The sequence below is a fragment of the Antennarius striatus genome, chromosome 12, assembly GCF_040054535.1.
Source record: "Antennarius striatus isolate MH-2024 chromosome 12, ASM4005453v1, whole genome shotgun sequence".
NCBI classification, from domain to species: domain Eukaryota; kingdom Metazoa; phylum Chordata; class Actinopteri; order Lophiiformes; family Antennariidae; genus Antennarius; species Antennarius striatus.
Genome location: NC_090787.1, coordinates 20095001 through 20211358, shown reverse-complemented (window position 1 = coordinate 20211358; position 116358 = coordinate 20095001). Strand labels below are relative to the sequence as shown.

The 116358-nt window shown below is 40.7% G+C and overlaps 7 protein-coding genes and 1 long non-coding RNA gene across 14 annotated transcripts in view; 6 read left to right on the top strand and 2 right to left on the bottom strand.

Moving 5' to 3' along the window:
* The first annotated feature begins 7672 nt into the window (after positions 1–7672).
* Positions 7673–10886, top strand: LOC137605035 (acyl-CoA-binding protein-like). The gene is made up of 4 exons (XM_068329369.1): positions 7673–7928; positions 8908–9025; positions 10293–10355; positions 10594–10886. The coding sequence occupies exons 1-4, from the start codon at positions 7698–7700 to the stop codon at positions 10665–10667; spliced, it is 486 nt and encodes a 161-aa protein (XP_068185470.1). The 5' UTR covers positions 7673–7697; the 3' UTR covers positions 10668–10886.
* Positions 10887–16755: 5869 nt separating this feature from the next.
* ubxn4 (UBX domain protein 4) lies at positions 16756–35810 on the top strand. The gene is made up of 13 exons (XM_068328624.1): positions 16756–16915; positions 20127–20229; positions 22800–22828; positions 23292–23410; positions 24828–24978; positions 25400–25487; positions 26578–26632; positions 27644–27808; positions 29571–29698; positions 30875–30977; positions 32323–32454; positions 33918–34126; positions 35036–35810. The coding sequence occupies exons 1-13, from the start codon at positions 16834–16836 to the stop codon at positions 35172–35174; spliced, it is 1503 nt and encodes a 500-aa protein (XP_068184725.1). The 5' UTR covers positions 16756–16833; the 3' UTR covers positions 35175–35810.
* Positions 35811–36346: 536 nt separating this feature from the next.
* nup35 (nucleoporin 35) lies at positions 36347–43313 on the top strand. Its single transcript, XM_068328626.1, has 9 exons — positions 36347–36777; positions 37619–37774; positions 37861–38000; positions 38709–38766; positions 40366–40474; positions 40742–40811; positions 41755–41883; positions 42872–43000; positions 43084–43313. Coding segments are annotated over exons 1-9 (870 nt in total). The 5' UTR covers positions 36347–36776; the 3' UTR covers positions 43162–43313.
* A 1678-nt stretch (positions 43314–44991) lies between these two features.
* LOC137604677 (putative ATP-dependent RNA helicase an3) lies at positions 44992–64960 on the top strand. Of its 7 annotated transcripts, none has more exons than XM_068328620.1 (20): positions 44992–45293; positions 46077–46128; positions 46427–46474; positions 47033–47092; positions 51197–51304; positions 52390–52522; positions 53344–53448; positions 53535–53634; positions 53740–53875; positions 54257–54354; positions 54442–54540; positions 54637–54797; positions 54883–55027; positions 55111–55255; positions 55561–55611; positions 58576–58757; positions 59271–59388; positions 60575–60728; positions 61621–61736; positions 61922–64960. In XM_068328620.1, exons 1-20 carry the CDS (start codon positions 45249–45251, stop codon positions 62005–62007), a joined length of 2142 nt encoding a protein of 713 aa, XP_068184721.1. In that variant the 5' UTR covers positions 44992–45248; the 3' UTR covers positions 62008–64960. The 7 variants fall into 7 exon arrangements, with proteins under 7 accessions (XP_068184721.1, XP_068184718.1, XP_068184724.1 ...); XM_068328617.1 differs by having other exon boundaries at positions 51197–51370; XM_068328623.1 differs by lacking the exon at positions 47033–47092.
* Positions 64961–66870: 1910 nt separating this feature from the next.
* nyx (nyctalopin) lies at positions 66871–81627 on the top strand. Its single transcript, XM_068328455.1, has 6 exons — positions 66871–66999; positions 67473–67534; positions 71570–71856; positions 76548–76852; positions 79623–80352; positions 81616–81627. The coding sequence occupies exons 2-6, from the start codon at positions 67513–67515 to the stop codon at positions 81625–81627; spliced, it is 1356 nt and encodes a 451-aa protein (XP_068184556.1). The 5' UTR covers positions 66871–66999; positions 67473–67512.
* A 2320-nt stretch (positions 81628–83947) lies between these two features.
* fundc1 (FUN14 domain containing 1) lies at positions 83948–89131 on the bottom strand. Its single transcript, XM_068329115.1, has 5 exons — positions 89055–89131; positions 88461–88614; positions 87564–87639; positions 87341–87469; positions 83948–85478 (listed from the first exon to the last, which is right to left on the bottom strand). The coding sequence occupies exons 1-5, from the start codon at positions 89071–89073 to the stop codon at positions 85401–85403; spliced, it is 456 nt and encodes a 151-aa protein (XP_068185216.1). The 5' UTR covers positions 89074–89131; the 3' UTR covers positions 83948–85400.
* On the top strand, positions 88533–97177 carry LOC137604892 (uncharacterized). The gene is made up of 3 exons (XR_011037675.1): positions 88533–88671; positions 96167–96280; positions 96653–97177. It is a non-coding gene; the product is annotated as an uncharacterized lncRNA (long non-coding RNA).
* Positions 97178–103681: 6504 nt separating this feature from the next.
* kcnh3 (potassium voltage-gated channel, subfamily H (eag-related), member 3) overlaps positions 103682–116358 on the bottom strand; it is a 144030-nt gene continuing 131353 nt past the window's right edge. Inside the window, exons 12-15 of the mRNA XM_068329113.1 lie at positions 106629–106882; positions 106152–106252; positions 106029–106081; positions 103682–104900 (exon numbers count right to left, since the gene is read on the bottom strand). Coding sequence (XP_068185214.1) covers positions 103956–104900; positions 106029–106081; positions 106152–106252; positions 106629–106882 — 1353 coding nt within the window. The 3' untranslated portion in view covers positions 103682–103955. The remainder of the gene's footprint in view (positions 104901–106028; positions 106082–106151; positions 106253–106628; positions 106883–116358) is intronic.

The window sequence follows — 116358 nt, the reverse complement described above, 5'->3', positions numbered from 1 at the left end:
CCCCCAAACTGGAAGAGTGGCTCCAGCAGATTCCTGGAACAACATCTGAAGCCTCAGTCCAGAAGAGCGCAGTCCTAGGAACAGCTAAGATACTGCGCAGAACCCTCAGACTCCCAGGCCTCTGGTAGAGGACCCGAGCTTGAGGATGACACACAGATACCACCCCACAAGGGTGAGAGGGACATTTTTATATATATATATATATATATATATATAGGGGAAAGGGTTTAAACCAAGGTGCTGGTATTCTTGATATTTGAAGTAGGAAAGACTGAAACGGGTGTTGTTTGGACCCAAATGCAGTACACAGGCGCACAGGAACAGTTGGTAATGACCTTTATATCACCACAGCAAACAGGGTATGAAGCATGCAGAATTATCACAGATTCAAGTTCGTTCTTCGGGCTGAGAGCCCTTGCACAGTCTCTGGGGCTCAGAGGAGGGAAAGGGAGGCGACTGGGATCAGCCGCGGAACCGAGCGGAGGCTTTTGAGCCCCCGGTTCCACACAGTTCAATTCTCTTTCGTAGAGAGGGGAAGAGATGTAGCTTACTTCAGCCAAAGAAGACGAGCAGGACACTCTGCGTTCTGGAGAGCCGGCTGCACGTGCTGTGAGGCCGACGAGGAGGTTGGAGACAGGCGGGGGGGTCGTAGCAGGGTGAGCAGTCAGCGAAGACAGAGGCACCGTTGGGGAGCAGGCAGGAGAGGAGACGAGGCCAGGCGGAGGAGTCAAAACCAGACGAGCAGGCAGATACCAGAGATGCTGAGGCAGAGCACGAGGTCAGGGACAGAAGGCAGGTGAGATTACCGGGAAGCAGACGAGGATGGGTGGTCAGGGACAGGCAGAGTCGACACCGGGAGATCAGACAGGGAATGAACGCTGGAAAGTCTTGCATGATGCTGAAGAACAATCTGGCAAGGAGTGAAAGTGCTGGAGAGACTATATGCAGGCCTGATTGCAGTGATCTGCAGCAGGTGAGCAGAGTGGGCTGGTGTAGTAGGCGTGGCCAGCAGGTAGAGTGGAGCAGAGGGAGGGAAAGTGGAAAAATACTGCAGCAGTGTGACAGAAGGGGAATGAGAGGCAGGGACCGTGACAAAGACATAATGGAGTTGCAGAAGGAGGTTGTGTACAAGTAAACAAGGAAGGAGTCATGTGTTTGGGTGATATTGTTTTGCAGGGAACAATGACGGAGTTTCCATTATTTGTAGTAATTATACCGGAGTAGTAGTGGGTTTCGGTGTTGGCGATAGAGTTCTTGTAACATAATATGTGGTGACCCAGCTGGTGGAATGTGTATGGAGCTGGGACAGATGGACTTTGTGCAGTATGACAAATATTGGTGAGCTACTGTTGTGTTAATTTAAATAGTAATGTTACTATCAACATATTGGTGGGGGGCACCAGGGGCTCAGTTGGTAGAGCGGGTCATCCATTGATTACAAGATTGCCGGTTTGATTCCCGCTCCTGTGCAGCCACCCAGAGAGAGAACTGACAGAGAAATGTCAGCTCACCTACCAAGAACTGCCGAGGTGCCCTTGAGCAAGGCACCGTCCCCTCTACCAGCTGTTCATTTGGGGCGCACCAAGATGAAGCTGCCCGTCACTCTGCCTCCCAAATTGTATTTACTGAGCAAACTGTTAGTCCAGACTACACCCCAATCAAAATCAGGTCTCAGGTCTGGGATATTGATTCTCAACAATTTGTCTGAGGTTAGGTCATTGTAAAAATGACTTCAGTAGACGGATAATCAAGTTGAGACAAAACCCTTTGAAGTTCCTCTGACTGGGGAGAAGAGAAGCCGGAAGCAAACTGAACTCAGATTTACTGAAAAAGTACAACAGAAAATTATCGTTTGGATGCAAAATACAAAAAGTTCAACTGAGAAACCAGGAGTTTAACTCTAACAGGTATAATAACTAAATACAAACACTACTCGAGAACTCTAAACTTGAAACAGGAGAATTCAAAGTACAAACCATGGCCAGGAAGCAAAAGGAATCTTCTGGCAGGGAAAGTAACGAGCAGCTAAACTGAGAAGCCTAAGGCTAATCAGCCTGATGAGGCCCTTACGGATATGTGGCAAAGGTGTGGAGATGAGGCTCCACCCCAGACTGGGCCCCGCCTCCTGTCACGCCCCAACAAAGCAGCACAAACAGAATCATAACAGCAGTCTTACCACATTCTGGAGTGAGCAGAGACCAGTAACTTTGTAAATATCCTCTTTGGTTTGAACACCCAACGGAAAAAATAATGTACCTCTGTCCTATTAAACGTTGCTTGTTATTAAATATCAGCTGAGATGCCAATAACTTCTGGGAGTTACACCAAGACTGAATCACATGAGTAGCAAGAGGACCAAACCGTGTTTTAACCACATTGTTTAATAGAAATGTCCCTGAAAGTCTTCTTGTAGAGCAGGAGTCAGCAACTCCAGAGCCACATGTGGTTCTTCTTTCATTCTTATAATGCAGCTCCATGTGGCTTGGAAAAATAAATTGTATTTGTGTTAGTTTTGTTTTTTTAATTATAGTTCTAAATTGGAAGAATATTATGATCTTGAAGTATTAAAATAAAATAAAATTTTATTATTTATTATTTATTATTTTTCATCACTCAAAATGTGTTACAATCATCAAAAGCCGCCATATTTCCACCAAAACACCAAGCGTTTATCAAGACTTCCAACCCGAGGTAGACCAGGTATGTATGAATGCATTTGCAGGTGTATATGAACCTAATGTTGAGCTGGGGCTGCCTGACATATCCGACAAAGGTATAAGGGTGTCCAAGTTCAAACACTTGACAGATCTTGAAGATGTTGCCAGTTAGACAGTCACTCTTGGTCAGAATCACAAATGGAGCGATATTGAAAGCCTTCCAAGACAGGACAAACTCAAATGTAGGTGCCTTTCCTCCATAAATATGCATAAATATGCAGTAATATTCATTTGGAGTCCTGTCAATCTGTGAATTCACGCATGTGATAGAAATGAGCAGTTATTCTCTACCCAAACAAACACCACACCTTACAGTCTCGCATAAAAATTAACATGACTCCCTGCAGCCCTGATTGGCACACGCTATATGCAGAGGTTCAGGAGCAGGAGTCTCAGTAAGCAGGTAAAATAAATATTTGAGTAGATATTTTGCAAATATTTATTTTTCATTATTCAGTGATGCTTTCGATTTATTTTCTAAATTCAGGTCAAGGCTCTGCTAAATTCTCCGTAAGACCAAAGGCAGTGAAAGGATGCCCGGATAGCACCGACTCTGGGTTGGATCCACCCTCATATCAGCAGATCCGCCTTAGCTTTAGCTATAGCTTTAAATTCACTGTTCAAACATGAGATTTGCTGAGTCTTGCCAACAATGCAAATAGGGACACCTAATGTCAGGCAGCAAACTTTCACCTTAAAAGCCAATGGTTATACACATCTTTTTAAAACGTTACAACTGGTGTCTGTGGGACTTCATGAAATTTTGTGTGAAATTTTGTTTGTGTGATTTCCAATGCTGTAAAATAGAGCCACATTGGCCGTCAAACATGCGATTGGCTGGTTTGACCTCGCAGCTCTCTGGGGGAACTCCAGGAGGCGTCCTGGTATGACAAATGAGGACCCACCGGTTCCAAGTTAAAGCAATTCGGCGGTCTTATGTAATCAATGTGCTGTACTGTATTTCACAATGTTGTCATGTTTGGTTTTCATGTTTTCCTGTCTTGATTATTTTCACTCGCGTTTGTCTTTGTAAGCATTGCCCAGAGAGAAATGGCAGTAACATGCTTTGGGTACAATTCATGGTTGTGTTTCCTTTTTTTATTTACGATATGTTTTGACCTCTTTTCTGATGAGTCTCACTGAGAATTGGTAGCTCTCAGTTGTAGCAAAGCTATTATGCAGCTACACAGGACAATTCAAACTGAGACTCATAGTTAAAGGATATAGTCTTAAAAATATTTTCAAGTGTTGAATGCATTGATTTATTACTACTAATAAAGGCAGACTGGTTAAAGGAAGTAATCATGCTTTTTAAGAAGAACCTCTATTATGGTCAGTTAGACTTTGGATATTACTGTTGGTAGTAGTTATGGCCAAATGAGCCATTTTGAATAAAGGATCTGGAATGGATCCGGGCCGGATGACCTGCTCTATGAACAGATCCGGACTGGCTCCGTGCTGGATCTGGTTTTGATCTGCGGTCCTTGTCCGTTCCCGATCCGTCCTGCTGTGCAAGTGGACTCCGATCCGACCCGTTTCGCGGATTCGCCTATAGTGGATCCGGGGCAGAGTCAGTTGGCTATCTGGGATAGCTATTTGGTTTTCGTTATTTGGTTTTATTATTATTTTAACAGAGATGTGTTCATTACGTAAATTGAATTTCATTTTTTTCTGTAGCACTGCATGGGTTTCAAAAATAACATGAATAACATATTATAGTTGTTACAAGAAATGTGAAGGTAAAAAACATATACAGTGTTATCTTCATTTTAGATATCAAAAAGTATCTATGACAAGACGTGTTGTTTGCAGGGATAGGCTCCAGTGTAAGCCGGTAACCTGGATAAGCAGCTGAAGAAGATGAAGAAAAGGACACTTATCCATCATCCCAAAGATCGTCTCACAGCAGCAACAGGATGATGATCAAGCAAACTACCATCTAGATTACGACTGGAGAATGAACTTGATCACACCCAGTCCACCCTGCATTATTGGCTGTCATAAATTGATCTGTGGCCATTTTATTTTTGACCCCACTTCTGCTGGTCTTGTAAGGACATCACATTTAAATGCAGTAGTGGCAATACACCAATTCCAGCCTGATTGGACGTGTTTCTTCAACTCCTTATCACACTCACCGTTGCTCTGATCTGTTGTGCAGAACTAGCTGTTAATTTCCCTCAATAAATTAATACTGCAATGATGAGACTCTGTGGAGTTCAGTCTCTAGATGGCAGGAGCTCACTTAAAGGTCCAGGTTGGATCCTTTCTTTTCATTCACAGCCACTTGCTCCCCCTCTCAGCAGTCCTGGAGAGTTCCCTGACCGCCTGTCTGTGGGTTTTCCCTTTGCACTCCCATATCCCTGAGAAGCCTGGATGTTGAGGTGGCTCCAAATCCTCTGCAGCCTACTTCCACTGGGCGTCACTTTCAACCCTTGTTGTTGGGCATCTTCAATGAGTTCTGCGCACCTCAGCTTCTTCCACGGGTAGGCCTCCTCTACTGCACCCTCCCAGGACACCATGACCACAGAACAAGGTCTGGTCGCAGATTGTATTTCCTGTTCTACCTTCTTTATTATTTTCCTCATTCATCAACTTCTCAAAGTATTCCTTCCATCTACCCAGTAGACTGCTGGCACTAGTTAACACATTTCCATCACTAACCTGCTGTATGTCCTTCCCATCTCGATCCCTCTGCATGGCCAACCTGTACATAAATTTCTCTCCTTCCAAAGTGGCCAACCTAGCTTACGTCTCTTCTAGAGACCTTTGGGTTCTCTGATTCCAGCAGTCCAAGATAATGCAGATGTTCCTCCAGTGTCACATCTACAAAATCTATACAGTGATCCCTCGTTACTCGTGGTTAATGCGTTCCAGGACAACCCAAGAAAAACAAAATTCCGCGATAGTGGCTATCACATCAAAATTGACATAATCTGAATGAACTCTAACAGATTTACCTGAAATTTTTCAAATATTCGTGTCTCACTCTGTGTGGAGTTTTCAATGTTCTCCCCGTGTCTGCTTGGGATTTTTCTGGGTTCTCCGATTTTCTCCCACCTCCAAAAAAAACCATGCGCTTCAGGTTGATTGGCCAGTCCCAAATGGACCGTCAGTGTGTGTGTGTGGGCATGCCTTTTTGTCTGCATCTATGTGTAGCTCTGCGGCGCACTGGCGTCACACCCAGAGTGTCCCCAGCCTAACTCCCAAGACTGCTAGGTAAGGAAGGCTTCAGCTCCCTGCGACCCAGGACAGAGCGGATGAAGCGGTCAGGACGATGAATGAATGAATGAATGAATGAATGAACAAACAATGTTCCTTGGTACAGCAATGCCATGTTTTGTACTCAACAGCTAGGATTTTGAATTTTATTTTTGTTTGTCCACATAAAAATAACCATGAGGTCACTCCATTAAACAGTGACATTAACCATGTTAATAAAATACAGCCCTACAAATCACATATATCAAAATGCCACATATGATATGTGTGAGAATACGAGGGGTTGGCGTGTCTTAAGGAGAATATTCTGTAGGTGGTGCTGTGAACAGTGATTACACAAATGTGTGTCTGCTCTCTGAAGAACAATCAAACTCGGATGATGTTTCATAATTGAGAGGATTGCTGCTCCTCTTTGTCTCAAAATACATTTTTGATGACTGCGGTGTTTTGGTCTGAAGTAACCAAACCAGTGAGAGAACCAGTGAGAGAGTTTGACTTATGTAAGCCCTTATCTTCAAACTCTTCATGTTTCACATATTAAAGTCATTGAAAATGGACAGATTTTAATGGGATGGGATGTTGACTACGGTATATGTGCTTTGGGATGGAAACTGCCAACCCTGTTTTCATGGCTGGATACTGTCCATGGTATTAAAGCAGAGACAAGTGTAAATACATTTTTGCACATAAATAACGGCCTTGAACAAGAAAGGTAAATATTGTCATTTGTAATAATTTTCTCATTATACAGAAATAAAACTCTTTTTGTCAGCCTGTTTCATCTTAGGTTTCTGATATGGAATAGTTGGACAGTAACCATTATGGTTAATATCTATCCTTGAACTATGGTAAGCATCTTAATTATGATCCATTAATTGGACAGTGTCAGTGCTGAGATACCCAGACTGCACGTTTGTTTATTCCAGAAGTGGCACATGACAAACGTGAGATTTCAGCAAATTCTTCTTAATTTCCCTTCGGGGATTATAACAGTGTATTAGATTAAAAATTTTAAAAATTAAATCACAAGGTTTATTGGACAGAGAGAAGGAAACATATCAACTCTTCAAAGGGATCATTCAGTCTCATCAGATCTTATCAAGAGGAAATCCAATCACTGAAGATTCAACAGTATTCTGTGGGTCCCACAGTTGGTACCACAGCACCATTACATTTCAATAATGCAGATCAATGGAGAAATAAAATCTGCACCAGTAAATCAGACACGTGATAACCACTGCACTACGGAAACTGTGAGCACGCTGTAAATAATGGAGGATCAATACATATTAAACATGAGACTGATTGAAATACTTTGGACCTATTTCCACAAGTGTTTCCGTAGTGTAGTGATTACCACGTTTGCCTAACAAGGTCACAGGTTTGGAACCAGGTGGGAACATTACCAAAACTTTCACTGTATTGTTTGTTTAACTGATATTTTAAACTGTACGGATAATATTATTCACATTTTTCTTCTGAATTTTTTCATGGTTCTTGTCCTTTGTGACATTCTCTCAATTTTCAGGTTGTCTGTACTGTTAAATTGCATTAAAGATAAATAAATATCTTTAACGCAATTTGTACATCCATTTATCTCTTGTGCCCTCTGTGTGCATTTCCGACTCATTTTAGATCTCTATCACGGAAGTGCGCTGTGTTCCGAATGCCGTCAGCCAATAGAATACTAGTAAGGTATCATGTGACTATCTACTTAAAAATCCGCGATGAAGTGAAGCTGTGCACTTTGATGCGCGTATGCGCGAGATATCGCTACTGTATAAACATCAAGCCTCATCGGTGCGGTGTGTCCACAGACATTCAATCACAGCAACCAAGTCGCTTTTTCATGACGTCACAAAACTGCGCCTGCAGCGCGCCGCTCCCACTCGTCTTCTGTCAGCAGGGACAGTAAACTTGACTCCTCCACCGTCTACCGAGAGGTCCGACAGTCTTCCGGAACCGCCACCAACTATGGCTGATTTACAGGTGCGTGTGCATCTTTTGCAGACGGGGAGACACCCGGAAGTCATCTCTGGATCCGATAGATTCAGAAAGACACCCGGAAGTCGTCTCTTCATCTCATCCTACATGCGAGGTCAAGTCAGAAGCTCATGGCTTCAGCGGATCTCACCGAGCAAACCGATCCGTGGAGGAGCGCGGTTATGTATTAAATACATGACAACCATGTCTCACTGTTCCTCTCACTTGTTCTTCTATCTAGTATTGATTATAGGATATTGCTAGTATTAATTCTATTGTTAATTCTTGACAACTGAATACTTATGTCTAACTTTCCCTTCAATGTAGTTGGTGTCGGCATTAAACCACATTATCGGTGAAGGAATGCTGTGGAGATGTGATGATTTGATTATTTAAATTGAATTAAATGACATTTGGGTAGTCCTTTGTAATAGATGTAGTTTAAAGCAATAACCTTGTGTAACGACTACTCTAACAGACAACTCTCTCATACAATAACAACTTGCAAATTTTCTTTCTCCAACCAAATGCACCTTTGTGCCCACACTGCACATAGCTCACTTTATTTTGTTAATGTATGTACAAAAAAAAAAACCAAAATCACATTGTAAACATTTTTTAAACGATTAATTTGTATTTTATTGCATGACAAAGAGGTCTGTAGAAATGCTATAGATCATTATTCTGGTTTATATAACATATTGTAAGCATTTAGCAGATTGTAAATGCCCTGGAATAAATTGTTGTGTTGATTTTATGTGATTACCTCTATTTAATTAATTACTATTTATTTAGACTAAATTTAGTAGAGAAGATCTGTTTCCACAACTTTTCTGCAGTTTTGAAGACCTTCTTCACTTCTTCTAATGTTTGCTGTGTTGTCACCAGCAGATGCTTGTCTGAGCTTCAGCTTTCAAAGCTTCATGGCTGATGTCTACTTGGCAGTCCCTCCTGTGTTTGCATTCAGTTGTCCTCTCTTTCTCAGGACAAATTTCTTAAAGCAGCAGAAGAGGTGAAGGTGCTGAAGACGAAGCCCACTGATCAAGACATGCTGGTGGTCTATGCTCTGTACAAGCAGGCCACCGTGGGTGACGTCAACACAAGTGAGACAATGCACATGCTGAGACTTTCAAGCGTTTCATTACCATCGGCTGTATTGTGAATAAGTATTAACCTTTCACTGTTGGTGTGTGTGTGTGTGTGTGTGTGTGTGTGTGTGTGTGTGTGTGTGTGTGTGTGTGTGTGTGTGTGTGTGTGTGTGTGTATGCACCCTGCTTATCTATTTGAAAATTTCCCCAGTATGAATATTTTCCTATCTTTAATCTATATATTATTTTATATAACACAGTACTTACATTATTTGTTCTTGAATGTGTGTTTGCTGCACCAAAAACAAACACCTATCACCTATCTTGTATGCGCAAACTTACTTCCTCATAAAAAAATCACCACTGCCCATGTTCTGTTGTAAATTGACACGAGTCCAGAGTTATGATGTAAATTTAGAACTCACAATCAGAGGTCAAAGTGCACATTGATTGGTGTGTTCGTTCTTTCTTATCAGCTACATCCGCCCGCCCAAGGACAAACAGCAGTTTTCAGCCGTTAAAATTGGTCGTCTGTGTGTCACAGTGTGCACAGTGTATTGCAGAAGACAAACCAAAGTTTAAAGCATAATGGTGCCACCAAAAAAATATAACATATATGTAACAACACTGATGACAAAAATGACAACAACAGCACGGAGGGGATCTGAATCCATATGTCCTCATTTTGAAAGGAACAAGGATTCCCTTGCTAGAGTGGTTAACACGTGATCTGTACATCAAATTCCCAGCTACACCAGAACACCAGACACACAGATCTAACACAGACTCCTCTCTGAACATTAATGTAAAACAAAATATCATCAATTAATATATATTCATCTTATATTTGCTATTTTGTGTAATGGACAGCCTGGTTCAAAACACTTGGGCTTTTTGTCGTCCTTGTCTAGATCTATCAGGTATTGCTTTAAATGCCTTGAGTGAGTGATTTGATTCAAATTTTCCACTCTTAAGGATGAAGGTTATGATTTAGGGTGGCATATTAATTGACTCTATATATTTTATGGGCCTTGTCTGGCTTGCAGTTATTCCAGGCTTCAGGATTTCCCCACTTTGACCGCTTACAGTAGCAGTGTTTCAAATCTATCAAGATAATTATGATCCAGAATTCTGTATTTAAAGTGTCTAGAGGAGAAGGCCAGCCTCTTGATCCCTTTTCTTGTACTTACATAGGAGACTTTTTCACCTTAAGTGAAACATTCCTTCATTGCAGTAGTTTACATACAGTATATATCTGATCTTGTCTTTCTTCTGTTTGAAGGTCGTCCAGGGATGCTTGATTTCACTGGAAAAGCTAAATGGGATTCCTGGGCCGGACAAAAAGGTAGATCTTAATGTCTGTCATATTTTAGAGGCTCACTGTCTTCATCATTATGAATCTACTGGACTTAACAGAATTGCACTGCATACTCATTTTGCCCTCACTCTGTGTAGTGCCAATTAACAAATCAGTGGGTTACTAATTTTTTTCACATGGCATGCATTAAAGAGGACATCATTGGTTAAATTAATGTTGGAATTCATGTTCTTCACTTCATTGGAATTCTTTTTGTTCCCATCAGGAAAAAGTAAAGAGGATGCCATGAACGAGTATGTCACTTTAGTTGAGCAGCTGAAAGAGAAGTACGGGATATGATGAAAGATGACCTCGTTCTATACGGCAACAGAGCACCGGCTGAGATCATCCTGTCGCTGTCAAACACTTTCAGACCTGTAACGTGTCCATTCATGACATGTGCTTACCCGGTGGATGACAGTTCAAGTGAAGTAACATTGACTGAAATTTCCACTGATATAAAATCAGACATTTCTGTAGCGAGTCCTATCATTTCTACATAAAATTACTTTTCTCCTATTGCTGTGTTTGGTCTGCAGTACTTTTTCCCTGGTATTTTCAAGAATATAATATTTTCTGCACTATTAGGCACACTGGACCATATATGCACAGCTAGTATATATATAATATATATATATACAGTGTGTGTGTGTGTATATATATATATATATATATATATATATATACAGTATACTGCAATAGGCACAAGCCAGTGTCTTATTGTGACAGATAAATACAGAGGGTTGCGTCAGCAAGGGCATCCGACGTAAAACTTTTGCCAAATCAAACATTCGAATCAAACCTCTGACTTCCATACCAGATTGGTCGTTATTAATTAACCCGGGGGTTAACAACGACCGCCATCGGTGCTGTTGACCTACAGGGTGCCGGTGGAAATTGGACTACTGTTGGTCTAAGAAGGAGGTAAGGAAAGTGTGTTCATAGGAAGAGAGAGAAGAGGAACGCTGAGAGTATAGGACTGAGAGTAGGGACGTTGAATGTTGGAACTATGACAGGAAAAGGTAGAGAGTTGATTGACATGATGCAGAGGAGGAAGGTAGACACACTGTGTCCAGGAGACCAGGTGGAAAGTGTCAGGTTCATGCAACCTAAAACATTTAAAACACAGACAAAAAGGAGAAGACAACAGTTTATAATTTTTACTCGCGAGGAGAACGGACAGAGGTGTGCTCGATACAAACGTCTATCCGCTCTAAGGATTTCTCTGCCGAACCCTCTTTTTATTTAGGGCAGTCCCTGTTTACATTTATTTTTTCTAGGGGTGGGGGGCAGAAAGACGACAGTAAAACAACATCTGGCAAGATGCAATAAAAAAGTGACACAGTCATTCTAATCTGTTTTAGGGCATCCTCTCCTTTGAAGATAACAACCATTGTCATTCTTATTGTCATTCAGAGGTCGCATCCTGCTCAAATGGCTCCCACCAACACTCTGGTGGTCCCCCTGCTGATTTCGTCTGCCTAGAAAAGAACTTAAAACATAGCAATACACTTCATACAGATATGAACATTAACATGGCCATGTTACAAAGAATAAAGGAATATAAAAAGAGTAAATATGAGATCATTTATATACATTATTCTAACAGAAAGGTAGCAAGGCTAGAAGTTTAGGAGCAGGGTTCAAGTTGTTCTATCATGGTGTAGATGGGAGGAGAAATGGAGTAGGAGTTATCTTGAAGGAGGAGTTTGTTAGGAATGTCCTGGAGGTAAAAAGAGTGTCAGATAGAGCGATGAGTCTGAAGATAGAAATAGAAGGTGTGATGTTCAATGTTGTTAGCGGGTATGCTCCACAGGTAGGATGTGAGCTGGAGGAGAAGGAGAAATTCTGGTTGGACTTTGATGAAGTGATGCAGAGCAGACCTAGAAGTGAGAGAGTTGTCATTGGAGCAGACTTCAATGGACATGTTGGTGCAGGTAACAGAGGTGATGGGGAGGTGATGGGCAGGTTTGGTATCCAGGAGAGGAATAAAGGAGGACAGATGGTGGTTGACTTTGCAAAAAAGATGGAAATGGCTGTAAAGAATACTTTCTTCCAGAAGAGGCAGGAACATGAACAAATTGCATTTGTGTCATCGGCAAATAAAATAAATTTCAACATATTTGACACATTACAAATATCATTGATAGAAATAATGAATAGTATTGGCGTAATACTGACCCCTGTTGGACTCCACAGGTAATATCAGCCCAGGTTGATTTGTAGTCACCTATCTGTACAAACTGCATGTCTGTGTTGCATGTAACTCTTCAGCCAACTTAATGCCACCCCCTTATACCAAAACTGTTAAGTTTTTTAAACAACATGTCATGATTAATGATATCAAAAGATTTTTTTCGGGTCAATAAATATTCCCAATACATATTTCTGGCAATTAATACAGTCAGTGATCTCCTCTGTCAATTCCAATAGTGCCATCGCTTTTGACCTGCTTGACCTGAACCCGTAATGACTGTCTGTCAAAATGTTATTATTTTCAATGAAATTATCTAACCTTGCAATAAATAATTTTTCTAATATTTTAGAGAACTGACAGAGTGATGATATTGGCCTGTAATTAGTGAAATGATGTTTCTCTCCGGCTTTATAGACTGTGACAACTTTGGCAAATGTACCAGTTGTCAGTGACAAGCTGTAGATGTAGGTCAGTGGATCTATAATACAATCAATCACTTTCTTGATTATTGTCATGTCAATTCAATTCCAATCCGTAGATGATTTATTCTTGTACTTTTTGACAATATCAATGATTTTTCTTCTTCCTACAGCCTTTAAATAGAAGGAGTTGAGATTTCTTGTGATGCTCCCTTCAGCATCCCTATCGTTACAAGTGGCATTTATTTTTTTGGCCAAGCTTGGACCTATATTCACAAAGAAATTGTTGAAGCCATTAACCACATCCTTTGTGTAATATAAAGACCTCTCATTATCAATAAAATATTCAGGGTATTTCCTATCATTTGAGCCATTTTTAATAATATTGTTTAGTATCTTCCATACACCTTTAATGTTGTTTTTACTATTCTCTAGTAGTTCGGTTTAATATTCCTTCTTACAGTTCCACATTATATTAGTTAATTTGTTTTTATATTTCTTGTATTTACGTCCGGCTTCGACAGTTCTTTGTTTCAGAAGTTGTTTATAGAGAGTGTTCTTTTTCTTTCTTATTCTTATTCAGTCCTTTTGTTATCCATGGTCTGTTGATGTGGGTTTGGTTTTCCCTGTCATTGATTTGTTTAATTGGACAATTTTTGTTCTATAACAACTTAAAAATTTCAAGAAATATTTCAGAAACTTTGTCAATATCCTTTTCTTCATCGAGATTCTTCCAATTTTGAATTTGTAAATGATTTCTGAATGCATTTATGCTTTGTTCTGTTCTCATTCTACTGTACTTAATGGTATGGTTCTCTTTTTCTCTGATATAGTCACAGTCATGAATAACAAAAACAGGAAGATGGCCACTGAGGTCATTCATGAACAGCAACACACTAGGGTGTTCTCCATGTAATTTGTAAACATGTTATCTATTACCGTTGCACTTTTTACTGTTATTTTACTTGGTTTGGTGATTTAGTTTATTGGGATTTAATAGGTCGATGTGGTAGTCCCCACAAATACATATAATCTGATTGTCAGTTGAAAACAACTTCTCCATGTTATCCTTGAATTTTTCAATGCTTGAATCAGGTGTTTTATACACACAACTACAAATGATAATTTTTGTCTTTCCAAGCATATCTCAACTGTGATACATTCCATCAGGTCATCAATAGTTTTTGTCGTATTTTCCATTACTTTGTATTTTAGGCTATTTTCAATGTATAGAGCCACACTTCCTACTCATTTCCCCCTTCTATTCATATAAGTGACCTCATACCCACTCAGCTCAAGGTCAAATCCCTTCTCAGGACAGAGCCAAGTTTCGGACAATGCAATGTTCTTCTTCTTTTCCTTTCAGCTTTTCCCTTCAGGGGTCTCCACAGCAAATCAGTGTCCTCCATCTAACCCTGTCTTCTGCATCCTCTTCTCTCACACCAACTACCTTCATGTCCTCTTTCACTACATCCATAAACCTCCTCTTTGGTCTTCCTCTAGGCCTCCTGCCTGGCAGTTCAAAACTCAGCATCCTTCTACCAATATATTCACTATCTCTCCTCTGGACATGTCCAAACCATCTCAGTCTGGCCTCTCTGACTTTATCTCCAAAACCTCTAACATGTGCTGTCCCTCTGATGTACTCATTCCTGATCATATCAATCCTGGTCACTCCCAGAGAGAACCTCAGCATCTTCATCTCTGCTACCTCCAGCTCTGTCTCCTGTCTTTTCCTCAGTGACACTGTCTCTAGACTCTAGAGACAGGAGATAAAGTCAGAGAGGCCAGACTGAGATGGTTTCGACATGTCCAGAGGAGAGATAGTGAATATATTGGTAGAAGGATGCTGAGTTTTGATCGAGGCAATTGATTTGTTGTGGCGACCCCTGAACGGAAAAGCTGAAAGGAAAAGAAGAATATATATATATATATATATATATATATATATATATATATATATATATATATATATATATATATATATATATATATATATATATATATATATATATATATATATATATATATATATATATTGGCAATATATATATTGGCAACAACAAGGTCCGAGCCATGAGCCATCAACATGTATGCACTGCCGGTCATCAGATACCCCGCTGGGATCATAAGCTGGCCAAAGGAGGAGATAGAAGCCACAGATATCAAGACTAGAAAGCTCCTCACCATGCATGGAGGGTTTCACCCCAAGTCCAGCACCCTGAGGCTGTACACTAGGCGGAAAGAGGGAGGCCGAGGACTAGTGAGCATCAGGGCCACTGTCCAGGATGAGACATCAAAAATCCAAGAGTACATCAGGAAGATGGCCCCAACAGATGAACTGCTCAGTGAATGCCTTAGACAGCAGAAACCTGAGGAGGAAGAGCAGGAGGAGGAGGAGACAACATGGAGGGACAAGTCACTACACGGCATGTACCACCGTCAGATAGAGGAAGTGGCTGATATCAAGAAGACCTACCAATGGCTGAATAAAGCTGGACTGACAGACAGCACAGAGGCACTGATCATGGCAGCACAAGAACAGGCCCTAAGTACAAGGGCAATAGAGGCCAATATCTACCACAGTAGATCTGACCCAAGGTGCAGGCTATGTAAAGAAGCCCCAGAGTCAGTCCAGCATGTGGTAGCAGGGTGTAAGATGCTCGCCAGTTCAGCATACATGGAAAGGCACAACCAAGTAGCTGTGATAGTGTACAGGAACATCTGTACCCGGTATGGACTAGAAGTACCCAAATCCCAATGGGACATACCACCGAAGGTGGTTGAGAACGGCAAGGCTAAGATCCTGTGGGACTTCAGCTTCCAGACCGACAAACAGCTACTGGCTAACAAACCGGACATAGTGGTGATGGACAAAGAGCAGAAGAGAGCAGTGGTGATAGATGTGGCGATTCCAGCTGACGCCAACATCAGGAAGAAGGAACATGAAAAGATTGAGAAGTACCAAGGGTTGAAAGAACAGCTGGAACAGATGTGGAAGGTTAAGGTCAATGTGGTCCCCGTGGTAGTAGGAGCACTTGGGGCAGTGACCCCCAAACTGGAAGAGTGGCTCCAGCAGATTCCTGGAACAACATCTGAAGCCTCAGTCCAGAAGAGCGCAATCCTAGGAACAGCTAAGATACTGACAGAACCCTCAGACTCCCAGGCCTCTGGTAGAGGACCCGGGCTTGAGGATGACACACAGATACCACCCTGAAAGGGTGAGAGGGACATTTTTATATATATATATATATATATATATATATATATATATATATATATATATATATATATATATATATATATATATATATATATATATATATATATATATATATATATATATATATATATATATATATACACACTGTGTATATATATATATACTGTATATATATATATATGTATATACTGTATGTATACTGTATATATATATATATATATATAGTCGATCTTTGACCTATGCAAGTAGGTAAGGGTAAAATGTTGAATTCAGGGGTGTTGCGGGATGTTGCAGTCTGTGACTGCTTTGTTTGGTGTTGCAGCACTCTTATTGCACGCTGTTGTCCTATTGTTCTTCAAAAAATTGATCAATGAAATAACCGGCCTCATCTTGAGTCAGCTGGGAGAGGCTCCAGCTCCCCGTGACCCCTTCAATGGGGTAAAGAACGATGGCTGGTGTGTGTGATCTAGCCCAGAAGGGGGCGGTATTGCGCCGTTACGGTGGTTTGCAGCCCGTCGAGCAGGAAACGGAAGTGTAGAAGAAGAAGACGGAAATGGTCAAAGGCGACAGAAGGAACTGAGACGGTTGAGAAGCTGAAGCTGAGACAAAACAACATCCATAAGAAAGATGCGTTGGTTTGAGGGCTCAATTCCTGATGCCATTAATTCGGCGAAACAGCGGAGTTGCGTTTTTGTTGTTGTCATAACAGGTCAGTGTTTGTGCGGTGATTGTGTTGATGTGTCAGTTGCTAACACCATCTTGTGTCCGATGAAAGCTTATAGGAAGCTAGTCAGCTGGTTGGATTTGATATTATCAGTTATCACAGCTAGCAAGCAAGAAGACACAAAGGTTAAATACAAAAGCACGTTGTGGATCTTTTTCAAAAAAATGACGCAAACCTTTGATAAATATTGCAGAACCAGCGTCACCACAAAATGACGTTCGGCTACGCTGCTTCGTTAAGTTTGTGTTGGAGACAGCGACATGCGCGTTGAGTAGTTCAGGTGGATAAACGGCTAGAAAAGGGTGTCCGACCTGGTAAATACCAGCTAATTGTTTTTTTAATGGGGTATTGACGTATCAGAAGTCATATTACGACTTGACAGATGCGGCCATTTCCTGGCTGACAGGCTTCAGTGTCGGGTGACGTCAACAAAACGCGACGTTCGAGTAGAAGAGTTTTCATCAGTCCTTCGCGAAACGAGGTTTCGCAGGGAGTCAGACATTCTCTTACGGCACATGTGTCAAACTCAAGGCCCGGGGGCCAAATGTGGCCCGCCAGGTCATTATATGTGGCCTGTGAGAGCATTAAAGGTCAGAGTGTCTAAAAATAAATGGGTCAAAAGTGTGCTGTGACCAAAAACCACTTTTCCCACAATGCAGTAATCAAGCTTATTTCAAACATGTTTGTTTCTTATTTGATGGAGTTCTGGGGGTTTAATTACCTGACAAAATCATTTATGTTAGAGAAACAAACATTTCTTAATAAAACTGTAGTGTTTGTAACTTTAATAAGTAATAAATTCAGAGTTATTAACATTAAGAAGTAGTTGCATTTATTTTACATTACATTGAGTTACATGCAGTTACATTTATAAGTTACACCTGGCCCTTTGGGGACAGCCGTTATGCTGATGTGGCCCTTGGTGAAAATTGGTGTGACACCCCTGACATACAGTTAGATCGAAAACCATTTTTCTGTAGCATCATATCAGACACACCTCTGCACGTGCAGAGTGGTGACAAAATGTTTATTCGGGTTATCGATCATGCGTGGATGTCGTTCTGGTGGGTTTGCTGATCAGCAATGTAAGTTAACTGCTGATGATGAACTGAGCAGGTCGGTCATGGCCAAAACTGAAAGTATCCAAACAGAGGGGCAATCGACATAATTTAACCAAAAAAATACACTAATAAATACAATATCCTAATACAATATCCTACTGCTACTGTATAGCACTAGGGTTTTACATTTATTAATGTAGTTTTTGGTTTAAATTAAGGCTTGTGAATGATGCAAGTTAATTATGGCAAGATAGCAAATCAGTGTGAGCATGTCATGTTTTTTTTACATTAGCCAAGTTTAAAAGTAATTTCACACTTATCAGAATTTATGCATAGATTGTCCGGTTCAAATTTGTCAGTAGGTGTGAGTGTGTGCGTGAACGGCTGTCTTTTGTGTGACCACATGATGCAACAGCAACACATCAGCAGTGTTCCCCCACCACCCACCCGTAGTTCGCTGGAATAGGCTCCAGCAAACCCCATGACCTGCAAAAAGAGGAAGAAGTGGTAGAAAATAAATCAATGATCAATTGGTTACAACCAGGGTGCAATCTGTTGGGGGATGGGGGGAATTACCCCACCCCCCCTCTGGATTTTACTTCTGCTGAATGAATTTTCCTCTCGGTGGTGTAGAGGCTTCACAAGCTTTAATCCACTGAGTTATACCAATGGTCTGAAACATTCAGAGTTTAGCCTTCAACAAACTGTTAATGTTTCCTGGCAGAAACCTAACCCAGCCAACACTGGTTCCTACCTGGGCACCAGTTATACCCAGGAGACCCAGTACATCGTTTAGCTCCTACAGGGGGACAACCCTGTCAATGATTTTAAAAAAAACAAAATAACAGGCAGATTGTGACAAGGCCCGGACGTCTAGACTAACCGATAAGTTTAATTCAAGTGCGAACACAGTACTGAACAGAGTACAGTAATCCCTCATCACTCATGGTCAGTGCGTTCCAGAAACCACCTGCAAAAATGAAATTCCGCGATATAGCAACAAGCTATTTATCTTATTTATGGTAATTTAGACATTTAAAAAACCCTCCCCATACTGATATTAAACAACCTTCTATCTGTATTACCTTTTCCCACACTCTTACCAACTGTTTAGAGCACTTTTGTGTCTCACAGAAGCCCGAGACTCACAGCACGAAGCACACTTCCGAATGTCGTCAGCTAATAGAATTGAGCATACGGTATCACGTGACTGCCTACCAAAAATCGATGAGGTGAAGGTGCGAATGTTGATGCGCGCATCCGCGAGGGTGCACTGTATATTTGTAATTGCTTGTCTCTTGTACTTGTGTTCTGCTTTTATACTTGTTCCTTGCACCTGAATCTTTTTTATGCACTGACAGTTGTCTTAAAAATGTTTCTGCACACTTGTGTATGATAACATTAAAGGCATTCTATTCTACTCTATTCTGATGCTTCGATCTATATGAACAAAAGTTACCAGTAGTATTTTATGACTAACACTTTTTTTTTCTTACCACTGAACCTGGGCTTGCACTAGGAGCTAGTATGACTAAGCCACTGTTGCTCAGTGTAAACGAACTGAGTAAGCCACAAAAAGCCACATCCTGTGTCAAAGACAGCAGCTTACTATAACAGCAATTAAACTTACAAGTAAACATTGAGTAATATTTTATATAACTGTATTTCACATAATGAATGCAACTTTTCAATTGTTGGGGGGTGTAAAACCACACTTGTTGTGGAGTGTGTGTGGGGGGCACACTTAATTTCTTTAGATCAATCGTCCTCGCCTTGTCGTACACCAATTCGCGGGTTTAGCTTGTAAAAAAAGAATCTTTTTGTTTTTCATTGGACGAGAGGAGGTCATGAACCGAGTGCATATTTAATGATCGGGAGCGTTCTGGTCACTTCGGCTATTTCCGTCGGCATGCTTCGGCTAAATTCCGTCGGCATGCGGAAATAGCGGCGCTATCGGAAATAGCGGCGCTAACGAGTGAAAAAGTTGTAAGTTTTAGCCTTTTTTCCATAAAAATAAGAACGCCACTGTGGCTACACATGACTAGCGCAAGCCCAGCTGAACCATTGTAGACGTGTCACACTTTGATGTATGCATTTCAGCTCCAGTACTCATTGGTGTTTGTCTTTTTTCTCAGGAGCTGATGAACAGTCTGCAAATCTGATGTCCAGCTGGGAGGACGGCAAAGTTTCAGAGGCAGCGCAAAGTTGTTGCATTGCAATCAAAATAGATGCTAAGAGGTATTCATGCTAAGTATATCGCAGATGAGAATTTCATACAATTTTCCACTGATTAGATAGATAGATAGATACTTTATTAATCCCGGAGGAAATTAGATTTCCGCTAGTTTTAATGCATTCATTTTCTTGAAGACGCGATGATTATAATCATCTCATCTTCAGCCGCATAGCTGAAGTATGGGTTACGGGTGTTGCTGGAGCCTAGACCAGCTGGCCATGCTAAAGAAGAGCGGTGCACCCCCGCTGAGATGCCAGCTCATTGTGGGGTCACATGGAAGACAGGATCTCATGGATCTCTTCAGTCCCACTACTATTCCATGCAGAAAGCAGGAGCCTGAGGTCTTAGAGGTGTACTCGTCCATCAACGTATCTGAAGTCAGTAGGTGTTAGGGCACCTAAGGGGTGTATGAGATTCATTCTAAGTCCAGTACCTTAAGACCCTGGATATGCAGCGATTGTTTTGGTTGATGCATTTCTGTCAGATTTTATGGCGGTTGGGGACTGTGTCTCTGGATTGGCCGAATAGAGTTGTGGACTGGAGGGTGTGCTCCAACTACAGTGGATCACACTCCTCAGCCAAATGTGCTGAAGAAAAAAGGTTTCGCATTGTTGCGGAAGTCGAGGCAGACATCTTTCTCATTGCCAAGCAGATGAGGAAAGAAAATCAAGGCATTGTCGGTGAAATTGCTGTGGTAAATGACTTTGGTTATCTTGCTGTTAATGATGATGCTAATGGGAAGCATGGATAGAGCACTACAACTCCTCAACATAGAATTCCCATGGTCTGTAGAGGACTTAAATGCTGAGCCTGTTGCTGCCCCCCCTGTGCAAGTGACACCCTCAATAGCTGTAAGCTTGGCTAAGATGATAGCTAGCAAATCACTTGGTCTGCTCAAAGCTTTCTCAGAAGTCTCATGCAAACTTGTAGTCTTGCTAACTTGATTCTAGCTGATGGAAAAATACCAGCTGATTGGTATTTGTTAACTTGTATAAGGGAAAAGGTGATGCTGCTGAGAGAGGCATTTATAGAGGTCTCAAACTTGCAGGACACTCTCTGAAAGTCATCAAGAGTTATTGAGACAGTTGCCCATGAAATACTTGATTAATGCAGTTTGGATTTGTGAGCGGAAGAAATACAAGTGACACAATATTTGTTGTTTGCCAGCTACAAGAGGAATACCTTGGTATAGATAAAAATCTTGTCCTAATCTTTGTGGATCTTGAGAGGGCTTTTTGACCGTCTTCCCCTTGAAGTGTTGTGGTGGCTGAATGGTTAGTTGTTATGTATGCTTACGCCAGAAGCAAATTCCATGTTAACAACTCTTTCAGTGAGGAGTTCAGTGTTCAAGTTGGGGTCCCTCAAGGCAGGTGAACATGGACAAGACCAAAGTGATGTTCAGTGGCCCAAACCCAAACTTTCTGAATGACTCTGGGAAGTACCCAAATTGTGTCTGCCGTAGTGGCATGAGTAGCAATTCCATATTTTTACAGACTGTTCTCAATGAATACATGAGAGATGTAGTGGCATTAAAGGAAAGACTACCATGATCTCCGCTTTAGATATAGTAGGTGCCGTGGAACATCCTGCCCTTTGAACAAAAGATCCTGTGAACATTGATGTTTGACAGTCAAATGCTTGATGTTGTTGATTCATTCTGCTATTTAGTGGATGTCCTTACTCCTGGTGGTGGCTGTGAGGCAGCCACTATTAAAAAAACAAGATGTTTAGAGAACTCCTTCCAGTCCTTGTGAAAGATTGTATGACAGTTGTGTAAGGAGTGCAATGCTGTATGCTAGTGACTTAAGTTGACTTTAAAGAAATGACAGGCCCATGTTGTGGTGAATCTGCCATTTAAGTCCAGATAATGGTATAAGGAGAGCTGTCCAGAGAAAGGCTTGGTCTCATTGACCTTAAATCTCCTGTTCAGTGTTGCTGACTTCACTGGTTTGGCCATGTTCAGTAAAGCGCTTCTATCATACATTTGCTTGTGCCATCTCAAATTCAAAGGCTGTTGCTGTCCAGGCAGACCTCAGCAGACTCAGTAGGGTTGTATTGGTGGGGACCTGGGTTAAGTGCAGGGACACCCTTGACAGAACGCGTTAGTGTACCACAGTCCACGGTAGTAGCCAGTGGACATAAAACTGGATAGTGAGCGAGTTTCGTAGTGATGAAGGAGCTCAGCCGAAAGGTCTCGATTTGCCGGTCAATCTACGTTCCTACTTTCACCCATGGTCATGAGCTTTGGGTCGTGACTAAAAGGACAACGGCTTGGATACAAGTGCTAAAAAATAAGTTTCCTCAGATAGGGTGAGGGAAGGCCTAGGACATGCTGGAGAGAATATGCCTCACGACTGGCCTGGGAATGCCTGAGAATCCCTCCACAGAAGGGCTATAGCAGGCGTCCGGACAGAGGGAAGTCTGGGCTCAGACTGTCAACTCCTCAACCCGGATCCGTATCAGCTGTAGATGATGGATGGATGAATTTACAAAATGTGTGCAATATGTGGAACCTGGCTTTTGATGATTTTGTGATGTCTCTCCCCCCACCCCCAACCCTCCACTCCCACAGTGAGGCATGTGTGCAGTTCTCCCAGATCTGTATCTTTGGTGTCGTTTAAATGACAATGTTCTCTTGGTTCACTATAGATTGCAACTATTACAGGGTTAGAAAGGTGATTTATCTCAGAGTTTTAAATTCTCTAAAAAGTTGTGTATCACCTGATAGAGTTCCACCTGATATGTGTACATCATTGTGAATTTTTGAGCGTACATATTTAACAGTAGTAGTCAAAAAGTCACTAATTAAACAACCGCATAATCAAATAAAATATCAAACCTGCACAAAATAAGAATGGCCCTCATGATGAGATGTCAGCTAACCTGTTATTTTTGAAATCTAAATGAGAATGCTGGATGTGCCTTACTCTTGATCAGAATGTTAGTCTTTGGTGATAGTTAACAGTGCTACTCTCAGATTGTGTATCTCAGATTGAGTTTAAAGTCTCAGTGTTAATAAATGCCAGTTGCTGGTACCTTTTCCTTAACCCACCCACCCTCTAAGATCCAGTGGTGTGCATACCCTCAAGTTTCTTTATTGGAGAGAATGGGATTCCTTTGGAGGTCATTGCTGGCAGTGTGTCTGCTGAAGAACTGATGAAACGAATCAACAGAGTTCAGCAGGTATGGATTGCATAAACCTTTGTTTGGGCGAGTGTTTCCTTTTTCTAAACTTTCCTTTAATATTTAAATTTGCTCTCCACAACACCCTCTAATGAAAAAAATCATGATTATTTTGCTAGTCTCCCCAACCCTTTATGTGAAATATAGGCACAGGTGTGCACCAAGTGCATATACAGTATCTAAAGATACTGTATATGCACTCAGATGCCAAGGGGCTTGCATTCATCCTATTTGAGCAATCAATGTTCAGTTCACTTTGCACTCCCAAAAACTCTGAAAAACAGGAATCGCATTCTTCTTGTCTATTTATTACTGTTGTTATACCCCAACATAATTAGTGGAAGAGATCACTATGGATATGTGTCTTCTACTGATTGTTTCAGCAGATAAGTCAAAAAAATGCTCTTTTTATGAAAATTCATACGTTTATCCTAAAATGAAGTGTAATTCTTTGTTTCTTTTTCGTTTCTGAGAATAGGTTGAATGAATTTAATTTGCCATCACACAGTTGTACAATGAAACCTAAGGGTATCTCCTCTTAGTGGTCTAAAAAAGAAGAATATTAAGGAAATTGAAAATAGATTAAACATTTTTCAGTTGTTTTCTGTTTCCATGGTTTCCAACATTGTGATTTGTCCTCAGTTAACAATGTGCAAGTGTTGTATTTTAACAAACCCTTCCTAGGGATTTTTTTCAGTCAGCTTGAATATTGAATATGTGATATTATGATTCGTTAGTAATATCACAGCATATTGGTGATGAGATATGTTCATAACTTGAACTAATTAACATGCTAACAATGGTATGGATAGCTCCTCCCTCATACAACAGTAATTATGTGTTGGACTTTAAACAGCAGTTCGTTTACATTCAATGTTAATGGAATAGCTGACCGAAGCAGATGCTGCCCGTGACTGACTGAGTGCCCAGAGCGGCACTAGATGCGAGCGCCTGTTTAGTGCTGCTTGCAGATTTAATTGATTTATTTGATTGAAAATTTTACCTGGATCACTTCCTCACTTACCCAGAAGTATACACCGAACATCCATAATATTATGACCACCTGCCTCATGTTCTGCATGTCCCTCTTTGGCTGCCATTACAGTCCTGATCTGTTGAGACATGGATTCCACTAGATCTCATTGATTTAAAGATAATCATTCTTAAAAGCCTCATTTATCTGTGGTTATAATGTTCTGGTTGGTTGGTGTTTACTATGTAGTCCATTTTACATATTTTGTAGGATTACTGATTGAGTATATCTTACTGTTTTCAATTACAGTACCTTGTTTTTCTTCAATATGGACCACTGTTCACTGTTTATCCATGCATAACCCAAACTTAGATGTGACAACTCTCCAATATTTGAACTACTGCCCTCAAAAGCAAATAAACTTTTGCTCCTACTTTATTACAGATGCGTGGACAACATATTCAGGGGGGGACAGTGTCATCAGAGTCAAATCCTCTAGCGGAGACCAGGCCACTTGACAACATGACCACAGAATCTGCTCCAGCATGCTTTAATCAATCAGCAGCCACAGAATCAACGGCAGTACTGGAAACGGGTACTGTATGGTAGTGAACGTGTATCGCACAAGGTTCCACTTTATATTGTAGGAGCCAGTGTACAGCAGGTCTGTTATAAAATGATATCCTGATGCCACTTATGGATGTCACAATATTGTTTGTACATTTGCTACGCATTGGCTGGTCATGGTATATGTTGTAATCACTTGAAAACACATTTGGATTTTAAACAATAAAATGGTTCCAGTGTTAAATGTAAACTTTTATTCTTTGTATTTCACTTTTCATTTTAAGACATGACAATGGGAATCTTGAATAGATCAATTCATTATAAATTTGCAGGACTGGGTTGAATTAAACAAGATTCCATGAGGGGACCATGTATGAATGTGCATAAATATGTGACAGTGTTTTTACAAAAATGTTTTAATTTGTTGATTCCTGTTTCCATTCAAATAGCACCACCCTCCAACATAGAGAGTGCATCATCAGATACTTCTGCTCAACATGCTCAGAGTGATGAAAAGCTGGAGACTAAGATGGAAAGGTAAGAGATGCTCATGCTTATTAGTCCAGTCGTCAGTTATAATTACATGAGATCTAGTAAGTCAAGCGTCTGCTCTGCTTTTGTCTGAAGAATTCGAACATACCATTCCTTAAGACTGAAGAAATCTGTTTCGTTCACAATTATATAGTCGTTCAAAATGCAAAATTTAAAAAAAAAAAATGGAATTAACCGTAGATGGAAATAGACATACATTTTCTCTCCACCTGATGTTCAGGGAGAAAAATAAACTTTGCTCTCTCAATTACCTTTTGATATTAGATTTTCACAACTTACTGATGTGTTTAGTTTCCTGTGAATATCTGGACATTGGTCTGATCAGAACATGATCCTGAGTAAAAAGAAGCTGTTCTCCAAGGCTGAAAAGGTCAAAATAATGACAGAAGTGTCAAGTTAATTGTGTACTGACACAGCATAGTCTGTGTTGGCTGCCCAACAGCAGTAAAACTGGGGCATGACCCCAGAGTCTTACTGTGCTGTCCACACTGTACCTGTTCAAAATTCTGACTACTGAAATTAAAGATAGGCTGTATGTCCAAAACCTGGATCTTGACAAAAGCCTGTCACGGTCTTAAATAAGCTAGTAGGCTGCAAAATAGGAACCCCAGTTCTGCACTTGTGCTTGTTGTTTGCTCATAGGGTTAAGGTTATCAACTACTCAGAAACATATTTAGTTTAGACTTTTAAATAAACTTTTGTATGAAATTAGACTGTCTAATCCTATCACTTAGTGAATTTTAATATGAATCCACTTCAAATATATCTTCATTCAAATACAGGTAGTCAAAACGAACAAAAAACAAATGTCTTTGGAAAGTTTCTTTGTGCAGGGTAAAAGAGCCAGTCAGACAGAAGAAGAGCCTACAACATCAAAAAAAAAAAAGCTACAAAATACCAGCTTTTATGCTGTTAGTATACTTTTATTTTGTTTTTATCAGTCACACCTGTGACCCATGCTTCGAATAAGCGACTGAAGATGAGATGATTACGATGTTTTTAACAAAATGAATGATAGATGTTAATTAATTTTTTTTATCTTTGTCAAAGTAAATTTGTTATTCTATCCTGTCAGGTTGAACAGGAAACTGGAAGAGAAACAAGAGCAAAAGAAGATGGGAGAGGAAGAGGTAAGGACAATGTGTTAGTATGAGGTCAATTATGAAACATTCCCAATGATAAATACGTTTTTTTCAAGCGAGGATTAACCAGCGCTACTGATTATCAGTGTGCTGTCGATTAATCATCTGGAGGATGATCTGGACAATGTTTGATTTTAACTTGTTAGCCAGATACAAGCTGAAGTGACTTATGGTCAGAAGCACAATTTTCTGCTAGTTGTCGATACAGGGAGCATGTGTTTTCCAGATCCTGGGAGTTGGTGTGGTTAGGGAGGACCTCTATGTATGTGTAGAGACCTGGGAAAAAAGTGTATTTCATAATAGGACCCCTTTAATTGTTTTTTTTACACAATATTCAGTACCACATAGTAACACAGTTGGAATTTTAGAAATGTATGCCCTTAGCCTTCTCCAAATGAGCTTTGAGGTGGTTTCCTGAATTGATTTTCACTTCACGTTTGTGCCTTGTCAAGGTTCATTTGTAGATTATTTCTCCTTCAATTGTATTATGCAGAAGTTAGGTTGGTTACACAGTTTGACTGCGCCATTACACAACTGTTAGAGCCAATCAATAAAGAGAAACAACAGTCCAACATTTCTAACCTCTAGGAACTCCTTCAGGACTGTTGGAAAACCATTTCAGGGAACAAGCCTAAGAAACAAAACAAAGCCTGTTTTGAGTTACTTCACAATTTTATTTACATTATTCCATTTGTGTTTGTAGTTTTGACACCTGTGAGAATCTACAATGTAAATAGTACAAAATTGGTAGCAAAATGTCTCAGCATCTGGAATGGAAATGTGTAGAACACTTAGCAGTGTGAGGGTTTAGTTTTTCCAAAAGGCCCCGTATATTTACACTCTAATAAATGTTATACTATAAGTTGACTTTGCCAGCTTGTCTTTACTACTTCTGCCTCCAGCGTCCAATTTTTTGTTTTTACAAAAACATATTGTGTTCAGATTGAAATGCAATCCAATACATCACTAACATACATTTGTTTGTTACATTTGATTCAGAATAAAATCAAGAAGGAAATTGAACGTCGGAAAACTGGTAAGGACATGCAGGACTTTAAAAGAAAACAAGAAGAGGAGAGGACCAAGAGACTTCTGGAGGAACGCAACAGAGAAAAAGCAGAAGAAAAGGCTGCCAGAGAGAGAGTCAAGAAGCAGATCGCCTTGGTAAGCTCATATTTTCTTCTTAGGTTTTTAATGCATGCTCACCAATGATAACTATTATCAGAGACATTGTGTTTCTCACTTTGTCCATCATATTCTCATTGACGGAATTTCTTCAGGTTTGGGCACAGATATTCACTTGGACCTATAGTGCATTCAAATTATACACATTTTTGACGTGGCATGAGTGCATGGATGGCCATGAGTGGCAGTGAACGTGTACTTGGCATAACAGATGATAGCAAGGGCACAAATGCATGAAAAAGGACAGTCTTTTCTGCACAATAAGGCGCACTGGACTATAAGGCGCACCCTCAATAATTTGTTCTATAATTTATTTCATATATAAGGCGCACTGGATTATAAGGCACACATAATTAAAAAAAAAAAAAATTATTTGAAAAACTGCAGCGGCTGTAGTTACGCAATCCGTCCACTAGATGGAGCCGCGCTGCTCAGGCAGTCATGATTGCATTCCTGACTTCCTGACTACCTTTGAATGGCCCCTATTGTTATGTCAATAAGCTATTCTGAGCCTCATCAAGGAAACCTGATCACTTGATCACTTTGCCATCTTAGAACGAAGTCAACACGCATATTAAAAAACCTGACATTAAAAACTGGTTAAATTCATTACGAGTGCAGTCAGTGGGAACAGAGCGGATTATTTCCTGATCTGAAGTTCGAAGCAGATATTTAAGCTCCGATGTTCGTCTTCGTTTATTAATTAAATATTGTTTCGATCGATCGGTAGTCCAGTCGGAGGTGAGGTGCAGCTATTTTCTGCTGTGTGTCCTAAACAATTTTTTAACTAGTTTTTAATGTCAGGCTGCTAATTTACTGGCAAATATGACGCTGTTTTACTCCTAGAACTGACTTTAACGTCGGTGTCTCACCGCCGTGAATCTCACCGCACGTCACTGCAGACGGAACACAACCCTGAACGCGCCCCTCCGCCGCCCCCCCAGAGCTATCAACTACATTTGTAAATCAATGCAACACACCAGACACCTTTGTCTAGCAGTGACTGCTCATGAAATTTCAGAAAAGGCTGGAAGTTCAGCTTTGAGAATCTTTCATTCACCTTTATGCCAGTTTCTCCGTGTGTTTCCACAGACTAATAGAATGGACCGTCACTAGATTCCAGATGACAGAACAATGGCATTTTTAAGACCAATTCAGTTTAAAGTGGGTTATTTCTGACGCCAAATAGTTAGAAACACTGCGATCAGTCAGTCAGTCAAACTTTATTAATAGAATTGTTGAAAGTTCCTTATGTTTTGCTTCGTAACCACCAGTGCTCCTACAGTCTGCTCTACCGTCTGAGAGCAGCTCAGTCAGAGCCGGGACTTCGGTGACGCCCCTTGACTACCGTTGTTAGGGGGCGTGGGCCCGAGTGCCTTGTGAGGGGCTCCTCTGGTGGGGGAGTGCGGTATGACTGGCGGCCAGACTGCCGGCTTTTTTACAGCGATCATGTTTTTAACCAATATTAATATGAATATTAATCCATATATAAGACACACGGGATTATAAGGCGCACTACGGGTTTATGAGAACATTCTAGGCTTTTAGGTGCGCCTTATAGTGCGGAAAATACGGTAACTTCGTCATTCACTTCTTTCAAAACTTTAAAACCCAGATGAACGTTTTTTTGTGATTGCGTGAAGGGAAAGTAGGTCGGGGTAAAATTTTGAATTCAAGGATGTCGCGGGATGCTGCAGTGTCTGACTGCCTTGTTACATTTTCTGTCCCTTCTGTCCTGCAGGACCGAGCTGACAGAGCAGCACGTTATGCCCAAACCCAGGGGGAGGAGAAGGCTGCCAAGCTCGCTCAGCAGCAGGCCAGACAAGCAGAGCAGGAGGCCAGGAAGGAGACATTGCTCAGGGAGAGAAGGTAATAAAGAGAGATGTGATTTATACATTAACTCATTATTTACATGTATACACACCCACACTATATTGTCGAAAGTATTCGTTCACCTATTTATCTACCCGACTTATATATTTTAACCTTTTCCCATTGTAAATATTTTTATCTTTAATCTATATTATATTGTACTTACAGTAATTGTTCTTGAATGTGTTTTTGCCGCACCAGCAAAAACTCAAGTATCTTGTATGTGCACACTTGTTCATGAAAAGATCTTTGCTAGATCTATGTATTTATTTATACATAGTTATGCTCAAAATAATAGCAGTGTCTTTAAAAAGGTGAGTAAATGTCAAAATTCATCAAATAAATTCTACTTTATTGAACACAAATGCATTTGGGACAGTACACATTCTATTTCAAAGCAAGAAAATTGGAAAAAGTAATTAAATTTTGTATTTAATATAAGACATTCTTGAAAATCAACTTTGCTGAATATCCTAAATTAATATTTTGTTGACGACGTGAACAAAATTCACGTTCCGACCTCAGATTGTAAACTCATGAGTAGATTTTCTTGGAGCTTTTTTTTTGACACGGCCATAGACTACTGGAGTAAATACGGTAATAGCGCGACTCAGTCCAGCTTACCTGCTCTGTCAGCGCACCTGGAAGTGAGAGTAGTGGCTCACAAACGAATGTTCACTAAAGGTATCGTGAATTTTAGGGCCACATAAAACATCTTTTAGTGATGGGACAGTTGTGAAGAAGTGCTTAAAAGCTGTTGTTGAGACATTGTTTGAGGGAAATCGGAAAGATGAGACGTGTGGAAAAACAAACAAATCCCGACGTCAGCTTCAACAGCAAGCAGAAAATCAGAAATATTAAGAGATAATGTCCTGACACTGCTTGATGCAGCTTTTCAGAGAGCACTGTACAAACCTGTGGCCGTTTATGCGCAACAATGTGAGGTGGCTTAGCAAAGGCAATGTGATGAAGCAGTTCTGGTCCATTCGGGGGGAAAAAGCAGCTTTCTTGGAGCAGTGCAAGAGTCAGAGAGCAACACAGTTTTCACTTCTTTTGCAAGATGAGCACAAGATGAATATGACTGCCTATTTGGTTGCTATGACATCACATCTCAATGAGCTCAATTTAAGGCTGAAGGGCCAGAATAATTGTGTTTCATGTTTTTGTGTTTAGCACCATAGCGAGGATACAGTTCCGCCTCCCCGATGGCTCATCCCTCACCAACCAGTTCCCCTCTCAAAGCAGGCTGCAGGAGGCTCGGGATTTTGTTGTTCAGGTTAGTTTGAATGTGTTTCCATATAGTCTCTGCATTTGTACATGTCGATTTGTTCAGTTTTTCCAATACTCCACATTAAATACTTGTTCATCACTTAGTAAAAAAGATATTTAACAAAAATCAGTATAATGTCACAAAATCGTGAATCACACAACCAGCCAAGTTCAACAGGCCAAGATACAGTAGGTGTCTGGGCCAGCCTTCTTTTTTAGCCCAGTAGGGGTTAACACTGAAGGTCATTGTCTACATTTCATTCTGTCCCGACCACCTTCCTCTCACACCCAACACCTACATGTCCACTTGTAGCACATCCAAAAACCTCTTTTTAGGAGTTCCTCTTTCCTAGCCTGGCAGCTCTATCTTCATCATCCTTTTGCCGATTCTTTTTTCTATCCGTACCACATCCTCGTGTTTCTTGTCTCCTTAACATCTCACCAGTATTGAGATATTCACTTGATACACTCATTACTCTCTGGTCCAGTTTGGTCCCATTGATTCCAATTAAAACCACATTATTGAATTTTAATCTCGACATATGAAAATTGTAGTTTTTTTGTTTGAATCTGCGTCATCTCCTCTGAATGCATGACGCCTGTAATCCTTGTAATTAGCTGTTTTACAGAGGTTTTAACTTTTCAAGCACTGTTTGTTGATTGACTGTAAATCGATGCTAATGAAGATACACAGCACTGCCACCAGTGTGTATTGTCTGTAAAGGTATACATTTCTTTACAGTAGGGACAGCGGTGTGTATCAGCGCAGATTAGTTTACAGTAAACTTTTGCTCATGGTATTGTAATCCAATAGGAGAAGAAGAAGAAAACATTTTAATGAACGCTCGACCAGTTTGTGCATCCAACAACAGAGTCAACTGTTGATGTTGATGATCTCCTGATGTGCAGTTGTTACAAGAGTTTGGTTCTTGTGGTATTACTGCTGAAAGTGGAACAAATGGATATTAAATTAAGGGGGAAATTATCTTTTCACAGTAGTAACTGCTCTTTGAGCACCTAACCCTTAAATTAATTTATGAAAACATGATTCTGTGTTTTCTGGTTAGGGTCTGCAGTATAACGCTGATCATTATTTGCCTAATGATCCTCATGAAGTTAACCTGCTCTGTTCAGTGTAGTGTGTTATAGCCAGGGTGTCGGTGTAGCATTATACAGCCTAGAACCCAAAGAAATGTACATAATGTGGTAAAACAGGTGTGAAATCTCATGACTTTGGGCTATAATTGACCACTTTGGGTTAAATAATATAACATTTTATAGTATACCGTATAAGCCCATATGTTACTTCATGAAGATTCACTGCCCAATATTTTATGCTTGTGTTTTCTCAGGAGGTGGGAAACCGTTACAATAACTTCTCCCTGGCCACCATGTTCCCTCGGCGGGAGTTCACCAGTAAAGACCTGAACAAGACTCTGCTGGAGCTGGAACTTGCTCCCAGTGCTTCCATAGTGCTTCTACCAGTAAGTAGACCAAAGTCCAGCTTTCATACGTTCATGCAGTCAGTCGATATCCCACGTAACCCCCGAGGCAGTTTCACATCATGACACTAACCTTGTGTATAGCTACATGTGTTTTATTTTTACAAGCAACCCTATGAAAGCCTGTGTATTTTATGACATATTTGGATAAATGGATATTTGATATCAACCCAAGTAATACGACTAAACAATTAAAAATGAAGAAAAGCCTTTTTAAAATTTTTCTTTAACATGTAACTTAAAGAGAATGCAATTTCTGGTGAGGACTGTATTTGGACACCCCTGCATATTTTCCCCATTTAAGATAATTGTCACCCAATCAACTTTGTTACCCAACATTCAGAAGTAGCCTCATTTACATCTTTACATCTTGCATGTATACAGTGATCCCTTGTTACTCGCTGTTAACGCGTTCCAGGACCACCCGCGAAAAACTAAATGCCGTAATATTGCGACCAAATATTCATTTTATTATGTTCAAAATCATTTATGAAATTGTTTACTTGTCATAGTACGTCGATGGATTAAAACTTCAAGTGTTAATTCAAAGGTGGTCAAATAAAAATTTGAATTTTTTTTTTAAATTCATCAATTAAATTTCATATGTCAGCACCAGGTCCAGAGTGTGATTAATAAGTAAGTAAACTGTAGCAAAGAATTCTGTGTGTTGCTTTCTAGGATGAGTGAGACAGACTGAGACTCAAGGTTCCAATAATTCATATAGCCCCCATTACTATAAAATATTACTACCTCCAACCACCCCCCCGCTGAAAAACGCAATTCACATCTATGAGCCTCAATTAAATCAACAGTTGCAATCGTATTTATGTCTATAGACCAAATTTGTTTTTCTTATTGTAGTGACTGAATTGATCGAGTTGATTTCCACTACATTTCTATGATTTTTCGATTTTTTTTTTTTACATTAGATTTTATCAATTTATTTAATGAATTTTAGGTTGTTGGGAGACGGCCCCTCAGTGTCATTGCTAGCAGGAAACTGACTTAATGGAAGCACAAAAATGCATGTAGGCCCTCACCTCTGCTCCTGACATCAGCTCTGACTTGTCAGAGTTTGGAAACTAAATAAAAAACAGTTGGTGTGATTACTTGCAGATGAGAGCTGCACCCCCCCAGGATGAGATGAATGTCATCTCTCCGTCAGACCAGGTCTACCCCAGAAACAGTGCCCTACAAAGTCTATCCATTAGCTGGACTCAAATTCCAGGGTTTATGCAAAGACATGTCGCTAAACACATTGCCACTAGTCAAAATGCAAATTCATCCAACGGATGGATGTCCTTTTCATTTATTCATTCTACATACAGTGTTGGAGTCAGTTGACCTTATTACAGGGGGAGCAACTGCATGTATTTCTAAAACTGTTGAAATGGCTCATAAATATCTTTAAACATCACAAATGTATCTGAATGTTGTCTCCTCAGCATTCTAGCAGACCAAGTAATGCAGTGGCTCTGTCCTCTGGGGGAGGGATCTGGACTTTCCTGGGCACACTCCTTTACCCCCTGCTGGCAGTCTGGAGATTCCTCAGCTCTTTCCTTTTTGCAACCCCACCCCCTCGTGGAGCGACATCCAGAGACCCCCCCCAACAGTCTAGTTCTTACAGCGGTTCAGCCTTCAGCAACGCAAAGAGGTGAGAGAAATCACTGCTCGCACATCACAAATAAATAAAAAAGCAGTTCAGACACTCGATCAATGAAAGCAAGACTTATCTGCACAACAAACCAGTCAAAATAACAAAAGATTCTCCCACGGTGGTCAAAAAGGTAAACGACAGCAGGTTCAGACCAGATCATGACCAGACGGAACTGTGAACGACAGTCTCAACATTCTGAAACCTCTTCAATAATTTCTTGGCTTTTTCCTGAATTAGGTTTTAAAAACTGCTCGTGAAGGGGCCATCTATCTATTTATAAGCTTCATTGTTAGTCGCTATTTATCAAATTTCAAACTATAGTTGCCATTTGACATTTAAATATCATTACTACTGTACTTTAAATATGAAGGTACAATTCAGTAAGACTTATCAGAAACAATTACAGCACATAAACCAACACATAATGAAATAAAATGCAGATATACCTTGGTTTACATCGTCGTTTCATCGTTGTTGATTATAAGTCTATTTTCAAAAACAAATACCACTAGCTTTACCTTTGCTCTTATCAGCCATGACAAACAGGAAAGTATCCAAGAGGGTTTGGGTTAGGGTTAGCCTGACGAGCTGAGGTGCTCACAGATTCACATTCAGGAACAAGATGGGGGGAGATGAGTGTTGGAGATGCACAACCACAACGGTGCTGCTCGACGGGGGTTGTGGGAGGAAGAGGAACTACAGTAGTCAGACATGGCGGCAGGCAGGTGTTCGTATCTACTTATGTTTGTCAGTTCGATGTTGGTATCTTGAAGACTAGCTGTATTCAAATCACTTCAGACAGTGCTCTTTAAACGATAATAACGTGCTAGTACAGAACATGACTTGATTGCTAAATGGTAAATGACTGATTACCCTTGTATTTTGCTATTTTTCTCATTTTCTCAGAGAAACTCCCTCCAAGGACAGTGCAGAGAAGCGACCCAAGGACTTCAAGAAAGATGGTAAAATTTGCAGATTCCAAACTCAAGAGGACAGTGAGGAGGACAACAACACGTGGAATGGGAACTCCACCCAGCAGATGTAGTCCAACGACAGCCGTTCTCCCTGCCTTTCCATCTCGTAGTGTCATTAGTTCCATTGGATCAGTTCAGGGTTTGTGCTCCTCTTCAGGGCCGGTCTACAAACTGCTCCAAGCCCCACCCACTCATCTCTAATAATAGATTGAAACACCTCCAGAATGAGTTTCTGTATTGCATCTGTATTGACATGATTGCATCTCCAAACATGGGCAGGCTGAAGATCTTAATTTAATCCTAATGCATTGTTATAGTCACTGATTTTTAGAGATGTTCTTCTAGCAATGACCACTTTATCACTGCTTATGATACTGGTGTTAATTATTTTGCTTCAGGTGCATAAAATGTTTCATCAAACAGCCGTGAGCCGTGAGCAGTCAAGACTCCTATGACGTGAAAGGTCACTTGCCAGTGTGTGTTTCTGTTAGTTCACTACGCTAGTGCTCCTAACTCAGCAATGAAAATTAAATCATCTTTTTCCCAAAATGTTTAAATTGTGAATTTGACTTTTATTGTTCCTGCTAACATTAGGTTATCCTGATCCAGATTAGTTTAGACTTTGAACAAAGCTACACTTTTATTTTGTTCTGGGTGATCATTGTTTTGGGTTTTTTTTTAATTAAAGGCGACCTTATCTGCACTCATTTGATTGCCTGATCACATCATGAACCCACATCATTAGTGTGAGTGCTGGTTGTCGTCATGTTATTTAAAATTGCAGCTTGAGGTTAGCTGGAAAGAGGCACAAGCAGCAGGGATGAACACTGCCTTGAGATATTCACAATAGCTACCATTTACTAATCGAAGCTGATGACACCTGTAGTTTGAAAATGGTCACATAACTTAAAGACCAAAAACAATATTCATTCATCTTCTACCGCTTCATCTGCTGTGGCAGGTGGCAGGAAGCTGGAGCCTATCCCAGCTGACGGGGTGGGATAGGCTCCACACTTCCCACACTCTTGGACTGTTTCAAGCACTTTCGTGTCTCATGGAAGTCCGAGACTCACGGAACGTAGCGCACTTCCGGATGCAGTCAGCGAATAGAATGCGCGTACGGTATCACGTGACTGCCTACCAAAAATCCGTCATGAGGTGAAGTCGCTAGCGTTGATGTGCGAGGGTGCATTGTATTTGATGACACGGTTTTGTTTTTGTCATTTAAGTCTTTGGTATCATTTGGAACAGAATCTACTAAAAAGACCAACAGTAAATTTATTGATTGATTTATGACTTAGGGCCCACGACTGGCAGTTCTGTTACATTACATTCATAGTAAATGTTTGAGAAAATGTCATCCTGTAAATAATTCCCATATTATGTTTATTTTTGTGCAATCTTTACTTTGTATCATGATTTCGTAATACCATCACATAAATTCTCACCAAGCTTCGTTATAACACATTAAAATAACCATACTCTCCAACAACGAGCCCGTGAAGGCGTCGCTTGGCGATGACGTCATTTTAATGAGCCGGAAGTGAAGCTTTCATCGGCGGCGCGTAAAGCGGACCGTAGTCGTGGCTCCACAGAGAAACTGATGTTAAATCGTTAACTTTGTGATGTTCACTCAGCAGCAGTGATCGATCCTCCAGCAGAGCTGTTACAACAGTAAGTACCACCGAGGACTCAGTCGGGTTAGCGGCTAGTTATCGGCTGGTTAGCGACTAGTCAGCCTTCTAGCGCCATTTCCTACTTTTGAAAATCTGGACCAGAAAGTAGCGAAACTGAAATGGAGACACTAGCTTCTGATTGTTGGACATAGACACTAAAATGTGAACAAATATGAATTAAGTAGTGAAAGTGATCTACACACCAGCAGTAACAAACGAACTGAAGAGGGTTTGTTTTCTTCAACACTTGTTGAACCTCTGCTGAAGGGATTTACAACGATTTCCAATGCATTAATACAATCAATGAAAGCAAACAAAAGGCTCCTTCTTGTCAAAACGTGTGTTAGTGAACGATCAAGCCCACTAGTTATCGATTACTATTCTCTAAGCCACATGTATCAAACGCAAGGCCCGGGGGCCAAATGTGGCCCTCCAGGGCATAAAGGGTCAGAGTGTGCTTTGACCAAAAACTTCATTTCCCACGATGCAGTAATCCCATGAACAAAGTTAACGTCCTAACTTGTGTCTGATGTTATTTGTCTTTATTCATTGATAGTTTGATCCTTGATTGATGGCGTTCTGTGGGTTTAATAACCTGACAAATTAAAAGGATTTATGTTAGAACAGAGAAACTCTTTTTTCTGTGTAACTGTAATGTTTGTAACTTGAATAAGTAATAAATTCAGTTATTTAACATTAAGGAGTAGTTACATTTATTTTACATCACATTTACTTACATTTATTAGTTACATCTGGCCCTTTGAGGACAGCCATTATGCTAATGTGGCTCTCGGTGGAAATGACTTTGACCCCCCTGTCGTCCCGCCCCCGTCTGTCAGTGGGGAGCGAACCGATGACGCTGGGATCGCCCACGTCTCCCAAGTTGACGTCCGGAGCTCAGTTTCTTCCCGGGTTCCTGATGGGCGATCTTCCTGCTCCAACTACCCCGCAGTCACGCCCCTTCGGTCTGGTCACACCCAGTTCAGAGAACACAGGTATTATGGGATGGAGGGCAGGCGTCTCACCAGCCAGACCACATGTGTGTGTTCTGTGGATTCATTTGTGTCCTGTCCTGCTCCAGTAGTAGGAGGGGTTAGCAGACAAGGCTCCACCCTACAGCCGGTTGTCCCCACCCCCAAGGATAAGAGTGGAGCCCCACCTGTTCGAAGTATCCATGATGACCTGGTTACTGTGACGACTCCCCTAAGCTCACAAGGACAGGTATGTAATTGTTACTGGTGCACTTCAGCATTAAAGACAGTATACTAAAAAAAATAGAAATATAGATCCGCTTACAACAGAGAATAAATTAATAAACAAGGTTTTTTTAGCCTGAACCTAGAAATACTTGAAGTGCATCAATTTGCCTGAAGCTCTGCGGTGCGCTGGCGTTGTGCCCAGAATGTCCCCCACCTCTTGCCCTTAAGGTCACTGCGATGAGCTCCATCGACCCACGAGAGCAGAAGAAGCGGATAAGAAGATGAATAAATGTATGAATTTGCCATAAATTCAAAAAATGTAATTCTTGTGTGAAATATATCCATTTTCACCCAACTTATTCAACCATTTGATACTAAAAAAAGTAAAATAATTAATTTAATAAGCCAACAAAAAAATCTGAGAAAAATGTGGCAGTGGCTCGAAGCTTTCATCACTACATTTTTCTGTGACTTCTTCCTTAAACTCCTGCTCAAAAACATTTTTATCTCCACTTCAAAAACCCAAAACAAGACTTTCCCTTGTGACAGTGTCATAGCTTCACTGTGATTTTTTGGCATCTCTTTTTGCATCCAATAAGTTAACCTGTATCCACTCCCGCATCTCCTTTCAGGGATTTTTTTTCTCTCCCCCTCTCAGAACTCTGCTAGTTAATAGAAACTGGAGGAATGTGAAGGCGTTCTTTAAATCTCTCTCTCTTTCTGATGTCAGTGTTTTCCAGTGACTCAGTCTCCTCTGTCTGCACTTGGGGCATCAACTCCTGGAACAGGTAAACTGATACTAATACTACTAAACTACATATTTCATTCATAAGTCATTGGGTGTTTGGATCAGCAACTTCATTTTGATTCGTCACAAAACTATGGACACACCAATATTTCAGGAGTGAAATTAAGTTTATTGGACTAACAGAAGATGTTCAAAATGCATTAAAACAAAATAACACAGGTGCAGAAATTTGGGCAACCCAACGGAAAAAAATCTCATCAGTATTTTCATCAGCATCTTCTCATCAGCCTCCATTTGCAAAAATAACAGCTTCTAGACGTTTCTTATCACTTCCAATGAGTTTCTGGATTCTGGATGGAGGTATTTTGGACATTTTCTTTTGGGGAAAAAAAAAAGAAAAACTTCTTTAGTTCAGTTAAGTTTGTTGGATGCACCCATCTATGAATTTCAAGGCGTGATGAGCTCACCAAGACAGTTTTGTATTCCGATTAATCAGTTCTACAGAGTTACAGGTATTCAAATCACCAAAAATAACAAGAGTGCCCCAATAATTTTTTTGATAGATTAAAATTAAGTTATTGATCCAAATACCCAATGATTTATAAGTGGAAAAGTCAGAAATTGTCAGAGATGCCCAATCGTTCTCATTCTACTGTAACTCTGAGCTAAGTTTTTTTGATTTTTGATATTAATAATGGTGAAAACTGACCTCAGGAAAAAGCCGCCAAGAGATCACTTGGGAGTGTATATTAAAATCTCGTTTATTTATTACAACTAATTACATGCTGTGACTTCTTCCAGTGGCTTGTGGTAGTGGTGGTAATAAATGTTATTTATTGAATCATCTTCTTGTGATCACTTTGTTTTAAATATTTTTTGCGAGAAGAAATGACCAAGAATTTTGGTGCACGCATATTGTCTTTGCTGTGTCCACTGGGCGCAAGAAGATATTTACAGGAAACACGGAACACTATACCGATCTCACCAAAATGTACTGTAGAGGCGAATCCACGCTCAAAGCCACTGAGGTTTCCACCGCTCTTGAGTAGTTGACGCGCTTCCCCAATCACCATTCGACATGCCAACCTTTTGCATGAATGTTCTGTTTTATGAGGGCCACTGAGATGTAACTAAATGTAAATTAATGTAAAATAAATAACCCCTCCTTGATTTTAGTATCTCTGAATTTATTACTTATTCAAGTTACAAAGATTACAGTTGCACAGAAAAAATATCTTTGCTTGTTATATTTTTCAGGTTATTAAACCCACAGAACTCCACCAATCAGGGATCAAACTATCAATGAATAAAGAAAAATAACATCAGACACAAGTTAGGACATTAACTTTGCTCAAAACGTCGTCAGAGTTAAATATGGGCTGAATTACTGCATGGTGGCAAATATAGTTTTAGCTCAAAGCACATTTTTGATCTGTTTCTTTTTAGATACTCTGACCTTTTATGCTCTCAGCGAAACATTTCCTAATAACAGCTATGGGTACATTTGAGTTAATTAGGTAAAAAAAAACCATGACCCATGAAATCTTGAAATAATGAAGTTAACTTGAATTGAAGGACAAGGTAAGATGTTTTGATCTCATCCAAAAGGCTCACCCTTTGCTCTGCCGCCCTCCTTCAGGTGTGCAGCAGCTGTTGCTTTCTCCAGCTCAGGTCGATCCCTTCTACAGTCAGGGAGACTCTCTGTCGTCTGACGACCAGCTGGACCAAACCTGGGTCACTGTGTTTGGGTGTGTATTCTGCTTAATGTGTTATTTCCTATTTTTCCCCTATATGTATGCAGTGCGCCCTCATTCTGAGCGGTTAATGCGTTCCAGGAACCATACACGATTAACGAATTCAGCGATAGAGCTACGAACTATTTATCAGGTTAACTTGGCTTTATATTAAACCTGTTTGAAGAGTAGCAGTTTAGTATGAGAAGTAAAGAACACAGGAGTAAAGGAAGTCAGGAGGGGTCCATTACTACATCCGTGTTGTTTGTGTGTGTTTCTTAGTTTTCCCCCAGCCTCGGCCTCCTACATCCTGCTCCAGTTTGCCCAGTATGGAAACATCCTGAAACACACGGTGAGACATGCTGACTGACACTCAATCCCGATTCTTCTCCGTGGCCCGAGCTCGAACACTTTCTCCTACTCCCCCAATTTGGCTTCTTCCCCTCTACGGCAGTGTGTCCCATTTCTTTCAGGGGTTGGGGGGTAGTGGTTATCTGGCCCTTGAGATCTACAGATTTATTATTTTTTTAGATGCAAACTCGATAGAGAGAGGTGGAGGTTAGTGGTTAAGAAGAACAGGAATCCACTGCCAAATCACTATGGGATTGAGTGACATGACTGTTAATTTGCCAATATATAAACATCTGACTATTACTTTTAACAAAACTTATTGCTTTGTGATGACAGGACCAAATATTTTATTATTTACGGTAATTTAAACGTTATGAACCCTCCCCATAATGATATTAAACCACCTTCTATCTGTGTTACCTTTTCCCACACTCTGGTAGACTGTTTGAAACACTTTAGTATTAAAGAAAAGTCGCAGGAGGAACCGTGAGTCTCAGAACGCAGCGCACACACGGATGCTGGCAGCCAATAGAATGCGTGCACAGTATCACGTGACTACATACTAATAATCTGTGATTAAGTGAAGCCGCACATCATGAAGTGCGACTAAGCGAGGGATTACTGTTTATTAAAAATAAAATGTAATTGATTGTAAACATAAAATAGATTCGTATTAGCTAAATATTATTGAAAATGCAGTCTTCTAAATATGGTTGCAAAATGGAAAAAATTTTACTTTTAAAAAAATTTATTATGATCATGTTTTTATGAGATCATTAGTGAGTATACAGTATCTGACATCAGAAGACTACTTTGGGAGAATCCTACATCTATTTGGTGTTCTGTTGATCTGGAGCCCATGTTGTCATGATGTTTTCTGTAATGGAAAGAAAAACAATAAATGTCATCTCAAGTTCAAAAGTTGTGTTTTTATATACTGACAGATGACGTCTCCTGGGAACTGGATGCACCTTCAGTATCAGTCCAGACTTCAGGCCAGGAAAGCTTTGTCTAAAGATGGCAAAGTGTTTGGTGATGCAATCATGGTTGGGGTCAAACCCTGCATAAACAAGGTACTTGTGTATGTGTCTGTCTGTCTCTGTCTGTCTGTCTCATTATATTAGTGTTTTTATGTATTCCAGTCCACCTGAGAGTCAGATCAATCAATCACTGAATCAAATTTTATTTGTACAGCCCATATTTCACAAATAACACTTGCCTCTGAGGGCTTTACAATCAGTACAGAATCACACCTTCTACTCTTAGACCCTTAATGAGGCAATATTAAAACTCTATAAGGGGACAGATGAAGGAGAAACCTCTCTAGAAACGTGAATAAATGAATAAATATATAAACTTAATGACTTCTAAAGAAAAAAACAGATGAACAAATATCCAGCTGTCAGCATGTTTATCAGCCCGTCTTCGACGTGGAGCTGTTATACGTCAGAAAATAGACGTTTTTCACTCCATTCTGTTGTACATGTAGAGACAGCTCACACACACTAACATCACAGCGGTTATTGTCACAGGGAGACGCCCCCCCGGATACAAAAAGTTGTGCATACAGCGTCCACACCACAACGCAGACCCGGCGTTTACAAAAAACCTTAAAATGACAACAGTCTGAAAGAGGCCGTAAAGGAAAAATATGATTGGCAAAAGATAAATAAAATTCCTGCAAGACGCAAAAGGTTCGAGGGCAAAAGTAGAACATTTTTTTCCTGACCTCAACATGTTTCTGGATAGCGTCAGCTTTTACATGAACAGTAAAACAAGAGTTTTTACAGACCCGAGTTTTATAGATTGAAAAATTTAAGGAAAAAAGTAAAAGTCTTGATTGTGGAGAACGGATAAGTTTTGGTTTTTTTCTTAATTTTGTCTGCTTTTAACATTTGATAAATGTTAAAAGGTTAGATGTTTCTTTGTTCAGGAAACACAGTCCTACTGAAAATCCTCTGTACGTGAATCTCTTTTGGATTTTGTGTCAACGTGATTATTTTGTAATTTGACTTTTATGAATAAAGGTGATGTTAAAAATCAAATCTCTCTCTTTCTCAGAGTGTGATGGACGTCAGTGTTGCTGTGTCGTCTCCTGTCTCCTCCTCTTCCTCCCCCTTCCCCTCATCTCCTCGCTCAGCCATCAGACCTCTTAGCGCCACCTACAGGAGCTCCAGTAGTGACTACCAGGTGATTCCTCACCTCAGTGACTTATTGGGATCTATATAGAAGAATGTGTGTTTGGTTTACTTGACAAATGTTTGTGTCTTCAGGTGGTAACAGACCGACAAACGCCAAGAAAGGATGACAGTCTCGTTTCCAAGGCGATGGAGTACATGTTTGGCTGGTGACACTACAAAATGCGTTAGTTGAATGCTGCCCAAGAGGAATCTACAGATGGACAAATAGGTTTATTGCTATGCAGGTGTGCTCTGGTGGATTAACATTCTTCTTTTATAAATGGTATTTTAATTTTGTTTGTCTCAATAAAGTTTTTCTCTGGTTTGACTTGTTGCTCAGTGTCCAGAAAATACTACACAGATTGAAGTATTACTTTGTAGGAGATGTTTTGCAGGAGCTAAAGAAGCTAAGCTACTGTTAAAAGTGAAAACCTGTCTCTGAGTGAGTGAAATTATTCAGATAATCTTTACAAAAGGTAAATACATCCATCCATCGTACCCAGAAACTAACTGGTTCAGCGTATTTCCTGAACTAAAAAGGTTTGCACCAACTGGGCCTAATTTACCAGATTAGACATTAAAACATCAAACTGTCCTTGTTAAGTGAAATAATTTCATTCAAACCGTTTCAGAAACAGGACACTTCCTAGTGGGTGTCACCAGTACGATGCTGACATCATCTCAAAGGGATGATGTGACTGGATTAAGGCTGGAACCGTAGTGACGTCATAACTTTGGGAAACATGAATTTACTTTTTATACAATGAGCACAGAGGCTCAAGGACAGTTGGTTCATGCAGCAAAACAATCCTAAAATAACCGTAAGTCCATCTCTGAATGTCATGGAACAAATACTGTAGATACCAAGATTAAAGATGAAATATTTTTACACTGCAAATTTAGATGGTGATCTCAAATAAGATCATTGAATGCAAAACATGCATTTACCCTGACTGCTGAAAAAAATTTCAAAAGATCAGAATGTTTTTTAATTTTAGATACTGATTTTATTCAAAGGGAAATTTTAAAAAAAGTATATATGTACAGTATATATTCTCTTAGACACAGTCTGTAATGAATAGCTCAGAACATTTTACAACATTGTTTTATGTACTGTACATGTGTATTTGTCTCACCTGAGCATCTCCACATGGAAACAGCATTTTATTGTCGTGCACTTGCACTGGATAATGGCAAGAAAATTAAATCTATTTTAAAGGTGTGACAATTTCTTAGAACAAGAATTTTTTTAAAAAAACAACAGAAGGAATCCTCAGACGGTCCCACGTGATTTTTTCCACATCACTTATCACCTGTTTCTAATGAAATCAAATAGTTTGACAGTGTGTTTTCTCAAATCCAACTCTTCTCTTAATGATGACTGGTCCAGCCCTGACTGACCACTGGTCACTGACCAGTGTTTCCAGCCCTCCAGCTGCTATGACCTGTTTCAATCATGATTGATTTGTACTTACTAGCTTCTAGCATATTGGTGGCATTCCTACCAGATGAGCATTCACTGGTCTTTGACCATCCCAGCAGCTTTGATGAGTTTCTGATCATATGAACAGCTTTAATGATCAAAAGCTGCTCATCAGAGCTGTTCATACATACATGATGCTACTGAGCACGTGACTATTCCTAATGAACAGGTGATGCCACACCTGGTTGGAATAATATTTGTGTGAAAGGTGGGATGATGACTCCTACTGTAAAGCGCTTTGGCCTCTTAAACATGACCCACATAGAAGCTTTCAGTTCATGAAACCACATCACTTAATTGAAATTCGTTGGCATTACAGAAGCCTTAAAAACACGTCATCAAGTGTCATGTTGGTGACGCATCAGTTGTTTTGTAATCTAAAAGATAACCGGTTTCAGTTCTCGGCGGTTTCGCCGTACCAAGACGAGATCGGAGGAAATCTCGCGAGATTTCCCCCCCGCACACACTTGGCTCGCCGACAAGGAGCTGATATCTCGCGTTATCTCACGTCTCGACGTCTCATTCTACCAGAACAAGTCTACCGGGAGGGGGTTTCTGTTCAAGAGCTTCTCAGCAATAATTTCATTTGAAAACTTAAGTTGAATTAATATTTATAGTCGCTAATTTAACTTTATTTGTTTAAAAAGGAACTTCATCGTCGAACTTCGGGGCTGAATATAATTTTTCCATTAAGTTGACGTGAGAGCGGAGCCGGTCGAGCTAACAAAGAAAATCCTTTCTTCTTCAAAAATAATCCTCACTACTCTCTTTAGTTATGAGTCATGTGGTCATTGAAAATCCACACGGTCTAGATCAGCAGGTGAGTATTTTACTGGTTTCTGATTTTATATCACTTCGGTGGGGGTTTTTTTTTCCATTACGCACTTGTATTTTTCGACGAGGAGCTTCGTTAGCTTCGTTAGCTCGTTGCTAACCCGAAGCCGCGGCTGCTAAAATGGAGGTGAGCCCGTCGATGTTTGTGATGGCGGAACTGGGAACTACGTTGTTCCAGCAAGACGGACTAAATTTAATAATTGATCGTTTGAACAGCTCACAGGAGTCTTAAAATAATGAAATCTGACCTCTAAGTGAAGTCCCGCTGCGGTTGGTGGACATTTCCCGTGACTTTAACTCCATTAACGGCTCGCAGGTATCGGCCGTGAAGGCCTCTCCGACCTGAAACGTGGCGCAGGAAAAAATGCTGGTGGCGGTTTGAGCAGCGAGCAGCGATTCTGGAATAAAATCCCTCTAATCCGGTAATCGTGAAGGTTTTATGGTGTGGAATGTTAGTTTCATACTTGTTAATCTTTATTTATTTGGAATTGAACTTCATTTTTGTTGGATTTTGGGGAAAAATAAAATAATTTAATAAACAAAGATAAATTCCTTTGTGAAAGGTAATTTTCGAACTATCGGATTGATGGTAATCTGACCAGTTAGAATGGAAAATTATAATTAGATAATCCGTCGTCTCTGGTTCATTTCCGCACTAGAACCTGAACTCAAATAGTTTTTGGTAACTTGATGCTCCCTCTCTCCACTAAGCAGTGAAAAACTGATTTTTGATCCACATTCATTATTGTTTCTTTTCTTTCTTTTGTAGCTTGCTGCCCTAGACTTGAACTCTGCTGACTGTCAGGGTGGTGGAACTGGTCGTAAGTAAAAAAAACCGGGGTTGTCAAATTGTGGGTTATTTTTGATTGTGTCTTGTAATTTAAAAAAAAAACAACAATTTTAAACATTTGTATCTGTAGTTAAATTAGTCCTGAGTCAAATTCGGGAAATTACAAATGCAAAGATTATTTTTTAGTTAAATTGTCTGAGACTCTAGTTCAAATGTGTGTCTTCATTGGACTGTTACGTCACAAAAATGTGTGTGTGTGTGTGTGTGTGTGTGTGAGAGCAGTTTTTTTGGTCATATTTAAAATGCATGTGAAATTTTTCTCCCCTCAGGACGTTACATCCCACCTCACTTGAGAAACAAAGATGCTAATAAAAATGGTAAGTTTACATGAGCTTGGACCCTTTTCTTTAGACCGTGAACTCAGTTTTGAATGTAAATTTTATGTTAAGCATGTGAGGTCATAGTGAGAGCAAGCACAGCTGGAAAAGGTATTGATTACTGGTCATTAATCAAAGTAGATCTAGCAGTATTTTTGCTGCTTCACCCAATAGGGATGTTGACATTTTATTTTTGACTGAAGAGAGAATGCTATGCCAAGAAATGTTTTTCTTTCTCTCTCATTTCTGTGCACAAGTGCACAATTTGCCGAGATAAAGTGAGGTAAATTGTGCAGGAAATTGACAGTAGTTTGGAATTTAGTTGTAAATGGAAGATACAATAGTGGTGATAATTTCAGCTGCTGTGATCACTTGTAATTTAGGATGGTTGTTCTCGTAGCTCACTTCTGTACCTTTTAGTCTCATCGAGGATTTAAAGAAAACATTTTGCTTGACATGCTCAGTGAGATAACTTGCATTTAGACCATCTTATAATTATGGTTCTGTGTCACTGCACACTTGACATGTCTCTCGTTTTACTGTTTTCTTATTCCACAGCAGGAAATGCTTATTCCGCTGGTAGACAGTGCGGTTATTCAGTGGCACCCGTAAATCTCTGTAAGTCCCTTCTGTCTGCTTTTTGCTGAGGGCATCCTGCATTTCTAGATGCATGAATTTGATATTTTATACACCAGAAAGGAACACAAAAGAGAGCTTAGGTTTGAACTACATTGGTCACTGTAAGGTTGGCTTTTCATTAATTCTGCTGCTTTCTGCTGGAGGCTTATAGTCAAAATGGGAGCATAAAATGTAAGGTGAATGCTCTTGAATCTGTAATTTTGATAAATTAAAGAGCCTTTTTCTACCAACTGTATATTTAAGCCCATATTTCACCTGCAATTTCCCAAAGATTTTTACCAAACAGTGCCTAAAGCCATGGCAGGCAGAGGCTCCTGAAAAACATAAATAACTTCTTCTGTCTGGAGTGGCTGTAGTGTCAAGCACTTGTACAGCATGAGACAGTAATTATAGTTGTTTTCCCTACTTGTTCTTCTACCTTTTGTTCAGGTTTCTCAAGAGTTGGCTTTTTATCGTACCTGCAACCGTGGTTTGGCAAAATACAGACGTGACATACCTGCATGTCATACCACCCAATTGTTGACAGAATTGATCGAGCTTCACATTGGTGCTCTGTCAGTGTGTCCTGCTTTTTCACTGTCACTGGGAATTAAGCAGAAGAAATGTGGGCCTAATGCAGCATTTGCTAAAGCTTGCAGATAGTTAGGTTGCATGCCATTTTACATTTGGGCTCTGCACCGAGTCATTACTGACTGGTGCAAAGAAAATTTCAGATATGAAAAACATGACACGAAAGTGGAAGCGTCTTTTGCTTTTTGAAAAAAATCATGGTTGGATTTTATTTTGAAAAAGAAGTATTTAATTATTGGTTTTTTTACATTTTAATCATTAATGAGCTTTTTTTCTCACAAACATTGTGTGCTTTATTTTGACTTAAAATAAGCTTTGTGGAGTTGATGATCCTTTTTCTGTGGTAGGACACAGTCCTGTACACACCACTTATTGGTGTGCTCCCCTTTAATGTTGGAGGTTTATTTTGTTAAGGTCACTACTTTCAGCCTTCCCTGCATACAGCTAATTTTTCAGGAGTGTGTTAACAGGAGATGACCAATTTGAAGGCATCCGGGGTCCTCTTTACATGACAAAGACGTTTTGCTAAAAACTGAAGTATTCATTTGTGGTCTAAATGGATATTGACACTGAAAAAGAAAAGATGGAAATGCCATAGTATGCATGCTGAGACAGTAGTTAGCAGGATCAAACTTGCCAGCATAACATCACAGTGATTACAGAAAGTCTATGTTGGATGATTGATAACAACCATAAGAGTTTGAGTCTGCAGCACCAAAACCACGTGGTGTAGGTGACAGTGGTCTGTTCAAAAGATAATGGTCTCGAAAAGTTATAGGTTTGTTTGGACTGCCGTGTAGCTGACCCTTTAAAAATGATTCTCTTTTGAGATTTTGAATTATATGTAGATTTGATTTTGATTTTTGATTTTAGTGTGATTCTGAAGGTTTGTCATTATCTCTGTAGTACCCAAAACAATATACGTATGTGATCATCAAAGACCTTGAAGATATCTGTTGGTACATTTTCTGTACAGTATTTTCCGCACTACAAGGCGCACTGTGCTATAAGGCGCACCTTTAACAAATGGCGCATTCAAAAACCTTTTCCATAAATAAGGCGCACAATTGGCGCCAGGTTTCAGTCTGCAAGCTGCAAGGGACATTGTCAGTCTAATATTACACAAACAAAAGTAGCTGTTTTTTACCATAGCTTTCATGTCAGCTAGCCAATTAGCTAACATCTTGCCATGAACGATTGCATAGGAAAAATTGACACCTACTTTGTAGAGGCTTGAAAGATGCGCATTTTCCAAATGGTTTCGATATATTTACAGTTCTGATGGAAGATTTCATCTGGTTTCTGTTCCTTCAGTAGTCTGACAATGTTTCACAAAAAAGACTTTCAAGTAATTGAAATTTTTTGGATTTGATGCACTTGTAAAAGTGGATGTCATCTTATCTAATAAGGTCTTCGTGCCTTTTTTTTGCTATTTAATTTCATTGCAGTCCTGTCTGATTTCCTGACTCCTCCCCGACCTGGGAAACATCCATTCCCAGTCCCATTACCGTCATGGCTTTAGAACATGTTTACAAAGAATGAGATGTTGGATGGTTAAGATAAGATATACTTAATTTATCTCAAACCGGAAAATGTACATCTTGCAGAAAATTCTCAACAATAACACCCTAGCATAACAAATAGTTAATAATAAATGTGGAGTACTTCATGATATGTTGGAACTGATATGTTAGAGGTGTTGTACAGAGGGATGGCTAGTGGCAGGAATAACTTCCTGTATCTGTCCCTTCGATAGTGGAGCTGTAGCAGTCTTTTTAGTTTTAAATTTTTCTGGACGTCTACTCGATACTTTTGGTTGTTGTGCTTCGTCTGAGTATTACAATACTTTTTCCTGTGCTTACTTGAAAGAGGAAACATGATTGAAATGTATCGCTACAGATCTGAGGGCTGTTCTGACATGAGACAGTACATCCTTTATCGTAGATTTGCTGTTCATATACTTGACAAAATTATGAAAGGATTAGCATTTGAACAACAATCCCAGGATGTGCCAATTTTGTACACCCTTGCACATGCAACAAGGAAAACAAATGGCTTTTATCTATCAGCCTCTTTTTTACATCTGTCCATCCACCAAATATCTTCACAGCTGTTGCAGATAGAAAGTTGAAAGAAAAGCACATTACACGGGTGGAAAAGAGGATGAAAATGAGATGTTGACCTTGACCTTGAGAAACTAAGTCAATGTCTTTTTTTTCACATAGCTCAGGAACTGTTAAGATACAAAGACGAAAAAAAGGCACTATATTCAGGGAGGCAAGGGAATGAAAATTAGGACACAACCTTGACCTTGAAAAAGTAGGTGAAGGTCAAATTTTCACAAAAATGCCGTTTTTAGGTCCACATCTCTCAAACCTGATGAGATATCATCACAAAACACAAAGCAAATTTTCAGGAAGTCAGAGGCACAAAAATGTGATGATGACCTTCACCTATGGAAACTAGGTCAATGTCATACTCGATAGTACAATATAGAATTTGTTGTTGCGACCATTATAAAAGTAGGTCAGGGTAAAATTTTGAATTCAAGGATGTTGCAGTCTCTGACTGCCTTGTTTTTGGATGTTGTTGTTGATATTGCAAATGTGATGAAGGTGTGCAGTCCCACTACATTTCTACTTCAGGTAGTCTTATTGGTGTATGCTGACAGGACAACAAAAACAACTTTTGGGTTTGGTTTGTGCTGCAGACAGTTAATTTGAGCTTTTTTTTTACTGTATATTTGCTGAACGTTGTTCTGGTTTTATTGATTTTTTTTTTTTTTTAAAGGTCACATCGCCAGTTACTGGGTCAGCATGCATACATAATATGAACAGTGGATCATTTTCTATCCTTTCAGATGAGCAAGTATTTGAACACAGAAGTTTTTAAAATTCAAATAATTTTTTTCCTCTGGTGCAGCTCAAGTAAATTGGGCCTGAGACTAAATTTGTTTGGCTGGTCTGACATTGATTGCAATAGTTAGATAGCCTCCACTGTGTAGAATGGTAATGCTAATGGAAATCTGTCCCCAATGAAGCAGTCCATGCGTACAACTCAGCCAGGGGGCTCAACATGGCTCGGGTGCTAACTTGGACAATTGTAACAAATCAGTAGCCAGGTGGCTTATTTGTTATAGTTGAAACTTTTCTTTTTTTTTTCTTGGATAAGTTATTGTTAAACCTGTATTTGTAAATTTCCTCATTAGATGTGTTTTCACATTTATACTGTTAAGTTTTCAACCCAACATGTATTCCAGTAAATTAGACGAGGACTATGAAGAAATCATGGCTTTTGAGGATTAGGAGTACAGTATTTTTCGCACTATAAGGCGCACCTAAAACTTTCTTTTCTCAAACTGAAAGAAAATTAAAGGCTTTTAGGCACACCTTATAGTGTGGAAAATGTCGTATGGCCAAAAATTTACCAACCAATGTACCAAGCTGACAAAAATATAATTTGCACTGTTTGACGCTTCCTTACAAGCTTCTCGCTCTGTTCTTTCTTTCAAAGATTCACCTGGATGGGATGGCGGACGCAGCAATGGATTTGTGAATGGTTACCATGACAACCGCACTAATGGGGGTTTTGGAGGGCGAGGACCCCCTCGCAATGACAGAGGTGGGCGTGGTGCCTACCGTGGTAACCGGGGTGGAAGTTCATTTAATCAACCATTACAAAATGCAGGTGGGGAGCTGATTGTAGGGCCGTCGGTACAGTGATCCCTCGCTACTCGTGGGTAACGCGTTTGAGGACCACCGGCGAAAAACAAAATTCTGCGATTTGGCGAGTATTTTATTATTTACGGTAATTTAAATGTTTATGAACCCTCCCCATACTGATATCAAACCACCTTATATCTGAATTACCTTTCCCACACTCTGATAGACTTGCAACACCCCCGGTGTTTCTTATTGTGGGCAAGGATGACACACACGATATTCCTTGAACGGTCTTTATTGGCGTCCAGCCTTAACAAGGAACAAAGAGGAACTGACAATGATCTCCCGCTCGCACTCTCATTCTCACACCCCCTTCTCAGTCTCACAAACACGTGCAGAACACACACGTAGGCCAACTCAGGGCAACGCACAATAGAACAGCATGAGTTATCAGACGGTTTAAAACACTTATGTATTAAATAAAAGTAGCAGGAGGAACCGTGAGTCTCGGAACGCAGCGCACACACTGAGGCTGTCAGCCAATAGCAAGCGTGTACGGTATCACGTGACTCCCTATTAAAAATCCGCGATGTAGTGAATCGGCGTGAATAAGCGAGGGATTACTGTAATGTCAGGTTGGATGGGATGGTCATGCATGGTCAATTGAAATGATTGGGGACATGTAGGGGAAAAATGCTTTTGCATCTCTACTGAATTACATTGTATATAACAATTCAGTGCTAGAATATAAATCAAATGGAACAGGAAATGGTAAAGGGTTATAGGATGAATCAAGGATGAAGTAGGTTTTGTAACGCATTGGGTCATCGTGATCACTGATTCCCTTGTATAATCTGGGTACCACCTGCATTCTTAAAATCTGGTCACATGCTACTTTGAAGTAACGTCTAAGTTGTAACTAGGAATTATTGTATTGAATGGTTTGCCAAAGAAGAGACGAGGTCAACCTAGTCAGGAAGCTTTCGTGATGTAGGGGCTGACTTGTCAGTCAATGACTTTCGGCTGTTAATCTTTTCATGACAGGTTTTGGCAGTTATGATAAAGATGGAGGTTGGGGAGGACCCCAAAGGGACGCAGCCTACAACAGCTTTGGGGGACGTTCCGATAGGTCTAAGGGTGCCTTCTTCAATGATCGTGGAGTCGGCTCCCGGGGAAGGTGCGTATAGTCATGTCTCACGTTTCAGTCTATACACGGATGACAATGTTCTGCTGATCATATTTAAATGGATAAATTCTGTGAAAATTTTAGGACCATATTTTTTATTATTGAATGTTATGTTGTCAATTCAATTCCGCTGCCAACGTTTTTGTTAACAGACTGGCTTTTGGATTAATATGAAAGGATTTAGACCAGTTTGAATTCTTGTTGTGTTTCACATCACTAATTCTGTCCTAACGCGAGACTTTAAAGAGAACGATTCGGCAGCACAGCGAGCACACCAGAAGGAATTCAAGAGAGGCAGTGCAGTTGTCAGATTAAAAGTACCAATTGTGAGCTGTAGTGTATAATAGTGTAAATATGAACAGAACCTACTGCTGGAAAAGTCTTGAAGAGATGTGTTATGAGAAGCAAATGTAAAGCTTTGAAGAAACACATGGACTGAATGTATTTTCAAATTAACAAGTTATATATTCATCACATATGTTGACTGATTTTAAGACTATCAATGATTCAGCTCTAAATTGGATTCTAAATTATTGACAAGCTCTCGGCTTCAGGGCTCCAGCTGTTAATGATAAACCCCCCCCCCAGTGGTTGATCATTTACAGCATAGCTTAAGGAAAATTTCTGTTGTCATTGTGATCTAGAACATGGCGTGTTTTAGGTCATAGTTGTTGGAAACATTTCCGTGTTTTGGATAGTTGTCTTGTATTTGGAAAATATATTGTATGAGCTTAATGTAGTATCTAATTTTTCTTTTAAAATAATATGCAGCTATACTTGTACTTAACTAACAACTGCGCTTTTTAACTCAGATATGAACGAGGAGGTTTCTCTGCTGGTGGAAACTCCCGCTGGGTGGAGGACGCCAAAGATGACGATTGGTCCAAGCCCACTGCTCCCAATGAGCGCGTAGAACAGTAAGATGAGTTTTGTTCGTAAGTAAATAAAAAATAAATCTATAAACCTACATTTGACATCAACTTTTACAAACCTTGTCATTTAGTGAGCTTTTCTCTGGGAGCAACACTGGCATCAACTTTGAGAAATACGATGATATTCCAGTGGAGGCTACTGGATCAAACTGTCCACCACATATTGAAAGTGTAAGTTTGTATGCATTTTCTTGATTTTGTCTTAATTTTGTAATGACTGTTTATGGTTTTAAATTAAAATCCTGGCTATGTCTAATTTTCTGTGTAATCCTGTAGTTCCATGATGTTGACATGGGGGAGATTATCATGGGAAATATTGCCTTGAGTCGTTACACTCGACCCACCCCTGTCCAGAAACATGCTATCCCTATCATCAAGTCGAAGAGAGACTTAATGGCTTGTGCACAGACTGGTGAGTGTCCTCAGCAAATACACCTGACAGTAGTGATGTACTAGGAATGGGCTTGGGTTTTTGAATATTAATCAAAAAAACAAAACAAGGTATACACAACACTTTGCTAAATGTTTTTTCTGGTTTTTACCTGTTTTTGATGTAGTACTATCACCAGAAGGTGGTGCTAGTTCTACTATTTGCATAAACTACAAATAAAAGAATGCGCTGATCAGGCTGACAACAGAATTATAGTAGCCTTTTAAAATTCTGATGTGACGCTCCTTTTAAACCTACTAAATATCCGCAATGTAGTGAAGTCGTGTATCTTGGAGCGATGGATCACTGTTTATGCCATCGCTTAATGCCAAAGTTTAATTGGGACTTCCTGTGGTGCTTCAGGGTCTGGCAAGACTGCTGCGTTCTTGCTGCCAGTTCTGAGTCAGATCTTCACTGATGGGCCAGGAGATGCTTTGCAGGCTGCGAAGAACAGTGGACAGGTAAAGAAGGAAAATCCTTAACAATTTTACACATCCAGCATTATTTTGTAATCTAGTTTGACTAAACATGACTTACTCCACCCTCAGGAGAATGGGAGATACGGTCGCCGTAAGCAGTACCCCATCTCCCTCGTCTTGGCTCCCACCAGAGAACTGGCTTTGCAGATCTATGACGAGGCGAGGAAGGTTAGCTCCAAACATGCAACTGATCAACTCCACTGAAGTACATGGGATTGTTTTTCCAGACATTAAGTACATATCTGTGTTCTGTCTACATTCTAGTTCGCCTATCGCTCACGCGTGCGTCCTTGTGTGGTGTATGGAGGAGCTGATATTGGTCAGCAGATCAGAGACTTGGAGAAGGGCTGTCACCTGCTGGTAGCCACACCTGGACGCCTGGTTGATATGATGGAGAGGGGAAAGATTGGTCTGGACCATTGCAAGTCAGTGTAGCTCAGAAATCGACAGTAACACAGAATTTATTCATGGTTGAAGGTTGTTTTAAAACCACTGAATGTTTCTCCTTAGCTACTTGGTCCTTGATGAGGCTGACCGCATGTTGGACATGGGTTTTGAGCCTCAGATTAGGCGTATTGTGGAGCAAGACACAATGCCACCTAAAGGCATGCGCCAGACCATGATGTTCAGTGCCACCTTCCCAAAAGAGATCCAGGTACTTTGGACAACAAGCCAGACAGATTCTTTCTTAATGTAATAATTTTTTTTCTTGCTCTAACTGTTCAATCTTTTCCGTAGATTCTCGCTCGAGACTTTCTGGAGGACTACATTTTCCTGGCTGTGGGACGTGTTGGTTCAACCTCAGAAAACATCACACAGAAGGTTGTGTGGGTAGAGGAGACAGACAAAAGGTCCTTCCTTCTTGACCTGCTCAATGCCACAGGTGAGCTTTACACACCCAAAATAAGGAAGCAATTTTTTTTCCACCCTCTGACCTCTTTGGGCTGTAAACACATCATCCTGTGTCTGTCAAGTCTGCTCAATATGAAACTGATGTTGACTTTGCTACATCTTTCCTAACAAATGTTCATTTAAACAAGAGTTTGAAGTGAAAGATTAAAAAAAAAAAAACAAGATCTCATGCAGTGCTGAGCAGGCGGCTGGGTTTGCGTCTCGTGATGATCTGAAGCTGTTCTTTTTGTGTACTGAGCAGCCTTACATTCACTGGCTGGTTTGGTTTTATCTTAGTTATTCCCAGTGAGGTTCAGGAAAATGTGACAGAGGCTCCAGAGAAACCAGGTAAGTATGAATATACCATAACTTCACTCTGACCTGCATGTATAGTGTGTAATTAGTCTCAAAACCTGTGCATATGACACACAAATTCAGAGTAGTGTCCGTAAGTAGGAAAGCATCCTCACATGGAAGCATGTCCGCTCTGCATCGTTCCCAATTTCTCTTTTCTCAAGTTGACTTTGTGGACCTTTTGGAGCTGAGTAGCATTTTATCGGCTGTTTGGCAGCCAGTCTTTTACCAGTTTGTCATATATTCCAAATCTTTTTTTAAAATTTGTGCACATTGTTTTTAACCAAATATACTGGCTTGAATAGGCAGACTGAAGTGAACATCACTTTGGAAGCTTGACAAGACACATGGTTTGGAAAGATTCTGGGAATATAATGGCCATTGTAGTATGGAGTTGATAAAGTAATCTATTCTGGGCAAAAGGGTTTTATAAGGACATTTTCTTTGCATTCACAGTAGTAACCTGTGCTCATATCTCTGGCTAAGTAAAATCAGAAGGCGGATGACAAAAAAAAAAAGAACACAAAATGAGCCTCCGGTCCACAAAGCTTTGCATATAAACTATTGTAGAGTTTTTGAAAATTATGTGATCAGAAATCATATTTCAAATTGTATATTTATAAGTACCAGTATTTTCACACACTCCAGAGGATGATTTTCCACATTTGCTGTTCTTTGCAGTCATATGCACATGCTTGTTATTTGTGCAGGTTTTGAGATTAATTAAATGCCATATACAAGCCAGGAGTATCACATCCCATGGCATATCTCGTCTTTCCACTCCCCAGACAACATTCCAACTCGGTTTTTTTTCTTTTTCTTTTCATTCCTTAGAAGAACTGGTAGGACCTGCTGTCATTGTTTTGTGAGCCTAGACTGAAATTTCGGAACTCTGGCAACTGAAAAATGTCCTATTGAAAAGAAAGTTGTGAAGGGGTTTGAGGGTGTCCACACTGTCACATTACCAGCACTAGCTGTTTTATATGGAGTTGGTGAGAGACGTGTCCTCTGTGACCACCTTTACAGCTTCAAGTATGGATTGAGTTGGTGTTCGCTGTTACTTTGGCTCAAATAGGGAGTGGTTAGAACTTTGTTAGGTGTGTGTGTGTATATACAGTGCGCCCTTATTCTTTGCGGTTAATACGTTCCAGGAACCACATGAGATTAACGAATTCCACAATCATGCGACAAACTACTTATTATTTACTGTAATTTAAACGTTTATGAACCCCTCCCCATACTGATATTAAACCACCTTCTATCTGTATTACCGTTTCCCACACTCTGATAGACTGTTAAAGCACTTTTTTGTGTCACGAAAGTCCGAGAATTATGGAACGTAGCGTACTTCAGGATGCCGTCAGCCAATGCGGGTACGTTATCACGTGACTGCCTACCAAAAAAATACGCGATGAGGTGAAGTCGTGAGCGTTGGTGTGCAAGGGCGCACTGTATATAGATAAAACTGATTGGCTGACCACCTACACAAGAAAACCCTCTGCTATGACATTCCCTTGATGTTTACCATTGACATCAGGATGTAACGTTCTGTATAAAATATCCACCCATCAATGTGAAAAGCATGGCCTGAGTCTGCTTGTAAACAGCTGCCGATAACCACCAGGTTGAGAAAGCTGAAGTTATTGTCTGGTGCTGTATTGAATGGTTGGGTCAGTTATTTCCCCCTCTGTGGTCGACAAAGTAAAGCGGGCTTGATAGAAGAATTTCTCACTGGGTGTGATCATATATTTAATTCCTACAAAAATGTTTTAGGGACAACCGTTTCAAGCAAGTTGCTCAGCACTATTAACTCACTTGTCAGCGTTGCTGCTTACAAACAGGGAAACACTTAAGTCACACATGGGGGCTTTATGAACAAGCTGTTCATGTTAAAGCCTTTAGCCGTGGACAGATTGAAGAGGAGGCTGGATCAAACTTCCTGTGGCGCACCTGTTGCGCTGGAAATGGTCAAATATGCCGTCCTTCAGCCTGACAAGCGGGTCTGTTCATTGTTCTACCCTCACGGAGTTTGTTCAGTCACAAGAGTGTCTTACTAAACGCCTCTGTACAGTTCTAGCAAATTTCCAACTGTTGCTCCTTGCAGAGAGGGGCAGTGATTGGTTCTGCTTCTATCTCATGTCCCTCAGTACACGAGTATTTCTTAAAGTACGACGTAAAGATTTATACATGTGCTGTTGCTAACAAAATTAACCTATGCCAAAAGTAAGAAATAAATATAAAACAGTTTACAACCACTGGATCGATATGTGACCACTGGTTTGTAAGTTTAACTTAAGTTGAAAACACCTGTCTTTTGGTAGTCTGTCTGCTTTCTGTGTAAGAAGAGCACCTGTCCAACCTGAACAGATCATCTCTCGTCAGTGGTCTTGGATGACTGGATTTGGGATTGCCTGTCCCACCACGTTGACCCCCCCCAACCATCTTAATTAGCTTATTCTGACAGGCATCAATGTCACTTACCTGTGTAGTGATCAGAGTAAACAATTTGCACTCATCCAACTTTTTTATTTGGAAGCAGAACATTTAATATTGGTAACAAATAATAAAAGATGTGTGTCAGAATCGAGTTATCTCAGCTCAGATGCATGTATGTGTTGGAGTATCAACACAAACCCAGTCTAATATGCCTCAAATTGAAGAAGAAAAATTGGTGTGGAACACTGAACAGTTTGTCACTGTTCACTGCAGAGAAACTCAATCCTTCATTGTCAATTAGTGGATGTCAGTTGATAGTGTTTTGTTTTTATGCAAACCGTCTCCATTTCTAAGTTAAGATTTGTTTTTTTGGTTTCCCTGTTTCATCACAACTTGAGATTTTCAGAAATTTTCTATTTAACAGATTCTGATTCCTGCTTTTGTTTAATAAAAGAAATGACTCCAAGCCTTTCTCTTATTTTATTGCCCTTCATCCTTTGTTCCTCTCCTCTTGATCTGCAGGCAAAGACTCACTGACGCTGGTGTTTGTTGAAACCAAGAAGGGAGCCGATGCTTTGGAAGACTTCCTTTACCATGAGGGCTACGCCTGCACCAGCATCCATGGAGATCGGTCTCAGAGAGACAGAGAGGAAGCGCTGCATCAGTTCCGGTCTGGTCGCTGCCCTATCCTGGTAGCTACAGCGGTAAGAAAAGTTTACTATATATATATTTTTTTAAATTAAAAAAAATTTGTGTATTTAATTAAATGATTATTTTCATACAATTTAATGTATAACATTATGGTATCTGCTTTTTAATTTGTATTATCGTTTGTGTGTACATCTCCCTGTCCTTGGTTTACTTGTTGAATAAAAACTTAAGTAAAAAAAAAATTCCACTGGAAACTTTTCCATTTATAAATCAATGGTGAAAGAAGCTTCCCGTTTTTAGATTTTGAGTTGTTATATATATATAATATATATATAATATATATATATATAATATATATATAATATATATTGTATATATAATATATTATATATATCATATATATTATATATATAATATATGAGAATATTTGAGCTTTGAATAATATGTGTGTGCCTTCTAATGTAATTAAGAAGGAACTATTTGATTTGATTTCTAAACTGAAGGTTTGATTTTACTTACTCCTGATATTTAAAACATTTTCTCTCCCCAACTCTTAATTCTCCCAGGTGGCTGCTAGAGGCTTGGACATCAGCAATGTGAAGCATGTTATAAACTTTGATTTGCCCAGTGACATTGAGGAATACGTTCACCGCATTGGCCGTACGGGACGTGTGGGCAACCTTGGTACGTCTATATACCGTATTTTTAAGATTATAAGTCAGTTTTTTTCATAGTTTGGCCGGGGGTGCAACTTATACTCTGGTGCGACTGGTGTGAAATTATTAACACATTATTACATCATTTCACATGTTATTTTCACACTAATCAGCAAGACGGCGCTCTAGGCCCGTGTTGATAATTTGAACATTGCCGGTAACTGACGATGAGTCTGACATAAGTGACGTAGAACAGGAAGCGGCGCATTGTCTACCTCCCGAGTTGGAGTTGTTCAACAGTGACACCGAGGATGAAGATTTCATTGGATTTAGTGATTTGGAGTGAAAACTGATAGTTTGGTAGACTTGTTAGCATGTTCTTTAGGCTAGAGTTATCTGAATACGCCGTTACTGACATTACCAGGCATGTGTGTCGTATAACGTTCGTATACAGTACACTTATTCAGCCTTTTGATCTCTATTTTATTTTTATTTTAAATTGCCTTTCAAGATGACATGTATGTTTTTGGTGTTGAATTTTATCAAATTTCCCCCAAAAATGCGACTTATACTCCATTGCAACTTATGTTTTTTCCGTCTTAATTCTGCATTTTTTGGCTGGTGCGATTTATAATCTGAAAAATACTCACAAAATTTGGATATTTGGCTTTCGGATGAAATTTATGGATTACGTTAAAAGTTGAAGCTACAGTGATATGTCATGAAAGTTGGGAATTTAAATAGAAGCTTGCAATGGTGATTTCCTTTTGTCTGACAATTTATTGAAACAAAAGCAAACAATTGTATGACAAACGCCTCGTAGATGCAGGTAGTCCCCCACCTACAAACACACTTGGTTCTGAGGGACTGTTTTGAAGCTAAATTGTTTGTAAGTCTGTGTGGGTCCTCTCTGTGTTCTCCAGCTTCCTTCCACCTCCAGAAACATGCAGTTTAGGTTAATTTTGTCACGTCAGAATTGCCCATATGTTTAAGTTTGTGCGTGAATGGTTGTTGGTCTTTTGGCGGTGCACCGTTGACTCGCCTGTAATGTACCCGGACTTATGTCTGTGTTCCACTGGGATGGGCTCCAGCAATCCTTGACCCAAAAGAAAATGGATGGATAAATCTATACTTAAATGCCAATAAATGTATATAATTTTTTTTGTCATTTATGTTTTGATATCCCTGTATAATCTCATTCACGTTGTTTGCAGGTCTGGCCACGTCGTTCTTTAACGACAAAAACAGCAACATAACCAAAGATTTGCTGGATATTCTGGTGGAGGCCAAGCAGGAGGTTCCCTCCTGGCTTGAGAGTCTGGCCTACGAACATCAGCACAAGAGCAACAGCCGTGGGCGGTCTAAGAGGTACTGATCACACACGTCAACTAACACATTAGTGCACAAATGTCCGTCGCAAACTGGACAATTCTGACAGCTTTTGTGAGAATTGTAAAAAAAAAAAAAATCAAGATTTTGTGGAAATGAAAAAGCATTGAAATACGCTTTTAAAAGAATATTCAGTGCATTTCTTGTTTTCAGTTAAATTTGACTGTTGTATGATACCGATACAAAGAGGTGTTCTCGAATATGAGCCTTGTTTTATACAAAGTTTTACCATGTATATCCATTTCACGAAAAGCAGATTTTTGATTTGTTTTTGGAGTTTAAAATTGTTTTTTCCTGTCTCAACTTTCAGCAAGTAACATGTACTTAGTGCATGTTAATGAAGGGTTCATAATACTGAAAATCTGAAGCTTTTAAAAAAAAAACCCAGCCCATCGATGTTTGCAGTATATTAGCGCCTCATGCTCACAGTATGAATTTTTTTTTTTTTTTTTACACTAGATCGTTTTTGGTTTTGAGAAATAAGGGAATTTTTGCAACAAGGTGATCATTTGGGGAGATCATATAGGTCCTCATTGGCTCCCAGCAGCCTGTTACTGATGTCTGCTTTCACATGTCATACTCGGATTATTGTAGGACACATTGTGGGAGTCATGTTTGTCATATTCCAGTAATTCTTTGAAAGAAACTTGAATGTTCTGACATAACTCGTCATAAAAACTTCCTGCATCCTGGCTGACAGATCATTTTTCCTTCACAAACCTTTGTGTGTGCAAACATATCTAGCCACAGAACCTTCAATGTCTGAGAGCAACGACCACCCGGAGGCTTTAAATCACAGCTGCTTCTAATGTTCTGCTTTGCCATCATTTGTATATTTTTGGAAAAAAGAAATAAATGAGTTTCTGTCCAGGTTCTCTGGCGGCTTTGGAGCTCGAGACTATCGGCAAACGCCCGGCTCTGGAAACTACAGTAGCAACCGTGGAGGACGAAACACTGGAGGCCATGGAGGAAGCCGTAGCTATGGAGGCGAGGGAACTTTTTATTTACTTTGTCTAACTTAGAGGCTTACATTTAATAGCTGCAACCATTAAGCTTTTGGTTCACAAAGTTTTAAGTGACTATTTTCACAAAAGCAGACTTCAGATTAGCGTTGAATGGATGATTTTAATGCTAAGCTTTCCTGCATAACTTACTGACTTTATCTTTTGCAGGTGGCTTTGGGGGCAACTTTTACAGCAACGATGGCTATGGAGGAAATTACACCCACTCTGGTAGTGTGGATTGGTGGGGTAACTAGTTGCTAAAGGATAGGTTGCCAAGCCAACCCAATGGAAACCACATGTTAACTTAAGCCAGACCATACCAACCCTCCCTGTGTAGCTCCACTGACACAGTACATTTCCAACCCTGGTTCTCTGCCGTTTGCTCCTCAAGGAAGTTCAGCACGACGCAAATGAAAGTCACCAGCATGTGCATTGCACCAGAGATCGCAAGTTTTGCACACCTCAGAGTCGGCATGGAGTCCTTCCATGCATTGTCTGATCACAACTTCAGATTTTCATTGTATTTTGGTTCTTTCTTTTTTTTTCTTTTTTTTTTGTGGGAAGGAGGGGGACTCAATATCTTGAGGATCATTTATATGTTAATGTACTTTGGAATTTATACAGGAAATATGAAAATGTTCATTTCACGAGATGAACATGGCAGAGCTCTAAAAATTTGATTTGCTGTTTTGTTTGAAAACTATTAGAATGGTAAAAAAAAAAAAATTTTGCTTGGACTTCATCAAACCTTGGCAACCACTGGGGTATTGTGGCTCTGAGTCATGATTCCATTTGAACTTCAAATTTATCGCAGGAACATCATGTAGCCTTTTCTACAAACAGCCTATTGAACCAGTGCGATGGCTAATAAAAACCGGGCCACTCTGTCAAGCAACCGTTTTTGCAATCCTCAAGGGATTAATGTTACATTTGCTTTTGTTTTTCTTTGTTTTGCTCACTCTATCCTTGACAGGCTTATTTTTATGGATACGCTAATTTTTGAAGTAGCCATTCCATTACATACTTAAAAACACAGAAGTCGTTAAGCTCAGTGCCAACAGTTGCTGAGATTTAAACAATAATGATCACTGCTGGAACCTCTTACTCCATATTTTCAATTGACTTGACAGTGTTATGGCAGTTGGTGTGTTACCAAGTGCCAGCTACCGTAAGTGGGCGGTGTTTTTTGTTTTTAACGAGACATGATCGGAGCAGGCGTGTGGGGAAATTGAAGAGCTGGGTTTAGTGATTATTTTTGACGATACAGTAGTGTCTCTACTAATATGAATCGAAACAAAAAATGCCTGCCATCTTGAAAGTGAAGTTCAAAAAAAAAATGGCTTGCACAAATGGACCACAGCATCGGGGACGGCATAGCGTGGTGTTAGTGTTTACCAAATCAGCCGGCAAACCATGAGGCCCAGATGGTTTTCTACGCTTGCAAGTGTTTTGTTTTTTGGTCAAGGAGGAAGGACACATAGATTGAGTCGCAGGCTTAATTTAATTGCAAACGTTTTCTCTTTTTCAAGCTGCGTTGGAGGAATGGTTCATCTTAAAGAGAGGCATTTGTATAATCACTGAGGTTTATCAATCAAACAGAAACAGGATAGATAAGCACTCCGACCACTGAAATTAGGGGAACGGAGGTAGGCGCAGGGCACGAGGTTCAGTGCGCTGCCGTCGTCTGTGACTTTGGCCTCCGATACTGCGTAGTAGCAGCTGAGAGGTGGCCGAAGATGAGGGCATGTCCACTTCTTTAAGTATTCGTAGGTCCTCTGGGAGTTTTTCTGCTCAGACATGTATAAAAATCTGTGGCTTGGTGAAGCCAGTTCAGGCTTTTCCTCCAAGAGGAGCAGCTATTGTGAGTGGAGATCTGACCTCCTGATTTTCTCATTGATTGTGTTGTGCCTTGAAACCTTTTTTAAGTAAATGAACTAAAAGCAGATGCACTGAGTGTTGAGAACTTGAGATTGAATGGTGCTACTTAATTTAGGTGTGTAGGCCCTTGTGAGTTGTGCCCATCAAGTTTTACAAAGGTTATTTTATTGCACATCTAGAGTTTTATATAGATGTCTTGAATATGTGTCCTTAAGCTTCCAAATATTGTGTGAGGAGATTGTGGAAAAAAAAACGCAGCTTGTTTACAAAGGGGAGGGTTCTCAACATTTAAACCAGGATTTATTTGGGACCAGGGGATTTAGCAGTTGGGGGAATTTAGCCATTTGCACAGATTTCTAGATTCTACTTTTGCTGCTAGTTTTGTGTAATTTATTAAGCATTCTTGACAAATATTTATTTTTGTAAGCCTCAAAGTGATTCTTTGAAAGTTTCAGACACTTGACCAAAAGACAGTACAAAAACACTGGCACTTGAATGTTGAATGTCACCTGTATGCGTGCAATTTATATATATATATCGGGGTAGTGTGAGCTTTTTAATGTTTAAGATACATTGGACTCATTAAAATAATCCAGTTGTCTCAGGGCCTCTTTGGGGCCAAGCATCTTAGGAAAAAAAATAAGAATAATTGGTTACCAAAATTTGAAATGGAATAAAAACCATTATGCCAAGGTTTGGATTATAGCTGTCAAAAGAGCAAACATGTTTAAGCATATCAATGCAGAAGTGTTCAGATTCTCCAGTTGTGTGCATTATTGATTCTTTACTCTAATTTGACCTGATAACGTTTCTCCAGTGAATGTCTGGTACATGGCAATCCTCAAAAGAAAAAACATGTGGTTAAATCTCATTGTCGTATTTGCTTATAACAACTCCCTAGAGTTCTCCTTGAATGTGGAGCAGATCTGCAGCATCAGTCCAGTAGATAGTTGGGGGGGGGGGGGTGTTTGGAGATGAACAGAAAGATTCGGTGGAAGTTGATGTAGATTTAATCCTAGACTTGTTCCACATTCTTCAGAGAATCCTAGAGCTCTTTAGATGTAGACTTTGCTTTCTGTATTAGCTTATAGGCGACTGCGCTGCATGGGAAATACCCAGCTGTGCAATTGTATGATTTTACCAAAATAAAAATGTTTGAATGCAAAAGTATCTTGAAAATTCAAGCATGTTTAATGTTTGACTGGTTGATGTTATGAAGACCTGAATTATAACAGCCTTGACGGTTTGAAGGCTGTGAATCCAAGTACATGGAAATGGGCTTGATTTAATTTGTGGAAAAAAGACATAAAGATTTCCTTTATAATTTCATTTGTTTGAATTGTCTTGTTCTCCCAAGCCTTTCTAGCTTTAACCAGAAACACGGGCAACAAAGTTATATTCTTGATTAAAGTGACTTAACATTGTAGGAAACATTGTAAAGTAACCCAAGTACACTAGATGGTAAGGACTCTGCTACTGAAACACCCAGGTTTATTTGAATTGAACATGAATTGGCGCCAAGTGACAATTGTATAAAGTCAAATTTGAATGTAATTGCATTGTTGGTTTTACAGTATAATACCTCTATATGTAGTAGTACACACTCAGGCTACAGAGTGCTAAACTCTTAACAGGTACACTTACAGTTGTAATTGTAAGACGAAAGTGGACACAAGTGACACCCCCCCCCCCGTGTGGATCACTACTCATTCTGAGAGATCTAGTGAAAGCTACAGCATTTACTGAAATTAATCCATTTAGTGGAGAAATATTCTACGTTAATCCTGATTAAGTTTAGAAACTTGACTCTCAGTGTAGCTCTTGACATACTAGAGGACGACGTTGTTTTGTAAGAAACTAACAGGTTCGTAGGAGGTGGGTACACAGAAAACAAACACAATGAATCAAACCACTCCTCTAGGGCTATAATGAGTGATTTAATACACGCAGAGTATAGAAATACTAAGAAACAAGTACAAACAATAGGTCAAAAGACCTCTATGATGCTAGACTAAATGTGTCGTTTAGTCCCCGCAGCGCATAGCAATGCAAACAAACAATTCTATGATGCTAGAATAAACTGGTAGTTTAATTCCCCACAGAGCATAGTAATCAACATTTGGTTGAGCTAAGGCAATATATGGTGGCATTCCAAATATGCTTCGCCTCTTACTGCCTCTTATGGGTCATCTGTCAACTGCATCCAATCAGAATCCAGGAATGGTTCTGGTGTATATTAATACTATTTTACCACTGGAAAATACTTTGTTAGCACAGTGTAGAATGTAAAAACAAATTATTAAATTGTTAAAGAACATAATGGCACGCTGACAGAGGGATAGCTGTGGGGGGGGGGGGGGGGGTCACTGTGGGAAACAAGTAGATCCCAGTAGGATATTCATTCATCCATAGCAATGTGTTGTGATCATTAGGTTGTTAATTATTGTCCAGTTATTATTGTCTACAGCTCATGTACTGCATCAAATACATCAAACATTGTATGTACTGTAGTTTGTCTACTGAGGTACATTAATATAATTGGATTATACCTCGGAAAAAACTATTCTCTGACTTGATAATCATGGACCAGTAATTTATTTAAAATTCTCCATCAAAAAGCACCAGTTGTTCTTCAGGCTGTGAGACCAGCGGACTCCTGTGACCTGGTATCTGAGACACATTATGGGATGGATCCTTGTAACGCTGCAGCAGAGATTTCCCAACATCAAGTCTCAAGAAGACACAATAACGCCTAATTCTGTCTTTATACACTGTAATAAACATTTTCTGGTGTGTTCCGTGTTGCATTTAGAAACATGAGGGAAGTTATTACCATTACATTCACACAAGTTGAATTAAACAGATTTCACGTTTTTACTTCACTGTCAGTCTCTAGTTAACTAGAGAAGTAACTAGAGACTGACCAAGTGCCTTACCCTACCCTACCAATATTCAAACAATGGTTGTACCAGACACACACACACACACACACACACACATATCCTACAGTCCAGTTTATTGACCACTTCTCACGGTCAAAGCAGAGGCCTTACAGTAGTCAATGTAACACATCTATCATCCTATTTAACGAGTTCTAGTGATTCTGTCCATCATGAGCCCATCCCCTAATCCATTTCAACATCTGTATTTCTGCTAAGTTTCATGACCACATTTGTGTGTGTGTGTGTGTGTGTATGTGTGTGTGTGTGTGTTGGTGGGGTGTAATCTCTATTTTTCCAGGTTACTGCGCTGCCTCAGCAGCCTGTTCTGCAGGCTTTACTTTACCTCCATAATCCGACCAGTCGCCCATCTTCATCCATCCATCGTTCCATTCAGGGGATTTGACTGCCATTAACAGATAGCTTTGTGTGAGTGTGATGGAACACACACACACACACACACACACACACACACACACACACACACACACACACACACACACACACACACACACACACACACACAGTGTGAGAGTAAAGAGGAAGTATAAAAGCGCAGTAATCTCACTCAGTTTTGCTGTTGAACCTTTACGGAGCAGTCTATTACATGAACAAAATGGATGCATGTACTATTTGGACAGGGACCTGTAACCTAAATGGATACACCTGACTGGAAACACCTACAGGTAGGTCAGCCATTATTTCAGGTCACTAGTTTGTCTTCCTCTACCACAGTATCATAGTCGTCATGTTTCTCTGTTAGATAGTCACACAGCTTGAACTACCTTCCAACCAGATCCTTATGAAACACCAACAACTGGTTTGGACACATTTAATATTCAGAAAAGCTCATTGTGAAGTCCAGATGTGATCTCCCTTTTTTTTTTCTTCTACTTTTCCAGACAGTTAATCCTGGCATGTCCCAGAGGATAGACTACAGCAATGAATGTCGTCACTCTCACTGGTCAGTTTTAATCTCTTCACTCTTCAGCTATTTCCTTCTCTCATCTCATAAACTATACTGATGGAAGGAATCCTCAAATAGTGAAATGTCCTGCTCAGGTTGACAAATCTATAAATGTATTTTAATTAAATTTCCAGAGATTCGCATTCACTTCTGTCATCAAACTAAAAGGCCGAGTCAAACTTGATCTAATGCCGACTGGATCAAAGGTAAAATCCCCAGGCAGACAATAGCTATTGTTACGGGGCTAATCTCTGATGGAGTCGCTTCTTCTTAATCACATTATGTTTTCACCAGCGGCTGAAAAGGGTTTAGCCTCCAACTTATTTTATTATGACTAAAGAATCAAATCTATACTCCATTAAGTCTTGTTAAAATACTTCAGATGCAGGTGGTTTAGTGACCCCGAATGCGAATCAGTGGCTTTTCAAGAAAATGATGCATAAATTTAATTAAACGGAGTGTTTTATAAAACACTCCGTTTGGACTTTGGGGTGAGGCGCCGGCAAGACGGCAGCTTAGTGAAGGAACTCCCCACTGCACCCTCCTACCCCCCAAAAAGTGAAATACAGTGCGCCCTCGCGCATCTGTGCTCGTGCCTTCACCTCATCGCAGATTTTTGGGAGGCAGTCACCTGATACCGTACCCGCATTCTATTGGCTTAGGGCATCCGGAAGTGCGCTACGTTCTGTGAGACACAAAAGTGCTTTAAGCAGTCTGTCAGAGTGTTTTAAAGGTAATGCAGATAGGAGGTGGTTTAATATCAGTATGGGGGGGGGGTCATAAATGTTTAAATTCCCGCAAATAATGACATAAGTAGTAGATGTTAAATTACTAAATGTAAGATTACAGGGGGTAGCGGGGGACTTTTTGGTGCAGCTATCTTTAGATGGGCCCCATCTTCTGGATTCAGGGATGGGCTTTCGCTAGAGACTCTAGTGGGGTCACAACAAAGACCTCTGAAGTGGAAGTCATACACAATCTTGTTACATTACATGTTTATCTGTCTTTTATTTATGGTTTAATATTTCTTTTCTATCTTCACTCCCTGTCAGTTCCTTCAGGGAGGAGGAGCTGTCCTAGGAAGTACTGTTTATGGAGATTGATTTTTGTTTACATGTATTCAAGATAAAACTTTAAAAGTAGCTTCTTTTACTGTGAATGGTTTATATAGACCAATCAAAAGAGGGAAAATTTTGTCCAAATTCAAAAAAGGAGGAAGATTTGTTTTGGTTACTGGGAGAATTAACGGAGCCTGAATGACCCTCCTGAATATCTCTATCCCCCCAGGAAGGGATTGGCTATTTCACGAGAACATCTCTTCGTATGACAAGAAATTCAGAAAAGAAAAGCTGATTAATTTAGAAGAGAAATTAAAGGAATTACAAAGGGACCATGTAGAGACTCTAAATAAGGAAACTAGATTAAAAATTTATAAAATCTAGACATACAGAAAATGCTGTTTTTTTTCCCCACAAAACAACGTTATTATGAAGCCAGTGGAAAATCTCACAAACTCCTATTTTACAGATTATGCAATCAACAAGCAGACAATTCAATATATAAAATAAGAAATCGTAACTCGGGGAATATCGAGACAAATACAAAGAATATTCAGAAAAGTTTGAAATATATTATAAATTGTTGTACTGCCAACCAAGAACAGACAATGACCTTCAGATTGAATCATTCTTAACCACTACCTATCAATAACAAACACAATGATATACTATTGTCTGAAATTAAAATGGGAGAATTAAATGCAGCAATAAGTAAATTGAAAACAGGAAAGTTGCTGCAGATGTTGCACTGATGTTTTTACCTCTGAATGGTACAAAACTATGAAAGAAACACTGACTCCGGTACTACTGAGAAATTCTAATTGGGTACTGAAGAGGAAAAAAAATTCTGGCCATTATTTCTGTGTTTCCAAAGGAAGTGCAGCAAATACCGACAGATTAGTGTGTTGAATATCAACCATAAATTATTTACAACTATACTGTCGAAAAGAATTGAAAATTTATCACCAAAACGAATCCACTTCGACGAAACTGGCTTTGTGAGACAAAGATAAACAAAAGGTAATATTAGGAGAACTTTGTATATAATAGATCGGATTATTGAACAAGGAATAGAAACAGCCATTATCAGTCTAGACGCCGAAAAGGCTTTTGATTCAGTCAGGTGGTCATTTTTGTATAAAGTTGTAGAAAGATCTGGCTCTCATAAATCTATTATTGAATTATTTGAAGCCCTACATGATCTATTCATCTATCTAGTCATCCATGAAAGAGGAACAAAACAAGGCTGTTGTGCCTCATCGCTCCTCTTCTCTTTATTCATCGAACCTTTGGCCCAATGGATCAGACAAAATACAGACATTAAAGGAAAAATGTGTCATCAGGAGAAAATAAATTGGCCTTATTTGCGGACGATGTACTGATATATTTATCACACAGTCACCTCCAAAGCTGATGAACCTGCTAGAACTACATGGGATGTACTACTTGAGACCCTGGTAGGAAACTGTGAAAATTTGCAATATAAATGATTCAGTTAAACTGCTGCGATGGCGTGCTTATGGCACCGAATTTACTCCAAATAGATATGATGTCAGATTTAAAAAATGGGCTGCTAAATTATCTCTGACTTACTAAGGAGGGGACATCCCATAGCTCTGAATACCTGAAGAAAAGACACGACCTGGAACAAAAAGATTTCTATAGATATCTTCCAGTTATAAAGTATTTCAACCAAAATCTGAGACCAAATTTAGGTAAAACACAGACAGGAATTGTGAGAATTCTTCTGCTGACACAGCCAGGTGGGCCGACAGCAGCATCAGGTGGTTGTGGCGTTCTGGTGCTAGAGACGTTGGGGACAGTGGGGGCTCCCCTGAGTCTGTGGCCTGTAGCTGCGACTGTGTGTCCTCTTCTGTGTTTTAAAACAGTGAATGGAGTAATCAAAGACGGGCCCCTTTCGCCTGTCCCCCCACTTGTTTTGGCACATCTGCCATCACGGGCCTGGACACATTATGCATACAATTGAACTAACAAGTGAGATCTAGAGTGTACTAACAATTTCCCTACAGGGATCAATATCGATCAATCTTTATTTATATAGCGTTATATCACATTAGCAGAAATTTCAAAGCGCTTTAACAGATAGAGAAACCCAACAGAACCCTCCAGAGCGACAGCGGCTGGGAAAAACTCCCTCATTGAGGAAGAAACCCCGGGCCAGACCCAGACTCTGGAGGGCGGTCAGACACCTTGACCGTCGCTGTCGAAGGCTATATCTTAACATTTCTGATGCCACGACATCCAGGCATAGCACCTCCACCTCATATCCTTGGAAATTATTATCTTGCTCACTATGTTTAAATTTTATGATTGCGTAGGAAGGGGAACGCACGTGCAGTCACACTTCAATCCTGACGATTTCCTCAACTCAGAGCCAAACCCCAGCTTCATCCCCAAAATGAATGAGGTTGTATTAAGAGCTTTAATGCATGGGCCGTCTTTAATGCACTTTCAGTCTTGTATGTTCTCCTCCTGCAATTACAGGACGTTTGGATTTTCTTTGAAATAAATTACTATTACTGGTGTTTGCCAATAGAAAAATGTTTTCGCTTGAAAAAAACACAAATATATAATATGAATGCAACTGATTTTATTTAGTTAATACTCCACCAGTGTAGTGGGTTGCATTAATTCAACCAAAAATCAGGAAATCCTAAAAGAAAATACTTCCATTTGTGAGGAAGACGAAACTTGAATAAAGTTGGACATTCCAAAAGGACAATTATCCCAAATCATTCTAGATCATTCTGAATTATGAAGTAAACATACCACATGATCAAAATGCATCCTGTTTTTAAATTAAAAAATTTAGGAGTCATCAAATAATTGACATACATTAGAGACAGCTATAATCAGCCTTTAAAGCATTCCTACTTGAACACTGTTTCTTGCGCAGCACCAACGTCATCATGGACTGACTGCATTGTTTGGCCTCTCTCTGTCTTGCTTTCAGTCTCTATACTGTTCCTGCTGCCTCAGTTATCGCTGGCGCGGTGGGCGTGTGTTCGGGCGTGTCCAGCGTCATGTTCCTGCACACAGGAGAAGAGTTGCAGCGTGTTGTGCGATCACTCTGGCCTGGCTGATCTGCCTAAGGAGTTTCCCTGCGAGGCGTCCACCATCAACCTGAACAAGAACAGACTGAAGTTCCTGTCAGAGAGGGCTTTTGGCACCCTCCCCTCTCTCAAATCTCTCTCTCTGGACCACAACAACATTTCCTTCATTACGCCTGGAGCCTTCAAGGTCTGCTGAAATTGAATTTGTATTGATTTCACTGAATATCCACTTTTGCATTGTTTGATATGCTTCAAATACTTAAAGATTAAAAAAAGAAGTTTTATTTTCCTTCTTATGTGTAGATCATTAGCAAAACTGCTCTTGATTATCAATCCAACTGTTTTGAAGTATGGTCATTGCAATCTAAAGAAGACCACAATAGGGAAGAGTTATTAAATATTTCAGCAAATCTCTAAGTTTATAATGTATGGAATGGTGATGAAACTAACTTAGTTCTTTAACATAGAACATCGAGCTGTTGTTGAGCCAGCGACAGTTGAAGAATTAGCACATACCATAGCACAAAACATCTGATCAAGGTGTCATGATTTGGTGTAGCAATATCGCTTGATAATGACTCACAAAATGTCAGAAAAGTAGTGGTACATTTTCTGAGGAAGTACAAAATGTAGAACATTTTTTAGTGAAACAAATCTACATTAGTAGGTGTTCTCTTGTGCTGAACAGGAAGTAATAATATGGCAATATTTTGCAAAATATTCATCAATCAAGCAATCTTTTTATTTATAAAGCGCTTAATCGTGACAACAGACATTTCAAAGTGCTTTAATAGACAAAAAAACTCAACTGAACGCTCCAGAGCATAAGCGACAGCAGCGGGGAAAAACTCCCTCATTGTGGAAGAAACTCCGGGCAGGACCCAGATTCTTTTGGGTGGCCATGCGCCTTGACCGGTTGGGTGGAAAAATAAATAAGTGAACAAAGGGACAGGGTAAGAGAAAGAGGGAGACAGAGAGAGAGTGGCAGATAGGCCAGGTAGAGTCAGTGTCTTTATGGCTAAGGTTCGGCGATTTGATGAAGGCGCTGAAGTAGGGACGGGAAAGTCAGGCTGTGTTCACCGACTCCTGGGTTGTTGTCTTCCATACATGTTCCCCATCGTGTTTATACATATATATACACAGACAGAGAGAGAGGAGATCATCTCCCCTTCTGGTTTTTCTCTACCTCTGCTGAATTTTATCCTGGGGGGCTGTAGAGGCTAAGCCAAGCTTTAAGCCACTGAGATATTCCAGAGCATTTACGCAAATGAAAAAGCTGATGCACTTCCTGGTAATCAAAAGTCCCACACACCACTTTATGCTTGAGTACTCTGTTTTATTTCCATGAAGTTTCTCAGATAACTCAACTAATTAACACAAAATAGCAATAGCAAGACTTTTATTTTAATTTTATCAATTTTTGATTCAGCCTCCATCGTGGAATGTATAACTTCTAGTCAGAGAGGTTATAAAGTCTGTATCTGGGGTACTATTCAGTTAAGCTGAAATGTACAGCTGTTTGTCAGTATAGATATCAAAACAAACACTGGGGTTTCTAATGATGTCAACAAGGGGCATATATTTAATGAGAACAGAAAGGATCCAGATTGTCCCTTTCTGTAACCCCACAACAGATATTATGCTCTTCCATAACCATGATTGATGTAACTGATAAAAAAACTTATTGGGGACATCAATATAAGTTTTGAACTAATTAAAAGCCGGAAGTCTGACAATTAATCAATCAAGTCCAATATGACCAGCATTCTGAATTTAGTCTGACAGGTGGGAAAACGTCTTTGACTGCTGGGTCACACAGAGTTCTAAAATCTGACAGGTGGGCCAGCTGAGGAGCAGATGGATGAAGTGTTTATTTGTACTCATACAAATGACATGTAAAACTATTATATAGATGGTTTTGGGCTTTAACAGGCAGCAATGCATACATATGCTATAAAAATTATTTTACAACTGCTATTTCATAACTGTGGATTTATTGCTGATCTCTCATTTTTGAGAATTGCATCAAAGTAAAACAAGTTGGGCGGGCCGGATTACACAGCTCAACGGGCTGCACATGATTCACGGGCCGTAATTTGTCATGCCTGGTCTAAGAACACTGATTATTTTATTAAAAACCATTTCAGGACTTGTAGGAATCTTTTTTTATTTGTAATGACTCAATCTTTTCAAATAATAAAAAAAAAGGTTGGATATTTACTGATTGGTAGTTAGTGTATTACAATCTGGAATGGTTTCTTCAGGAGGAGTTTTACAACTGGTGTTGCATTTGTTTTATCATGTAGGTACATGATTAGTAATCAATTCATCTGTCAGTCGGTTAGTCGAAGGTTTTATTTTCACAGCAACATGCAGATGAGTTACGGACAATGAAAACCTTTTGTCACAGGCTCCCTCACACAATGCTGAAATAAGTTGGATGAAGGAGTTACGTCCTTTGAAAGTCTTGCTAAATTTACGTAAAGTTATACGGGTGAATTTTCCTATAGTCACACCTTCTACACAGGGTTTATTAAAATGGTCTGTGTTTCCATCAGTAATAATAATGCCTTTTTTCTATTACATGGCTGAAGAATATTCAAACTCATTCCAGTGTGATACACTGGACTGCGGACAAGTAGAGTAGGAACAGGACTGAATAGCTGGTCTAGAGTAGACAATAATATTATACTACATTATATTACAATACAATATCTTCTCCTTTCAGCTTTTCCCTTCAGGGGTCACCACAGCGAATCAGTGTCCTCCATCTAACCCTGTCTTCTGCATCCTCTCCTCTCACACCAACTACCTTCATGTCCTCTTTCACTACATCCATAAACCTCCTCTTTGGTCTTCCTCTAGGCCTCCTGCCTGGCAGTTCAAATCTCAGCATCCTGTATAAGACAGTAATATACAGTGCGCCCTCACACATTTGCGTATTAACACTCGTGACTCCACCTCATTGCAGATTTTTGGTAGGAAATCACTGTAATACTGTACGCTGACGGTATCCGGAACTGCGCTCCGTTCCATCAGCCTCGGACTTTCGTGAGACACAAAGGTGCTTTAAACAGTCTATCAGAGCGTGGGAAAAGGTAATACAGATAGAAGGTGGTTTAATATCAGTATGGGGAGGGTCAAAAATGTTTAAATTACTGAAAAATAATAACATAAATAGATCGCAATCTCAATCGCGGATTCCATAATCACGTGTGGTTCCTGGAATGCATTAAATGCAAAGAATGAGGGCGCACTGTATTATATGGGGCGGCAGTAACCCAGTCCACTAAGTCTTGGGCTGGGGACAGGAAGTTGCCGGTTCGGGACAAAAATTTCAGACTGTAAACTGGCAGTGAGAGGCCCAAGCTCACTTCCTGAGCACTGCCAAGGTGCCCTCGAGCAAGGCACCTTCCCCCTTATAAGCTGCTCATTGGGCACATCCACAGTCGCTGCCCACCACCCTACCTCCTCACAACCTGCATGCGTACAGGTCCCCTGTGTGTGTGTGTGTGTGTGTGTGTGTGCGTGCGTGTGTGCGTGTGTGTGTGTGTTTCGGACCTGTACTCACATACAGTACAGTATGTATATGCATGCCACCGACAAAAACTGTGTGTAGAGTGAGAACAGTTTCCCCTATGGAGGACAATACATCTCATCTCATTTAATACAGTTTCTAGTACTCTCTGTAAAAGCATTAATTCATGAGAAAATATTCCTTTCAGATTTGTTGCTTTGCTATAACCAGCCATGACTTCTTTTTGGATATTATTGTGACCTGTGAGTCTGGTTTCCTCCATTTTCTTTTAGCAAATCCTTGTAACCTTAACAATGGGAGTGGGGAGGCTGTTGATTGGTGTCTTTATAACCTTTAGTGAACCACCAGTGTCTAAAGAAGAGGACAGGCAATTGTTCAAATTTTCCATTACGTCATTTACAGAGGCATCGTGGGTGTCGATCAGCTCACTTGTGGAACTAAAACATCCTTTTTGATCTCATATTGACATTTAAAAGCATGTAATAACAGTCAGAAATGTGTAAATATATTAGTAATTTGAGAATCTCTTGTCTAGAATAAAGTCAACTAGGCAGTCAACATAGAGATCTACCCTGACTGAGAATCTTCACAGAAACGTTAAGCATGTGGAACAATGTTGGGTGGGGCTGAAGCCGTCCAGTCAGTTTTGTGAAGACATGGCTATACTGTTCCCTTTTGGTGGTTGATAGTCAGTCTCAGGGGTATCTGGTTTCTATTCCTCAATCAATTCATGCAGAACTTTGGTCAAATATTTAATTGAGTTACTGTCTATTGGGTCTCTATTCTTTATGTTGACCAATTAAGGATTTTTGTGTAATTCTATTTTCACATTAATCCTAAACTAACAATTTTGAATGTGGATTCATGTTCTTTCATTAGCCAAAGTTTTAAACTCAGTTTATCAAGCTGAGATATTGTTCCAAGTCCCTGTTCCACTGCAGATCTTCTATGCCATTGAAGAGGAATGATGTTTTCTTCATAATAATAAGAATAGTGTAATATTTATTTAAAGGTTTTCTACAATTTAATGATTTCAGTTTAACTGTTACGAAAAAGGTGTGTAGATGGTATTTTCCAACTTCCAACTGGAAGTCTTTATCCAATGAATAAAAAGTTATCAAAAGCTTCTACATGACTCTAAAGTTGTCTGGAATTTCTTTGTTTATGACATGAATCTGACAGTTGTTATATCTCACTTTCAAATATTTGACAGCCCAAATTCATTTTCCCCCCACCACTGTTGTTCTCTTAACAGTTGTTTTAGCTTTCTGGGGTCTTAAATATTATCAGGTGTGAATACATTTTAAAATTTGCCTTTTAATCAAACTTCTGTCTTGCAGGGTCTTTCCAACTTATTGAACCTGAAAATGGCACATAATGAGTACATCAGCTATCTTCACACACGGACATTCACGGGACTGAAGAAGCTGCTGCGTCTCGACTTATCAGACTGTAACCTCTTCAACATTCCTGACCGCATCTTCATTGAGCAAACAGCAATGAGGGAGCTGTTCTGCTTTCAGAATAACTTCAGGAGGATCCCTGGCGCCATCCGAGGCATGGAGAACCTGACTCACGTCTACCTGGAGAGGAACAAGATAGAAGCAGTTGCATACAACTCCCTGCTAGGCCTGGGCAGTCTAAAGTAAGTCACTGGCTGGGAGTAGACCAAGTATTGTGAACTCAATGGCTATCCCTAGCATTTCTAGCAAGAAACCATTACCCTAACAGTAACCCAAACTCTAGTCTACCAATATTTTAGTCATTTGTAAAGACAAAATTTGTAGAAGGTTACTTTATCATTTATTAAAGATATCACAAGGAGAGGATGACTCATGTGATCTCTGTATGTAGTTAATGTAGCCACAAGAAGACACAAGCCAGTGTCTTGTTGTGCCGGTCCCAAGCCCGGATAAATACAGAGGGTTGTGTCAGGCAGGGCATCCAATGTAAAACTTTTGCAAAATCAAAAATGCGAATCCGACCTACGACTTCCATACCAGATCGGTCGGGGCCCGGGTTAACAACGACCGCCATCGGTGCTGTTGACCTACAGGGTGCTGGTGGAAATTGGACTACTGTTGGTCTAAGAAGGAGAGGAGGAAAGTGTGTTCGTAGGAAGAGAGAGAAGAGGAACGCCAAGAGTATAGGACTGAGAGTAGGGACGTTGAATGTTGGAACTATGACAGGAAAAGGTAGAGAGTTGGTTGACATGATGCAGAGAAGGAAGGTAAGACATACTGTGTGTCCAGGAGACCAGGTGCAAAGGTAGCAAGGGTAGAAGTTTAGGAGCAGGGTTCAAGTTGTTCTATCATGGTGTAGATAGGAAGAGAAATGGAGTAGGCGGAGTTATCTTGAAGGAGGAGTTTGTTAGGAATGTCCTGGAGGTAAAAAGTGTCAGATAGAGTGATGAGTCTGAAGCTAGAAATAGAAGGTGTAATGTTTAATGTTGTTAGTGGGTATGCTCCACAGGTAGGATGTGAGCTGGAGGAGAAGGAGAAATTCTGGTCGGACTTTGATGAAGTGATGCAGAGCATACCTGGAAGTGAGAGAGTTGTCATTGGAGCAGACTTCAATGGACATATTGGTGCAGGAAACAGAAGTGATGAGGAGGTGATGGGCAGGTTTGGTATCCAGGAGAAGAATGCAGAAGGACAGATGGTGGTTGACTTTGCAAAAAGGATGGAAATGGCAGGAACATAGGGTGACCTATAAGAGTGGAGGTAGGAGCACACAGGTAGACTACATCTTGTGTAGACGGTGTAACCTGAAGGAGATCAGTGACTGTAAAGTAGTAGTAGGTGAGAGTGTAGCCAAACAGCATAGGATGGTGGTGTGTAGGATGACTCTGGTGGTGAGGAAGATGAAAAGGACAAAGACAGAGCAGAAGACGAAATGGTGGAAGCTAAAAAAGGAAGAGTGTTGCATGACGTTTAGTAAGGAGTTAAGACAGGCTCTGCGTGGTCAGGAGGTGCTTCCAGATGACTGGACAACTACAGCTAATGTGATCAGAGAGACAGGTAGGAGAGTACTTGGTGTGTCATCTGGAAGGAAAGTAGATGGTGAGGTGCGCTGTAGGTGTGACAAAGGAGTTCGAGGTGGAGGTGGGACTGCATCAGGGATCAGCTCTGAGCCCCTTCTTGGACTATGATGTTTGCAGATGACATTGTGATCTGCAGTGAGAGCAGGGAACAGGTGGAGGAGAAGCTAGAGAGGTGGAGGTTTGCCCTGGAAAGGAGAGGAATGAAGGTTAGCCGCAGTAAGACAGAGTACATGTGTGTGAATGAGAGTGGAAGAGTGAGGTTACAGGGAGAAGAGATCAAGAAGGTGGAGGATTTTTAAGTACTTAGGGTCAACAGTCCAGAGCAATGGAGAATGTGAAAAAGAGGTGAAGAAGCGTGTCCAGGCAGGATGAACGGGTGGAGGAAAGTGTCAGGTGTGATGTGTGATAGAAGAGTTTCAGCTAAAATGAAAGGACAGGTGTACAAAACTGTGGAGAGACCAGCGATGTTGTTTGGTCTAGAGACAGTGTCACTGAGGAAAAGACAGGAGACAGAGCTGGAGGTAGCAGAGATGAAGATGCTGAGGTTCTCTCTGGGAGTGACCAGGATGGATAGGATCAGGAATGAGTACATCAGAGGGACAGCACATGTTAGAGGTTCTGGAGATAAAGTCAGAGAGGCCAGACTGAGATGGTTTGGACATGTCCAGAGGAGAGATAGTGAATATATTGGTAGAAGGATGCTGAGTTCTGAACTGCCAGGCAGGAGGCCTAGAGGAAGACCAAAGAGGAGGTTTATGGATGTAGTGAAAGAGGACATGAAGGTAGTTGGTGTGAGAGAAGAGGATGCAGAAGACAGGGTTAGATGGAGGCAATTGATTTGCTGTGGCGACCCCTGAAGGGAAAAGCCGAAACGAGAAGGAGGAGAATGTGCTGCAGTTGCTGTAGCTAAGGTTACTGAATTGCAGTTGTCATGTCAGACTCAGTTGTTTTTGCCTGATTGGCCTAGGTGCTTATCTATGAAATTGGCCACTGCTGGATCAACAAGGGGTGGCACGGTGGCACAGTGGGTAGTGTGCCTGTTTGTCTGTCTCTGTGTGGCTCCACGGTGCACTGGCATTGCGTCCGGAGTTTCCTCGCCTCACACCCCTCGTCAGCTGGGATAGGCTCCAGCTCCCCGCGACCCACGACAGTGGTTGAAGCAGAAAAAGATGAATGAATTAATGGATCAACAAGTTGAGTTACAGATAACTCTCCAGATTGTCATTGGATTGTACTTGAGCTGAGGCGTGGCAGTTCACAGAAGCAGATTTATTTATTTTTTTGCATCCGTCTAAAATTGGTTTTGATTTAAATATTAGTTGAATTAGTTAACCTTGAACAGTTTTGAACATTTTCTGTCTTTTTATCTCAGGTACCTGAACCTTCAGGAGAACCGCATCAATGTGATTCACGACCAGTCTTTTCAGGACCTTAGGCGGCTGGAAAACTTCTATCTCAATGACAACTTGCTCTCTGATCTTCCCCGAGAAGTCTTCAAGGGTCTTAATCACCTCAAGATGCTCAATCTTGGCGGTAACCAGTTGATCAATGTGTCCAGGACCTGGTTCAGTGACTTGGTGGAGCTAGAAGTCCTATTTTTGGACAGAAACCAGGTGCTTTACATTGAGGAAGGCACTTTTGAGAACCTGACCAGCTTAATTACACTTCACTTGAACAGCAACAACCTTACAAGCCTTCCCTTCCCTGTTTTCCAGCCCATCTACTTCCTGGGTCGTCTATACCTCTTCAGAAACCCTTGGGAGTGTAATTGCGCCCTAGAATGGCTACAAGAGTGGATGGAAAACTACAAACTAGTGCGGGACATACCCTGTGCCTTGCCTCCCCCTGTTGCAGGCCTGGATCTCAGTGAGGTTGTCTTCACCACTGTGAATGGTACATGTGTGGACCCTGGTGAGCTGAATTGGACTACAGCTAGCACAGAAATCATCTCCACCACAGAGAACCGCTTTAACAGCCTAATCTCAAAACTGCTCCAGCAGGAGCTCAAAGAGGAGATGGGGAACAGCACACAAAGTCTTCACAACCAGACCCTGCTGGATGCAGAGGATGGACAGCTCTCTGCCGGAATTAGAGGTCAAAGGGCAAACCTTTCATTCCTTTTTGTCCTTGCAGTGTGGGTCATATTTGTTTTATTTGGCCAGTCTACTTAAATTAAAATAAATTTGGTGATGGTAAGCACTATGAGTGCTTTCTAGTTGAATTTGAGTAGGTCAAGTTAACATTTTCAGCTTTACAAAATAAAGATGATGGTGACGGTAGCTGTTTAGATATTATGATGTTATGATATTTCTATTTCTACTTATATCAGACAAATCCCAAGTGTTGGAACACAGCATCTGTATGAACAGTTATGAAAAAATTGTACGGTTGCTCAGTCTACCATTAGAGATGTCAGTGTTGATTCTAAAACTGATTACAGTGGTGGTAAAAATATGCAGGTGACCCATCACTTTTTTTGTCTAATTTATATTTGTCTACTTTAATTTAATATGATGTCATATTCATAGCATTACATAGTCTCTACTGTGTGTTTTGTATCTAAAGTTAAATTAGATAAGAGATATCTCCTCTGCTTGTTCAACTCTGGATGGAGGTTTTGTAGTTTCATTAATCTATTGCACGATGCTCAACATTTCTGCTGCTTGTATATGCTACAGGGTAATGGAGGGACCTTATCATTGCTCTTCTCCCCAATGCATGCACTAGTTTTCCACAAATGGATCTATTTTTGGTGTGGTCTGTGTGATTGGCATTTGTAAGTTAGCGGCAAGTCAGAACATCTTGATTCTAATGTTTGTAGTTTCATTATACTGTATTACAATCATGTAGTGCTCTGTAACATATTCTATATAAATATATTGTGTTCTGTGAGCTGTTATAACATCAGTTAATGCTTTGTTTTCATTATAGTCAATGTAAATAATTTGATCTAAATCAATGCTGTTTTTGAGACAAGATTTGACGTAATATATTTCTCTAAATAAAAAATGTTATTGAACTTTCAACATGATAACTTAATGAGTCCTTTCAGCCTCCACCAAAAAGTTGACCAGTTAATCTGCGCACTGGCCTGTTGGCTACTCACTGTGGGATTCAGCTTTGAATCCAGAACAGTAAACGGTCCTGTGCATCTTTAAGATCTGTTAATATGCTAGTCCTCCAAAAAACTCAACACGACCACACATAATGACTTGAGAAATTTGGCATTTGGAACATTTGTTGCCATGAAATGCCTGAATAAGCAGGTATTACCGTAATTGCAGTTGAAAATGTAAACCTGTTCCCTTAATGTTTGCAGAACCATGTTAATCTGAGTCACAAACATCTTCTCTGGTGTGATGTAGGGAATGCGTTGACGCATTGTGACTAGAAATCCCATTAGATGGGGTGGCAGTGGCTCAGTTGACAGAGCGGGTCGTCCAATGATCGCAGGATTCCCGCTCCTGCCCAGTCTCTCTTGGAGTGTGAGCTGGCAGTGGGAGGTGCCAGCTCACCTCCCGAGTACTGTCGAGGTGCCCTTGAGCAAGGCACTGCCCCTGCCTACAAGCCGCTCATTTGAGGTGTTCTGGTCGGAGCTGCCCGTCACTCTACCTCCCACTGTACTAACTGCATGCTTACAGGCTCCGTTGTGTATGTTTGTGTCTGTTTCAAGGGCCTGTGCAAACCTATGTATGTATGCCATTAATCAGTGTATGAGTGGAAAAAAATAATTTCTCCACGTGGGATTAATAAAGTATGTTTCTTGTAGATTTTGGGGTAGCTCTCACTTCCCCATGATCCATCCCAATTGGTGTTCATTGAATATCATTGGTAATTATCACACACTTATACAGTACATATGGGTACAGACTCAAAATACACACACGCGCGCGCACGCACACACACACACACACACACACACACACAGGTATAGAGGAGACAGTACGAACCAGTGCCATATGCCTTCGATTAAATCCCTCAGTTTTCTCCATGCCCGCCTCTCACATAACCCGATTTCCCCTTCATGTCTTACTGTTGGTTTCAGCACCATGCAGCTGACTGTTCTAGGTGAGAAGCTTATTACTATGCAGGTTGACCATCCTCTAGTGTCCTGGATTGGTGACTACCTGACCTCCAGACAACAGCATATGTGCCTGCAATGCTGTGTGTCTGAAAGGTGGGTCAGTAACACTGGGGCCCCACAATGGAGTGTTCTATCTCCCTTCCATTTTTAAATTTTATACCAAAGACTTCAACTGCTGCACGGATACTTATCTCTAGAGGTTTTCTGATGACACAGCGGTGGTTGGATATATCAGTAAGGGCGATGAGATGGAGAACAGGGCTGTTGTAGACAATTTGTCATGTGGAGTGGGAAAAACCACCTCCTACTCAATGTGACAAAGACAAAGGAACTGGTGGTGGACTTGAGGAGGATGAAGAAGCAGATAACCCCTGTCTCCATTCAGGGGGCCAGTGGGACAGTGTTGAAGACTAAGTACTTGGGGATTTGCACTGACAATGGACTGGACTGAGGGAAGCATAAAAACACCCTCTACAAAAAGGACCAAAGCTGCCTCTTTCTCCTGAGGAGGTTGAGGTCCTTGTGGTGGCCAGGGCTTTCCTCTATGCTGTGGTGCGCTGTGGCAGTGGTCTGAGTGTGGCGGATGCCAACAGACTGAACAGACTGACCTGCAGCGCTGGAGACATTGTTGGGGTTAAGTTGGATTCTCTAACAGTGGTGTTGGGGAAGAGGACGTTGACAAAATTAAGGGTCATCTTGGACAATGAGTGTTCAATTTTTTTCTCTTTATGCTGACAATTGGCAGGAATCGGACCGCCAATCTTTTGATCATTGGATGACTCGCTCTACGAACTGAGCCACTACTGCCCCCTGTGTACACATCATCAATAATGCTCCTGGACTGGAAGAGGGAGAGGGATCCCTCATCTGTGGGTCTCCCGGAGGTTTCTATTTTTTGCTGTATTACGATCATTTAATGTAATTTTTCCTTACCTGGTTTTTGTGGGTCTAAGGGTAGACGGTGTTACTCTGTACATATTGTCAAGTCCTTTAAATTGTTACTTGAGAATTTGGGCTATGCAATCAAAATTTGACTGAATAAACGACACATCATTGTGACTACTGTCTATAACTTTGCTGTCTACACTCCAATCCTCTCCAAGTTTCAATTGGTTGATAATTTCCTGACCAGAATCTCAGCAGCAATTTTGGAGAAGTCACAGCACCATCTGGTGGAAACAATAAATGTTATATTTTAGAAACTGAAGTGCCGCTATCAAGCTGTTTACTACAATGACTTGAAATTTTTTCTACCAAAGCCTCAAGTCTTGAATAAGCTTTTATCATAGAGGCCTAGGAATGGCTGATGTTTGATGTTGAGAGGCCAGAGGATCACCCAAAACTGACACACTTATTAGTTTCTGGTACTCAGCAAGTAGGATTTACAGTATGAGCTGAGACACCTTCGAAATAGTATGCAAACTGTAACATCTTTTTCAAAAATACAACTCGTGTCATTGTGAATGTAAGGCATAGTTGAAACAAGACTATGGTTTGCATATGTTTGTGCAGTGTCACCAACCGCCAGTGACCTAAACGACCATGGATTCATGGATACCACACAAAATTAGTATAAACTTCAAAGTACGTTAAGGCACACCCACGTAACACCACCATTTCGAAATTTATTTATTTTTTCAGGTTTTTCAGAAACCACACAAAAAAATCCCGAACCAAACACTGATTTAATATTTAAAAATAATTTCACTCAAAATGGTAGTGACGATAAATGGCCGACACACTAATGTCTGGCAACTCTTTTTATATATATAATCGAAGAGCATTTAAAAACAGTAACAGGCATTTTTTAAAATTTTCTTTAAGCAAAAGGCAATTCTAAACCTTCACCTCAACAAAGCAGAAATAATAAAGTAACTGAAAATAATCTTGAGGCATGTGAATCTCTTCACTTCTTCATCCATCTCCTCATATTCAGATGTGCTCTGGATATGACTAAAACTTGACATGTCATAGAACTTATATTTTAATGAAACAAATGTAACTTGTCAAAAAAATTGCAAATATCTAAATGCAAACCTAGTTATAAGGGTTAATAAATTGTGAATGTTACGTATGAAGAACGTTTGGTTCTGGTAAATGGCTAGACCGTATGTATGAGCCAAACAAAAATGTTTATGGATAGCCATATTTTATCTTGATAAAAAGCAAATATACAGTACATATAATCAATAAAAATTCAATTATAATTTCTGTTTGTTTTAACTTGCAAACACATTCAGTAAATAAAGCATCAACTTCTTGATTACCAAGTGATTTAGCACTGAAGACAACTTACCATGTATGGAGAACAATACAACACTGGAACTGAGACAGTTCTGTGGGCCTCATTTGCTTTGTTGAGGTGAATTAAATACACTTGAATTTGGCTTAATACATGGCAACAATAACTGAACATTGCAAAATCACACAATATGACACAATAAGAAAAATGTTTTCTGAAATTTGTTTACATTCTGATCTGGACAAATGAGGAATTACTGTACTCTATGAGAATGTTGACTTTGTGAGTGGAAGCCAAAACTATATGCATGTTTATATTAATGGGTGAATTTTGCCTCGTGTTATAAAAGGTTTTAAGTACTGTAGTAAATCCGAATAGAAAGGTGATATGTAAGTATAGTTATAGTGTCTCGTTTGGGTTCCACATTATATTAATAATAACCATAATTGAGTGAGTGGAGGGAAGACCATAGAGGAGGCTGCTCCAATAATCAAGTCTGGAGTACAGGTGTGGATTAAGATTCCAGCAGCAAATTGAGATAGGGTGGGATGAAGGCGGGCTATGTTACGAAGATGGAAAGAAGCAGTTTTGCTGTTCTGACAGATGTGTGCTTGGAAAGAAAGCGTGGGTCAAAGATGGAGATGGTGACTGATTGCTGTCACCAGAGATGTACACAAGAAAATGGATAAAAACCTACTTGGCTACATTTGTAAGAGATGAATCCTCGTCCATGATCCATTAAAAGCTACATATCAATGGATAATACATTTTTTCCTTAAATTTTTTTCATCAGAAATTCGCAGACCATTCTCCTTCTGCAGACACTAAGATACAAGGCCAAGCAAGAATCCTCCAATGAATCCACTTGTGACAACAATGTTTTTCTTCACAAAATCTGTGGACTGACAAAGACAGAAAAAATGTTTCAATGAGTATTTACTGTCCATTATATATTTACCTTAATTCTCTTTGTCAGGCAATTCACCCAGATTGACCAGGTAAGCTGGTAAGCCTTCTCTAGACCAGGGGTCTAGAATTTTTTCCTGTACGGGCCACATAACTTTTCCCTTCTCTGATGGGGAGCCGGGGTCAGTTTGTAACAAAAAAACTGACGATCGCAGGAGTGTCTAAATGGAAACATTTATTGCTTTCCAGAAAGTCACATATAAGCAAATATTAATAACCCTTTCCAATCTTGACTTGAACAATCTTCCCAAATGACACTACAACAGTGATTTAGAGCTGATTCTTTCTATTGGTTGCACGATGACAGTTAACAGAGCGAAGTGAGACACAGAAGGAAACTGTCACGTGTGCAGCAGAAGTACAAGGCTGGTGTCTGTAGTGAGAGGTTTGAAAAGGTTTGTGACCAGTGAACTGGTCGACTGTCTGGGACTGGGACTGGGAACACCAAAGAGTCTCAACTCTTACCACTTATACATCAACCATGGATTATTCATTACTTAATATTTTATTGTAGGAGCAAATAAAGATGAGAACAAAAAAATAGGATGATGAAACAGCCTGATGAGACTGGTCTGTTTCCACTCATTACGGTACAGAAAATTAGTTTTATTGTGATTATGTGTATATTGTGATTATTGTGTATTATTTTTTTTCGAGTGGGCAGGACCAAATTTGGGATAAGGTTCTTGTCACACAAACTTAATATTATCCTCTAGCAAGCAATGTCAAGGGTTATATGGCTCTGTCTGTTCTTCGGTCTGTTAACATTTACAACAAAAAGCGTTGTCTCGTGAACTTTGGCTAGACATTAAACAAAAAAGATATTTTCATTATTTTGTGTGTTTATAGTTTGTTGTAACTATTCCACAATTTTGCATAAACTTCAAATAAATGTCTGAAGTTTATGTTTGGTATTTACACATTTTTGCTTTTGTTTTTGAAGTACAATCAAATCTGGTCTAGTGGTGACCCCCCCCCCCCCCCATTAAAAACATAGGCAGATAGCTACATAACTAGATAGATTAAAAGGTAAGAAAAAGTTTGGGCACCACTCATAGTTTTCCCTTATAAAATTTATGGTTGTTTGAACCATTAAATAGATCATATAGCAGACTGAAATAGCTGATCTTAACAACCAAAAATTTACAAAAGGAAAATCTTGAAAATTGTCAGGGGTGCACAAACTTTTTTCACACCACTGAATAACATATGGGTTCCCTGTACAAGATGCCTACTTTCCCAACATGACTGCAACCAGCACATTAGGGACCAGGAAAACAGCCGATGATGACTACAGGCCATTTTCTAGTTCAACTTTAAAGTTAACAGGAACTATGAAGCACTATAAAGAGTGACATCTTTTCCAAACAACTTTCCATCATGTACTTCCCCCCCATGTTAACTTGTGGTAAACAAAAAACATAGAAACGAAATAAAAAAACCAACAGTGTGATTTTCAAAAAGGGAAACAATAGTGCAGTCAAGGAAATGGTCTCTTTTGTTTGTATATTGTTACTTTTTCTGGGCATGCAATAATTCTTGTTCAATTAATCGATTAGTTGGCGAAAAAATCAAATTATTTAAATTAATTTCATTACTGTAGTCCTTAAATATATAATCTTTTCATGAAAAAGAGTTTGTTTTCAGTAATTTTTATTTGTCCTTAAGTTAGCTGGATATCTTTAAAATGTGTAACTTAATAATAAACACAATAATCAATTACAATTTGCAGAGATGGTTCTTGGAATGGATGAAAATAGTGTACAAGTTTACAAGCATCACACACAAACAATCATACCTTCTCCATAAAAGTGTTCAGCTCTGGGCCAGTTTGACCAGTAGTCTTCCTCAATTGCCTCTTAGCTTTGTTGACATCCTTCTCAACCTTCTTCCAGTCCACCTGGATGTAGCCACTATGGTTAGCTAGCTGCAGAAAGTCAAGCCAACGAAAAATGGATTTAATTCACTATTTCACTTTCATTTAGTTGATCCTGTGTGTATTCATAGTGATTCAAGTTTACCTGCAACAACAAAAGACCTCCTCCAACTGATGCAGCAGTAACTTTCCCAACCTTCTGGAAAATATATCCTACACACCTACATTTAAAGATACAGCCTGGAGGTTAAACCGCCTATTTCATAAAAACATTTAGAATTGTAACTGTAACATAAAATAATACAACACAATCATAAGAAATTTACAGGCATAGCATGGAATTTGTTAAGAATTTAGGGTGAAGGAAATTTAGTTTTATAGTACACATGAGTTGCATAAATTGTAACTTTAAAACATCTGTACAGCATGACTGTGCTTTTAATCCTTACATTTAGAAGTGAACTATTTTGTACCATTATTTTGTCACACGTGGCAAACTTAGGGCCCGGGGGCCAACTGTGGCCCACCTTATCATTTTATGTTGCCTGCGAGAGCATAAAAGGTCAGAGTGTCTAAAAATACATAAGTCAAAAGTGTGCTTTGACCAAAAACTACATTTCCCACAATGCAGTAATTAAGCCCATTTTAACATTGACAAACATTTTTTGAATAAAGTTAATGTTCCGACTTTGATGCCATTTTTCTTTATATACTTGGATAGTTTGATCCTTGATTGATGGGCTTATGTGGGTTTCACAACCTGACAAATTAAAAAGATTTATGTTATAACAGAAAAACAAGCAAACATATATTTCCTGTGCAACTGTAATGTCTGTAACTTGAATAAGTAATAAATTCAGACTTACTTAACATTAAGGAGCAGTTATTTATTTTAAATTGCACTGACTTAATTTTCTTACATTTATTAGTTTCATCTGGCTCTTTGAGGACAGCCATTATGCTGATGTACAAATAAGTGCGACGCCCCTGGAACAGGCAAAGAGCGCCCCAGGGAGGCTCGCTGGTTTGGGACGATGCTTACCATCCACTCACTCCTCCCACGGCGACCTGTGTGGCCACAGAGTACTTCTCTGCTACCGGGCCGGAGCCCCTCCCGAACAGACGGTCCCACCACCGCTCCCGTTTAGCCAAGTCCTTCAGATCCATGACTTTGTCATAGATCTCCTCTTCTAATTCTGCGGATACATGAAGAACTATTACCGAACACCAGGAGCAGCCGGTGACTCCATGAGGTACAGGATGAGTGGGCAGAAGGGGGGTTACGTTACTACCGTCGAGTTACACACGGAACACGTTGTTTTACGTGAATCCAACATGCTGGTCGCTGCATCCCTTCATAAAACAACCTGTTGATCATTTATCAGAACGAATTGATCAGTGAGTGTCCAAACTTGGTGGAGATCTTTGCAGAAGTTACGCTCACACCAGTCTGACTAGTTGAAGTTAGCTTCTCCATCACTGCTACCCCGGTGGAGTCACCGGTAACGCTGTTACTACGGTCACTGTTACTACGGTCACCCGATGTCACGTGACTGTAGAAAACCCGACGGACGAGCGGCTGAGGCGGCGAACATCTCTGTGACCTTATGTACGTAAAGAGACGGAGGATGCATACCCTTCCCACGGCTCGCCATTTTAGAGAACGATTGAGCAAAAAAAAAAAGTCACTAAATCTCGCGAGACTTCCTCTTCTTCTTTTTTTTTTGCTCTTTTCTTCTTCTTCTTGATTTCCGGCGGTGTAGACGCTGTACTGCGTGTTACTGCCCTCCACTGGTCCGTCTTTAATCTACTTCAGATTCTTCCATATTGTCCAGTTTCATGCAAAAACTTCAAGACTGCTCTGGAAACCATTTGATGGTTCTCACAGTGGCCAAACAAAGAAGAAATAGAAAAGACTTGAACTTCTACTTCTGCCATCTGGATAAATAATCTCAGCCTTTCAGTGTTGTATTGACGGCATTCTAAGAACACATGCTGAACTGTTTCAGGCCTCCCACAGTGACATAAACCTGTGTCATGCTTTCCTATAATGAATAGAGACTGATTTAAAGCACAGTGACCCATCCTCAACCTACATAATTTAACAGAGTCCCTTAGGGATAGTGAACTATAATGACATTTCCGATTGACTTGAGATTGAATAGAAAAGTAGTGCCTCTCCTTACTTTCTTTCTCCCAATCCACTTGCCACTCCTTAATTAGGCCCTCTTTAATTATTCCTCTCTGTTCCACTCTTCCTAAAGGGAGGTGCTCTACAGCTTGCTTATTTAAACTTTCTTTGGCTAAGCTGTCCACTTGCTCATTACCCTGTATCCCATTGTGCCCCGGGAACCCAGCAAAATGAGATGTCACTGCCTACCCTTACTCTATATATTACTCTCAGGATTTCATGTACAATGTCAGATTGAGCTTGAGATTTTCCCCCCTTTAACGTCTCTAGGGCAGCAGCAGAATCGGAGCAGATAACAACTCCCCTGGCATTTGTCTCCTCTATCCACCGTAAAGCCCAAACAATTGCCATTAACTCAGATGTGAACACAGAGCTTTCATCAGATATTCTAATACTACATTTTAAATCAAGTTGCTCTACATAGACCCCAAACCCAGCTCTCCTACTTCCTGGATCCCTATAACCATCTGTATATACTGTATTAGCAACTTACTCTCCCTAATTGAATTAAGATACATTTGAATACTAGTAGTCATCTCTCTCTTATCTTTCTTCTGAAGAAAACTCATCTCGATGTCTAGCTCATTCATTACCCATGGGGGAATGGGTGACCAGCTCGCGTGTTCCAGTATGCCCCTCTGATCCATGATCATTTTTGTAGCCCACTGAATCACATCAAAAATAAATGATTTAAATTTCCCACTTCCTTCCACCTTTTGTAAAACACATCTGGCTGGGAAAGTTTGAGAACTCCCATTAATATTTACCCAGTACTGTAATCCCAACTTAATGCGCCTTAGCCATAAGGGCATTTCTCCCATTTCAACAAGCAAAGCAGGGATAGAGGAGGTTCTAAAAGCTCCACAGCAGAGCCTCAAGGCCTTTGCCTGAACTACTTCCAGCCTGGCTAACACCGTTTTTGAGGCCGCACCATAAATAAAACACATAATCAAAAACTGATCTAACCATGGCCTGGTATATAAGCTGCACTGTCTCCCTGTCCACTCCCCACTCACACCCAGCCAGGCTTCTTAAGATGCTGATGATCTTTTGACACTTTTCCACTATTTTACTAATGTGTACAGCCCAAATTATACGCTCCTCAATTCTACTCCTCTTCTGACTTGGAATGTTAAATACTCTCTCTCTCTCTCTCTCTCTCTCGCTGTATATATATATATATATATATATATATATATACTTCCATATTCTCTGAAACGCCTTTGGAGACGGCTTATGGTGGAGAAACGAAAATTCAATGCACGAGCAACAGATCTGGTTGACATTCTTGCTGTCAGCCAATTGCACTCTCCCTAAATGCTTTTGGCATCTGTGGCATTTTGCTGTGAGACAAAACTGCACATTTCAGAGTGGCCTTTTACTGTGGGCAGTATAAGGTACACCTGTGCACTAATCATGATGTCAGATCAGCATCTTGATGTGGCACACCTGATGGATTATCTCAGCAAAGCAGAAGTGCTCACTATCACACATTTAGACAGATTTGTGAACAATGTCTGAGAGAAATGGTAATATTGTGTATTTGGAATGATTATAGATCTTTAAGTCCATCTCATGAAAAATGGGAGCAAAAACAAAAGTGTTGCGTTTATATTTTTCTTGAGTGTATATGTAGCCCTGCGTTTAGTAGGGCTAAGATTATTATTAACAAATTGTTAATAGTTAATAAATAGTTAATAATTAAAATAAAAAACATAAATATCAGTTCACAGATAAAATCAGCTAGTTAAAGCATTATTATAATGTTTAATTCATGTTGGAGGAAATTCATTATTTATTATGTTGAATTATTGTTTGATGAAATGTGTGGTGTATTTTCTGTATTGCTGGGGATACTGTGAGGGAATTTTTTTACTCACGGGACATATGAAAAAAAGACACACAGAGAGGGACTAACCTGCAAAGGTGCTGTCGGTTTCATGAACCAATGGGGTGCAGAGAAAGAGTTAGGTGCCCGGAAGATGGGGAAGCACATACGAGAGAAGAGGAGGAGAGAAGCATGGGAAGAGACGTCGAAGATTAAGAGAAAACCGTACGGATTAATGACAGAGTGTGGCGGCGTTTAGTGCATGTTTCCATGAGCTTGGTCCTAAGTTTGGAGCTAGTTGGTTAAGTACGTGGGCCATATTGTGTCAGCGGCGGGCATATCCACTGATCCTGAAAAGATTTGTGTTGTCGCAGAATGGAAATAGCCCACTGATCTCATGTCCTTACAGTCCTCTCTTGGATTCTGTGGGTACTATCGGCGGTTAATTGCTAATTATTCCGCCATTGTGAGACCTCTGACAGATCTTACACGAGGTTATAGACCAGCACAAAAGGCTAAAAGTCCCAATAAAGAGAAGGTGACTTACTTCAAAAAGTCTGAGCCATTTTCAGACCGTTGGACCTCGGAATGCTCAGAGGCCTTTAACAATATAATACACCGTCTGACCCATGCTCCTGTGTTGGCTTTTGGTGACCCTGAAAAGCCTTACATACTACATGTTGATGCAAGTTTTGATGGGTTGGGGGCAGTCCTTAATCAACAATATCTGGAAGGTTTGCGTCCCGTGGCATTTGCCATCCGTAAGCTGAGTAACGCAAAGCGTAATTACCCAGTACATCAACTGGAGTTTCTTGCACTGAAATGGGCTATATCAAATAAATTCCATGACTACCTGTATGGGGTGCGGTTCAATGTGAGGACGGATAATAATCCCCTCACATATGTGCTTACCTCAGCCAAGTTGAACGCCAGGGGTCATTGGTAGTGACTGATCACTACACTCGATATGCACAGGCCTACACTACAAAAGATCGGCACGCACCCACTGTGGCCAAAGTGTTGGTGGAGAAGTTTCTTGTGAATTATGGATTGCCTTCCTGCATCCACTCTGATCAGGGGCGGGATTTTGAGGATCGTCTGATGAAGGAATTACTCGGTATGTTAGGCATCCGAAAGTCCAGAACTACACCCTACCATCCACAAGGTGATCCACAACCTGAACGATTTAAATGTACACTCCTCGACATGTTAGGCACCCTCGATCCTGCACGGAAAAGGAGCTGGAGTCAACATGTGGCTCTGATGGTACATGCCTATAATTGTACCCGCAATGATGCAATGGGATTTTCTCCCTATTACCTCATGTTCGGACGGGAGGCCCGCTTACCAGTTGACCTTTGCTTTGGTACGGCATTGAAGCAACAAGGTGAAAACCTGAGGAGAAGAAAGAAAGTCCACTGTATTGTCCCACTTGGGGAAATTATCTTTACACTCTCTATACTACTCTTTTGCATGTGGTTACATTTTTTGGGCTAGTCATGCATACACACATACAGTGGTACCTCTACTTATGAATGTTTCTACTTACGACATTTTCTACTTATGAAATTTCTCAGCAAGAAAATATTACCTCTAGTTACGAAAGAAATTTCGAGTGACGAAAGGTAAAAATACAGTATGGGCTGATACTCGCAGCTCCCATAGGTTCCTGAATGCAATATTCTCATAACTGCTCTGCCATTGGCTATTACCTTGTATTTTCCTGGCATCCCATTCTGGGCTTGCACTAGGAGGTAGTATGACTAAGCCACTGTGTAAAAGAATTGAGTAAGCCACAAAAAGCCACACTCTGTGTCCAAGACAGTGGCACAGCGCGCAGACGACCAACGCTCGTCGCGGGGGGATGTGGGGGGGTCCGGGGGGGGTAAATTTTTTTAGAAAATGGGGTTGTTTTCCTGCATTCTGAGGGCAAAATCTTCTGTTCAGTTTACCTACAAAAATACACTAAAGTCAACAGTTCAAGCTGAACTATCTTTATTTCTGTCCTACTTTATGCAGGTATGAATGTGAGATTCAACAATTGAAAACTTCCATTCACTATGTGAAGATACTTACTTTTACTTAGACTAGAAGACATTTTAACTTTGACCACCACCAACACCATTGGTATGCCATATTTTATCTTATTTTATTTTAAAAAAAAATCAATAACATGATTTTTCATTTCAATTTAAAAAGGCATGAAAAATAGCAAGCGACGTGAATACACATTTACATACATCGCTGGTTATTCCTGCCGGTCATAGGGAACAAAAGTCTAAGACAACATACCAGTATTGATAATATCTTTCATTTACCTTCTGATCGGTCTGTCACCACTCCTCCCCCCTCTCAGCTTTCACCATTTGTTTATTAATGAAGACTTTAACACAAACTCTACTGTAAAATACTGGATTCTTTTGATCGATTGTCCTCACCTTGTTGTACACCAATTCGCAGGTTCAGCTTGTAAAAAACAATGTTTTTGTTTTTCATTGGACGAAAAGAGGTCATGACCCGAGTACATATTTAATGATCGAGAGCATTCGGGTCACTTTGGCTATTTCCGTCGGCATGTTTTGGCTAAATTCCATCGGAATGCGGAAATAGCGGCACTATTTTCACTAGCGCCGCTCCCTAGCGGAAGTAACGGTGCTAGCGCCGTTCACTAGCGGAAGTAGTGGCTAGCACCGCTCGCAAGTGGAAGTAGTGGCGCTAGCACCGTTCGCTAGCGGAAATAGCCTAGCGGAAATAGGGAGCGCCGCTAGCGAGCGAAAAAGTAATAAGTTTTAGCCTTTTTTCCGTAAGAATAAGAACGCCACTGTGGCTACACAGTCTAAAAACCGTGTAGCCAATGTGGAATTCACTCCACCTGTGGCGAAGTGGCGAATGGCTAGTGCAAGCCCAGCCATTGGCTAAGAGGAACCTCTGTGTGGAGCTAGTCGGTGTTAATGCAGGGTCCTCGTCATTCGGCCCTCGACTCATGAGGTGTTCTGATAGTTTTACGTACATATATTAACTTTTTGAGTATTCGCTATGAACCCCAAAAAAGTGACGGAGAAAAGATGAAAAGAAAAGACGAAGAAAGGAGTTTTTTTGTCCTTACAAACAAAGCAAGGCATAATAGAAAAGCATGAAAAAGGGATGTGTTTGGTTGATCTCGCCAAAGAATATGGCCGTAATGCATCTACAATCACCACGTTATTAAAACAAAAGGAAATTTAAAGAGTTTAAGGCATTGCGTGGGTGGTTGGAGAAGTTCAGAAGGAGGACTGGAATTCACTGTTGTTCGGCATAGTGAGGCAAGAGCGCATGAACCGGAGGGCAAAAAACAATGAGGACAGCAGTTAAAAGGTAAATGACCATCATTTTTATTCTTTATTCTTTGTTTTTTACATTATGCACAACTCTCATTTATTGTATAATAATCTAATCATAACATGTATGTGTTACATGTTTTGATGCATTATATGCTTTATAAAACATGTCAAAATTTTTGGGGGCTTGGAACGGATTTGGGCATTTGCATGGAAAATGCGTCTCTACTTACGTAATTTCTTCCGGTACCAATTAATTTCGTAAGTAGAGGTATCACTGTAGTTGAATACAGGCCCCTGAACACAACACACTGGGGGCCTGTAGGCATGCAATTAGTAACAACACATCACACAAGAAAATCTCAGTTCACAAGAGTGAACTGAGACATGCATATGAATTGGCTGTTGAAGCTGCAACTAAAAATCATCAGAAGAACAAGAGGGCCTATGATTCCAGAATATGTATCCAGCACCTAGAAGAGGGAGACAGAGTGCTGATCCGTGCTTTTGGGGGAACTGGGAAACAGAAATTAAAGGTCCCATATTATGTATTTTTAACTTAATGTCATTCAGCTGCCAGATGTCCAACTAGACTGTATTCCAAATATTTTGACCTAAAGTGATCTGTGGTCCTAAATATCAGCTTTTCAGAATCGCTCATCTGAGCTCCTCACAAAACGCTTCGCTTCAGGCCTCTGGCTGTAGTATGTTAATGAGCTCCGCTGGTCACACCTCCTTCACCTGGGTCACGCCCCTCTGAAGGAGAGCGTTAGGCTAACGGGACACTGACTGGCATTACGTTTGTTATCATTATGGCGTTCGGAGGCCCCATCGTGTCGCCGTACATTTATGACCCTGAGTAGGCCCCAGAACCAGAGGCTCCTGAAGAAACACTGACTGTGTGGCTGCAGCAGGACGTTTCTGAATGGTTAGTACGTGTGAACGTTACTTAGTTGGTTCTGTGTTGTGTTTTGTTTTGTAACCTACGTCATCACAGGACCGAAGCATCGTCCGGTAGCTACTTTTTTTCTATTTTTTTTACTACTCTTATCGCATAGCAATAATGTCATGTCTTATTATGAATTTTGTATGTTGTATATATAAGGACGTGTTGACTGCTGAAATGTTGCTGTATTTCTATAAGTGACAGTAAAGTCTGATGGTAATTCTGATAGTTATTACCATGTGGCTAATGCTAGCTTCTGCTCACGGCAAAGTTACTTTATTTTTATATCACATTGATTTAACCCGTTACTAAGCTTCAAAATATTTGAGGCAGTCCTCTGTGACAAGACACACGGAGCTGACACCTGCCACCATCACACCAGGTTAATGGTGAATAGTAGCCAAAATGCAGTGATGCCTTTATCTACTCTATTTTGAGATGTCTTCACCTTCTGTTTATTGTACAGGTGTTCCTGTGGACACTGAACGGATGCCAACAGAAACAGAAAACATCTGCTGTTTGGATATGCCACAGGTAACAAGCTCACAGCTAAACCTTCACGTCTGAGACAAATACATCGGTAAGTCGTTCTTTGAAAAATGTCACAGAATAAAAACTACAGTTATGTCTTATTTTGCTTCATCAGGCATTCCTTCATTAATGCAGTAACACATGACAAATATAGGTACAACAAAGTCTAATATATTGTATTTGCGACACCTTGATTTTTGTCTTATTAATAGACATGTTGAACATTTTTTGGTATTCACAATCCATTTCTGTTGACAAAGACAAGCATTTATTTACATAAAACAATACACCCAAAACCAATAATAAGACAATACAGTAACAATAATGAGAACACAGGGCCATCCTATCAGGAAATCAACAGCTGTAATACTCAGGATTGAAAACATTGTAAAATAAATAGTTTTGTGTCCTTTTTCTGTAGATGGTGCAGACATCTGGCCTATCGCACCTTTGTTGGCTGGTGGTGGGGCTACTTAGGGCGCAGGATCCGGGTCGTCATCCCAGCCTGTGTGGTCCTTTGCATCCGCCGGGAGTTTCCTGATGACGAAGGCCACTACGCTGGATTTAGAATGAGTCTCGGTTGAACTTGGTCACATAGCTGGCAATGACCTCCTCCTTGTCTGGACGCTCATACTGGGCAGAGATTCTCTGGGATGGGAATGGCAAACATCTCATTTGTGTATGGCAAGGGGTCCACCAAGACTTTGTCAAATATCAGGTCCATCATGTCAGCTACAAAACCTGTTCAATAAAACACAAAGATATATCTTTACTTTAATTGATATTGTTTGATTTACAGTATGTCTTTGTTTAGAAAAATTATGTTCAAAAGACATCCTGGTACTTGCTACTAATCTATTTATTTGTATGGCTGCTTTTTACTGTGATTTGTTGTGAGCGATTACCAGCAGAATTTAAAAACATGTTTGTTTGAAATATTAAAATATTGCAACACTAACAAAATGTTGCCTCTGTCTTGTGAGGTTTGACTCTGCATTGTCCCTTCAAAGCCTTTGGAAAGCGGATCTTGTAGAGGGGTACACCTTCCTGGGTCTCGGCTTGTGGTCTGTCTGCATTTTCATTGAAGTACATCGCAGCCAGGTTGTCTGGAAGTTACTCTACAGTGAGAATAGTTATTTGGATTGAAGGGAATGCAGTTGCATATTATTTACCTGTGCAATTTTTACAAAGGAAGCTCCACTGAGGTACACAGCTGCCTAAAGGTGCAGGTTCCCAGATGGTGTACTCCCAAGGACATTCCAGTGTCTGCGGAACTCGCAATGGGAGCATCTCTGCTCCACAGACAGGAATGTTCCCAGCTTTGTGGTCCTTGCGTCACATTTCCGGGTGCAGACAGGACACTCAGCAAATAATTTCAGAAGACAGCTTTTATACACCATGTATTTTTTGATCTGGGTGGGAGTGGATGATTCCTGCCTATATCAAAGTAAATGAGAACATTATTAGAAATTAAACGGCTGTCTATAGTAGCAAACACTTAACTTTAACATGGGTACAACTACTGATGTAAATAACAGCAGTATTACAAAGGCAAATATAGTCAAAATTTATAGAAGATCTGCACGACAGGAACTTCATTTTCCACAGAGGCTAAAGTTTTTTTTTAATATACAGTATACCGCACAATAGAAATGTAACAAAATAAGGACCCAAAAAAATATCATGGCATGCATGAATCTGTCTCAAAAGTTTTTATACTAAACTGTACACTTCACCTACTGTCTTGCTGGAATATTCTAATACATAACACTATTATTTTTTACTGAACTACTATCAACACATTTGCACTCACTAACACACACAATAACATAATGGGTAACTCACGACCCAAGTGTTGACTCTGACAGTGCTGTGATGGACTCTGCAGGATCGTAGGTGCGATCCTCCACCTTTGCAGCTGACATAGTAGGGCTGCCCTCTCATGGATCTTCCTCCAGCTCCTCTTCAAGGTCCAGACGAGGTCTCTTTGAGGGTCTCTTTATAGGTGTTGATGAAAAAAGAAAGGATGGGTCTGCTGGGGATGTTCCAACACTAAAATCTTTACAGGACGCAGTCGACTGAACACCTATAGACAACAATAGTTAGAAAATTAGTCTTTAACCAATTTTATTAAAACATATTGTATGGAATATGACTTGTACATACCTTTACTTCTATAGTGGAAATGAAGAGTCCTGAAGGACAGCTGTGTACCAACAGTATGGGTGTCCACTGGGTCAGTTTGGCACGCCTCGTCCCTTGAAGCTGGTGGCTGAATGGATGCACAAGGAAGAGGGACACTAATTTCAGAACACCAATGTTCTGATTTTGGACAAGGAGGACAGACCTATGTGCATTGTTGCTATGACGCCGAATAAACAATCGACTAACACGTGCGCGCACACACGCAGTACGAAACAAAGCACAACTCTTCTTAGCCCAGCATAAGCTGACTTTATTTATGCTGACAGATAATAGGAGAGAAAATATGAGACCAACTTATGTGTGTTGTAGCTAAAAACCGTAGGTCCAGCATGCACACGTGTATTGGAGCGTGCCGTACACACGCAATACGCAAACGCGAAACAAAGCACATTGGCATATATAGCCTAGCATAACATGACTTCTTTCATGCTAACAACAATAAGAAAATATGAGACCAACTTATGTGCGTTTTAGCTTTATACTTGAAGGATGAGACCAACTTATGTGCGTTTTAGCTTTATACTTGAAGGAGAATACACTTGATTATACTCTGACTTGCATAATAAATATCTGAGATTCTCTGGAATGTGTTGTTCCTGCCCCTTGTCACGGTTCATACAACCCAAGATTTTGTGTTAGGGACAGAGAACCCAGATTTGTTTAGAAATATTGTTAGGGCAAAAATATATATTTGATAAACGAGACGGTTTGTTTCTTGTTCTTCCTTCCGGTTTTGAACACGCACAACTGCTCTGGGTGGACTTCAGGATAAAAGTCTGTTTACCTAACATACTGTAGGTCCAGCGCGCACACATTTGTTGGAGAGTGTGTGCACACACGCAATACACAAATGCAAAATAAAGGAGACCTCCCTACATAGCCTAGAAAAACATGACCTGATTCATGCTAACCGACAACGTGAAAAAAGATAAAATGTATGTTGTAGCTAGATACTGTAGGTTCAGCATGCACACACGTGTTGGACTGTGCACACGCAAATGGAAAACAAAGCAGTACTACCTAATTAGCCAAATAGAACTCGATCACTCATGCTAACAGACAACTACAAAAAAGATAAATGTGGTGAGACTTACCTGTAACCAGGGTGCAGGTCCTTGGTCCCGTATGGCTGGGAGTGATCCTTGAATGAGGATCAGTCTCAGGCAAAGCCCCGTCTGTCCTGACCCTCATTGCTAAAAAAGGCTGGAGTGAAGTGGTTCCACACACAAACAAATGTGCAGGAGATGTAGCTGCACATAGCCATTAAAAATGAAATGCAACCACGGTCTCTTCTATTCTTCATTGGATGGGATGAAAAATAAACACTGGTGTTGATTTGTTCTATCAACAACTAAGCAACTTTCATGGCTCCCTCTCACGGACGCCATTGTAACAGACTGCTGCCTCACGTCCGACGCAAAGAACTCCTTCTTGGGGATGGCCACACTCTTGAGCATGTCAACCAATCCATATCGTCCAATAATCTGTCCAATTGCACAGAGCCCCTTGGCTGACGTCAAGAAAGGGGATTCTATCGCTATATGATCGATTTGAGTCGTTCAGAGCCACGACTTCCTAAAACTCCAAATATCTATTGATGCAGGGAGCATTTGTTTACCAGATTCTAGGAGTTGGTCGGGTTAGGGAGGACCATTATGTATATGTAGAGACCTGAAAAAATGTGATTTTCATAATAGGGCTCCTTTGATACTTACACACTATCTTCAGCCACTGTATATGGATCAGGAAATTAAGTTTTGAAAATCTCATCTTTTAGCAGATCGGATAGTTCCAGATGGTTTGAGGAAACTTCAATGTGATAAAACGCTGACCACAGTAATTGTTGTTGATCGGCCATCTGGGTTTTCCAGACATCCCTGCTTCTTTTGCTGAATGTGTTGCAAGGCACCATGGGATTTCAAGAAGTCGCACAGGAGGCCAAGTTCTTAGAAAACAACACTTTATTGTTGTCCAGTTTGTTAAAATTGTTTTCATGTAACAGTAGTCTTTAAGAAAACACCAGAAATACAACAGCCTCCAGGAGGGGGCAGACAGTCCATGGACTCCATCTGCCCCCTCCAGCTCACAGCAGGCACATTCCTCATGCAAAGAAAGCTGCAACATGCATTTAATTTGTACCCAAGCCCCCCACCCGTAGCGCCAAGAGGGCCTGAACTCCTGGGACATCAGCAGGAGTTCTGCTCAGTGAATCCTTCAGTGTGTGGCGGGTCCAGGAAAGCCCCCCTCTACCTTTGCACAAAATAGAAACCAAACATCTGAGGAAGAAAATGTGGTGCAAGGACCGCCCCCCCCCCCCAAACTGAAACATGAGAAGTCCTGAGACCTCCATCGCGATGCAGCCTAGGAAATGTAGTTTTTGGCTGTTTCTCTTGAACCAACGTGATGAAAATGAAGTTTAAGATATGCTTCAATTGTGTTTGCTACATAAGACAGTTCCACTCAGACTGGACTGAATCCAGATGTGTGAGTAAATGCCCCCCTTCCCCCATTACTTTAAAAAATAAATGAACAAGCAGCCTGAATAAATAAATACATTACTTACATTTTCAATAAAGGTGCACATGTTCTCTGTAGGTGACAATGATGGCTTTCTGTGTGAGTTTTGATTCAAATGCTTTGCCTGTCATGAACAGGTGAAGGACTTCAGTCCATGTTTGCATGGAGAAGGCACGAATGGCTGATGGCTAAAGCTCAGGAGTGACCGGGGGTTTCTACAATCTGATAGGCTGGTTGTAAACAGTCGCCGTGGGATTAGATGACGTATACCAGAGATTTTCAACGTTTTCCCACAGTGCCATCATGAATCTGTCTCTTGTCTTTGGCACATAACCCAACTAACACACATTTGTGTTCTCAAGAAAAATGGACCGTCTATGCTCTACCTAAATGTGGATGTTTGTCTTATAAGTTGGAACCAATTCAAATGCCTTTATGTAGTATGGAAGCATGAGCATGTAGACACCCCCAACTTCACAAAGTTTAGAACACAAATGATATTAAAAAAAAACCCAACACCATGATCATCTGCTAATCCTTTTCAACAAACTCAACTGAAAACAGTACAAAGACAAGCTATTCAGATGGTTTAGCTCATCAGTGACACACGGGTTCATGAACCCGATGGAAGTAATCAAAGAATGTGGAAAACCAAAGCGTTAGTTAGGACTTCAAGGTTGAGGTTATTTCATGATCTCAGCAAAACAAAATGATCGTCATACAGCAGTGAGGAGAATTTCACTGATTCACTGATTAGAACACATTTCAACTCATTTCCAATTTACTCCCTGTTTTATTATTTCCCTGCCAAGGTTTGTAGTCCTGAAAATGACATGAATTTAATTTAGGAATAAAATTTGCCATTGTTTGCTGTACATTACTGATGCCTTATTTATAGATGAATGATAAAATAAAGGCCTATTTAAGGTTGTAAAACAAATAGGGGAATTATTATTTTGCAATAGTGAAAAAAATTAAATGAAGCAGAAAGAGAGACTAGCTGCTGAACAGACGTACACCATGTGTCAATCTGAATTCAATATAATCGTGGAAATCACGAGTGACACTTTAGATATTTGAACTATACGTGAAAACACACACACATATACACATATATGTGTGTGTATATACACATATATACACAGGTGTGTGTGTGTGTAAGTGAGTATACGTACAGGTACACGGTATACGTCTGTTTAGCAGCTACTGTACACATTATATGTCTCTCTCTCTCTCTCTCTCTCTCTCTCTCTCTCTCTCTATATATATATATATATATATATATATATATATATATGTATATATATAAACAGTACATACATGTTACATTCGTATACAGTATATATGTATATATTGGTGTGTATAATACAGTAATTCCTTATTACTCGTTACACATACAGTATATACGTACATGTGCATTTACATACTATGTATATATATATAGATATACAGTATATATATAGTATATAATACACATATACAGTATATACGTACATACATATTTATACATATATGTGTGCATATATACACGTACGAATATATATGAATAATGTATATACAAGTACGTATATATACAGTATATACTGTATGTGTGTGTGCATGTATATATAAAAACACATATGAAAGTATTTTGATGAATGTTGCTTTTTCTGCTTTATAGAAGAAACATTTTTTGAGCCTTGTAAATTTCATATGTTAACCTAAATGCTTAAAATAAAAAAAATAATAAACGTTCTTTCGTGCGATTCTATTCACGTCATGAACATGACTAGAATTAGAGTTGGACTTGGATATTTGGTGTTGCTTATGTCCACCAATATTTATTATCCTACACGTGTTAGACTTAGGTTTATGGGGTTTATGGGGTGTGTCAATAAAGAATCATTATTCTGGCTGTTAATCAGTTTCAAAATGTTTTAAAAATATTTTTTGCAAATACGGTTTAATAGAAAATATAAATGGTACTGTATTCTTTTGATGTGCTACATTAATCGTCCAATGTTCCATCCGCTCTTCATGCATCTTTATGTCAACATACAGTATGTATAAATGACATTTGTCCCTTTTTTCAATATATCACACATCATAAATTGCAAAACACAATCAAGCAAGTTCACTGAAAACCTCAACCATCAGTCTCTTGTTTCCACACAGTATTTTAAAAAATACAATGGAAGTCAGTGGTGAACATGACGCTCTACACATTTGTTTACAACATGTTGTCATCATTAATTTCAAATTGTGTGTATTTGTACAAAAGGTCTCTCAGTTTGAACAGTAAGGACTTGTCTTTGTACTGTATTCAACTGACTACGGATGGGGAAAGGCTCCAAACCTTTGTACTGAATGTCACAGACTGAACACACTGATGCAGAATCAGGGGTTGTGCAGACAGGAGATGGCTCAATGAGTGTTTTCCTCCATCTGCCTGGAGACTAACAACCACACCTCATAAATAAATGATGCCATTCATGACTTAAACTGACCTCCAGGTCAGGTGAGACTGAATTAAGTGTTTACATTCCCATTCCAGTGCAGTGGTTTACATGATCTGTCCTTGAGAGATAGATCAGTGTATGTGAACATGTGGTTCAAAGAGACATCCATATGGGACTTAAACAGGACTACATCAGACTCCAGGCCTAAATGGAAACCTTACAAAGATGTGCTCGGTCCTACGTGTCCCAGTCGCTGCAGTGCTCGACTGATGCTACCGACGTGTTGAAAATGTGTGACAATTTGTGCTGTTTAGTTCTGTGGTTGGTCAAAAAGTTGAAAAGCACTCCTTCAAGCGGATCGACTGACAGCTGGTGTTGCGTCCCAGCCTTTCAAGTGTTGTTCTGTTTACCTGTCTTGTGTTTTACTACTTGTGTAAATGCACCTGCCATCTGATTCCCATGACTGTTTGTTCCATCATAAATGCCACCTCCTTTCCTTATCGGGTCTCAGAATACACCTGATTTCAACTACTCATTCTCTGCTACTTCTGTTCATAACACTGTTCATTCCTCCTCATCGATGAAGCTGATGTGGTCTGCAGACGTCTTCCCATCCTCCATCCGTCCCCAGTCCTGCATCTCCAGCTCCTGGGGAGGAGTGGCATGTTGGACATCCTGGTGGTGCAACTGGAGCTTACACCAAGGAGGAGTCTGGCTGTCTCCTGGTCCTCTCCTCACACTGACACATTCCAGAGACAAGGGCAGTGATTGGGTGGAAGGATAGAGGGAGACAGGGGGAGACACCACAGGGACAGAGGGGGAAGGCCTCAGCCGGAGATGTCCAGGGGAAGAGCTGAGTGATGGAGGAGCGGAGAAGTGGAAGGATGGGGGAGGGGGGGTGTCCTGGGAGGGAGGTGGGGGAAGCAGGCCTCTGCTGGGTCGGGATGGGTGAGGACCTTGGCAGAGAGAGAGAGAGGGTGAGGAGGAGAGAGACATGGGGAAGGAGGGAGAACATGATGGGTTGAGAGAGGCTAGAGGAGGCTGGTCCTGCACCGAGGACAGAAACATCCCGCTACTGGAGGAAGTGCGAAGAACTTGGGGGGCCGGGGACCCCTTAGGAAGTCCCTCTGTGGAGGAGGATTTTTGTGAGAACCTGTGGCCCTTAGTGGTCCCTTGGGATTTGGATGGGGTCTGTAGAGATGCTGAGGAAGACGACATAGGCGTTTTTGGTGAATGAGGAGTTGGGACAAGGCATCCTGGCAAATCCACCTCCTCCATGTCTCCCCCCTCCAACAGGGAGTGAGTGTCAGGTCTCTTGAGGAATGGAGTCGATGGCGGAAAGACAAGACTTGTTGTTTGCTGGCAAGCACTACTGGGGGACGGAGATAAATTTGGTATCATGGTTGTCAGAATTGGTGGCAATGCTGTTTGGAGGAGGGGTTTAAGTAGGCGTGTCATTTCCTGCAGCTCTTGACTGAGCTTGGAGACTTGATTAGAGAGACTGTTCATCTGTATGAGGAGAGACACAGTGTTAACACACTCACACCAGGATACAGGAAGTAGGCCAACTAATATAAAAGCTGTGTTTCCTTTTGTTCGGAAGCATAATACTAATAATGAGTAGGGGTGTTCACAAAAATGTCCTAAGTGGTATAAAATGTCCTCAATGGCACAAAATGTTCTCACTGGTATGAAGCATAATCTGACTGCCATTCAGACTTCAGATTACACACTACATGATCACAAAGAATGAGTCAAATGAACAGAAAGAACATTGTAATTAAAGCACATCAGAAGCATCTCTTGATCATTTCAATCACATCTGGATCTCTTCCATTATTAGTGATGATAAACTGATTCTAAATACCAGAGCTATGTCAAGTTCCGCACAGAGCGGAACTTGAACCCAGACCTGCCTTGTTGTGCGGCGACAGCGCTACCCACTGCGCCACCGTGCCGCCCTATCTTAAATTTAAAAACAATAAATTATCTGTCAAAGAAAAACCTTTTCAGTGATGTATGAAAAGTGCTTTTTTTATTGGTTCGCGAGTGTTGTTGTTTCTTTTAAATTTTTAAAAAAATATCAAAGAGTCTGTAAACTAATCCCTGATTGGTCCAGTTTGAATGACACTGGCTTTGGGGGAGGTTTGGGCTCTTAGAGTGCTTCTAGTTTAGACCTGTACATTTTCTTAATGTGACATATGTCGTCCTCCAAAAAATGCATTAGCAATGCAATTTATGGAGTCGCTACAGTTCTACACGGTGTAATTCTCCTCTAACTAGTGATTATTTCGTAGAAACAACTTATTTGTCTAGAGTTTGCAATTTAATTTCTCCATATTAGGCCAATGGAACTCATATATAACGTAAGAATCCTTCTGAGGTTAAAATAAAACTTGATTATCTCTTTCTATGATATGGTGGCTGATGTTATTAGCATGGAGCCTCAAACACAGAGCTCCTGAGGGCTCCATAATACAGAGCCTCTAATATGGGCCCCATAATAATCTTGCTCATGCAAATTATTATCTTGTGCGCTAAAGATAATACGATTGACCTAAGATGGCCTCAGACAAAACTTTGTAGAGTCAATAATCAGGGCCTGCAGTCCATCTGTGGACAGGCGTCAGCACTCACCTCGTCCGTCAGTTTAGACAAACTCAGCTTGATCTCAGCATGATTCCGTGTCCCTGAACACAACACAGACAAACATGCATTAACATTGGTCCTCCAGAAGAACCCATTTTTTCTGTGTCTTACCTGCATAAGGGGAGGGGGGTGCTGTCGGTGACAGGCTGGGACTGAACTCAAACTTCTGTGATGAGGTGGAGATGCTCTCTGTTTCGATGCCGTCGACAAATCTAAAAAAAAATAAATCACAGCTTAAAAAAATCACCAGAGAGAAAGACTGAACAGTAAAAACCCTCCATCAGCAAGCAGATCACCATGTCACCGTGGCAACCAGATGCTATGGCTTCCAGTTTGGCAGGTGCTCCTCTGCTCCTCTAACTGTGAGGGTGATTAAAATATCTTCTCTTTTTAAATTCTTTGTGTGTGGTTGTGTGCGTGTTTGTGTATGTGTGGTTGTGTGCGTGTGTGTGGTTGTGTGCGTGTGTGTGTGTTTGTGTATGTGTGGTTATGTGTGTGTGTGTGTGTGTGTATGGTTGTGTGTGTGTTTGTGTATGTGTGGTTGTGTGTGTGTGTGTGTGGTTGTGTATGTGCGTGTGTGTGTGTTACCTGGGGCTGAGTTCAGGTGACACGTTGAAACTGACCACTGGGATCTGCAGGGTGCTGGGGCGGGAATGCTCAGAGGGGGCTCTGAATGGCCTGGGAGGCAGGAGGGGGGAGCGCAGAGGTGAGCTGAGGCCCCTGCTGAGGCGCAGGGGCGACCGAGGGGCCCGGGCCACAGAGTTCTGGTCTTCATCACCCTCCTCGTCCTCACGGATTGACGGCAGCTTTTTGACTAAGCCACCATTACTTTCCCAGTCCACCTGAGAGAGAGAGGGGGGGGGGGGGGGTTAGAGTGAAATGAGGTGAGCTCTTCCACCTGTTGTACCTGACAGCAGCAGAATGTCAACTGCCTCAGACTTGTGCTGGGGGTAGGAGAGTGACACGGTCCTACCAGTAGGGGGCAGTCAAAGTCAAGACAAGTTCTCTCTCACCGAACCTGCACCCTTTGTTTCTAAACTACACAATATATGATATGAAATAAGATAGGAAAAGTCTTCACCAATCATCAGTTTTTTATTCAAATTTAATAATCTTTAGATTTCCTTTAGAGATAAAGTCAGAGAGGCCAGACTGAGATGGTTTGGACATGTCCAGAGGAGAGATAGTGAATATATTGGTAGAAGGATGCTGAGTTTTGAACTGCCAGGCAGGAGGCCTAGAGGAAGACCAAAGAGGAGGTTTATGGATGTAGTGAAAGAGGACATGAAGGTAGTTGGTGTGAGAGAAGAGGATGCAGAAGACAGGGTTAGATGGAGGACACTGATTGGCTGTGGCGACCCCTGAAGGGAAAAGCTGAAAGGAGAAGAAGACGAACATGTAGCTTTGATGTCATTGACTTTATGTCAGGTGTGAGTTAGTTCCTCACCTCACATGTGTGAATCTAAGGGACGTTTCAATCATAACTAACACCACCTGTGTCCAGGTGTGTTGTCCAACACGTGACACGGCCGAGTCCACATCAAGCTATCATGCCTGGGAGTGAGTCAATGCATCCCAGCCTGACGCAGACGTTACCCTTTAGTGTCTGGGACAACAAATAGCCCTCCTGCCCTCCACCACGCAGGATCTGCCCTTTACCGCTTCCAAAAGGGAGGAAAGGTTGGTCTGCCCGGTGACAGGTGTGTCACATAAAGTACACATGTGTAGAGTAAACACATGTGTGGGGTAAACGTGTGTGCAGTAAACATGTTTAGAGTAAACATGTTTAGAGTACATATATGTTTAGAGTAAACATGCGTGGGGTAAACATGTATGGAGTGTGGTGTAAACATGTATGGAGTACACATATATGTGCAGTAAATATGTGTAGAGTGACTAGCACAGCCTCCTCCTCCTCATACGTACTCGACGTCTCAAACAGGTGTTTCTGCAGGGACTTCATTCTGATGTAGTAATAAAACTACGGTGGCTCTCAGAGGTCACACCAGACAGCCGACACACTTCCACCATAGATTATCTCCATAACACACGTAACATGTTAGGCAGACGGACGAGGAGGACACACTGGTGGTGTTGGAGAGAACAGTTCAGTCTGTTCAGTTTGGTTTTCATTGTCTGTTCTTCGTTGATCTTTTTTCTCTTTGTTAAATTTGTCTGACCTCTGACACCAGAGACAGGGAAGTCTTCAAACTAGAGCTGGTAGAACATTTCTTGTTTTCATACTCTTTCAAGCTTAACGCGTTCTGTACATCCTGACACTAAACTGTTTTTCTGACATCCAGCATTAACAGTCTCAGTGTTTCAGTTATCACAATAGTAAACCAGAATATGCAGTAAGCACACAGAGTACTGACAGGACGACTGGTGCAGTGATATAATGACATGTGCATCTCCCTTCTTCTCCTGTCCTCCTGCGCTCTCTCGTTTCCTTTGGTTCCTGCATGCTCAGCACACACTCTCTGCTCCATCTTCCTCCCCCACCGCCCTCCTCTCAGCCAGCCCCTTTATAGCCACTCCCGTCCTACTGTAAGATATTTTTAGCCCTCTTGTTCTATTCTTAGCTCCCAGCTCCGGGTAAACCAAGGAATGCTCAGTGCTGTGTGTGTGTGTGTGTGTGTGTGTGTGTGTGTGTGTGTGTGTGTGTGTGTGTGTGTGTGTGTGTGTGTGTGTGTGTGTGTTTGTGTGTGTGTGTATGTGTGTGTGTGGGTGTGTGTCATGCATGTCTGATGTATGTGGATTCATGCACACAGCTAGGACTAGCGAGGTTGAGCACACTTGTACTACGGTTTAAGCCTTTTTTCAATGTTCTTTGCATATTTTCTTCAATTAAATTGATACCAACCTTTCTTTACATAATCTTTCTTAAAACAGGTTCGACTAAATTTCTAGTCAGAGGTATATAGTTATATTAGCACTGGTCATTGCCAATTGATATATAATTGGAGGTAACACTAAAAAGTAAATCAAAAGTTGAAAATTGCACATTTGTGAGTATTTTTTATTATTGTCAGTTAATTAAATATATCAAAGTAGTACCTAAGTCCACAAGGCTTGGTTTACAGACATGACTATGGTGTGTGGACTGTCATCAAACCAAAGGGTGACAAATCTAAAATCTCATATATTTAGAGTTTTTCACACTTTTATACAGTGATACCTCTGTACTCGACCGCCTCTATACTCGACCAAATCGGTGCTCGACCAAAAAATTCGAGTAGAAAATGTATCGGACCCTGAACAGATTTTCGGTACTCGACTAGCCGAGTCGACCCGAACGCGCTCCTCGAATGCGCTCCTCGGCCAGCGGGTAAGCGTCAGTTCGACTCAGACCGCCAGCGGAGTAACATGTACGCAAATTACGTACGCAAAGACGTACGGAAATTATAGCAAAATATGAAAGTGGTGTACGAGTGTCCGACCTCGCATCGCAGTACGAAATGACAAAGTCAACCGTTTCCACTATCTTGAAGCAGAAGCAACTGACAATGGACAGGTTCCTTCTTAAAGAAAAGAGGAAGGCTACTGCCCAGCCAGATTCACCTCCACGGAAGAGAGAAGGGAGAAAACCCCTGGAGGCGCGTTACCTAGCGTCATCATGGAAGGGATTCCCCTTCCATGATGACGCTAGTGCCATCAACCGCTCTCCAAAACGTAAGTAAATTATACAAAATGGTTTATAATGCTTTATCTTTATCATGTACTGCTTGTGCACATTTACGTATTCATTGTTGTTTAGATACACGTTCTTATAATATTTTAGGTATTTTTCTAAATGGTAAGAACGGATTAAAATACTTTCCATTATTTCTTATGGGAAAATTGGTTTTGGTGTTCGAACAAATCGGTGCTCAACCACCACCTATGGTCGAGTACAGAGGTATTACTGTACTTGCTACATAATTCCATAAATCTTACTTCATAGTTTTGTGGTCATCAGTTTACAACTAAAATGTAGAAAGTAAAATAATTAAAATAGAAATAGAAATGTGAAGGCTTGTCCAAATGTTTGACTATACTGTACATTTTTGGTGTCGTATTGAAACCCTGTAGCAAACCAATGTGACACATGTAGTCATCTGGGCCAGCCTCAAATGTGGGTTTGGGGTACATAACTTACGAAGGGTCGAACTGGCAGCACCAGGTGGTCACGTGAGGTACACCTAAGGAACAATACTCCCTGAGTCTGTGAAACCGGAGGTGCAAGATGACTAAACCGTAGACCACAAGATAAAAGACCATGGAATGTAACTGCCAATGACTCAGATGATCAGCAAGGAAGCTGATGGAGCAGCAGCACATTTCTACAGCCTCTGTGGCTGGAGAAGGATAACATGGAAAAGGATCTTAAGGGGAGGAAAAAGTGCTTGAAGAACCTTGACAATGGACCTTGTATTGACCACTACTTCCTCAGGTAGGGCAAATAAGTCGATTGATACCCATTGCAGGATGCTCACCACAGTCCACAGGGTATCAGAACCCCAGAGTTTGTCGGCAGCTGTTGACTTCTTCCAAGTCCCAGAAAGCATCACAAGGCTGGTCTAAACCTATTTCCAGGTTCTCCAGTTCTGTGTTACAAAACAGGTGGCTACAACTACCTGGCAGCATCTGAAGATAGTAACAACGGCTGCACCATTTCTCCACTTGCTTTCACCATGGCAGTGGAGCTCATTATTCAAGCATCTCGACGAGTGGTTGGAGGAGAATGAATGAAGAACGAGCTGCGGCTTCCTCCAATCAGAGCTTACATGGAGAACATGGCAACAATAACAGCAACAAAGGTATGCACCAGATGTCTGCTGCGCAAACTCAAGGTAAACTGAGATGGGCACAAATGGAGATTTAACCCACAAGGCTCGCAGTATCTCCCTCATCAAAGGACAGCTAACTAATGAGAGATTCCACATCAACGGTGAGCCAATATCAACGATACAAGAGAAGTCAATCAAAACCCTTGATCACTGGTATAATGCAGATCTTAAAGACACCAGGTGCGTGGAAGAATTCAGGCAGGTTACCATCAATGCCCTCAAACGTGTTAACAACACTGCTCTCCCATAAAAGCTGAAGCTGTGGCAATTACAGTTCACCCTGCTTCCTCGCATCATGTGGCCTATTTCCATGTACGAGGTCACCCTGTCCCAAACCAATTGACTGGAGCAATTGGTGAATGTGCAAGTGAGGAAGTAGCTTTGTCTGCCCAAATGTCTCGGCACCATAGGTCTGTATGGTAATGGACCTGTAAATAAATGCACTAAAACAAGATTTGAACTCTCACAGATTGTTAGAGCTGCTGCTCTCACCCTAGCAACTGTGAGAAGGTGGAGGTACAGCAGTGGCACAGGCACAGCCAACCAACTTTTATTTATAATGTCCTTAATCAACAGACATTTTAAAGCGCTTAAAGTCTGCCCTAAGGCTACAGAGCATAGCCTTAGGGCAGACTCTGCCCTCTGCCTAGCAAATCCAGCCAGACAGAGGGGGTCTTGGATTGGGATCAACAACACTACATCATTTAGTTCCTACAGGAGGACAACCACATCAATAACAAATAAATGCGACCTAAGAGCAGGTTGTGACAGAATTTTCTGACAGGTAGTCAATAGTCTACATTGCTGCTCTAAATTTCAACCTGACTTGAATTATCTTCAGTCTCCATGTTAGTGAACGTCTCCATGAACATAAATACATTGTGGGTTTGTTTCCTGCTAACAAGTTCACAAAGATGTGGAGAAAAGAAGGAGGAAACACTGCAGATGACGGCAACAGGAAAGACCAAAAGACCACAGGAAGTGACATCAGAGCAAACTGTTCACCTAGTCTGAGATCTGCTGAGTTGTGTAAACATGACACATAAAATCTGGATCTATGTGCTTAATGTTATGTTCTACAGACTGAATCCTCTGACCATGTTAGCTTCATAGGCCCTTATCCATGGGCCTGAAGACTAATAAGACCATCTCCACCATCTTCACCTTCCACATCCTGCACGGCAAAGAAAATTAAATGTTTCATGTCTCTTTAAGCTTGGGGACTGGAGGGTGGCTAGTTCAAGCCCAAGCGTGGACACCTCCACACCTCCTGAGACTGCCAAAGTGCCCTTGAGCACCGCACGTTTACAGTGTGTGTGTGTGTGTGTGTGTGTGTGTGTGTGTGTGTGTGTGTGTGTGTGTGTGTGTGCGCATGTGTGTGTCTAACTGCAGACGGTATGTGGCTATTCTAGGAACATTTGTGCTGCAGACCCAGAACATGGAATAAATCACATGTTTCTGTTGCAGCTCAGTGCTCCCAGTTGACTGGCTGTCGTTCCATTGTTGCACCCGGGGTGGGGTTGATGGAGTTCAGTCGGTGGGCAGTCAGTGGTCATTCAACGGTGAGTCAGAGGGAGGAAATACTCCCTATAATTTAGATCAGGGGTGTTAAAGTCAAATACACACAGGGCGAAAAAGACAAATTTGCTTCAAGCGAGGTCCGGACTCGTTCTTCTTCTTTTCCTTTCGGCTTTTCCCTTCAGGGGTCGCCAAAGCGGATCAGTTGCTTCCATCTAACCCTATTTTCTGCATCCTCTTCTCTCACCCCAACTACCTTCACCAATGTTTATTAAAACATATTGAAATGAACATAGCCTATTAAACCAAGAGCTAACACAGTGTGTATTATTTAATGATTAAATGAATAAAGCAATATTTTGTATGACTCTGTCAGTGACTTCAAGGGTAAATATTCTCAACAGGCTAACAGCAAAAAACTAAATGTCCTTCAAAACAAAACACATTTCCTTTATATTAAGATAAATGCATAAATAAAATAGCATGCATTATAAACTGAAAAGGCATTAATGCACTGCTCTATGATCCTAACAATCACTGCTTTCAAGTAGTAAAATGAAAAAAAAATCAGTTGTATTCTTTCTCATGGCTCTTATCTGCAATTTTCCCTGAGTCCATTTTTATCATTCAGACAGCTCTTACGTGATGTTTTGCAGAAATGTACACTGTGGAAATGTAGTGTTGGTGCGTGCAAAACACCAGCAAGCAGATGTGGCCTGTGGGCTAGTACTAATAGTAATTAAAAATCATCCAGGAGACCATAAATAATTCATCATGGGCCAGATCTGACCAGCGGGTCTTAACTTGGACATATGTAATTTACCCTTGCCCTCGGATCATAATACACTATGCTGGGTCCATTACTTTTTCTGTCCATCTATATAATCTGTCCTCTTATTTCTTATTAAGTCCATACTGGTCAGGATGTGTACTGAACTGTCAGGTGTTAGATTGTGGTTCAGGTAATCTGTCCTATTCTTTCTGTAACATCTGTCACAGACACATTCAGTGTTCTGCTGCTGTCGGTCGGTTTAACATGTATAACCAGGACTCACGTCTGCAGCACAGTCTTAGGGTTTGAGCAGCAGCGTTTGCATCCTCTAGATGCTGCTGTGGATGTGCTATCCATAGATTTACATCTACTCACAAGCTGTAGTCAGTGTGCTCTGCCTTACAGAAGGACACTGGACTGCAGTGGAAGAGGGGACTACAGATGAATACTAGCCTTCTGGCTAATTCTGCCTTTTTTAACCATGTGTTTTATGAAATCGCACTGTGCTCTTCAAATAAACTAAACTAAACTAAACTAAGAAGAAAAATCTAAAATGAGATAATTACTCCTCCTCCTCCATCGCTTCTCTACCTTCTTCGACTTCTTCTTCCTCCTCCTCCTCCTCCTCTTTTCTCCTCAGTTGACTGTTCTATTTTTATCGAGCAGCATCCATTCTTAGCAGCAGCAGTGGGGGATTCAGAGAGTCAGGGACAGCCGGTGCTTCCCACTGTGCTATATTTAGCTACAGGATAGCTTCAAACAGCAGCACTGAGCTATTTGTGTCTCTCTGTTTTAGTTCCTCTGCTGCTGATACACCAGTCAATGCACATGCTGTGTGTGTCTGTGTCTGTGTGTGTGCACGAGTCTTTGTGTGAATTTTAAAGTAGCTGTAGAGGTCGTACAAACCTTTTATCTACAGGACCACACTTAATGCGAGCATCTCCCCAGGCTATCCATCAGTACCGTAGAATTTTATGTCCCATTTTCACACAGAACTGCTGCATGTGCACGGGTGCATTGAAGCGATGCATTTGTATATATATACTGTATGGATTGGTCAGCAGAGGAAACCTTGGCATCACTGAATGGATATGCAGTGAAACAAACCACAGCTGAAAAGATTTGATGACAGAAATTTAATTAAAGTTGTTTGTCGTAAATGTTTTAGTGTTTAATCATGTAGTCCACAGCATCTCGGAGCTATGATTCAGGATAAAGGAGAGATCTCCCCCTCTCGTTCTCTCATTTTCAGCAACTTGTCCAAATCCAAGTTGCAGGGAATGGCAATGTGAACAGGGAGCCCAGACACTCCTCTTCACAGCCACTTCCACCAACTTCTGTGGGGATCCCAAGATGCTCCCAGATCAACCGAAAGAAATAATCTCTCCAGCGAGTCCTTGGTTTGCCTGCTGGTCTTCTCCCAGCTGGAAATACCTGGAACACGTCTCTAATTAGGTGCACAGGGGCATCCTGACCAGATGCCTGAATCATCGCAACTGGCTCCACTTGATACGGATGAGCAGCAGCTCTAACTTGGGCCTCTCCCAGATGTCTAAGCCCCTCACCCTATCTCTAAGGATGAGCCCAGCCCCACTGCAGAGAAAACTCATTAGGGCAGCTTGTACTCACCTATCTTCTCAGTCATTGCCCAGAGCTCATGACCAAAGGTGAGGGTCAGAACTGAAAGAGCGGTAAATGGAGAGCTTCACCTTGTGGCTCATTTTTCTCTGTCCCATCACACATAGGTAGAGCATTCGCATCACTGTGGACGCCACACTGAACCACCTGTCTATTTCCTCTTCCATTTTTCTCTCACTCATGAATAAGAATGAGATACTTGAACTCCTCCTCTTGAGGGAGGGACTCCTCTCCTACCCAGAAGGGGCACTCTGCCCTTTTTCAGCTGGGAACCATAGTCTTAGATTTAGAAATGTTATTCTTCATCCTGTCTGCTTCACACTCAACTGCAAACCACTCCATTGTGAGCTGGAGGTCACTGTTCAAGGAGGACAGTAGGACCCCGTCATCTGCAAAAAGCCGAGATGGAATCCTAAGGCCACCAATCCTGATACCCTCCACCACTTGGCCGTGACTAGAACTACTAAGAAGGTGCAGCTCTGGTGGAGTCCAACCACAACTGGAAATGAGTCAGACTTACTGCTGGTAATGCAAACTAGACTCTGACTCCAGAAAAACAGAATGAACGGCCCGAGCTGAGCCTGAGCTGTCCAATCCATACTCCTAAATCAAAGGATGCCATGGGGGACAGTCGTAAGGTTTCTCCAGGTCCACAAAGTACATGTGGACTGGTTGGACAAACTACCATGCTCGCTCCAGCAAATTGCAAGAGTATACAGCTGGTCAAGTGTTTCGTGATTAGGATAAAAAACACATTGTTCCTCCTGGATCTGAGGTTCAACGACCAGCTGGACTTCTCTGTCCAGGACCCTGGAGTAGACTTTCCCAGGGAGGCTGAGCTTAAGGTACTCAGACTTAAGGTATTCATGTACTCAGGGTGAATCTCATCCGCCCCTGGGGCCATGCCACCATTGAGGTATTCAAAAGCTACGGTAACTTTAGCCCAAGTGATAAGTGGACCCATCTCCAAGTCCTCCGGCTCTGCTTCCTCACAGGAATGCATGCCAGTGGGACTGAAGAGATTCTTTAAGTAGTCCCTCCACCATCTGACTACTCTCCAATTTGAGGTTAGCAGGCTCCCACTTGTTCCATAAATAATGTGGACAAAAGGTCGTTTACCCCAGTGTTCTCATTAGTGTGCGTAGTTGCGTCTTTGACCCACATTTTTTGACAGGGACGCACGATCGTCAGACAGCCTGCGTCCCTGGGACGCAAGCTTTAAATGCACTTCCATTCAACAAAGTTTAAAATTTTTTCCATTTCTCCACTTAAATTTCGAACCTGTAAATCACCATTATGTTTTGATCTCGTGCGAGTCTCATCACAAGACTCACCTGCGTGATTCTGCCTTATTAAAGTTGACCAAACGGCAACACGACGTCTGCTGGTTTTACACTCTGCAGTGAGAGCAAGGAGTTAATTAGACCCTCCAGAGAAAGCATAAACTGACACTTATGCTCTGTTCCCCCTCCAAAGACGTCAAATGATTTGCTAGAATCTCTTTGCCAGCCAGTAATGATTCGCTGCCTCTGGACTTCTGCAGGTCAACCATGTCCTGTAG

Coding starts and splice junctions, on each gene's coding strand:
- LOC137605035 (XM_068329369.1), top strand. CDS start 7,698: ATGCGCGAGATATCGCTACTGTATAAACATCAAGCCTCATCGGTGCGG. Junction 7,929..8,907: donor CAACTATGGCTGATTTACAG/GTGCGTGTGCAT, acceptor TCTCTTTCTCAG/GACAAATTTCTTAAAGCAGC. Junction 10,356..10,593: donor TTCCTGGGCCGGACAAAAAG/GTAGATCTTAAT, acceptor TGTTCCCATCAG/GAAAAAGTAAAGAGGATGCC.
- ubxn4 (XM_068328624.1), top strand. CDS start 16,834: ATGCGTTGGTTTGAGGGCTCAATTCCTGATGCCATTAATTCGGCGAAA. Junction 23,411..24,827: donor GAATCAACAGAGTTCAGCAG/GTATGGATTGCA, acceptor ACTTTATTACAG/ATGCGTGGACAACATATTCA. Junction 32,455..33,917: donor CTTCCATAGTGCTTCTACCA/GTAAGTAGACCA, acceptor TTGTCTCCTCAG/CATTCTAGCAGACCAAGTAA.
- nup35 (XM_068328626.1), top strand. Junction 38,001..38,708: donor CCCTAAGCTCACAAGGACAG/GTATGTAATTGT, acceptor TTCTGATGTCAG/TGTTTTCCAGTGACTCAGTC. Junction 38,767..40,365: donor GGCATCAACTCCTGGAACAG/GTAAACTGATAC, acceptor GCCCTCCTTCAG/GTGTGCAGCAGCTGTTGCTT.
- LOC137604677 (XM_068328617.1), top strand. CDS start 45,249: ATGAGTCATGTGGTCATTGAAAATCCACACGGTCTAGATCAGCAG. Junction 55,612..58,575: donor AGAGGCTCCAGAGAAACCAG/GTAAGTATGAAT, acceptor CTTGATCTGCAG/GCAAAGACTCACTGACGCTG. Junction 60,729..61,620: donor AGCCGTGGGCGGTCTAAGAG/GTACTGATCACA, acceptor GTTTCTGTCCAG/GTTCTCTGGCGGCTTTGGAG.
- nyx (XM_068328455.1), top strand. CDS start 67,513: ATGAATGTCGTCACTCTCACTG. Junction 67,535..71,569: donor GAATGTCGTCACTCTCACTG/GTCAGTTTTAAT, acceptor TCTTGCTTTCAG/TCTCTATACTGTTCCTGCTG. Junction 76,853..79,622: donor CTAGGCCTGGGCAGTCTAAA/GTAAGTCACTGG, acceptor TTTTTATCTCAG/GTACCTGAACCTTCAGGAGA.
- fundc1 (XM_068329115.1), bottom strand. Junction 87,470..87,563: donor GAGGTCTTTTGTTGTTGCAG/GTAAACTTGAAT, acceptor GACTTTCTGCAG/CTAGCTAACCATAGTGGCTA. Junction 85,479..87,340: donor TGAACACTTTTATGGAGAAG/GTATGATTGTTT, acceptor TGTCTTTGTCAG/TCCACAGATTTTGTGAAGAA.